This window comes from Typha angustifolia, chromosome 9 (genome assembly GCF_048772165.1).
Source record: "Typha angustifolia cultivar Huaian chromosome 9, ASM4877216v1, whole genome shotgun sequence".
NCBI lineage: Eukaryota > Viridiplantae > Streptophyta > Magnoliopsida > Poales > Typhaceae > Typha > Typha angustifolia.
Window position 1 is genome coordinate 5251355 of NC_133247.1, and position 143616 is coordinate 5394970.

General features: G+C 35.0%; 12 protein-coding genes across 23 annotated transcripts in view; 6 read left to right on the forward strand and 6 right to left on the reverse strand.

Moving 5' to 3' along the window:
- The window catches only part of LOC140767445 (cytochrome P450 93A2-like), a 2405-nt gene extending 1569 nt beyond the window's left edge, over positions 1-836 (forward strand). The window contains exon 2 of the mRNA XM_073107360.1: positions 94-836. Coding sequence (XP_072963461.1) covers positions 94-711 — 618 coding nt within the window. The 3' untranslated portion in view covers positions 712-836. The remainder of the gene's footprint in view (positions 1-93) is intronic.
- Positions 837-7988: 7152 nt separating this feature from the next.
- LOC140767794 (3,9-dihydroxypterocarpan 6A-monooxygenase-like) lies at positions 7989-10076 on the forward strand. The gene is made up of 2 exons (XM_073107836.1): positions 7989-8981; positions 9362-10076. Exons 1-2 carry the CDS (start codon positions 8031-8033, stop codon positions 9977-9979), a joined length of 1569 nt encoding a protein of 522 aa, XP_072963937.1. The 5' UTR covers positions 7989-8030; the 3' UTR covers positions 9980-10076.
- A 2915-nt stretch (positions 10077-12991) lies between these two features.
- Positions 12992-25708, reverse strand: LOC140767405 (meiotic nuclear division protein 1 homolog). 9 transcript variants are annotated; one of them, XR_012105565.1, is made up of 11 exons: positions 25654-25708; positions 23955-24035; positions 23209-23316; positions 17827-17943; positions 15206-15244; positions 14971-15078; positions 14816-14878; positions 14620-14747; positions 14472-14516; positions 14313-14392; positions 12992-13306 (listed from the first exon to the last, which is right to left on the reverse strand). XR_012105565.1 is itself a non-coding variant. In XM_073107293.1 (11 exons), the coding sequence occupies exons 1-11, from the start codon at positions 25654-25656 to the stop codon at positions 13271-13273; spliced, it is 732 nt and encodes a 243-aa protein (XP_072963394.1). In that variant the 5' UTR covers positions 25657-25708; the 3' UTR covers positions 12992-13270. The 9 variants fall into 9 exon arrangements, 7 of the variants coding, with proteins under 7 accessions (XP_072963394.1, XP_072963395.1, XP_072963396.1 ...); XM_073107293.1 differs by having other exon boundaries at positions 14696-14747; XM_073107294.1 differs by having other exon boundaries at positions 14696-14747; positions 23955-24069; positions 25654-25687.
- Positions 25709-27371: 1663 nt separating this feature from the next.
- Positions 27372-32326, reverse strand: LOC140767775 (uncharacterized). The gene is made up of 4 exons (XM_073107813.1): positions 31895-32326; positions 29216-29472; positions 28639-28866; positions 27372-28099 (listed from the first exon to the last, which is right to left on the reverse strand). Exons 1-4 carry the CDS (start codon positions 32118-32120, stop codon positions 27626-27628), a joined length of 1185 nt encoding a protein of 394 aa, XP_072963914.1. The 5' UTR covers positions 32121-32326; the 3' UTR covers positions 27372-27625.
- Positions 32327-35081: 2755 nt separating this feature from the next.
- On the reverse strand, positions 35082-42663 carry LOC140767319 (uncharacterized). The gene is made up of 13 exons (XM_073107179.1): positions 42531-42663; positions 41764-41868; positions 41535-41678; positions 40920-41036; positions 40027-40137; positions 39353-39415; positions 39153-39279; positions 37984-38066; positions 37688-37904; positions 36337-36464; positions 36033-36107; positions 35757-35877; positions 35082-35393 (listed from the first exon to the last, which is right to left on the reverse strand). Exons 1-13 carry the CDS (start codon positions 42645-42647, stop codon positions 35293-35295), a joined length of 1509 nt encoding a protein of 502 aa, XP_072963280.1. The 5' UTR covers positions 42648-42663; the 3' UTR covers positions 35082-35292.
- A 2699-nt stretch (positions 42664-45362) lies between these two features.
- Positions 45363-48053, reverse strand: LOC140767476 (protein gamma response 1). Of its 2 annotated transcripts, none has more exons than XM_073107401.1 (3): positions 47978-48053; positions 46689-47435; positions 45363-46240 (listed from the first exon to the last, which is right to left on the reverse strand). In XM_073107401.1, exons 2-3 carry the CDS (start codon positions 47431-47433, stop codon positions 45537-45539), a joined length of 1449 nt encoding a protein of 482 aa, XP_072963502.1. In that variant the 5' UTR covers positions 47434-47435; positions 47978-48053; the 3' UTR covers positions 45363-45536. The 2 variants fall into 2 exon arrangements, with proteins under 2 accessions (XP_072963502.1, XP_072963503.1); XM_073107402.1 differs by lacking the exon at positions 47978-48053 and adding an exon at positions 47682-47963.
- Positions 48054-48560: 507 nt separating this feature from the next.
- On the forward strand, positions 48561-53495 carry LOC140767309 (putative pentatricopeptide repeat-containing protein At3g13770, mitochondrial). Its single transcript, XM_073107166.1, has 3 exons — positions 48561-49157; positions 50034-51783; positions 52354-53495. Exons 1-2 carry the CDS (start codon positions 48686-48688, stop codon positions 51467-51469), a joined length of 1908 nt encoding a protein of 635 aa, XP_072963267.1. The 5' UTR covers positions 48561-48685; the 3' UTR covers positions 51470-51783; positions 52354-53495.
- A 1826-nt stretch (positions 53496-55321) lies between these two features.
- Positions 55322-57963, forward strand: LOC140767559 (polygalacturonase ADPG2-like). The gene is made up of 10 exons (XM_073107519.1): positions 55322-55395; positions 55491-55625; positions 55795-55926; positions 56031-56180; positions 56275-56295; positions 56414-56621; positions 56847-56928; positions 57095-57203; positions 57288-57404; positions 57521-57963. Exons 1-10 carry the CDS (start codon positions 55393-55395, stop codon positions 57761-57763), a joined length of 1200 nt encoding a protein of 399 aa, XP_072963620.1. The 5' UTR covers positions 55322-55392; the 3' UTR covers positions 57764-57963.
- Positions 57964-59092: 1129 nt separating this feature from the next.
- LOC140767481 (uncharacterized) lies at positions 59093-64343 on the forward strand. Of its 2 annotated transcripts, XR_012105582.1 has the most exons (13): positions 59093-59662; positions 60244-60446; positions 60583-60780; positions 60921-60992; positions 61095-61190; positions 61438-61517; positions 61603-61678; positions 61771-61981; positions 62168-62364; positions 62581-62686; positions 63038-63127; positions 63270-64147; positions 64229-64343. XR_012105582.1 is itself a non-coding variant. In XM_073107408.1 (12 exons), exons 1-12 carry the CDS (start codon positions 59143-59145, stop codon positions 64019-64021), a joined length of 2601 nt encoding a protein of 866 aa, XP_072963509.1. In that variant the 5' UTR covers positions 59093-59142; the 3' UTR covers positions 64022-64217. The 2 variants fall into 2 exon arrangements, 1 of the variants encoding a protein (XP_072963509.1); XM_073107408.1 differs by lacking the exon at positions 64229-64343 and having other exon boundaries at positions 63270-64217.
- Positions 64344-70894: 6551 nt separating this feature from the next.
- LOC140767798 (zinc finger A20 and AN1 domain-containing stress-associated protein 8-like) lies at positions 70895-72644 on the reverse strand. Of its 2 annotated transcripts, none has more exons than XM_073107842.1 (3): positions 72533-72644; positions 72336-72396; positions 70895-71730 (listed from the first exon to the last, which is right to left on the reverse strand). In XM_073107842.1, the coding sequence occupies exon 3, from the start codon at positions 71715-71717 to the stop codon at positions 71199-71201; it is 519 nt and encodes a 172-aa protein (XP_072963943.1). In that variant the 5' UTR covers positions 71718-71730; positions 72336-72396; positions 72533-72644; the 3' UTR covers positions 70895-71198. The 2 variants fall into 2 exon arrangements, with proteins under 2 accessions (XP_072963943.1, XP_072963944.1); XM_073107843.1 differs by having other exon boundaries at positions 72538-72626.
- A 3634-nt stretch (positions 72645-76278) lies between these two features.
- On the forward strand, positions 76279-95992 carry LOC140766844 (uncharacterized). Its single transcript, XM_073106505.1, has 20 exons — positions 76279-76468; positions 77961-78059; positions 78142-78243; positions 78330-78389; positions 78483-78589; positions 78733-78815; positions 79066-79156; positions 79252-79449; positions 85236-85348; positions 88637-88695; positions 88795-88887; positions 88984-89073; positions 89178-89259; positions 90589-90644; positions 91726-91782; positions 93175-93215; positions 93730-93797; positions 95029-95085; positions 95170-95287; positions 95674-95992. Exons 1-20 carry the CDS (start codon positions 76337-76339, stop codon positions 95717-95719), a joined length of 1752 nt encoding a protein of 583 aa, XP_072962606.1. The 5' UTR covers positions 76279-76336; the 3' UTR covers positions 95720-95992.
- A 21962-nt stretch (positions 95993-117954) lies between these two features.
- On the reverse strand, positions 117955-120232 carry LOC140767198 (zinc finger protein WIP5-like). The gene is made up of 2 exons (XM_073107026.1): positions 119393-120232; positions 117955-118595 (listed from the first exon to the last, which is right to left on the reverse strand). The coding sequence occupies exons 1-2, from the start codon at positions 120047-120049 to the stop codon at positions 118131-118133; spliced, it is 1122 nt and encodes a 373-aa protein (XP_072963127.1). The 5' UTR covers positions 120050-120232; the 3' UTR covers positions 117955-118130.
- Positions 120233-143616: the final 23384 nt, after the last annotated feature.

The following is a 143616-nucleotide window of genomic DNA, read 5'->3' on the forward strand; positions in this document are numbered from 1 at the left end:
CAAATATTCCTTGCTATTTACATTTGACATTAATCTTAAGTTCACGGAGAAGAGAATTTGTCAACTTAGGATATAATCTATTTTATTTATCAGGATATCTTCGTTGGTGGCTCTGATTCATCTGGAATAACAATTGAATGGGCATTAGCAGAGTTGATCACCCATCCAAATGTGCTACATAAAGCAGTAGCAGAGATTGATACAGTCGTTGGCAAAAGTAGGCTGGTTGATGAGTCTGACATCTCCAACCTTCCATACCTACAGGCTATTGTAAAGGAGACAATACGGCTCCATCCTGCTGGCCCATTAATCCCCCGAATGTCAACAGAGGACTGCACCGTCGGCGGATATGACATCCCTGCAGAAACCAGGTTGTTCATCAATGTATGGGCCATTAATAGAAATCCAAATTACTGGAAAGATCCATTAAAATTTTATCCAGAAAGATTCATAGAAGGAGAGCAACAAGCAACTGATTTAAGAGGACAGTATTTCCATATGCTTCCATTTGGGAGTGGCAGGAGGAGCTGCCCAGGTGCTTCATTGGCACTACTTGTTGTCCATTCTACTCTTGCAGCAATGATACAGTGCTTTGATTGGAAAGTCAATGGCCCGATAGACATGGCGGAGGGGCAGGGGCTCACGCTTCGAAGAGCTCAACCCTTGGTGTGCACCCCGGTTTGTCGTCTAAATCCGTCTTCGTTGGCATAGAGATTTGTTTATCAAACTGCTTTTGCTGCCATAGCCTAAATAAAATTGTGACTTGTTGAGAAGCTCTTGATATGAGTGTTGTATGTGACTAGATATCTCATACATGAATAATAAATGAAATATTATGTTAGTAATACCCTTTTCTTTTCTTTTTCTTTTTTTTTCTTTTTTTTTTTTTTTTGTTGCACAAGTCTAAGGTCTTAAATCATGAATAGACATTTTGAGGCTGGAGAGTGTATCAACTCCAATAAGCATGTCTTTCCCCCATTTCACCAATTCACCATTGGATCACAATAAAACCTGCATAACTTGGTTCAATCTAGTGAATCAGCTAAATGTTAACTAGGTTAAATCTAGTAATTCAATTGAATATTTCACACCATTATAAAATTTGTTGGGATCTTGTTCACTTTCACAGAAAGCAGAAGAAGAAAAAAAAAAGGGAGCAAATGTACTAACTACTTTCCAAATTGCTTTGGCATGAATTAATGATATTAGCTATTGGTTTCTTCTACATACGCTCGAGTCACTATAAAATGCTGAACATTCTCTTGATGATAAATGACGACCACTACGGATTATCCAAACTACTCAGTAAGCATATGGGATATCTATAGGCTTAGTATATAATGAAGCATGGACTAGATCAAAAGTAATATGACAGCGTGTTCATATAAAGCTTCAAGAAAATATCGGCTACTTCATTAGTGTGATAGGCTAAATAGCTGAAGAGATATTAAGCAAGAAATCCCTATATGTATATATACTGTCAGAGACAGCAATAAGTAAAGTAAAAATCTAAAAGCTCAGGTATGCATGTAAAACATCTTACGCTATAAACATGCAGATTTATCGCGGAAAGATTGGACTATGACCTGCTAACTTTATTGAGAAACTTATTATCATCATGTATGCGAGTCAAAATAATTAAATGACAACAAGTGTGAGATGTAACAATAAAAGCATCCACCACCATGTGTTCAAGCTGCTCTTTCGGAAAATTGGTCGAAAACTACTAATTGTAACTATAATTGCAGGAAAGTAGAAGTTGATCTTATTCCACGAGTAAACGAGGTCTTAATAATACATACAGTATTAGAAATAAAATAAATATTTAAGAAGATAGAAAAAAATTGAATAAGTCTGTTGTGCTAAATGTCAAATGAGTGGAAGATAGCGAAAGCGACTTTAACACACACAATTAATATTGGCAATAATAAACTAATTCTAAAAGTTGAAAGAAATTCAATCCAAGAAGTAAATAAATTAAATAAACTTACAGATTACAGAATGTAAAATACTGTATAGTCGAGTCTAATATTGGACACTATCTCCTTAAGACTAATTCACCATCTATTAATTACTTCTGAAATAGTGGATGCTGGTCTTCTATAATACAATGACTATCTTTCACTCGTAAGGAAACAACTATTGAATACCTTATTAAACCTAAACCGTGCTATACTCTCTCTCAAATGCAAACTAAAGATTTTAACCAAACTTGAAAGGAATGAACAAGATTTAGTATTTAACAAATGCACCGTTAAAAGTATTTTATCTAAAGGGACACACCACTTCAAGTTCAACCAATCGAACCAACCCGAACTTGTATTTGACAAAAAATTAAATCAAGACTTGACCCAAACATACGATCAAAACCGAGCCAGGCTGCGCATATGTATGAGTTAAATTATATAGTATCATTTACCCACAAAATAGGTATCTCTTTTAGTATCCAAAGCCCTTTGAAGTTTGACATTTATATACCATATTAATATAGTATTAACTCACTTCTTTTTATTTTTCATTACTGTGATACTTACTTTAGAGCCAATTTTTATTCACTTCTCTTTATGAATTTGAATAAGTAATTATATGACAATAAAGTACCCTTTGAGCTAAATTAATTCTACCATTTAATCTATTATTAATAATGTGTGGTCCTTATCGAAAACATAGCTTAAAGTTAATAAAAATTTATGTCAAATACATGATATTTCTAACAAACAAATCCAATAAAAATAGCAATAAGTTAGGGTAATTAAATATTAGCAAGGCTAATATCAATACTAAATAGGAAATCCATAGTCAAGATGCAAAATGTAGAGAATTTCTAAAACCTTATTGTCACAAATTAGAACTATAAATATATGCAAATCACAAAGAAGAAAAGATAGAGACAATGTGTTTATATCCGCGGGAGGTGCAAAACTTCAATTTACTAATTCAAATTCAAATGGAGATACAAATATAAAGGATTTCCCTTCTCCAAACTCTCTTAATATAATGATTGCTCTCTCTCTTAGGTTTTCTTCTTCTCTTTCACACAAACAAATACTAAAATCGAACTTATCTATTTATAGGGCTAACTTGAGACAAAAGAAATCCGTGAGCCATTTGAACAAGCGAAAGGAGTTTGAACGCTCATGCATAGCTATTAATCCGTTATGCAAATCTATTCGAATGGGTGGATGGTGTTCGAACACCCGTGCACCATTGGAAACTTGTTCGAGCGTCTTTCAAACACTAGTCCTTTTCGGACTCAAAAATTGCCTAACATCTGAATAGCGTTCGAATACCACCATCTTCATTCAAACGGAGGTAAATATTTTTAGAGTGAACGCACATAAAATTGGAATGACAACAATCTGTAGCAATCTAGTTCAAACGTCGCTAACCCATTCAAAAGGTTTTCTTAGTTCGAACCAATTTTCAACATAAGCCGACATCTGCCATAAGTTAATAAGCTAACATGGATGGGCCATCTTTGGAGCTTGTGAATTTTAATCTCTAAATATAAGTTAAAACTTTGAATTATTTTATTCAAATAAAATGAGGAAGCTTGAAAATAATGTTGTTTTTTTGTTTGGGTATGGAAGCTGAAAAAGAACGTTACCGACTTTCTTAATAAGCGAGTTTCTTTCACTTCCTAAAATAAATATCGCTAATTTTTGTTAAATACTAATCAATCATATATATATTTATTAGAAGCAATTTTATTTAAAAAACTTGCCACTTTCTTATTTTATTTTACTGGTTGTTATCTTTGGGCAGCTTTCCAATCTTTAGCTTGAGAGTTTTATCCTCTAAAATCTATGTTAAAATATATTGTTTAAACAAAACGATGACGGTCGGTAAGCACTGCCTTTCTTCTTTTATTCGTGTCACCTTCTTGCTTTGTTTGTTTGCTTTACTAGTTTACATTTCTTTGGCAGCCTTACAATACAATCGGCTACATTCTCTAAATTTCATATACAAATATTGAATATTCCGTTCTAAATAATGTCGAAGCTTGGGAAATAATGGCCTTCCGTTGTTATTTATACATTTCTTTTTGGCTCCTCTTGAGAAACAAAAAATGGCTCTCTCATCAATACAACTTTCTTGTTTTATTAACCTCATCTTCCAAATGAGTGGTTTGTTTTCAAACTACGGTATTCTATTTTTTTCTTGTTCAAGCTGTAGTATGAGCACTAGGTGTGGTAGTTCGGGATGACACTTAGATAGAACCAGAAATTTTCCTGCATTCTCTTGTAAAAGTTTCTATTCAAACTCTCTATTCTCCCTTAAAATTTTCATTCAAACCGTAGAAAATATCTTTCTCCTTTTATTCTCCTCCAAAACAATAAATGTTAGTGCAAACTTTTGGAAGGATCCTATTTAAAAAATTTTATCTATCGTAGAATAAAAGTTGAACGAGCAGACCCTTCACTCCAACAACGACTAAGGATGATCAATATTTTCGTGCCATTTATTGTTGATTGTTCCAAGTCTACGCTTCTCAAACTGAAATGACTTGCATCCCAAACTTAATATCAAAAGGAGTCTATTTTATTATAGTCCTAAATAAAATATTAAACTGTTAAGTAATCTTATGCCGACCGAAATAAAATACCAATTATGATCAGCGTTTTTATTAAGAAAAAAATGTCTCTCTCATCAATACAGCTTTTTGGTTTTATTAACATCATTTTCCAACTGAATGGTTTGTTTTCAAACTACGTACTGTTTCCTATTTTTCTTGCTCAAGCTGTAGTATGAGCACTAGGTGTGGTAGTTCGGGATGACACTTAGATAGAACCAGAATTTTTCCTGCATTCTCTTGTAAAAGTTTCTATTCAAACTCTCTATTCTCCCGTCAGATTTCCATTCATACCGTAGAAAATACCTTTCTCCTTTTATTCTTCTCCCAAAAAATAAATGTTAGTGCACACTTTTGGACGGATCCTGTTTAAAATGTTATCTATCGTAGAATAAAGGTCGAACGAGCAGACCCTTCACTCCAACAATGACAATGGTGGATCTCGCTACTCGAAGGGGACTTCGGACTGGAGGAACTGAGTTGGTACTACTAGTAGTACAGAAGTAGGGTTTCGATTAGGGAGAGTATCTTAGAGTTTTATGGTTTAGCTGGGGCTCTATCTTTTGTTCTTCTTTACTTTCGTCCGTGTTGTTCCTTCTGAGAAGGATATGGTACTGTAATCAATGGATAAATGGGATTATAAGATCTCTTGTTTGGCTTAAAAACAAACAATGACTAAAGATGATAAATATCTTCGTGGAATTTCACAGCAAATTTGCTAGCATATAGTTATTGTTGACTGTTCCAAGTCTTGTCTACATTTCTGAGGAGTTTTCTACCAAAGTAAATTATACTGATTTTCAAAATATTTTAGTGAAATGATTTATATCCTAAATTTAATACCAAAATTAGTTTATTTTATTACAGCCTAAATAAAATGCTAAACTGTTAAACAATTTTATGTGGGCCAAAGTAAAATGTTAATCGGATTAGTATTTTATTAAGTAAAACGTTGATCTAATTAATGTCTTATTTGAAAGAAAAAATGCTGAGTATTTCAACTATAAACTAGAAGAAAAAGACCACGCAAAAAGTATAGAGAAATTTATAACATTATAACTTTGTGCTTAGTTATTTATTTTAATAATAAAATATGTCGTTACGAAGATATGAAAGAGTTCTATAAATTGGAACGATGTAGTAATTTTCTAAAGCCAATTGTGCTCAGAATTATAAAAAAGAAATATCGTAGCTCTTCCAAATTTTATTTTACCATTTCTAAAAAAAATTATAAGATAAAACACTCAATTTTTTAATGTTTTCTAAATAGAAAAATGGTGAAGAGTTGAGTGTTTTATAAATAAATTGAAAGATAAAATGTTGAATTTATTAGTGTTTTACTGCGGATAACAGTGCCACATACTAGTATTAAAATATAAAAGAGAGCTAGTTTTGTCAAAAACTCCAAGGCGCCTTCATTTGTTGAATAATCTATAGGAATGACACAATGGCTTAGCTAAGCAAGAAGTACCTATTAGAATAGATTGTGACATATGCTCTGCCAAACATTCATAGCCGCCAAGGGGAGAACTTATGGCAGCAAAATCTAAGTGGTTTTTTTTATTGTAGAATCATTCCATCTCTCTCTTTCTTTTTAGACCAGACTGAGTGCCCATAAGTTGTTCTTTCGGTGAGGACATCAAGTTTTTTAATATATAAAATAATATTCGTTTTTTTCCAATGCAATCATCCAATCTCACTATTCTCCCAAATAAAGTTGAGCTTTGTATATTCTTATTGAAGATAAAATTATAGGGAATTAGATAAATTTTTCGATACAGATAAAATAATATTAATCAGAGTTTAAAAATAAAATACTTAACATACGTATTTTTTTCAAAAGTAATTTTCAAAAAAATTGTTAGCTCTTGAGAAGATCTAATTTGAAAATTCTTGTGAGAAATTAAATTGTAAATGATTAGATAAGGCCTAATGATTTGAAGTAATACTAATTAGAGTTTAAATAGATAAAAGAGACCCACTGCAACACTTAATAGATTACATAAAACTTTAAGATAGTGAATTTTTGTGGACATGAAATTGCTATCACTTTCTTGCAATAAAACTATTTCTAAACTTCTAAACACACCAATTTGCTCATTTGATAGATCTATTTAGTCTAATAGCTACCGCTTAATATACTTTTATTTGGTTTTCTTAGAACTAATTAATTTAATAAAGCTTTTGGTATGTTGAAGAATACAGTGGTACTGTGGCATTTACTTAAGAAGGTTCTAGCGACAACTCTGTGAATAGAGTAACACGCTTGCAGCATTGGAAATAAAAGGAATATTTAAGGAAATAAATATAAGAGTTAGTCGGCATTGTTACTATGCTAATGTAATGCTTAATGGGCCACTTTCCAAGCTTCTGGATTTTAATATTAAATCTATAGCTTAATGGGCCACTTTCCAAGGTTGTGGGTTTTAATCTCAGAATCTATCTTAAAATGTCGAATATTTGTTGGAAAACAAAATGATGAGCTTGGAAAACAATGTTAATTTTAAAACCCTTTCGTGTTTGGTTTTACTAGTCAGCATTTGCTTGGGTAGCTTTCCAATCTTTAGCTTGATGGTTTTAAACTCTAATGTTATGTTACAATATTGACTAATTATTTCAAAGAAAATGTTGAAGCTCGAAAACAATGACTCTATCGTTACTTTTCTTCCATCTTCTTATAAGAAAAATGGCTCTTTCGTTTTCAGTATGTTTCTAATAATTTTTTTTTGAGGATTTGAGTATCTAAATCTATTATGGAAATAATGACTCTACAGTTACTTGTTTACATTTTTCTTCGAGAAAAATATCTCTTTCTTTTCAATGTATCGCTTTCTTATTTTATTTGTGTCACTTTCCAATAATTTATGTTGAGGATCCTGCTATATAAATCAATGATAAGATTGTGACTTTTCTGGAACAAAGATGATGAAGCGGAAACAACAGGACCACTCGATGTCGCGGATTTGTTGATAATCTTTTGAATTTTTTTTTTCAAATTATTTAAAACTAAAATTTATATTAAAATATGAATTTTATATTTATATTACAAAATTTTAATTCTATATAATTTTAGAAAATATTTAGAAAATATTGATCTAACGTTTAAATAATATGAAGCCAATTATATAAAATCAGTGACTTCATAATCTAAAATTTTAAGGGTTTTTCTGCACCAAAAGAACAAAGTACGAGATACCTAGTTTTTGTACTTAAATTATAAAATATTATTTTATCATACTTTTAGAAAAATATTTATAAGATAATTATTGGAAGTCTAAATTTTATGAAACTAATTATAAAAAAAAAAAATCAATGATTGCCGATATCCATAAATCCACTGTTTTGGATAAAATATCTTTTTCCTAGTCCATCAAATCGAAATGAACCTCTCCCTTGTTAATAAATTAGCCATGTCTAGCTAATTTATGAGCGCAAAGACTTCCGTTGCCCAAACACCATGGCCATTGAAGTAGAAGTAATAGTAGAATATCTCAATTCCTACGTCACCCTCTCTCTCATCTCCCTCCTCTCCATCTTCCTCATCCCCTTCTTCTTCTTCTTCTACCGTTCCCGTGCCGGCCTCCGGCTTCCGCCGAGCCCTTTCTCACTCCCTCTCATCGGGCACCTTCATCTCCTCGGGCCGATCCCTCACCAAGCTCTTCATAAGCTCTCCCTCCGCCACGGGCCCCTCGTCCACCTCCGCCTTGGCTCCGTCCCTTGCATCGTCGCCTCCTCCCCCGACACCGCTAAACAATTCCTCAAAGCTCATGACCTCTCCTTCTCCAATCGCCCAGTGTCCACCGCCGTCAAATATCTTACGTACAACTCCTCAGACTTCACCTTCGCCCCCTACAATCCTTATTGGAAATTCATCAAGAAACTCTTCATGGCCGAACTCCTTGGCAGCCGCACTATCGAACAGCTCAAGCATGTGAGACAAGAAGAGATACAAACACTTGTTAAGTATATTTTCACCATGGCAGAGGAAGGGACAGCTTTAGACATCGGTGGAGAGCTCATTAAGCTCACTAACAACATTGTGTCGATGATGGCAACGAGTAGGAGGTGTTCGGGAAACAAAAGAGAGGCTGAGGAGATGAGGAAGGTGGTGGAGGAGGCGGCGGAGCTGGCGGGAAAGTTTAACTTGGGGGACTACATGTGGGTATTCAAGAAGTTGGATTTGCAAGGGTTCAAGAAAAGGCTTGAGGTGGTGCATAGGAGATTTGAAGAGATGATGGAGGGGATATTGAAGGAAAAGGAAGAGAAGAGAAGGAGGGAGAAGGAGATGGGGTTGGGCGGTGGGGAGGGAGAAAAAGTAAAGGATTTGTTGGATATATTGCTTGATATATATGAAAACGAAAGAGCAGAGGTGAGGCTGACAAGGGAGAACATCAAAGCTTTAATTTTGGTAATGTAACAATACCTTTCTTCTCCTCTCTTTTATATATATATTTCTCTACATGAATTACAAGATAAATGTTAAAGAGGACTGATATTAGATTCTCATTTTATACTAATCTATGATCTTAATCTTTTGGGTTGAAATTACATTCCATTGTGTACATCTAAATCATAGTTGTGAGATTTTTGTTGTGAATCATTGGTGTTGTTACATATGAGAGGACAAGAATATTGCATAAAAATGGAAATTAACCCTTTCATTTTCATGTTACGAAGCATCACGATATCTTAAGAATTGTTAAAGCAACCGCAAGAAACAAAGTGGTCTGCATCAAATATCTAATTATCTACTTCTAAGATATGATTAGAATTCGGTTCATTTCGTAGGATATCTTCGTAGCCGGCACTGACACATCCGCTATAACAATTGAATGGGCATTAGCCGAGCTGATCAACCATCCCAACGTGCTACTTAAAGCATCAGCAGAGATCGATTCGATCGTCGGAAGAAGTAGACTTGTTGATGAGTCCGACATCCCCAACCTTCCATACCTACAGAGCATTGTGAAGGAGACACTACGGCTTCACCCTACTGGCCCATTAATTCCCCGAGAATCATCAGAGGATTGCATTGTAGATGAATACGATATCCCTGCAAAAACTACATTATTTGTCAATGTATGGGCCATCGGCAGAGATCCAGATTACTGGAAAGACCCACTAAACTTTTACCCAGAAAGATTTGTAGAGGGAGAGCAGCAAGCAACTGATATAAGAGGGCAGCATTTCCATATGATTCCGTTTGGGAGTGGAAGGAGGACTTGTCCTGGCGCTTCATTAGCACTACTTGTCATTCAGGCTACACTAGCAGCATTGATACAATGCTTTGATTGGAAGGTCAAGGGCCCAGTAGACATGGCGGAAGGGATAGGCATCACACTTCCAAGAGCTCACCCCTTGGTGTGCACGCCGATTTGCCGTCTAAATCCATTTCCATTAGCATAGCAATTTATCCATCTGTTTTTCTTGTTTTTACTGTCGTAGCCTTAATAAAAATAGCAATGTATTTAAGCAGCCAGTAATTGCATTAAAGTTTCTGACATGAGCTTATTTTGTTGGTTTCATACAGATGGAATTTCAGTTTGATAAATTGTCTACCTAAAGATGGATGATGAGTGAGTGAAACACTGCCACCAAATACATAGTTTTCGCATGGATAAAACTGTTTTCACATGATTTCTTAAAATGTCAAGAGCATTATAAATAATCCCAAGCAAAATTCTGACACGGCATCACATGCTACAACAACTATAAGCATCTACAAAGACATATCTATTAAATAACCAAATGTTATAAAGCCGGCTATGACACCCCATCAAAATTTTAGTCAAAACTGAAGTGTCATGGCAGTTCAAGGGCATCAGCGATGCAGTTGCAAAACCTGATTTAGAGAACACTGCAATATTTTGGTTAGACTCGATCTTATCCACTATTAAACAAGCCTCAAGCTTGTCGACTGTCGGATCGATAATGGTAAAGGACGACACCTCTTTGATTTTATCTATTCCCTTCGAAATATTTAGGAAAGATATTTGTTAGTGTAACTTAGTAGCTAAATTTTCTTTCTTATATAAAAAGCTTGAACCTACTATTTGTATTTGATCTAAAATTTTAATAAATGAAAAGAAGTAAGACATCATCAAGATAGCTTTTTTCTAACTGTTAGTAAAGACTTTCTCCATTTTCTCTAAGTGTTAGTAAAGACTTTCTCTCATTTCTTACTTCTATACTGACTTTACGTTGAGGCATACTTCATCTTGCGAAGAAGCTGGAGTGCCGCACGGACTTGCCAAAACGCTCAATAACATTAAGTTCGTGACACAGTGCACAAGTTATTAAAATATGGATTCAAATATGGATATTCAATGAATAATTAATTTTAAAATTATATCCTAACTAGATGGATATGAGAATTGGACTTTAAACATATATAATTAAATTTTAAATGAATTATAATTCTTTTGAGGCATAATTAACACAAAGTACTAAAAGTTTCAAAAAATGATTGCATGTCAAATATATATATAAAGTTAGCAAAGTCAGTCTCTACATAATTACTAACAATATTAGCATTCACTATTTAAAATATGCAAACTAAAAATTATAAATAATTTTAAAAATATGCAGATACATAGATATTCAATATCTATATTTCAAAAATTATACTTGACCTGTATTTGAGTTTTTTTAAAAAATCCTACCCGCTGAACCCGTATGCGAGTATTTTTCAAAATTATACTTGTATCCCGATCGAGTAGGAATTTTTTTTATTTATATTCAATCAAGATTAGATTGAATAGCAAGTCATGTCGGAGTTAATCTGACCCGTTTCGAACTATATAGCAAAAGAAATTAAAATGAAATCTCATCCTCATCTATTGGATGATCTCAATATCATCTATTAATTAAACAAATTTCGTCAAAAGTTGATGTGCGTAAGGTCCGAGTATTACTATATCTTATACTCAACTGGTAATATATTAAGTTCTTAAATACAATAAGAATGGTTCATATTATAATAATGTAACGTTAAATTATGCATCATATCATATGTCCTCTTAGAGCCTCAAAATAATGTCATCCTATGGTATCCCATAGCAACAAAATAATATGGCAATATATGCTATCCTAAAGAATCACATATCAACCAGGGATACATATTTAGTTATAATGTCACTGTACATGTCCAGCAGCATTACCTGACCAATTATCATAAGTTATCAATCCCCCCTTCTATATCGAGAAAGCTAGTGGATGTTGTTTCTGTAGGATTTATGTATGTTTGTGATTATCTGCATACTATTATTAGAAAGAATATTCTTAAAAAATTTTATATTTCTACTTATCATAAATGCAATATTAAATGTCACACTAGATTTAGATGTTTTCTTCCATCTGACATATAAGACCATTTAATTTGCATAACAAGTTTGATGCACTCGTTGAACTACTTTATGCGAAAGAGATTAATGCTTATAATGATATTCACAATATGTTGATACAATCCAACCCGACGTGTGAAACTAAGGCTATTGGATTTGTAACTCATAAGATAGCCATTCTTAAAACTCTCATAGTTTTTCTACAAACAGATCGGTCTAGATCTAGTTCGTATCATCTTCATAACGATATATTAGAAAATGAAAAAATATTTTAAATATTTTTAAAATTCAAGCGATTTAGGTGAGGGAAAAACTAGGCCGGTAAATGAGTCTCGACATTCCCAGCAATCTTCAGTACCTACAGGCCATTATGAAGGAGATATTAACACTCCACCCTTCTGTCCCACTGAACACTCGAAAATTAATTATCAAAAAACTGCACCGTTAACGAATACAACAATCCGGCCTAAACTACATTATTCATCAAGATACGAGCCATTGAAAGAGATTCAAATTACTGGAAAGAGCTCTAAAGGGGGGATTTCCTAACGTCCGTCTCAACGCAACCTTCATCAATGTAATATGCTGCATAAAAGAATTATGACATGTGCTTAAGGCTTTGGTTTGAGGCTAAGCCTCAAACTTAATTAATTGGTCTTATTTTTTAGTTTTAAATTTTTAAAGAGTAAATTTAGTAAGATATAAAAGAAAATTAAAAAAAAAATATTTAGTTACTAAACCAGATTAGATTCATGAACCAGTTCAAAGAAGATCCCTGAGATTAAGCCAAACAAGATCGAAATCACTAAGGATGATACTACACATATCATCTTTGCCCCCAAATTGTTTAACTAAATAATTATTGGACATACTCTAACATTAAATTTCCATATCTATCCATTTTACGGACTTAAATACAACATAGAAATTTTAGGTATTTTACTCATGAACTGCAATATGCCACCGTCCGATACATAAGATTGGATATGATCTACAAATCTTTTAATTATGGTCTTCATGATATAAGTACTTCCATCGTGTATTACATTTAAAACTTAAATCATGCACACGAGAATATGCATAACATATATTCCTATTCTCTAGTCAGTGATAAATCACTCACTAGTACAGTGTCTGAGTTTTACATTAGAAATGGACAATATGAATATAATTGCTCATTTACAGGAACAATATGAAAATGGATTGAATAACAAACATATTCATTATCTGTTTCAGCCACTGTGAAGTATTACCAAATTATAAGGCTTGGTTCAAACATTAAAAGCTATACCCGATTTCTTTTTCCTCGCTAACTGCACCGAAAATAAGAAACCAGCTAACAGTTGGCTGTCCATTATTGCAGATATTCGAAGTCTTCAGTTATCCCTACCTGCATTGGAACAGTTATATGAATGACTATGAAAATATCATGCATGTACATTACAGTGAGATTCTGAGGAAATATCATGGGAGCATTGCTAATGTTGGTCACGATTTACATGACTTGCTTTTAAATTTTAGTTGTTCAGAACTTCAGATGGACATTTCGAGGCTGGAGACTACCACATCCATTACGAATGTATGGCCACCATATGGACATTGTGTCAAGATAAAACTGCCTAATCTGGTGAATACTTCACTCCATGATATATGTTGGATCTGTTCTCTTTCAAATAAAGCAGAACAAAAAAGAACTTGCTAATGCCGTAAACTTACCAAATTTCTTTCAGGGAATTAATGTTTTTCCTTATGGGTTTCCTCCAAATAATAAGCTCAAGTCATTCATTGCGAAATGTTCAACATTCTCTTGATAAAGAATGAAGACTGAGAAGGATAATCGAAGCTACTTGGTATGTATTCCAGATATCCATAGGCTTACTATATCACGATGAAAGGAACAGTTCTAATATAGTATAATAGCACCCACACAAAAGCTTCAAGAAAATATTGGCTACTTCATTAGTAGTGATAGTCTAAGTTCTCAAAGAGAAATTAAAAGAAATTTTCATATACTTTCACAAACAATCAAGTAATGAATCCATATGTTCTGGGCCTCTCCAATACTATAACCCAGAGCAGCAGTTCTTGCTTCCTACTATCGGAAAAAAGGAACTTGTGTTTCATGCATGAAATCTAAGTGAAGTTTGCTTGAAAATAAATTAATGAAATTTGTCTATTACTATCATTCCAAGGCCATGTTCCAACAGAATTTCCTGTCAGAAAATCCTGAGTGCATGCAAAACATCTTGCATTTGACAACTATAAACAAGCATCATCAAGATATATATATTAAGGCAGGAATTATTGACAAGCTATATGAATTGCGAGACTTATTATCATTATATATATAAGTCTAATTAAATGAGAATGAAAGGTATAACGAAGAAAGCAGCCACCTCCTTGTACATGTGTTCAAGCTGCTCTTTTGCTTCTGGGAAGTTTGTTGAGCACCATTGTTGCAGAGTAAATATGTTGTCTGAAATCATATTGGGAAATATATCAATACAGAATATCTGAGAACAGCATTATGAAATTGGAGCACGTCAGGTAGACACCTGTCCATCTATTAGCTGCTGAATGGGCTATCTCAGTTGCATTTTCTGTCATGCCAGAGGAGCAAAATCTTGAGTTAGAGAACTAAATGAAATAGGTGCAAGCTCCAAGGAGAACTAAAAAAAAATGGATGTCTAATAATTTACTTACAACAATGTGCAGAGAAAACAAAAAGTACTGAAGAAAATGAAAACACTATTGCTGGATAGAACACGATATCTCTTACTCATTGCTTCCAGTGCAGCTGGATCATTGTCAGCATAAGAGGCTAGTTCTTCCTACACATACAACTTTATTTTACATTTGTTATATTTCAATACTGTGTAACTAAACAATGCATAGCTACCTTCAGTTTTTTGTGTTCTAGCTCAACAGTCTTTAGTTCCTCCAAAGCAGCCTCCCTCTCATCCTATATATGATTGATATCAAAATTCGGGTCTGTGGAAGTCTGTCTAGACAATTCCAATTGCGACTACACATATATCAACCAAGAAGACTTACCGATTCTTCCCTTCCTTTTTTCAATTTGTCCCGCTGTTCAACAAGTTCCATGAAACGCTTCTTACTGCTTGAGAGGTCATCTTTGAATTTGTTGCAAGTGTTCCTCAACTGAAAAAGAATCAGCATTTCATACTCCAAAGCATAAACACAAGTTTTCAGATGAATTGACAACCAGCTTAATCGCAAAAAGTAAAAAATAAAAATAAATAAACAAAAAGCAGAAGAGATGGGATACCTGATTCCCAGCACAACTAGGAAGACTCCAAAAGTATACCTGCAAAGAACAATATTTACCAGCAGAATGGAATTATACAAGAGAAGATGCATTAACCAATTAATATGGCTATATCTCAATTAATTCTGTGTTGAAAGACAGTACAACTAAAAGTATAGAATGGAAAGTAAGGCAGAGGCTAGTCAAAATGAAAAAGAGTGATCGGCTAGCTGCTAGTAGTACAGAACTACAGATGAGACGAAACTAGTCAATCTTTCCTACTTTGTGAAAAGCATGAGATAAAATGAGTTTTTGGACTTCCTCATAACAATATAATTACAGAACCACTGTTACCTGCACTCTCTCGTGGCCTCATCCAACTAGAGAAAATTCATGTCCCAATGAATCCCTGTTGGAAAGGAGCTCACTTTCCTACCCAAGAGACCTATGACAATGAAAACTAAAATTGATGCTAATTAAGAAAGATATGCAATTAACAACACCAAGCACCAAAGAAAGCTAGAACACCATGTTTACGTGTAAAACCCTTCTCAAAGGGAAAATTCACCGAGCATGAATTTAAATCCACTATCAAGAGAATTTGTACAAAGAAATCACTACAACAAGTCTCTCAAAATTACAAGAATGTCATCCACAAGAAACCAATAACCCTAGTTTCAAATTAACAAGTTTAGATAACACCCTCTAATAGAGAAAGCCAAACTTTCTTGAAGTAAGAACACCCTTGTAGATGTGAAGAAGAAAATCCTTGCGCCTTGATCCCAACCAAAAAATTCTCTAATTGTAAATCCTTGTTGTATGTAGAGAAAAAAAAACCTCATTTTCTCTTGTCTTCTTTTTTCACTAAGTGGCATGAGCAAAAGTACCCCTTAATAAAAGTTTTACTCAACCAATTATTAGCCAAGTAAGTCACCTCATGGGGCTAGTCCAAACCAACTTAGTTAAATAAAACCGAACAATCCCTATATTAGAACCACATTGGATACTTCTGACACAAGTCAGACCGCTTAACTTTTAATATATATGATTCTCACAAAAATGGGCCCATCCAATGATCCATGGAACACAGTAGATAGAGCACAAGAAAGTAGCCAACTATTGCACTAATTGATAAACAGAACTTAATACACCAATCACACAACAACCAAACAAAATATGCTGTTAAAACTTTATTTACTAATTAGAATATGCTATCGTATCTTCTCTTTCCCACTTGCCAAATTGAATATTTGGACAAAAGTAGGAACCTAATACTTGTCTGTGTATCTGTGAGCACTGCATAGAAGATTACCCTGCCCCAATACAAAATTTGCATATAAAGTTTGAGCATAAAGAGACTTTAAATAGAAGAAATATATTTCCTTTCCAGCATGAATAGTTGAAGAATGTTGCAACCCATGTGCTGATGAATGTTATAATCCAAAATTATTACATAGATTGGCAGCACAAAGAGATTTAACAAATATTAGAATTACAATCTTACTTCTAGTTCTATTTTCACAGCTCTAACTTATAGACCAGTTATAGTAGAATGATATATGGACTGAAAACTAAAATTTTCACTCATTAGTTGTACTTTCACTGCTCTAATATGGATGATTGTACTTCTCTCTAAACCCCACATAAGATGGGAGCCTTATGTACCGCATTGCCTTAAGTAGACTAGTGAATTACTATAACATTTCACAAAAAAGAAAAAAAGAAAAAAAAGAAAGATTGAAAGGAGGCTCCTAACCAACCTGCAGTGGTATATAAATGATAGAAGAATATCATAATCCAATATTTGGGCGCAAACTCCAACATAGAGAGGTTTCACGAACATGAGTCATATTTTCTTTCTTTAGCATGAAAGACAGCATATTAAGTGACCAAATTACGGCTATAAAAAAAATAAAAATAAAAATAAAAAAGCCAGCTCAAGCTCAGCTTGATAAGCTCCAGTCATATTTAAAACAAGTTAAGCTTGATCAAATGAATTAGGCTCAAAATGAATCTCAACCCAAGCTTGAGCACAAGCCAGCTTGATCAGGCTCGACTTAATAAAATATATATTGGTTACATGTTTGGTTTGATTTGATTTTATAAAATAGTCTAGACCGTCAAAGATTCACTTCAAGCTTGATTTAAGATAGGTTCAAGTTTAATCCAAGTTTCAAGCTTGAATTATGTTTGATTTGGAAAGGCTTGGATATACTTATCAAGCAGCTCGAAATAGGCTCGAATTGAATCTAATCGATCCTTTAGGCTAGGCTTGAAAGCTCAAACAGCGCACAGCTCGATTACACCCCTAGATTAGACTTCAGAATATGAAATCAATAATGCTTGGCAATAGAAGTTAGATTTACAAGATAATGTATCTCTTTCTTTTCTTTTCTTTTGACAAAAATCCATGATAATGTATCATTATAATAGAAAAGTTTCAATCACAGAGATTTTATAGACAATAGCAATGTATTTGATGTGCCAGTGTCATGGGTAAAAGAGTTACAAAATCAGATTTTGACGATGCACTATTACAGAATAATCATGATATAAACAATTAAACATCACCATTCATATATTACATGTATCAGTAAGAAACAGAATCATGATAAAAACAATACAAGTTAATTTAAACTCACAGATGTCCCTATTTTGTCCTTCAAAACTAGGTCATCATCCACAAGACTTTGTACAACATCCTTCACAGATTGGCTGATGACACCCTTCTTGGGACCTAATTTCTCAAGCTCTTTAAGCTAGTGATAAAGAACAAAAGCAAGACAATTCAAACATAAGAGAAGTTAAGGGTCAAATAAAGAAAGAAATTCAGAATGTTACCCATTTTGTAAGATGCAATGAAAAATAATTATGAAGAACTTTGTGGTTATTTGAATATGTTAAGAGCATAAAAAATAAATCACTATTCTCTATCACCTTAGGTCTTGTTTCGTTTGAGACTAAACTCTGAATTTGATTAGTTAGTTTTATTTCTTAGTCTTAATTACTTTGAGAGTAAACTTAATTAGATATAAAAAAAAATAAAAAAATGTTTGATTACTAAACTAGTTTAGGAGTCCCTAAATAAGAGAATGTGTCCCTAAACTAAAAGCAAATATGGCCTTAAGCTATTAGACCAGTTGATGGATTAAAAGGTATCAAAACAAGATGTTCTGAGTTCAAATTCCATCAAGCTGACCTTGTCAATTAAATAGAATAACTTTTATCACTTAAGTAAGTCCACTTATTGGGCAACAATCAAATGTCTCCATTCCATAACTGAGGGGGCAGTGTTAAGAGTATAGGATAATAAAATCATTGTTCTCTATCAGCTTAAGCTATTAGAATTGTAATTTCCTAAAAAAAAACCAAATATGGTACACACATGACCAGCACGTGCGGAGCATATGCGCCATTTTCCTTCCTTCTTTCCTCCCTCTCTCCTCTATTTTTTTTTTCTTTTTTGCCTCACCCATAGCTGTCATCTTCCACCTTCTAGATCTTGTTGCGCCAGAGCACCACTAGAGCCTGTCGACCTCATGAGTCAAATCATCGGTGAGTCTTCTGCCTTCCCATCAATTTTATTTAAGGGGAATAACCTCATTAACATTTTCTTCCATTTTCTTCCTCTTTCAGTCCCATTAGAAAATCAGTCAATTGGGGCCTCATGCCTCGTTGCGCCGACCCTATTAGCATTGCCTCGTCCTCTCCTTAATGATGGTACTCTCTATAGGTTGTTCCTCCCCTCGATAGAGGCTACACATTGTAGCCTCTCCCCACCGGCCTTTTGGGATGTTTTTCGTCCGCTGCCATCATTGGCCTCACTCCTCATCCAGTTGAGAAGCTTCCCAACCGCGGGGGAAAGCCGATAGTGGCTTGCTCACCGCTGACCACCCTAGCCAGCCACTCGTGTGCCATGCACACTCCTCTCGACCTCCCCGTTCTTTAGCTTAGTTTGTCTGTTGACCTCCTTGGTGCTTCGCCGGTTTGTGCTCCACTTGGACATCAAGCCTCTTTTCTCGTCAAGATAGATACCTTGCTCCATCTCTGATTGACTCCACACCTTCGGTGCCTTCCATGGCTGGCGGAAGCAAGCGAACGTGCCGGCAACAGTGTTTACTGATAGCCACCTCCTTCCTCTCTAGGCTGGTTGTTGTCAAGAGAGAGGAAGGAGGGGTGTGGTTGGGCTGGGCTTGGATTGGTTTGAGCCCAACCCAAGGGTGACTTGGGCTAGGTGTGGCCCACCGATGGGTTGGGTTGGGTGTGGCCAACTGATTTGGGTTGGGTGTGGCCAACTGATGGGTTAGGATATTGGTAGCCCAACCCAAAATATGGTAGGTTAGGCTGCGGCTTTAGCCCATTTTGGGTAGTATTTGGGTCGTCACCTAGCCCATATGGAATTTTTAGTTGGATTAGGGCTTTAGCCCAAGTTTGCTTAGACTTTTGTGGTCTTTCAGTTAGTAATAGCCTAGCCCATTGCTTTAGGCCTTAGGCTAACCCAAATAGATTAATTACTCTTATTGTATTTTAATTTACTTTAATCTTTTCATTTAATTATTAGTCAACTTGAGCCTTACATCTTAATCATTTTTAGATGATAACTTTGTTAATTATAATAATTGTTGTTATATAAAGATCATTGAATTAGGCTATGGCCTGAGAGTGTCTTGTTATGATCCAACCACGTGGGTTAAGTCGAGTTAAGTTAGTTAGAGCTTTATCTTATTGTTTTGAATTTCAAATAAATCGAAAAATCAGCATGTGAATCTTATCTACTAAGATTTCTACTCTTCACTACAGCAAACCCAAGCTACATAGCCACAAGTCCTGTGTTCCAGCGACCATCAGCGGCCTTGATCAGCCTCCTCGAGCCCTATCATCCAATGGTGGCCACCGTAGTTGTCGAAGACCACCGCATGGTCAAACCCAACGACCATGCTCACGACATTATTGCGGCCACATCAAAGTGGCTTCCATAGGCCTCGCTGACACCACAGCTCCACAACAGTGGGACTACGACCACCAACCGCAGCCGCCAAGGCCCAGGGGACCCGCCAATGATGTGTCATGGCCCTTGATACTTCAACCTGAGCCCGAGCTTAACAATTGGCTTCCACAGGCACATGGACCTACCAGACGCCGACTGTCACCGACCAGAAACCTTGCCCAGCCGCTGCTAGCTCCTATGCAGCCCACAACGGCAACCCCAGGCCGAAAGGATTAGATTTTTGGCTATTGAGTGGGAGAGATGAAATGCACAAATCTCGATACGTGCTGAATTTTTGTGATCCGGCTCGACCATCTCGAATGAACCAATTTGGGACTTATGTGCATGACCCCGAGCGTGAGTACAAGTCCAAAACAACTGGTGGAACGATCCAGTAGACCCACGTCAACTAATTGAGTTGTATCTGCATGCACTAATTGGCACGACAAGCTGTACGAGTATAAGGACGTGAGAAACTAGTCACTTTAAGGACAAGGTGTTAGACGCATAGTGAATTGTTACGATCCGACCACATGGGTAAAGTCAAGTCAAGTTTAGTCGAGTCAAATTAGTTAGTTAATTTTATCTTAATGTTTTAAATTTTTAAATCGGATAATCCACATATGAATCCGATCCACTAGGATTTCTACTTCTATAAATAGGAGTGATCATGTGTTGATAATAATTGTGGAATGAAAACTGAGTTTAATTATTTTATTTATCTCGTCTTTATCTTTTACCATGGCCGTTAAATCGTTTTTATCTTCTAAAAATAGATCATAATTGTTGAACCTCCAAAACTTTCGAACCCTAGCCATCTTCCTCCACCATGAGCCACACTACTTCACAGTCGTCCATTACCACCCTTGGTCGTCCACTACACTCCGACGACTACCGCAACATTAGATATTTATCAATATATCCATTTCTAACCTATGTTCACAGTTTTATTTTTATCTTGACCTTCTATTTACGTGAAACCAAAATCATTAGATCTGCAACTCATGAGGCTACCACAACAAAAAAATTTATAATTTTCTTACGTCTAGATCTAGTTCGTAACAAGTCATTACTAATTTCTCCTAATAGGAAATTAGCTCTAATTGGAGTTTAGTGTGGTTGATTATAATATTGGTTAAATCAACTTTAGCAAATGAGTCGATGATCTAATCTGCCGGAGAATTAATCCAAATTATTATAGGGAATTGTATTAGGCAGGCTGTCATATTTAACGAAGCTGATTAATTGAATGTTGTCTCTATGTTTATTTTAAATCGATAATAGTTAAACAATAATTTGAGGTAATTTATTTTAATTACTTTTAATGATGCGTCAAGTTATGATATAGCTTTACCTGCCCTACATGTTTATTAAATGCAAGGAATTTTAGAGACTTACCTAAGCTTGTAATGGATATCAGTAGGATTATTTAATTAATCAGTGTTAGAAATGTAGAGCTCATAGTTTTATTATCTTTATTATCGAGATGGACTCTCTGTACCATGAGAGGATGATCTCATGGCACAGTTGCAACCAATTATCTGAAAAACATTGTGAGATAAATAAAACTTGTATAATTTAAGAGTAGTGACATCATCGTATTATATTTCCTTACTATTATTAATGCATGTGGTGCATATTAATTTTATTTGTTATTCGGCAAAATTACGCATATCATGATTTCTAAACATATCTATTAGCATGATTATATATATTAGCACATAATACATAATAATAATGATTATTTCATTATGCTTACTTGTGGATATAATATCATATCACTAGCACACATGCACGACTGTAAAAGGAGTGACTTCTGTGTGTCTACAATGCCCAACACCTCCATAGCCAAGATTAAAGGCAAGAGATTATTATACTTATATATTAAGGCTCAACTTGAGGTCTTAGTCTGTTAATCCCAAACAATCAGACACATATCGCTAGGCGATCGATCGATAAGTGTCACACCCTTGAAATATTTAAGTGAGAGAAAGAATAGTAGAATGACGTAGACCTAATAATACCCACTCATGCAGAGTGAGAGTATCCATGAGCGACGACTCATGATTCAGTAGTGCAATGATATAGAGTCGAGTGTTTGAAAGGTAGTATCGGATGCAATATTGACTCATTTGATAGGCTGACAATTGAGATCATTAGATTGCGATGGCGGACAATGTGTCATACTGTTCGCCGAGTGATAGACAAATAATTCTACTGCTAGGGTTTATCTTCCCTTCGGAGTGATTATGTAATCAAGTGTGAGTGTTGATGTGGCTCTACATAAATCTGAGTTGAAGACTTGATAGTTTAAAATAATATATATCATGTTGTATAATGTTGACATAACCTACAAGTGGAGCGAGGTGTGAGCTCGAGCTTGAGAACATGATAGTCTAAATTGATGCATGTCATATTGTATACTGTTAATGCATGTGCACATTAGATGAACATGATGGGTATGTGGTACTAATGCATTGGTTTTAATCATGATATACATATTCATATTTCTTATTGTTACATCTTTATTACACTAGTTTTAGATTGTAAAAGTAGATACTTATGAGGCTTTATGCTCACCACTTTTAGTGAAAATATTTTAGAGATTAATAATGAGCCCAAGTTCGTAAAGGAGCTACTTAAGAATTATTTTATAATTTATTGTTATTTGTTTTATTCTTGTAAAATAAAGTTAGATGGATTGTAGCCCCTACGTGGATATTTTGTTTTGATTGTATGGATATGTATTTTGCAGTTTCTTATGGCCTGTGGTGTTATGGACGTCTTTTTGTCTATATTTTTGCAAAAATACTATATTTTTCTCGTACATATTGTATTAAAACATTGATCAAGTGAGCTATACCCACATAAAAGGCATGTGAATTTGGTCGTAGTGTCACAAGAATAGCGGGTGAATTAACAAAATAGAACAGCATTCTCTTTAAGAAGACAATCTGGGAGCATAATCAAAACCTCACAAAGGAAGCAAGTTCGGGTCAAGCAAAGAAACTTTCCTACAAGAAGCCCATCACCTTACCTTGTTCAGGCTCAAGCTTGGTGATTTTTCGGAAGCTAAAATTGATGGCACAATAGTTGAGATTAAACTCAAAAGCATCACTCTCCCATGTTTTGAATCCCTTTTTTTCTAAAAAAAAGAGTATATTGTGATAGTATGCAAATGGATTGTAAATCAGTATTGTCAACAAAAGTAATGTTTCTTCAAATTGTACGATCGGAAATAGATCTAATCTAAACTATTGATGACCTTGATTAACCATACATAATATATTACACATTACTTGAATTAAAAGGCAATTATGACCAGAAAGACAACTAATTTTCTAGCACACACTACAGTGAAATTTGAACATTGACAACCAGAATAGGAGTCCTTTCACCATAAAATTAACACGCCTTACATATTAATCATTTTACTCTATATAAAATTGCAAGACAACTGATGAGAAAGTAAGCATTGATATGACCAACTCAACATGATAGAAAATAATCACAAGCTTAACATGTATATCTGGTATCAAGGACATAAATAATACACATGTAAAAGTTAAAAAGGCAAGTAACTACTACTTTTATACAAGAGAATGGCCTAACAAAACCATCAAACTTGAGGCCATGCATGGAAATTTGCTTGCATTAGTACTTAGAAAGAAGGATCATCCAAATATGAAATATCAATACAAAATAATACAAAAAGAACCAAGAAAGATAATAATTCATACCAAGATCTAACATATGAACAGAAAGAGACATAAAGAAACTCACAAGAAAGAAGTCCTGGGTCTCATAAAAGATTTGCAGCATCTGTTCACGTTTCTCCTCCAAAGAAAGACCTCTTTTCTTTGACTAACCATCATGAGCGGAAAAAACTGCAGTAAGACTTCCGCATAACATAAATAGATAATAGTCACATAAAGTAACTAGCAGCAATCAAAAGATAAACTTTTTTCGTGAGAAATATTATTCCAATAGGAATATATTCATATGACCTAAAGGCATTCTAAAATTTTCAAAAATAAGAGTTACATTTAAAATAGAACCTTTTACCTGCTAAAGCAAGTGAACACATTGCCATTCAAACCAATGTATTGAAAAGTGGAAAAAGCGGCCGCCATGGCGGGGCGGCTCTACCGCCTTGGCAGGCCGCGCAGCCCAATAAGGCAGCCTAGCAATTCGGCCTGCCAACCCGCCTTATCGGGTTTTTATAACGAATCGAATTATCCACTAAAAATAACTAACCCATTAACTATTATATAAAAAGTTAAAAACTCTCCTCACCCTCGCTGCTCTCCTCTCTAAAACCCTAAATCCCTAATCCATCTTCAATCTTACTCTCTGACTCTCCCTTCCACAGTCGGCAACAGCAAGCGACGAGGCAGCTAAGGCGATGGCTTGCGACAATGTCCTCTCCGGCTCTCCCTTCTACGGCTGGCGGTAGAGGTATGGGCCACTGTCCTCTTTCCCTCCCTCTCTCTCTCACTAAGTCACTCTCTCACAATCTCACTCTCTCTCTCTCACACTCCTCTCTCACAGTCTCACTCTCTTAGTCTCACATCGAAGGGTTTTTTTATTTTCAATTCTTTCTTAATCAGTTAATCTTGTGGGCATTATGGTTGTGAATTTGTTAATTGTTATAATAATTGTGAATTATGATAATGTTATTTAATATTTTAGTTTAGTGCACTATTAAAATTTTTCTCTATACTAATACTATATTGGTTACAACTTACATATAAGTATATAATGTATATTATATATCTGTATTATATTTTTCTTTTATATTAAAAATGCTAGACCGCCTTGTTATCCACCTTGTCACCTGCCTTCTGCCTAGGCGCTAGGTGGTGGGATGATCGTGCACCAACCACAGCAGCCTTTCAAAACATTGAATCAAACATATTTGCGTGGGGTTAACTTTACATTTGTTTAAGGAAAAAAAAAAAGAACTGCAAAATGCAAATATAGACCTAAATAGACCTCTCTATGTTCCCAAGATTCAACATAAGGATATATCAAGATCGTTCGATTTCAAGAATCTCACGCCTACTACAATTCGTACCAAGTCAAGCGCCCAAAGCACGATCGAAGAAATGGCTCTATCTTTATTTCAAGAGAAGATTAATTTTACGAACGGCAACAATTAGATCCGGTGATCGAAAAGAGAATAAAACCATCTGTGACGCCTCCCGATCAAAGAACTCGAACTATCCCGTAGTCTAGAAACTCAAACAAAGTTACGAACTTAAACGCTAGAAAACCATCTGTGACGCCTCCCGATTCAAAACAAGACGGCGTCGATCAAAATCGCTCCATAGAGAGAACAATTTAGGAGGAATTCTTCTTCCCAAATAGATTCGTCAATTGTGTCCTAAATCTGAAATCTTAGGTCAAAAATCTTATAGAAGCAATCAGATCTGACGATTCAAAAAGAGATATAAACAGGAGAAGATTAGATTATTCGTACCATTGCGAACGCTCGGAGGAGTCGCAAAGCTCGCGAAGAGAGAGAGAGAGAGAGAGAGAGATATTGGCGGGAATACGAAGATATATGTAGATTATAGAGGAGGAGCCTCGAACTTTTGGTTACTAAACCGGGCCTAAAAGGCTCAAACTTTCCCCTTAAATGATTGGGTTGGGCCGACCTAGTGCCCAGACCCGCTTATTTATATTCGTAATACTTATTTATTTTTGAGAATAGACTGTAGATTAACCCCATTAGACTTCATTAAGAAAATGAAATATAAGAGCTACAATTACAAGCTGGTAATGGTGGATACAATTTTGTTTCTCCCTTGATCCCAATAATCGGTCAAAGAGGGAGAGTTAAATTACAATCCAAGAGGATATGAGAAATAGATTCCAAAGGCAACAAACAGATGGAAGAGGGATACTTTTCAGATTCAGATTATCCCTAATATGGATTTTTTTATGCACCGCAAACCAAATAAATGAATTTGATTTGTGGGAAAACATTTGGTCATATAATTTAGAAGAAATGGATTCTTAAGAGTAAGGTCAAACTTGGTAATGACTCTACACGATTCCTGATACTTAACTGAGTTTGAGTTTAATATAGTTAGATTCAGGTCATAAACGAATTGACCCGCCTAATTTAATTATCACAAACAAATATCATATTTGTATTTATTACCTTAATTCATTTACTCTTTTTATGACGAACTGATAACTCAAAATGATCTTTTAAAAGTAAAGTCAATTATGATATGAATTAACTCTTTTATAGTCCAAATAATTCATGTAAAAATAATAAAAATGAGTTATGTCCATAATAGCTTGAACTTGACTAACCCCAATCCCCAATGCCACAGGGAGGCATCCAGCAAATCCTATCGAATGCATTCATTAATATTGCACATTGTTTTCTTAGCCAACATTGCCATCACCTGCATCCTGCTCACGTGGTGTAATTTGTTGAAGAAATAATACACCCAACTAACAATATCCTAAGTAAGATCTTGAAAGTATCAACATGTGTTAGAGATTGGAATCTGCAGCACAGTTCGCCATCTCCTGACTCATGGAAGAATGTGTCAAGTTTGCAAAGAGGGGTTTGACGCTTTTAGTGAATGAAGAAAAGGCTGTACATCCCCATGTTTACTTAGTTTATGTTCCTCCCTAACTAATATCCTATTATAGAAAAGCTTCATAGTGCTTGAAGCTCCTCGGATTTGAGAAGAAGAGATGTATATAAGTTTCACCAAAAATCGATGATGCATATGAGGAAGTCTTACTGTCAGACTGACTGTGTTTCCTCTTGATATCTAGTTATTCCTTTGAATAATCTTCACAATGCATGGAAAGAGATGAACTAAAGCACTTTCCTTTGAGCAGCCAATTCATGATCAGTATATTATTCTATAGATACGTACTTAATTGAGGGCGTTATTGATGTATCATAGGTTCAAGTCTCGTCTTGGAACAATATGTCGAGAGATTGAAGGTAAGGTTGTGCCATTCCAAGCCCAGATTTGGCAATTACCTAGACCCACATAGAACAATAACTAAGCATCCAATTTCAACTATTTGAGCATGTAGATAGAGTTTTACACTTTACAGCAACTCTGTATATATGCATAGCAGAATTTACAACTGAAAAGAATGATTCAGCTAGTGTGTCTGCGAAAAATTGTGTGAAGTCATTCAGCTATGAGAGAAGAAAGATGAGCAACTGAAACTTTATTGCAATTTGGAGACTCAACAGTGTCCTCAGAACAGAAGCTACAGAACAAAATTTGCCTCTCAAAATCTCTGGTGTTCTTTTTCTCAAGGAAAGCTCTTCCTGAGTGGATCAAGCACTGAGTAAGAATACCAACTGTTATTAGTCTGAGGTGGAAAAAGACTGAGCAAAGATCACAGATACATAGAAACATATATCCAGAGAGTGGAATCATAGTTTTCTGAAAAATAGAAGTGGACTACACCCAGCTGTCTGGAAGTGAGATGTTCTGGAATCTGAAAGAGGGATCCCCTGCTGTTTCTCTGCTGACTCCTGAATCTGAGTCATCTCCAAAGCTCATGTCCCGAGGGATTTCATCTGGCATTTCATTTGCGAGAGCTGGCAGAGTGACAGAGGGTGGTGGTGTTGAAGAACAATGCTTTTTAATAAAAGCAGATGGATCAATGTCCTCCCACATAAGTAAATGGAGCAGAACAGGCTTCAACGCATGACGGTGCAGTGAGAGCTTTTGGCTTAGGGAGACGGTGTCAAAGCACTTGATGTCTCCTGTGGTTGAGACCATCCATGGGAGAACCTTTTCATTCCCGACTCGTGAGATAACTAATCGTTTTGATGCTCTTTTTGCTTCTTTGTACAGCCCTCGGAGGCCACACCTGGTCGCAGCTACCCCAGGGCTGTTGTCATCTGCTACTGATGATATGTAAATAAATCCCTAGAGTTGTTGATGAACATTAAAAGAGAGTTAGGGCAAATTCAATCTCTACTTAGTAGGTATAGAAGCATGGTAGTGTTGAGTTTATAACCTAAATTTATTGTTCTTTCATGTGTTTAAACTATGATTGTACAGTTTGATATCAGATTAACAAATGCCAGTAAACAATCTTCTTAAACTTTCAAGAGAGACTTTTCAACTCTTGACTTATACTACGTACGAGTTGGAGTATGATAATATTCATGATGACAAAAATAAAGATGACGTTGGATGCAAAATACAGCATCAATTAGGAGTGTGAATGTGCAAGTAAATGGTTAAAAATTAGAGAATAAGCTCAGGAACTTCCAAAGTGTTTGGTAGAAAATTCAATTCTACAATATGGAATTATGAGAACAGTTTTCAAGTAAAGTTACATATTCTCATTAAAGGGAATAAATTTTATGCAAGGTACTTGTGAGTGGTGCTAGAAGAATGCCAACGAGTACAAGATGAGAAATAATTAATCCCAAATTATTAGATAAAAATATACAGATTACCTCATCAGTACGACTAATGGCGAAGCCCAGCCTAGTATCACTATCCAGTAATTTGATTTCCAATGTCATTTCCCCTGCAATTGGAGCATACCAAATTCGAACCGCCCTCACCACACCAATATCCACCCCATGGTAATCCTCAAATCCATACAGGCTCACATTCGAAAGTTTGGCGAGGTCAGCCAGTGAGCCCATGTTCACCGTAGAGGATGCAGTGTCTCCAGAAATCTAAAACAAGCACATTTACTTTTGTCACTGCTTATAGGGACAGTTATAACTATATGCATAGAATTCACAGGTATTACTGCATTCTATTCAAAGAAGCTCTTCAGTCTTCTCACAACATATTCAAATAACCTAAGCTCAGAGTACAAAGAAATTCATCACATTTTACGAGGTCGAGCCTTTTACCTGGAACAAAAAAATGATCAAATCTTATGCTCATATTGGCAATGTTTATTAGCAAATGCAAGCAGTTTTCCCTCTTATAATCTAGAACTTATTGTGTTGGATAAACTTCTTTCTACAATCCTTAAAAACCATAGGTAGGAAAATGTCAGGAGTCATTTGTGATTACCTTGGTAAGTAGGGCCTCTGTTTGGACATTCATGAATACAATGGGGATGCCTGAAGCCTGTGCAGAATTGAGCCAGGCATTAGCTCGAGCCAGAGTGTCCTCAAGAGTGTTGTAATGAGAAGAAGAATGGTCTGAGACTCTTGGAAGGAGCAGCAAGGAGAGGAAGACGCTTGAGCTCGGTAATGGCAGCAAGTCCTTCATCTTCTTCTCCCAAGGATACAGCTCATAGTCCTGCTCAATCTTTGCATTGCCCGGTCCTATAGCCACAGCCAAGCTTCTTTAGCCATTATTCAAGTGATCAATGCAGCTAGTGGATTTTAACAAACCAAACCAGTTGTAAATATTATGAAACAGAGAGAGATACAAATTCCATTTGTCTGCATAAATTTTAAAACCAAACCTCAATTTCAAGCCAGGCATCAGGGTTAGTATTTGAACTAGTTTATCGAACATAGTTGACATTTTCCTTGGAATGTGCTTTGTCACCTCTGGACCGAAGGATCTATATATGTTACGTCTAGGAACAAACCTCATTGTTAAGTTATTTCTGAGGAATAACAAATTATAACTTTATATTCATCTACGGATCTGGGAATGGCTTCAATGAATATTTAATTGTAAAGATCTACTTATTTTTCAGACATCTATCAGATAGGCATTGTTTAATAGTTGACTATTTATGGGCTAGCTTTAATTGTTGATTCCGTTCATTCAAGGATCAAAATACTCATCAAAGTGGGTTTGTCAACTACAGCCTATCACCCACTGTTTTCTGTAAACCAGCACAAATGAAAAAGTCAAATACCTAAGCAGTGCACATTCCCATAAAGTCAAAACATTATTCATATTCTGGCCTTCAAGAAATCTATTACATGCACACTTGCTTCTTTCTATGAGAACTGCAATCTAGAAAGGTTATGACTAAATTCCACGGAGAGAACATCAATTGAAATAAATTACTATTTATGGTGTAATTTCAAAATCTTCTCTCGAAAGAGTAAAGGGTACAATGCATTATGAAGTTCTACAAAGATGTAACTAAAATCTTTGAAACAGTGGTAGTAGCATAATCAAAATCTTTGAGAACTTGAAGTGCTAAATTTTAACAAATGCATTATCAGCATGACTAGAATAAAGCAAACAAAATCCAGAAAATCTTACTAGATGATTCTTATATGTAAATAACTTCTTAATTTAGATTTTAGATTAACAGTTCAAGCCAAGGTTTCTAGGATTGTATATTTTAACTCAACTGGAAAAGCAAAAGCAGGGCGGCTTTTAAGGTTTGCCAGCATTTTTTGGATGTTCACCATACATTTCTAACCATTATGTGAGTCTTCAATTCAAAGCTAAAATTCTAACACACATCAACTAGCAAATACCAAATGGGAAGAAGTACCAGCAAACTAGAAAATTCTAAAAATCTTGGTCAACATGTTAGCTAATCAACAATGAAATACCAAATATATAATTGCACATAGTAGGCTACGTTATCACCACCTATTGATCATATCAGAAGCTCATCTCGTTGATCGAATAAAATTAATATTTGTAACCTACTTTGATATCTCTGTGGCACGTTTTATATGCACACGCGACTACTTGTATGCGTGTAGATTAGAAAAATAATGCCTTGGCTCCCACTCATCCATTGTGCTATCCATTCCAATATCTAGAAAATAAGATTCTATTGATACTTAATGCAATCCACTTTGCAAATTAGCAATCTTTTGCTACTAATCCCTATAACGAGGGACCACTCATGAAACTATAGGTCAAATCTATTTTTAACAACTCAAATCCATAGGTAATTTTACTTTTGTTTTATTTATTCATGGAAAGCGATGTTATAAGAGAGTAGGAAAAAGAAAAAGGAAAAGAAATATTATATATGTATATACATATATATATAATATTGCTTTATTAATACCTGCACATAAGTTCATACTTAATCAGGGGTTTATGCAAAAGTTGCAGTATGCTTTGATAAAAGCGTACCCGGAAAGCTGAGATCTAAATTTAAGATTCCCGTTTCAGATACACCGGGGAAGTTATCCGATGATTTTATTGCTAGAAAAAAGCTTCATTTTAATAACTGGTTGGCTGATCCAAGAAGCATAAATATAAACTTCCGACGGGTTTTTCTGACTACTTGTCGGCAATTTGCAATAACTACCTCTATATCCTTCATAAAAGGTATTCTTTTTGACAAAATATATTGAGAATATTTCTAACAAAGTATGAGATAATTTCTCCTAAATGTAAACTATAAAACAAGAAGACAAAGGAGAGGAGTCTTGGACAACAAGACTAAAATATAGATGGCTATATAAAAAGATAAAAAAGAAATGGAACATTACTTTTCAAACCCTATACTTTCAAAAAATTGACCGAAACCTTTTCAATATTTCTATATCGAAACTTATGTCTTTACAAATACTATCTTATCTCTTTTTAAAAAATGGAACATTATTTTCGAAAATCAAATTAAATTATAACGGAAATTTTCTGCATTGAACAAAAAGATAGTGTGTGAATCGTGAATTGCTGAAAAATAGGGTCCGAAATGAAATCTCCGGAAGAGTATGGGAAAGGAAGACGTGATGCGAGGTAAGCTTGAATAGGTGACAGACAATTCTTATGCGGAAGCCCGCACAGGTAAAGACCAAAAGCGCATACCGTCGACTTCGGCGGCGTCCCTATCAATGGGCCGTGCGGCCGAGCCGACCCGTCCCGATCCTGATCCTGATCCCGAGTCGCCGCATCCCCCGCCGCAAGCTGAGACACGCGTCGCCGTCTCGCCGCGCTTGAACGGCGATCGGAGCAGCTTCCCGACGGCACCGCCGCCGCCGCCCTTCCCTTTCTTGCTCGCAGCTCTCGTCGTCTCCGATTGATCCATTCGCATATCCCGGTCGAAATTTTAACGAATCCGAGAAATTTATCCGCGGAATTCGATTAAAGCTCGCCTTTGGATCGAAGGAAGATGAGACGCGAAGGGGAAGTCGAGGTTAAACCCTAATATCCGGGAATTTGCTTCAAATTTTGGCTTAACTCCCTCGTCCTCTCTCTGTCTCCTTACGAGGTAGTAGAGTAACCGAGAGAGGAGGAAGAGGTAGGAATAGAGATGAGATATTTATATTGTGAAAGTGGCACTCAATGGAACTCTCATTGGCAGTATTTGGAGCAGATCGTCTCCAACCCTGACGCAGCAATTTGTTACTACTAATTACTAAGAGTAGTGCGAAGCCAATCATGGTTTGCCGAGTATCCAAATTGTAGGAATTTCCTGCAGATGTTATGCTTCTTTGGGCTTGTGGATATTATGTAAGTTGGAATCCGGGAGATTCTTGTAAAAGAAATAGTAAATAGACGTTGTTCTTGTGGCACAAGTGTGATTCCATCGTCCTAATATGGATAGACAAAGTCTTCATCCTGATTAATAGAAATGATATATTTTATTTCTAGCTCTCTCTCTCTCTCCTCTTACAAGAAATATTAATAGACCTTGAATAGAGGTAAACCTTGTCTTTTCTAAATCGTAAATCACTAAATTCTCGAGTATTCCTTTAATATCTCGAGTCCCAAAAGCCATCATTTTTTCTCCACAATCTTAACTTCTTTGGATGTCTTAGCTCTAAAGCTCTCCTCCATTGTTAGCCTTCTCTCCTCTTATTCTTCATCAGTAAGAATACTAAGTTTATCTCAAAATTCGTCTTAGTTGTATTCTATCTTACGGGTGATTTATGTAAATAAACTAATAATTTACTTTCGAGTTGTGGGTGTAAAAGTGCAATTTAGTAATTGTTATTGGAAGAGTCAAATTTGAATTGTGGAGAGGAAAACGAAAGAATTGTTGGACTTGTAAGATCTTCTCCTAGATAGACAGCTCTATGTTAAGCATTCTCACCATCACTCATCGACATGGAGAGGTACCAGAAAGATTTGGGGTCATCCAAATTCATCTCCCTCTACTCCATACTAATCTTAGACTAGGGCAAAAGAGGAAGATTGGAGAAAGGTTTCATCTCTTTTTCCTCTTATCTTTCAGTACCAGCCAGCTTCATGGTTTCTGTTAGTCGGAGGTTTTTGGTTTTGCGGGAGTTCCTCCTCACACCACTATCTCAATGGTGATTTAGGAACTAAACTTCTTCTTTTCTCTTCGTTAGAAAATTATTTTTGTTTTTACTTTCTATTTCTTCTCTACTGTATTACAATGATAAATATAGGTTTGTGTATGCTCGAGGCAACGGAGATCATGTTGGAGCTATTGGACATCAGGCATTTTGCTCTATTCCTATAGTGGCTAGTTTATTGCTGATAAAATCTGCCTGTCAAACTTAATGCCATTTTTTTTCTTCTTAATGTAATATGTGTTTCACCTCAAGTTGTAACATTATGCTTGTATCTTTAAGTTGTGTGTTTTACTATGCTGTCTATTGTAAACAAATATAAGGTTTCTTTCAATATCTATATTATGATTTATAACTCTTAGATAGTATTAACAAATTATTGCTTACATGTTATATATATGTATATATATTTGAACTTAATTTTGAACCGAACTTGAGTAGAACCATATTAGCTCAAGGAAACATAGGAGGCCTTAGAATTTGAGGTGACTCAATTGAAGTCATATGATAATGTGTATGAGCACATTCAATTACGCATTTTGGATTGACCTATACAAGGTATGTGAAATATTCTTGCCTTGTTGAATATTGTTAAAAATAAGCCTATAACAAATAAGTCATGTTCATCTTTTAGCATGAAATTGACTCAACTCAAATTAAACTCGCCTAATACAACATGATTGCTATCCCTAACAAGACAAATGATCATTTACATAAGAGATTGCTACGAATATACTCAATCAAAATTTGTATATATATATAATAATCTTATCTAGGCCCTCTAAACTATCACTATTATTTGTATGCACTCTCGGAACTTTTTTTGTATCACATACGCTCCTGATCTAAATTTTTTAGTTTAGATATTCCAATGGTTAAAAAAAATTTCTTAGTTCTGTAAATATTTTTGTTATTTTAAGGGGTGTACGTGGATAGTGGATATAAAAATAGTGATAGTTCACGGAATCTAAATAAAATTATCCAATATATATATATATATATATATATATATATATATATATATATATATTGTGAATCTCGATTCAGTGCCCCCATTTTTCACATACTTGGCATTATCTTCGCTCCCTAAGCACTGCAGTGGGGTTGATGAGTGATGCAGGCTCGAGTTTAGTGCCACTTATTAGTTGTTATTCGAAGAGTCAAGTTTGGATTGTGGAGAGGAAACCAAAGAATTGTTGGACTTCTCAGACAACGAGCGCAACCGAAACTAACTTACAGAACAATTATGAGAGACATGAGATGCTGAGAAATGAAAACTTAATCTCCGTAATCGAAAAATCCTAAACACGAAGTCCGATGCAGCCAAGAACTGGATCCATGAACGATGTCATAGGTTTTCACAATATGACTCCCATTTTTTTTTTCCTTTTTTCTCGAAGTGTGGGCAAGATCCAGTTATAATTTTATAGCAACATTGCTGCTTAGACAAACTTACAATAACGACAAACCATTAAATCCCAAATGAATGGTTGCTTTGACAATCTAATGTAGCACTGTCAAAATATAAAATATAAATATTGTCGATTGTCAACAGTTTAAATTTCTAGAATAGTTGATGAATTAACATAGTATCAGAATAGCGATCTTGGGTTTAAATCATGATAGGCCTCATCTTTATCTAAGATATAAATTATTCATCTATTTAAGTCCACCCTTGGACCTCCCAAAACATCTCAAGCCCAAATATAAGGTAGAATATTAGAATAAAAAATATTAAAATTATAATGAGTAACCACCGTATTCAGATAATGACCAGAAGAATTCTCCCAGAAAGATAAAGTTATACCTTAAAAGATTATTTCTCATTTAATAAAACCACTTGTCTTTGATGCACTTTGAATAGTGGTTTCTTTTTTACTTTTGCAAGTATAAACTCACAAGCAAAATTGAGTAGTCTTCGAGAACGCAATGAAGAAGAAGTTGCTTCTATGATGAAAGAGCTAGTTCTTGAAAGACCTGCCCTCGGTGTTCGAAATTCCGGAACTCATCGAAACTAGCACAACCTGGGCTCAGTAGAATGGTATCACCTGCAAATGAAGAAGGGTTTGGTAAGTTCATGCTGGAAACAATTGGATAACAACACAGGAAAGTTTTTATAAAAAACAATTCTTTTATAATTCATAGCTATGGCAGAGCTTCTCGCAAAAATTGACCTTCGAAAAACATCATTTGGAGTTCAATGTCTTCTATTTGTCATGGAAAAATGAAAATCAGGACTACTGCTCCCCAGGGATATAATGAATATGCTCCAAAAAGTAAGTTTTACGAAAGGTTTGGTAACTTGAAGAGGTAAATGATGGCAAACTCAAATACTGACTAAAATGTGCGTGCAAGTTGCCACAACAGAGAATATTGTGGTAACCATATATGTCAAAGGAACAAAAGCAAACCATATCTTGCAATGCTTCTGGCGCAGCTCACAGCTTCCTCAAGTTTTCCAACTCTAAAACAAGGAATATCAAGTCCACCATCACACAATGTCTTGTGGATCATCGCACCTGAAGAGCCAAACTGAGAACATATACCACATTGTTGTTAGTTTCCAGCTTATCCAGGACGCAATAAAATATCAAATTAAGTTAATAAAATACAAAGTAGCAGCATGCATGTTTTTCCAAAACACACTTATGCAAGCTACACATTCACAAACTCCGTGGGAAACTTACAGTAATGACACCTCTGTGATGCTTAAGGAGATCTATTAGTTGTTCAAAACCATTGGATCCTCGATCACTCAAAACCTAAAAAAGGAGGAAAAAAATGAAACATAAGATGTCTAGGCCCTTCAGTTGTCATTCTATCTTGAATTTACTATATTATCGTACTTGGATAATATAAAATAAATAAGCTAGCACATGTTGGTATCAACAGAATGTTTCAGTATATGTCAGAAGACCAGTGTCTAAGTTTAGTTGAGGTTTCTCTTAAGCAAGATCATGTTTGTGAGGATGATTGTGAAAGTTTAGTTACCTTAGCAAGGCCACCAAGAAGGACAACTGATTTGCAATCTCGGAGACCTGTTAATCCTGTGTATGTCGATTCAACATTTGTAGCTTTGCTGTCATCAACCCACCTCACTCCATTTGCATCCGTGCAAACTGTATCCAGTGATAAACATAACTAAATGAGTTCTATAATAGGTAATTCATAATACAGATAATGCAATCCTCTTTCACAGAGTCGTGTGTTTTCCTTTTTCATTATAATATCATAGTGATATTGATCTGCATACACCATGCTAAAGAAATGCAATCACATCAACTTCCTGAATGTAATCAGCTATGAGGTTAACCAAAGGCAGTCTAAACTTCTTCTCCAGTATATAACTTGCAGTAGGTTCATTTCAGTCCATGCAAAAATTATGAAATAATCTATAATTTGCAGAGTAGTTTTAGTTGGTTTACATATATCATGCAAGTAATCCCTAGATATTTGTAGTTTTGTACACCAAGATATTTTAGTAAATCTCAAGTTAACTGCAACCTAATAAAATGTGATAACCTTTTAATTCACTTTATCATTTATTATTTAATCAGTATGTGTATAAATAATTTCTTAAGTTTCCACAGCAACAGTGATTGACAATAACCACCACCTCCCAAGTCTTCAACCCCAGCTTTTTTGGGTGGTGTTTGTTGGTTTGCATCACCTTAATAGAAAAGGCATTTCAATGCACAAGGCTCCCGCCAATGCAAAAATTGGAGAGATAAGATGGATTACGATGCTTCAGATCTAGAATGTCAAATATCATAACACAAGCATTTAGATGTAACCAAGGCTAAGGATATGAGCATAAATCACAAATTACCACTCCGGACAACGGTAGCCTGCAGAATGCATCACCTTTACAATGTTGAAAACTTGAAATACAAACATGATTTCGAGCATATCTAAGAGCAGCGGAAAATGCGGAGGAAGTCATGGAACATTGAGTTGTTTGCTAGCACTGCTAGGACCTTTAATGAGATTTAGTAGCTTGGACCTTATTCTTAAAACTTATTAATTTAATACTCACACTTGTGCTGCAGTCTTATGGATACCAGATATTACAAAGTTTAGATCTAATGAAACAATTATATATTATAATGTAACAGCACTCTAAGTTTATATAATTGAGGAAGCTGATAGTTAAAGAGCTGTTCTGCAGAGTTAGTATGTGAAGATAGTCAAGATACAACATCAATCCTAAAAGACTACATGACTGTTACATCTATAGCTGCTAAGACAGCATATGCAGTTATGCACACACGGACAGACAAAGACACACATACACACAAACACACACAGAGGTAGAGGGGAGAGAGAGAGCTGATGGATTTACCAACTTGCATCCGATGAGGCAGGAGACTTAATATGTCTACTGTAGAATTAACAGAATCAATATCGATACCAACATCCAATCCCAAAACCGAAAATGCAGCAACTGCTGCATTACTGTAATTGTGGGTGCCCATTGTCTTCAGAGCCCCCAATTGTAGATGACTGACTAACCCAGTAGCAGGATTGCTGAATGTGGCAACTTTTGCCTCGACATCAATCTATATCCATGCCACAGTCAAATGCTAGAACAAATAACAATATGTAGTGCCAAACCAAAATTATTAAAAGTTATTTTACCTTGATACCTGGGAAATCTCCTATCCAAGCAACATTACAGCCAGTTGCATAACTGGCAAAAGCTTCATTCAAGTAGTCGTTTCCTGAAAATATATTTTTCTACTTAGCTATCACCACAATAGACTGGAATGTGAAATGAGATACACTCCATCAAACAAATGTGCAGAGTCAGCTTATCAAGAATGTGAAAGCAGAGGTCCCAGTGAGAGAATATGTGCAAAGACAGCTCGAGCCTATTCGCTGCTCATATATACCTTCCATGAAGTATAGATATTTCAATACATTAGCTGACTATCTCTATATTGTATGTGTATCCAATATGGCAATTGTCGGATTACTTCAAGCTATGTCCTTGATACTTCTTCTAGGTATCCAATTTTTGCAAGTACAAATGGATAATACTAGACAGACCTTTTTATACTCGTATCAGAGGACCTATAATGTTCACATCAAATTGAAGATATAATGAAAAACTATGGTATTCAACTTAGTGTCTCCTGTCACTTAAACATTATGGTCATTGAGCCATTGATGATCATAATACCTTTATTTTCAAACTATTTTCTGGACTTTATCTTTACAAAAATAGTCAATATACCAATCATCTCATAGAGTATACCTACTTCATTTTCTCTTTAAACTATAAAGTTGTATACTTAAATCTCAGTCAAAGAGGAAGTATTACAATTCCTTCAATCTGTTTTAAGTTTTAACTATTCCCTGGACAAGAATCAAGATGTAGCACTGGTCAATACCTTACAATTCAACTCATGAATGAAACCTAGAAGGTAATTCTATTTTAACAAAAAAAGCTGATGGCTATTCTCCAATTACAGCTGTTATACGAATAGAAAATATGAACAAGCAGAGTCTTGATAACTGGAAGAAAAGAAAAGAACATCCTACCACCAAAGGACGGCCCAAGTTATTTAGGCCTATACAACAAATTATGTGTTTGTCATTGTCTCAGTCTCCTAGGTGCTAAGGTTATCTCTTTCACAATAAAAATAATTTAAATATGTAAAAACTAGTACAGCATCCAGATAATATGACAAAAGAGCGGTAAAAGAGTATAATTTGATACTACTAACATAAATGTGAAATTTCTGTCTAAAGGAGATAAAATTTTCTCTACAGAGTTCATATCTTAGAGCTATAGAAGGTCATACCAATAGGAAGGATTGCAAGCTTATTATGTTTCATATGAGAGAATAAACGGCATTTCATAGTAGCATAATTCTGCATTGTCATGTGCCTCTCTTGGTGGTCAGGAGTCAGGTTGAGAACCACTGCAACCTTGTGTTTAAAAGATAGTTACTGAATAGACATTAATCACATGAAGAGAAGAGATAATCTAACTTCAACTTACAGAGGGAGAAAAGTACTTGTTTGGAATTTCCATTTGATAGCTGCTAACCTCCACAACAGCAACCTATAAATAAAAGAGTGTAAAAGTTTTATCTGGTTAGTAAGGACCCTTCTTGTCAATGGTCTTGTATGAAGTCAAACAGGATCCTTGAGCAGAAAATAAAACCAGAGGTACGCATGAAGAACTAAACTAAGTATCTGACTTAAAAAACAAAAAGCAAATGAAATCAATAGACCAAGCAAAAATAGTGCTCCTCTTAGCTTTTCATATTTATGCTCCAAAGTTGCTTGTAATTTGACTAATTTCTTTTTCAAAAAAGGAATAAAAAGTATCTTCCAAGATGTCATGGCATTTATTTAGTCAATGTCTCCTAAAGTATACAATAACTGCTAAAAAGTACTACACTGCTACTGTACTACATTCATCCAACAAATTCATGTACTCTACTTCTCTTAATAAATATGCTTAGCAGTGATATGTTCTCTTTTATTCTTTCTCCTTCTAGTGGCACCCTTATAACCAAACCTCCTGTGCTGAAGCATACAATAGAATCCCAGAGACTAATAGAAAAATTGTAAAACTAGACTGCTTTTCTTTTCATATTTCTGACTTGGACTAGAGCCCTGAAGCAGTCAGGTATTGAATACATTCTGTTAATGAAGAAGAATCTTTGCCTGAAATAAGTCATTCACTGAAGATGCTTGCAAGCATCGGATGGCAGCATCTGATAGTGGCTTCCCAAGGTTCCCTCCAACAAAGGCTTCAATACCAAAATGCTGGAGCATCTGTACCCATTGAAAACAGAAAGTAATATTATAAAGTCCAGATCTCAACCAATAAGTTAATTCTAGCCATATTGCTTAGTTTGTAAAAAAGAATAGAGAAATTGTGCACAAGGCATGGCATGTGTACATAAAGAACTAAATCGACATTCTTGTTTGTTACATCTTTTAGGTAAGAATTGTTATTTAATGTTTCATATTTTCTTTAAAATAACTGCAGTTTCTGGAATTAGTAAGATTAACTTATATTTTGATCATTTTTGGGAAACTAAATTTACTAACTGAGAAGAAAGTTGGCACTAACAGCCATTAAAATCAATGGCTTAAAGTTGATGCTTCAAATGGAAGATTTTGAAAATAACATAGAAAGATGCCATATATCACAGTTCAATTGATTAATACATCTATTACTGTTTTGAGTGTAAATGCAAATGCAGTTCCCTCAAAACTTCACAAGTTCCATATATGCGCTTTCTCAGATGACACATTAAAGTCAATCTGATGTTAGATTAAAGATCATGTTATCTCAACAAAAAGGCAACAACATGATATTGGTTAGTGTGTTGTGAATTTATTGCGAGTTTTGGTTCTAAAAAGTGAGCTGGACATACATTCAGCTGAACTGGTTACCTCGTAAATGGTTAGCCAGAGATATGTTTGTAGGAAAAAGTCATTTATCAGAATATCTTTGTAGTTTGCAGAGAACAGTCAAAGAAGAGTTAAATTTACAGGACATCCACTGGAGGTGCTCGGAAAACAGTATGACCTGCCAGAAGGCATCTTACCTGTCCTATAAAAGTAGTCACCGTGGATTTCCCATTTGTGCCTGTGACAGCCAAAATCTTGATGTCCTGGGGGAACACCTCTGCTGCAAAGTCCAATTCGGACATCACTTGTCCTCCCTACAAATGGTTTCAGCATAAAAACTTCATTTCCCAATCAGTGAAATGCCTAAGATATGAAATAACAAACATCTAACAATCTTAGCAGGCCATGACTCCTTGCAAAGCATATTAACTTCATAACAAGTATCAAAACTTGAGTTAGCTCAAAATGCACCCGCTAAAATAGGGGATATGCAGATCACTATTTCTCATCCCATTGAAGATTATAAAACAATTTTAAAAAATTGTCATCTCCATTTACCCAGAAATCCTACATCTACACACAACACAATGCTCTCAAAAGTCAAAATATATGAGATGCTAGGAAGCTACATGTCAATGTCACAGCACATTTTACTTGTTATAATAGGAAACCAGCTATCTAAGGTGACATGGTTACATGGCCACTTGTTTCAAACATAGAATATTAGTAAAAGCTTGAAAATTTGCACTTTAGAAGAATCACAATCATCAGCAGACAATAAAAGAAGAAAACAGCAAAGAAATTGAGCTTACAAATTGCAGCAAAGTGGAAAGACCATACTCCTTGACTGGAACTCCAGGAGAAACAACTACTCTATCTGCATTCGCTAGGAGTATATTATCACAGTAGCCACGGATTGTTTGCAGATTATCATATTCTGCAAATTGTGGATCATTCTGAAATCATACGAGATGTTATTATCAGACAGAGAAAATGAAAGAACAAACCAATTTCCAATTAGCAATCATGACGATCACATACTTCCAGTGGGACTACTTGTTCATTTCTATCAATTGCGAGAACAGAAGCACCTCTAGCAAGAGCAAGTCTTGCAGCAGATCTCCCAGATGCTCCTAGCCCCACAACCTAGAAATAAAATCCTTGAAATTAGCAGTTGAAAGAACCATATTACATGCTGTATCCTTAAACAGGATAGAAAAGTGTAAGAGTATTACAAAAAAACAAAAAAAAATCTAACATTTTTTTAATGTTTATAATCAGGTAAAAATTGTGTTCTACAACATCTCTCCGCCAACAATTACCCACTTCCAATCAGGCTATCCTTTTGGATATTTCAGAATTATATTTCAGATTTCTCATTATAATAAGAAAATTTGAAGAAATTATTTTTCTTTTTCCAATTTTATTCAAGTTCCGCCTTTCTAGCCTCTCCAAACTTGATTTGAGTAGTACCCAAGATCATAAACAGCTTGGGAATATCCCACAGATGCCAATATGTTCATAATCAATGCTGCCATCAGTATCATTCTACATAGACAATCAAACTATTTTCCCTACCCTCATTATGAACACTAAATGTAATGAACCCAATGTAGCACATTTAAACATTGCAAAGTGCCCAATCCACCGAAGAACAATATCCAATTATCTTGACAAATGTAAAGCTAATGATGTCTCCAAAAATAAGTAATCATTACAACAAGTCAAGAAGACAAGAACAACTGGGTATTGACTCAAATCCTGAAATGAAGCAACCACGTAAAAGAGAGAGAGAGAGAGAGAGTAACCGCGATCGTCTGGCCTTTGAGGTCTTGGATCGAACACTGGACTCGACCAAGTTTGGGAGTTAGCGAAATCGTCTCGGCGTGGGCTTGGAGGCTAAGGGAGAGAAAAGAACCTCCCATTTCTTCTTAATTCTTGTGAGCTCTTACGGAAAGAGTTGGGAACTAACAGTAATATATAGCAAAATGGAGAAACGAAGACCCTAGGGGTACGAAGGGGACGGGGAAACGGAAACGTGTTCTACCGAGGAATATTATTAGTCATTTATTACTTTTTTTTCTAATTTTTTGTCGAATAACCGCGTATATTTTAACTATATTGTAAAAAATTGAAAAAATAATAATAGATGACTTATTTAGCTGCTGAAAGATTTGATGGCTAATATTATCATCTTAGCATGTTTAAATCCGAACGAACACCGATTTAACTAAGACATTATAAAATTCTCACTTCTTTTAAAAATTATGTCGAAACTCTTATTTTCCTAATATTATTATAGCAAAAAGAAGAAGTTAAAATTCCTCGTTCTATTTATCTTCAAATAGGTATATGTATGTTCTAGTGATAATTTATCAAATAATAATAATAATAAGTATTTTTAGAGATGAGAGCGTTAGAATATAAAATATGAGAATCACAATTATCTATCGGTTTAAACTTTTAGAGTAGTTGGTACGTTAATAAGTCATTAGAACTAGAAATTATGAGTTTAAATCCTATCATATTTATTTTTAAATAAAAATATAAAACTCTATTAATTTAAATTAAATTCACTTATTGGGAAATATACTCTAGTAGCTTATTAAGTTTTTAGAATAGTTGGGTGAATAGTATAGAGCAGTTGAATTTAATAACTAAGGAGTTATGTACCTTTATTACTCACCATCATAAGGTATCCCAAGTCATTTCACATGCAGAGCCACATTTCTTAGAGTCCAATGTGAGAATACGAAGTACGTAAGAAAAAGAAGTTATCACATTTTTAGCGTTTAGAGATCTAAAAGCCATCATCAAATTTTGTTCTTGTGGAGTTGGAGGGGTATCCTATAAAAGATGCCTGCTTGAAATCACATTTCATCGTTCTTATTAGGATGGCAAACATTTATCAGGGGAAATGTAATAAGATTTACAAGTTATGTAAATTTTTTGTTTTTGTTTTTGTTTTTTTAGTACAAGAAATATATTGATACTTAGCCAAAGCTACAAATAGAATTGCTACTGTCAGCGACCAAAGCTGTAAAAGAGGAGCTGGGAATGACCCTTCTCAAGAACACCCAAAACCTGAGAGGTGTCTCGTGTTTGCCAGCCAATCGGCGGCACGATAGGCCTCACGAAACGCGTGGGAAATTTTACATTTAGGAAAATGCTTAAATAGAGAGAATACATCATTGATTATGGATCGGATTGTTCATCCTGAGATCCTATTTCCGTTTCAAAATATCTGCAAGTGTAGCTACTGTCAGCGACCAAAGCTGCAAAAGAAGAGCTAGGAATGACCCTTCCCAAGAACACCAAAACCTAAGAGGCGTCCCGTGTTTGCCAGCCAATCGACAGCACAATTAGTCTCACGGAACACGTAGGAGATTTTACATTAAGGAAAATGCTTAAATAGAGAGAATACATCATTAATTATGGATCAAATTGTCCATCCTGAGATCCTATCCCGTTTCAAAATATCTGCAAGCAGCTACTATCAGCGACCAAAGCTGCAAAAGAGGAGCTAAGAATGACTCTTCCCAAGAACACCCAAAACCTAAGAGGCATCCCGTGTTTGTCAGCCAATCGACAGCACAATTAGTCTCACGGAACACGTGGGAGATTTTACATTAAGGAAAATGCTTAAATAGAGAGAATACATCATTAATTATGGATCAGATTGTCCATCCTGAGATCCTATCCCGTTTCAAAATATCTGCAAGTAGCTACTATCAGCGACCAAAGCTGCAAAAGAGGAGCTAAGAATGACCCTTCCCAAGAACACCCAAAACCTAAGAGGCTTCCTGTGTTTGCCAGCCAATCGATAGCACGATTGGCCTCACAGAACACGTGGGAGATTTTATATTGAGGAAAATGCTTAAATAGAGAGAATACATCATTGATTATGGATCGGATTGCCCATCCTGAAATCCTATCTCGTTTCAAAATATCTGCTAGCTGAGAATCCATCTCTATTCATATTGGTAAGGATGCCTAAGTTTTCACATTGATCAATGCTTCTCTGACCGCCCAAGCTTCGGCTTCAAGTGGTGATTGAAACTTTCTATATCTGGACCCTGCAATGATACGTGATCCATTAGGCCACCGGAATATAAATTTTTTGTTAAGCTATAAAAATAGCCCAAATTTCTTCTTGCTTTATATTTATTTTTATTTTCGTTGAGAATTTTCTGTTTGAAAAAAATTATATGACTATCCCCTCATGCACTACTTTCAGTTGAACAAAACGTCAGAAAGAAAAAAGAAAGGTCGAACATCCATATTACAATATTAAAGTTCAATCCTCCATCTTTCAAGGCTTTTGAAAATATTACAAATACTTGAAGACTTTTTATTCCTACTATTCATAGATTATCTTAGGCCAAGATTTTTTTAGGAAAATAGCAGATGCTAAGAACGATTTCTGCCAGAGACCAAAGATGAAGTAGTAATAATAGGACCTTGAAAGTATTAGTTGAAGTTTCTAGTTCTATATTTCAGGGCTATTCATCGAGGAGATACTGAAATGAGATAGGGAGTTTAATTATTTTCCGAGGAAAAAAGAATTGGCTTAATTACTAGATTTCAGAGGATTCATTTCCACAACTCAGAACAATTTAGTCATTTCCAAGCAGTGAAATCATCTCCGAAGCCCAATGATTGTTTATTATCTGAAAAGCTCATTCTGCACAATTCTGATAGATCATCAGAAGTACATCAATTGTTACATTGATAGAAGCTAGACAGTAACAGATGTTCTTTAACAAATAAGGAGCTCTAATTGACAAGCAGAAGTGCTCCTTGAAAAAAAAATGTTATATATCTGAATCAAATCCAATATTCCAGAATCCTTCAGGTGTCATTGGAGGAGCATACTTGTACCTATGTCTTGATACACCATCATGATGTTCACATCGTAAACTTTTAGAGTTCGTATCTCCTTCTCCTCCACCGTCAGGTAAAACGGCATCATAGAATTTCTTGCACTGCTTACATTCAATTCCTTTGAGATTCTCCCTCACGGCCTTCTTCCTTACAGGTTCGACATATTTAAAGCTCTTGTTTGCTGGACCAAGAATTGAAATATTTTGCTGTCTGGAAACCTCTGTGATATTCATATCTTGAGTCTCATCTTCTGAGTTGTTAAAATCCATATCTTGTGGAGGAGGGACCGGAAAAGCTTGTGCTTCTTCCGGAGGGTTTTTGTTTAAGTTTCTCACAACCTCCATAGGAGTATCAAGAAAGTCATCATGCGGATCCACCCTGCCTGCTGGTTCTTGACGTGCCCGAGTATCCCTCCAGCATGAACTAGCTCTCTTTGTACCAACTAAATTAGGTGGGGGAACAGTTGAAGGAACAGTTGAACTAGATGACAATTTGATGCAAGAATTATTATGCAAACTTTTAGCAGATCCAATATCTTGGTTGCTTCCAACCTTTCCATGATAAACAGTCACATTCTTCAGTTCTCTTGGATCAGAATCAAGATGAACATCCTCTTGGTCCTTTTCTTCTGAATCTGCATAATCCAAAAATAGAGTCAAAGGACTTATTTCTTCTAATTTAAAAGGTAAACATGCATTTAGAAACACTTGTTGTAGATGTCCCGGCATGAAAAATAGTAGTTTTATTTTTGTAGCTCCTAGAGGACGGAATATTTCAATATCTCATTTGCCTTGATACATTAGAATGAGAAGGGATTAGAAAATCAACCCTACACAGATGAATAACATTAGTTGGGATATCAATAAAAATCTATTGCATAATGATGACACCTGCATTTTTCTATACTAAATTCTGATTCTGGCCATTATAAAAAGTGAATTGTTTGAAAGTTTTGGGAACAATGTTATGTTGATGCATATTTTCCAGCTTGTTGGAGCTAATTGTTCCCCATAAAACCCTATTGTATTCCAATAAGAAAATAGAAATGTTTGCACAAAAGTGAGAGAACAAGGAACTCTTACCTTGGAGGCTTCTCTTATACAGATGAAAACTTGGTGAATCCTTATGCTCTCCCCCACTCCCTAAACAATGATTATTATCTTTGATGTTGCCAATTTTCCCAACAAGAAAAGTGTACTGAGACTTCAAATGCTTGTAGCTTGTCTTCAGCTTATTAAAGTCCTCAATCACATCTCTTCGCTTGGTCTCTTCAAACAATAACTTTTGATCCTTCAACTCCATCTGTTGCAGTAGTCCTTTCTGGAACTCTTTTCTCTCAGCCACTTCGTCTGTCTTCCGGTCAAGCTGTCTTTTGAGCTCAGCAATGGTTTGCTCATTCCTCTTCAAGTCTTCCACTCTGTCCAAAAGCTGCCTCTTCTCAAACTCATGTTTCTTGCCCAATTCTTCATTGCTCATCAACTTCATTTTAATTTCTTCCAGAGAACTATTCAAGTGGTCAATTCGTTCTTGAGCGACCTGCTTCTCCGTGAGGAGTTCATCTATTTGGTTCAAGAGACTAGCTTCTCTCTTCTTCCAGTCATGCTCCGCAGCTTTCCTCACATCAGCAAGCCTTTTCTGAAAAATCTTCGACTTTGACTGGATATTTGGAAAGAGCTGGCTACAGAAGATAAACTCTATCTGTGAAACTCGGTCTTTTACTTCCTGAATTGTGGCGACAAGAATTGTGCTGAGCCCACAAATATACTTGAAATCATCCGTATCAGAAGTAAAGTCATGCTTTGGTGAGTCCAGCATCTTCACTTCCATGTCTAAAGATAGGAACAATATCACCAGATAGAATTCATTACCAGTCCTTCCTATTTATATCATATTAAAAGAACAAAAACAAAAGCTAGTAATTCTTGACAGCATTTCATTAGTCTCTTACTCCTGCAAATTAGAATACCTTGCCAATTTTTAGTTGAGACCCTCCTACAAACACCTATCGATCACTTATTATGGAACAAAGCAAAGAGATACAATCAGGAACTGGCCACAATACTAAGTTGACGAACCTTAGATAGAAACCATTACCAACCCTTCATATTCATAATACAAGTATTTCTTGACCAACTCCTGGAAATTAGCTTGCCATTTTTCTTGCAAAATTCCATTCATTGGGACCTTCGGAAAAGCTCCTACCGAGAACTATGCCAAGAGCTATCAAGATGGATGTATCAACCCAATACGTAGTACGTTTTAGCTAGGGTTAACAAATTTCTTGATTTATACTAGTCAAAATCCAGCCTTTCATCTCTTCGAACCTTAGAAAGGCAATTGAAGCATTGGAGCAATCGATGATGGAGCTCACCTGGGTCACGAACGGGAACCCTAGCTTTGCCTCGGAGAGTCGGAGGCCAAGAACTCAACTATATCGCAAGTCTCTCCCTCTCTCTCTCACTCTCACTCTGAATTTACTACCCCTTCCCGCAACTTTCAAAAGTTTTCAAAAAATTTCCCTCCACAAGAGAAAGAGGGACATATATTTTACATATCACACCCCAACTTTAAAAGTATTTTCGATTCAGTACTTACATTCCAGTATTTTTAAATCACACCCTAAATCAAGCTCTGTTATGGTGTTATATGCAAAATTTTCGAAACAATTAAGCAAGTAAATAATCTGCTTACAGCTCTCAAAACTACCAATATGACATAAATTATTTAACTAACCAATATCACAGAATAACAATAAATTATCTTTTTTTTTAATGTGAGATAAAAACTGTTCATAAAGATTCTATACTCTAGAATTTTAAATTACATATATTTGTTAATTTTAATACTAATCTATTAGAAATATTTTATAATATACAAAATATAATAAACAATTATATAAAAAATCTTTCTTCTTTCTCTTTTACTTCGTACAGAAGACCCCTACCCTCACCCTCACCCTCACCCTCACCCTCACCCCCTTCATATATGAGTATATGACCCACCTAATAGCCGTTAAGTTCCCCAATTCAAAGTGCTATCATTTTCCCTCTTTAGATGAAGTCATAAAACAGTAAACAATATGCAAAAACTAACAAGATCTCTCCTCCCTCCGGTCCATCATGTAACCAACGGTAGTATTTCCTCTCTCTCCCGCCAAACGCCCCCCCAATTCCCGCCACGTTCAAGCTTAAAATCCCTCTGCCTCGATGGTCAACTAAACAAGGCGCTCTTAGAAATGGCCCTCTTAGGAACTGAAGTAACATTCCACGACTACGATTCTCTGATCACTGAGTGCGTGACTCGAAGGGCTCTGCGGGAGGGCCAGCGTGTCCATGGGCACATGATCAAGACACAGTACCTCCCGCCGGTGTACCTTGCGACGAGGATTCTGATCATGTACGTGAAGTGCGATGTGCTGGAGGATGCACGGAGAGTGCTTGAGGGAATGCCAGAGAGGAGCATAGTGTCCTGGACGGCCATGATCTCAGGCTATTCTCAGAAAGGTTGCTGTAACGAGGCTTTGGAGCTATTTGTTTGGATGCTGGGAACTGGTAATGCATCCATTTCTTCACGTTAAAGCATGATATTTGAACATTGGTCTTTTGAGTAGAGTGAAAAGTTTCTGTTTTTAATGTTCTTTCTTGTGAGCCACTTGCTAGAATTAGTGAGATTACAGGCAAGCAGCTTAGGAGAAGTGATATTAGTTGGGTTTTTGTGTGTGTGTGTGTGTGTGTGTGTGTGGAAGAAAATAGTTATAGCATGATGATAAAGAGATTTAGTATGTTCTGCAACGATTTTGAGTTAAACACCTGTTGATGCCCATAGAAAAATTTGTATAAGTATGGTAAAAACTGAATGAATACCTCATTGATGCCCAATATTGCAATGAGGAATCTGAATAGCAGAATATGTAAGTGGCAGGCAGATAACGAGATATATTTCCTGTCTTACGAAGTTTATTTTGGAACATGGAATCTTCTGGATATATATAAGTCGGTGGAACAAAGCGATATAATTTGCTTGGCAGCTTATTAGTATTCACTTACATTTTATAGCTAAATTTTGCAGATACCGTTCTTTAGTTATTTGACTGAGATATGACTTGGCTACAAAATTATTATATGAGGAAGGCATTAGTAATTGTTTCCTTGAACATCTACAGATGCTCTGTTAGGCAAACTGCATACTTCTAGTCTTGCCTTTCTATCCCAATTTTCCTCTAGCACCCGTCGAGTTCGAGGTTGCTTTTATGTATTATTATTTCTTTTGCAGTGGAATGAATATCTGGATAACACCTTTAGTTTGTATTGCAATTTAGATAGATTCTGTAATTGGTCAATAAAACACTCTTGCATGCACATGTTCAAGAAAATACAAATTATGTCATGGTTCTTTAGTTTAGAGTTAAGCGTCGAGCAAACTGACAGGTCTTCTGCCCAACGAATTTACTTTTGCTACTATTCTTACATCTTGCGCTGGGGCTCGTGGCATCGATCATGGCAGGCAAGTCCACTCTCTTGCAATCAAAACCAACTTTGAGTCTCATATATTTGTTGGTAGTTCCCTTCTTGACATGTATGCAAAAGCCAACAATATCCATGAAGCTCGAAAAGTCTTTGACATGCTGCCAGAAAGGGATGTTGTTTCTTGCACTGCTATTATATCTGGATATGCTCAGTTGGGACTTGATGAGGAGGCCTTGGAATTGTTCAGGAAGCTGTATAAAGAGGGGATGCAATGTAACTATGTGACATTCACCAGTCTTCTAACTGCACTGTCAGGGCTTGCTGCTTTGGACTATGGCAAGCAAGTGCATGGACTGATATTTCGACATCAGCTGCCATTTTATGTTGTTCTACAGAATTCTCTGATTGATATGTACTGTAAATGTGGGAGCCTCACATATTCGAGAAGGATCTTCGATAAAATGCCTGCAAGATCCGTGATCAGTTGGAATGCGATGATTGTAGGATATGGTAAGCATGGGTTAGGGAATGAGGTTGTTCGGCTTTTCAAGTCCATGTGTGATGAAGTGAAGCCCGATGGTGTTACTTTCATGGCTGTCCTGTCTGGTTGCAGTCATGGTGGACTAGTTGATGAGGGTCTGGATATTTTTGATCATATGGTCCAAGAACAAGGGGTGAAACCAGAAATTGGGCACTACGGGTGTGTCGTGGATCTTCTTGGGCGTGCTGGGAGGATCGAAAAGGCTTTAGATTTCATAAAAAGCATGCCATCTGAACCAACTGCAGCGATGTGGGGTTCGTTACTTGGTGCTTGTAGAGTCCATGTCAATGTTCCTGTCGGAGAGTTTGTTGCTCAAAAGCTTCTCAGTGTCGAGCCAGAAAATGCTGGTAACTATGTGATCCTATCTAATATTTACGCTGCTGCTGGAAGGTGGAAAGATGTGGTCAGTGTCAGGAAGTTGATGATGGATAAGATAGTGATGAAGGAACCAGGCAGGAGCTGCATCAATCTTGATAAAGTTATTCATACCTTCCATTCTGGTGAACGTTTTCATCCACAGAAGGAAGAAATAAATGCCAATATCAAGGAGTTATACGTAAAGATCAAAGAAGCTGGCTATGTTCCTGACCTGAGCTGTGTACTGCACGATGTAGATGATGAGCAGAAAGAGCGCACACTTCTTGAGCATAGTGAGAAGTTGGCAATTACCTTTGGACTGATGGGTACTCCTAAGGGTGCCACTATTCGAATTACAAAGAACCTTCGTATCTGTGTTGATTGCCACAACTTTGCCAAGTTTGTTTCAAAGGTGTATGGAAGAGAAATATCTTTGAGGGATAGCAACCGTTTCCATCTATTTGTCGCAGGGGCTTGCTCTTGCCAGGACTACTGGTGAAATGACTAAAAATTCATAAGGCCATTAATTCCAATAGTCGGAGAAGATTGATATTAGATAGAGCTACTGATCAGTGATGATGGACGAAATGGAAATCTGTGCAGGTGATTAAGGACAAATGAATTCAAAGTGGAATGGCACATCTTTATGAATTTGAGAAATGATTGAAGTAGATTCCATGGTGAACTCTTTTTTTGTGCAACATATTCAAGTACAAAGGAAATGGAAGGAGACCAAATAGTTATGACTGCTCACGCCCAAGCCTTTCAGACATTGACCAACATCAATGCACATGATTAGCCGAACTGCCGAAGGTATATTCATGAAATTCAGGAGAACAAGTAAATATACTAATTTAACTTTTGTGATTATACCATTTCTTTCACCTATACCATAAGATAGGCATTTGTCTAATCCTGTACTTCAAATATTGGAAGAACAATTCAGTAAGTCGTACTTTTACTTTTCTTGAATAACAGAAATATTCTTTTCCACCTATAAATTACTGAACTCAATGGAGATTATCTATATAACTAACATGATTCTGAATTAGAATAGAAAACAAGTAAGTGTTTTAGTCCTATAAAATTAAGAATACATTTTACTAATTACACCACCATCAGATGGTAATTATTTATATTTTTACCTTACACCTTCAAAGGGTAGTAATTTGTATATTTAGTTATTTACCTCTTAATAAGTTGAAAAGTTTTACATCTTCCTCCAATAATCTAATGTTTGCATGTGACCTGTCCAAATGTTTGGAAATTCTATTGGCATACTTAAATTTCTGAGTATTGCTTATTTACCTCTGCCTTTGTTTTAAGTTTTCACATTTGATTATGATGGATATGGGAGTAAGTGCTTCTTGATTTTTGTTGCAGCTGGCTGCAAGAACATGGCAGCCTTTACCAGGCCCACATCGGAGTGCACCAGATGTCAGTGAAGTTGCAGGCAATCTCCCAAACTAGTCTTCTTACCATCGGTTTCTAGTAAGTTGGTGCACTCTTCTTGCATGAACTTGACTTTTAACTACTACAATGTCCAACCCAAAATGATTCCATATCTGAATTTTATCCGACATGAACTTGGATTTGCCTATTTCTGAAGTCCAGGTTTGTATTTGTATCTGGCATCTACTCTCATCTTGGATATGGATAATCATCTATACATCCATACCATTTAAATTATTGGAAGTAGTTTAGTACTTTAATAAGAACAGAATAGAGTTTGTTTTTGCATTTAATATGAAATTACTAATCTATTTTTCATATACGTTTACTAATTAGGGTACAGATTTGAATAATAACATGGTGCTACATAAATACAGAGAGCTCATTGAATTCTTCTAAGAACTTGGGAATCACATATATACACCTAGACATTTAATCATTACAAAAAGGATTCATACACCTTATGTTAATGGCAATCTTTAGGTTGTATGAAAAGTAAAACAGTGTGAAATCTTCCAACTTGTCATCAAGGACTACTGATCCTCTTATTCATTAGTTTCTATCAAGAGCTTTCAGAGTTCAGAATCTTAGATGCAAAACTCTACTGTTTGATGAAAGCATCATAAATTCGTTCAAGAGTAAGGAAAAAAGGAGAAAATACAAAGATCAGCAGTCAGGTATTTGCAGTATCTGCAGTGAAGTGAGCACTTATCATCTCCATGTTCCTCTATATGAAAAGGAGAAGTGGATGTAGCTAATCTGCGGTTATAGATAGGAAAGAACGCTCAAGATTTCTACCACAGATGGATACTTTTAAGTAAAACTCTACGTATTGCTTCATTCTTTTCTAAAGGTCATAATGCAAGGAGGAATTGAATCTGAGAGGCCAACCAAAGTGATTGACTGGTTGGCTAAGTATAGTGGAAATAGGAATACTATCTTTTTATGATATGGATCAGGTGAACGTGATTTTGTATCCAATTTGGGTCGGGATTCTTTGGGGAATTTATTCTGTATTAGGGAAAGGATGTAATTCCTGAGGCATAGTGGCCTTTCATTTAATGCATTTTTATTCGAGAAGAGTTGTTCATCTTTGTAGAGACTTAGTGAACTATTCTCTTTTTTCCCCCCTCCTCTTTTGTGTATGTATAGAAATATCAGTACACAGGCAATGGAATATTCTACTTAAGCTTTGAATCCTTCCTCGAAGCTGCTTAAATGGTGTGTTTTGTTGCAGAAAAATGAAGTGAAGCAGATAGTTTCGGAAACTGTCCAACTCTTTATTATTTAGTTGTGGGAAGTAAATTGGGAAGTGATTTGTGTGACTTCCCCTAAAAATATAACTTCCTTATTTCTGTTCAAATCCACTTCCTCGGTAGATGAGTCTATTTTCCAACTCAGTTCTCAGTCACATGTAAAACATATGACCACTAAAAAATCTAGATCTCATCCCATTTATTCCGATTTTTTTTTCCTACATGTATAACCTTCTAAAATCTCCTATCTTGCATGTATAAAATTAGTATTTATGGTTTATGTCCTTTAAAAGTAAGTTTTTAAAATCATTAAAATTTTCATCAATTTAACTAAAGAGATAAAATTATATCCGATCACATGGGTTAAGTCGAGTCCAGTTAATTAATTAGTTTTATCCTTTTTTTATCTTATTATTTTAAATTTCAAATAAATCAAAAATTTGCAAGTGGATATGGATTCTACTCTTATAAAGCAGAGTAGTTATGTGTTGATTAGGGTGTGAAAAATTAAGTTATTTTATTATCTCGTTTTTATCTTTTATCATAGTCGTTAGATCGTCCTTATCTTTATAGCCGTAGAAATATTTCGATATTCTAAATCCTAGTCATCTTTATCCACCAACAGTCACCCTATTTTTATCGTCTACCACCACCCTCAACTATATGCCATCCTCTAACAACAGAAGTGTAAAACATATTGATTCTTGTAAAACTCAGAAAAAGATAATCTAAATTCGATAGGTAAAATATATATATATATATATCCATATTTTGAGGAAATAAAAATAATTTAACTAATTTGGCATCCAATCAAAGACCAGCAAGTATCCCAATCTATTAAAAAAATTCAGCAATCTGAGGTGCAATGTAGTGTTGGAAGTATACTATATTTCTATTGGAGGTCATAAGTTTGAGTGCTTATGAGCACAATCTTTTTTATAAAAATTAAAATTAAAATAGATTACACTTATGAACGCTTGTTTTGACTCGTAACTCTGTTTATGTTTGTTTAACATATGATTATCAATAAAAAATAAAAAAATATGAGTATCTTATTTATTTATTTATTTATTTATTTATTTTTTAAGAGATGGATTACATAATTTTGCCTTTCAACTAAAGAGCATTGTAGATAGTGTAAAATCCTCATTAAATTCATTCAACCGGTTTAGAAAGAAGGCAATATTTAATACCCAAAAGTTTTAATTTCTAATATCTAAATTAGAATTAACATCCAATAATCCTCTGCATCCAATGAGATATCCTTAGCCATAATCCTAACGCTGCAATTCTAAGATCAGAATGAGAGATAAAAGCCCAAGTTTATAAAGGAGTAAGGCATCGTGCTTTACTTTAGAGATTGAGTTATCCACGAGTTTTGATTTACCCCTTGTTTAATTTAAATATAATACCCAAAAAAATCGAAAAAAAAATATGATATTATCCTTAAAAGTTGCCGTAAAATAATGCAGAAGGTATAAATTATGGAACTGTATCACTAACAGATTCTCAGTTATCATAAATATCTTCCACGGATGGAAATAAAGATAACAAATATTTGACCAACTATAAACGATGCGTATTCTCTATCTCTATCTCTATATATATATATATATATATATATATATATATATATATATATGCATGTATGTGTTACGGGAGGGTTAATCTCTCTAAACCATTATCCATCTTCTCTCATCATTAACCTTGAGACATGGTGAGAGTAGTAGAAAGTTATACTCTTTGTTTTATTCTTCTTCTTCTACTTCTTCTTCTTCTTCTTTACCTCTTCTGTATATTGGATATGTGCAGGGATTTGTGCAGTCAATTGTAGTGTTAGTGCTTGCCTCTTTCGTTCTGGGATGCTTAGCTGATTGCAATCACAATAATGTCTACAATGTTGTGGATAACGGAGCCAAAGGAGATGGCGAAACCTATGATACAGATGTACGTAAATCTCTCTCTCTCTCTCTCTCTCTCTCTCTCTCTTAAAGTTCATCTTAGTATTCCATTAAGTTTTGGTGCTTAGTTTTTTGTTCCTTCAAAACTAGTACTTTACTGCATATTATGACAAGAGTTTACAATATTTATAATGCTAAGTTTATCCAACATGCAGGCATTTTTAGATACTTGGAATGCTGCATGCAAGGACTCTACAGATCCAACTATGCTTATTCCCTCAGGGTTTACATTCTTGCTGAACCAAATCATCTTCAAAGGACCTTGCAATTCTAACATCCATGTTCAGGCAATATATAATATATCCATCTATACTCTCTTTTTTTTTCATGATAAGAATTAAAATCACAAGTACTCGCCATTTTGATGCTGTAATCTTTGTGGATTATATAGGTTGATGGAAATATTGTAGCTCCCAACAAAGAATGGGAAAAGAAAGCAGAACATTGGATCACATTTTCTGAAATTAATGGACTTAAAATTGATGGGTCTGGCCAGGTTGATGGCAAAGGTTCAGCATGGTGGTCTTGCAGAGGAGATAAAGTAACCATTCTTCTTCACTTTCTCTTGTTGCTCTCTTTTATCTGCCATTATGATCACTGTTTATTTACATTCGATCTTCTATTTTCTTTTGCAGAAATGCTCCAAGACACCAGATGTAAACAAATCTATAAATATAATATATATATATATATATATATATATATCAAATCTCTTCAGCAATTATTTTCTGCATAATATATGTCAAAAATTAACAGTTATAAATTTGGATGCAGGCATTCTTTGTTTTGAAATGTAAAGATGTCCAATTGAGTGATTTAAAGTTTGTCAATAGCCCTCGAAAGCATCTGAGCTTATATGACACTGTTGGGGCTCAGGTTAGCAGACTCACTATAAAAGCACCAGAGGATAGCCCTAATACTGATGGCATACACATACAAAATAGCCAAAATGTGAAAGTATTTAAATCAACTATTGGGACAGGTAATCCAAATTTTCTTATTATCTTGTACATTAATCATTATATCTAAAGTTTATATTTTGCCCCTCATGTTATTATTGGCTTATTATGATCAGAATCCGGAGATCGGTATTACCTAACGGCGAATGATATAAAAAAATAGAAAAGAAAAGAGAAAACTCAAGAACCTAAAATGCCTTACACTCAATTTTTTTTTTCTTTTTTTTACTGTTTTATTATTATTACAGGTGATGACTGCATATCAATTGGTACTGGAACATCAAACATTAACATCAGCCAGATATTATGTGGTCCTGGACATGGCATAAGGTTTATTCCTATATCTTATCATTGTTGAAACAAATATTTTCCATATTATACCTATAGAAGCTCCTATGGATCTTAAATTCTTTGTATGTGTGCATAGATACATATCTCTCCCATTTATACATTTCTGAATCAATTAAGTTAACCTAATCTTCCTTATTGTTTACAGCATTGGGAGCTTGGGTGAGGATGAGTCTGAAGCAAAAGTAGAACGCATTCATATTTTCAACTGCAGACTATCCAACACAACGAATGGAGTAAGGATTAAAACATGGCAGGTAAACTCCGTGCATTGATTATAGTTCATAAATCTATTTTTTGTAACTGCGACTGCATAGATGATTCCTTGCTTCATTTTGTAGGGTGGATCTGGCTATGCCAAAGATATATCATTCATTAACATCTTCTTTGATTTTGTTGAGAAACCAATAGTGATCAATCAATATTATTGCGACGATAATGATAACTGCAGCAATAAGGTATGCTTTTATACCTCTCATCTTTGTTTCAAATTATCCTATAATTCTCTTTAGTTCATCTTCTTAATCTTTTTTTTTTTCTCTCTCTTTTCTTTTTCTTCGCAAACGATTAATAGACGTCGTCCGTTCAAATTACCGATGTTTACTACAACAATGTGAAAGGATCATCATCCCAGGAGACTGCTATAATTCTTGATTGTAGCAAGACAAATTCTTGCAATGGCATTGTCATGGAGAATATTAACATCAAATCGGCGAAAGATGGCGATGGCAAAACAACGAAAGCATCTTGCTTTAATGCTGAAGTAATTATAAAAGGCGACGTCAAACCGCGGTTGCCATGCTCGAGTGATTCGTGAAAGTTTTCGATTTCCATTAGTTATTGTAGTAGGAATTCATCAAGTTTAGCTTCATTCTTTTCTTCAGCTAATCGATAGAATTACCATTGTTAGGAGTAATTTTGCATTGCATTTCAAGCCCCATAATTTTGATTTTGTTCTCTTTATCTGACTAAATATAATATGAGAGCGTTTTGAGAAGTAAAGTTTTGCATGGAATATTTTGTTTGTGATACCTTTCTGAGATAATTTTAAGAATAAAGTCCAAAATAATGAGACTCGAAATGTAAATACTCAAAAGATAGGGTGTCAAATGTAATTTTACCTTATATATGTTAGGAAAAATAAATAAATCCTATTGTAGAGCTGCTTTAATTAAATGATGATGCAAAATAAAATAATAATTAGTAATCTAATAGTACTAATAAATATTTAATCTAGTAATATTAAGAAGTAATAAAAAATAAAAAGAAATTAAGAATGTGAGGGAGAAATCCTTGGGAATTTAAAATACCCAAAATTCCTTTACGTGGGGAGTTAGTTTTTCTTCCAAGATTCCTTCGACAGAGATAAAATATTGTTTGACTTTTAAAATTTATAATCTTAATCCAACAACTATAATACAAGATTTAATTACCCTTAAAATCTTAACCATTAGATCTCCATTAAACTACGTTTTTTTCTTCCATTAAGATTTCGAGATATCATTTAATATTAAATAATTTAACTTTGATTACTTGGAGATAAACTTCAATTTAAATATAATTTAAATAATTATAAATAATTAAAAAGATAAAATATAATTAAATTTTCATTAAGTTAATTATAAAAGACATCAATACTCTTATTTTGATATATATACATTACTCTTAACGATATATATATCTTTTACTTAATAAAATATTAAAATAATATAATTATCAAAAAATAATGTGCAGGATTATATATCTAAAAATAATTATTTAAATCGGTAATATCTTTCATTCTTATTATACCCTTAAAAATCTTAACCGTTAGATCGTCGTCAAATTGATTGATAAATAATTAATTCTATTGCAAGGAAGAAACCCTCAATATTGTTTAATCTAGCAATATTAAAAATTTATATAATATTTTTTAACTCTACTAGAGTTAGAGTTGGTTGGTAATTTTTTTATTTTATCATTAATTAGTCTATGACGGAGCCAAGCCAAAACTATTTCTCAAAAAAAATTATTTATTTTCTTTTTTTATTCTATTTTATTTTAAACAATTTTTTTTAATTTTAAAATTCAAATCCAACAATATATCTAATATATCTCAGTTCGGTTGAAGTGGAGATTTACTCTCTTCGTTCTAGTTTCAGTTAAGTTCCCTTTTACTTCAGAGTTCAGAAGGAAAGTAGTAAAAAAAAAGAAAAAATGGTGCATGGATTGCTATTCGTTGTGTTCATCGTAGTAGCTGCACTAAGCTGCAGCTATGTCTCTCCAAAGGAGTGCACAAATATTCCGACGCAGATGTTGTCGCACACCGTCCGTGCGCAGCTCACGACCACCGCCGGCGAAGATCGGAAGGCTCAGATGCTCTCGCATCCCCACCTGAACCCAAGTGAGGAATCGGCATGGATGGATTTGTCCAAGGATCCTACCATTGGGGAGTTTGATTGGCTGATGCTCTACCGGAGCCTGACGAGTTGGAGCGCGGTTAATGCGTCGAAGGAAAGGAGCAACTTCCTTACGGAGGTGTCGCTCCACGACGTCCGCCTCGATCCAGATTCGATGTATGGGAAAGCTCAGCAGACGAATATGGAGTACTTGTTGCTTTTGGATGTTGATAGGCTCGTCTGGAACTTCCGCGATCAGTCCGGTCTATCGTCGCCTCCTGGTCGAGCTTACGGAGGGTGGGAAGCGGCGGATAGTGAGCTTAGGGGGCATTTTGTTGGTAAGTGGTTATTCGGATCAATAACTTATTGCCATTGATTCAGTTTTGCCAATTGTTGATTACGCTATTTTGATGTGTTACAGATTAAAAAGAAAAAAAAGTTGACATTTTGTTCCTTGTTTCTTTGTTTTTTGTGTGGGGTTCTTGGTCGGTTCTTGTAGATTTAGGATGTAAAAAGTTAAAGTCCTTGAGCATTGATGTCGTCCAGCATGATTCAGCATGTGGTTAGTTCATAATAAGTGTTAATTTCTTTTCGTTCTTAGATTACTTATCTAAGATGTTGCAAAGAAAAAAGCATGATGGAATTCAACTTGACCTTCTACTCCCTTTCTAATGCTTTTCGATGGTCCTATTATCTCTTGAATACAAGTGATTCAGTTATTTACTTAAATTTCATCATTTGAACACTTCACTTCAACTCTGATTGCCTCTCCCCAAAAAGAGTGTTCTCCACAAGTCAAGTGAGTAATTTCGTTTCAGTTTCCTACTATTCCTCATTGGTGCGCTTTGTACTATTCTTTTCTCTTCACTACTTGTTTTCAAAATGATACTGATCTCTATGCAATTAATCGGGTTTGCAGGGCATTACATGAGTGCCACAGCACAAATGTGGGCTAGTACTCATAACTGTACGCTGTTTAAGAAAATGTCGTATGTCGTTAATGCTCTTTATGCCTGCCAGAAGAAAATGGGAACCGGATATCTTTCTGCTTTCCCAACTGAATTTTTCGACCGCTATGAAGCTGTACAGGATGTTTGGGCGCCATATTACACCATACACAAGGTAGTGCTTAAAAGAAATGGTTGCCAGTTATACCATCAAATCATGTACTATTGCAAAGAACGATTCATCCTCATATCGAATTCATGATTAATATTATCCTATTTTCTATGTAAACATTTATATGCTCTTTTAACAGATAATGGCAGGTCTTCTAGATCAATACACATTGGCTGGTAACTCCAGAGCTTTGGAAATGGTTGTATGGATGGCCGAATACTTCGGTAATCGTGTGAAGAATGTTATAGAGAAATACACTATAGAGAGGCATTGGACTTCCCTTAATGAAGAAACTGGTGGAATGAATGATGTTCTTTATAGGCTATATAGCATAACAGTAAATTTCTATTCTTCATTTACTTTTGTATTATCTTGGAGATGTTGAATGGAATTCTCTTGCAGAATTTTACCTGTGTGTGTCCATTTTCTTTAAAGCATTTTCTGAATGGAAATCTAAACTCCTCTGACTTTGTGCAGCATGATGAGAAGCATTTGGTACTTGCTCATCTTTTCGACAAACCATGCTTTCTTGGATTGCTTGCTGTGCATGTAAGAATCTTTTATTACTGCAAGTCATGGATTTCTGTTTATGGTTGTGACTATATATATGTGTGAGTAGTCCAGTGTTACCTTCTGCATCCTTGATTTTAGGCAGATGATCTTTCTGGTTTTCATGCCAATACACACATCCCAATTGTTATTGGAGGGCAAATGCGGTATGAGATTACTGGTGACCCTCTTTACAAGGTAAATTTTATCAAAGGGAGATAAACTCGTCGTGCTTAATTGTCTGCATCATTTTGCATTTTAGTGTACAAAGAATGTCATAAGAAGTGGCAAAATAAGGACTTCTTCTGAAATGGAATTAAAGTAGTTGGGAGCTTCTTCTTTTTTCTGAACTTATATTTTCAGTTCATAACTTTTTCTATCAATCCCTAACTTATTACTTACTGAAGCTTGATGAATCTGATGCCATACCCAATTTATTCTACAGGAAATCGCATTGTTTTTCATGGACATTGTCAATTCTTCTCATACTTACGCAACTGGAGGAACCACTGTTGATGAATACTGGTAATTGTCTAGTTAATTACAATTCCATTATAACTCAGGATGTTGTCTGTGTTCTAAATGGATATGATGCCAACCTGAACTGCAGGTTAGATGCAAAACGTTTAGCTGATACTCTGACCACAGAAAATGAAGAATCTTGCACTACCTACAACATGCTTAAGGTGTGTCACTCAGATTTCGATACAAAATGCTATGTAATTGCGAAAATATTTTATTATCGCAATTCTTAAATAGAATTTTCATATCTGTGCAGGTTTCTCGCCATTTATTCAGATGGACAAAAGAAATGGCTTATGCTGATTATTATGAGAGAGCTCTGATAAACGGTGTTTTAAGCATTCAAAGAGGAAGGGAACCTGGAGTAATGATTTATATGCTTCCTCAAGGCACTGGCCAGTCAAAAGCCCGGAGTTACCATGGGTGGGGAACAAAGTTTGATTCATTTTGGTGTTGTTACGGGACAGGTATCACAATATTCATTTTTTTCATGTCATTCTGTTTATATCGTATCCTGTACATTTCTTTAGCGACGAACATACATATCGCTTGCCTCACTGCCAATAGCACTTAATATTGCAGATCAACTTGAAATATTACTCTCATTTAACACTTATATAATCTTATCATTGTGCAATCTTCTTTGTTTGCAGCAATAGAATCGTTCTCAAAATTAGGAGACTCTATTTACTTCGAGGAAAAGGGCGATACACCTGGACTCTATGTCATACAGTTTATACCAAGTACTTTTAATTGGAATACTGGAGGGATTTCTCTTACTCAAAAAGTAAAACCTGTCAATTCAGGGGATGCTTATTTTCAAGTTTCGCTGAACATTTCTGCAAATAAGGTACTCTTCAGAAGTCTCGCCTTAAATTAAGTGAAAAAAATAAAATTCTGATGTCTATTCTTCAGTTATGCAGTTTATGGATATTAAAATTGGAAATGCTCACTGCTAAGTGACATACTCTAACAACTCTATATGCATTGAAACCGGAAACTTTGAGATGATGGATTGGCTTATCCTAGCTAAATCTTTACATATTTTGTGACATATGTAATGCAGTTGGCCAGTAAATCTTCAACTCTGCACATAAGGATTCCATCTTGGACATCTCTAGATGGTGCAAAAGCAACCTTAAATGGTCGAAACTTAAAACTAACAAATCCAGGTAATATTCTACTTATGTTCTTAATCTAATAAAAAGTATCATGCCATTTACTTTATTATCTTAGAGCTAAAGATGTAAATAACAGAGTGGTAAAACTTCTTGCATCTGCATTAGTAGTGTCAGTAATATTTACTACTCAAAGGTCCACTTCTATAGACAATGGTTTCTGCACTAGAAGTTCAATGTAGAAATGAGTCATGAAGCTGTATCTAGACATCAAAAAGATTGATAAAATTGTGAACGTTCTGAAATATAGGCCAGAAGAGAGACCAACTTGAGCTTATTATAGTTTTCTAGTACTTGATCATTATGAACATGGAACATTTCTCTTCCTTCTTGATTCCTTGACAGGAAATCTCCTCTCCGTCACCAGAAAATGGAATTCAAATGATAAATTGACCCTTCAGCTGCCTATATATATAAGGACAGAAGCAGTAAAAGGTTAGTGAGTGACAACAAGATCTTTTACTCTCTTCTTGCATTCTTCTACCAAAGAGTCTCACATCATCTATCTCAATTCCTTGAGATACTACTGAACATTACCAAGGTAACAAAGTAATAATGTTTCTTTCGATCTCCGCAGATGATCGGCCTGACTTTGCATCCCTTCAGGCAGTACTATTTGGTCCCTACCTCCTCGTAGGCCTGACAACAGGCCAATGGGACATGAAAGCTGGGAATTACAGCTCCATCTCTGATCGGATCACTGCCGTTCCATCTTCACACAATTCTCAGCTGGTAACTCTTACCCAACAAATCAACAAGGAGACTTTTGTCCTCTCCAACACAAACGGCTCTCTCACAATGGAAAACTGGCCCAATGCTGGAAATGATTCTTCTATCCATGCAACGTTCAGAATCTTCGCTAAAAATTCAGAAGGCCAATCCAACAGTACAATGACGGTAGGGAACACCGTAACTATCGAGCCATTCGATCTCCCAGGGATGATGGTCACTAACAAACTCACCATCTCCAACACCAAGAAGGATGCATCTTTGTTCCATGTCGTCGCAGGATTGGATGGTACGACCAACTCAGTGTCATTAGAATCATCCACTCATGCAGGATGCTTCATATCTGCTGGAGGAGGATGCTTTATATCTGCTGAAGTAGGTTACTCTGCTGGAAAAAGAGTTGAACTTGCATGCAGAGGGAGTTCGAGGTTGGACATGGCTTCGTTCCAGCACGCAGCAAGCTTCATTCCAACTGCCGGATTGAGGCAGTACAATCCTATCAGTTTTGTGGCAAAAGGCGTGAGGAGGAACGTCCTGCTTGAGCCATTGCTTAGCTTGAAAGATGAGTCTTATACTGTCTACTTCAACTTCGGTGCTTGAGATAATGTAGAGATATCCTCATATCATATGAAATATAAATAGCTGGAACTATCACAGGAGTAGTAGATTTTGCTTTCGGCAAGTTCTTATCAAACAAGTACTCTGAATGGATCATGTAGGGAGGAGGTATTCTAAATCTTTTCCAGTTTGAATAATTTTTTTGTTTCTTTCAGTGAAAGTTGAGCTAAAACTGAGTTTCTTTGCCAGGAATCACCATCAACCTGAAGTCTATATTAAGCAAACAAGCTTTATTTATAATTTGATATGCAAACAAGTAAATTGAATTCCATATACATTCATGCAGCTTGTTATTCTATTTATAAGTTGTTTAAAATTTGGGCTGTTTACATAATTGCCGTTAGAAATCTTATAACTCTTTTGGAATTGTCATTAAGATTAGTTTATTTGACAAAATATTCATAGAATATTCGTAACAGATAATTATTAAAACTAACAAATGTACAGAAATTACTAAAATACAATTCACTTTTTTATTTTGGACATTACTAAAATACTCGACCAAAGGTGTAGGTCGCCGGGGAGAGGACGGCCGGCGTGGTTGAGTTGTCGGCATACTCGTTGAGGTACGTGCACTCTTCTTGCTGCATGGCAAGCTTGGTGTACGTGGAAGATTATGGGAATGGCGATTGAATACGTGAAGGAGGCTGAGAGATCGTAGAGTGGAAGGGATGGCGAGTGGGGAGGAGAGGAAGAACATGAGTTCTGTTCATTTGCTCAATAGATATTCATTGTCGTCCTCTATTATGACATAGTATTAGTTAAATTATATCTGACTTCTATCCATATTTTGTATCTCTATGCCAGATTTTTATCCGTATTTAAATATGTATTCGAATTTCTTTCCAAAAATCCCACCTGTATCTAAATCCGTATCCGAATGGAGTAAAATTTTTTATCCAAATCCGATCCATATATCTTAATATTTTGAAATAACCTTTTTGACAGCAATTGAGGTAAAATTTGCATTACAGTAAAATCTTTTTGATAACCAACCTGTTACGCTCCACTAAAAAAAATTCGGATACAGGTCAGATATATTTTTCAGATTCGGATACGGATATCGAATATCCGTTTACCCGCATATTTTTTAAATAATTTATAGTTTTTAGTTTGCTTATTTAAATAGTAAGTATTAATATTATTACTAATAATACGTTATATATTATTTATAGAGATTAATTTCTCTAATTTTATATATTTGACATACAAAAAAATTATTTATTGTAAAACTCTTAATAATTTTGTGTTAATTATATTAAAATAAAATATTATAATTATTTTAAATTTAATCAATATTCGTTTAAGATCCGATCTTTCATCCGAAAATTATCCGTATCCGTTTCGTTAGGATATGGTTTTAAATTTTGCTCCGTCCAATATTCGTATCCGAATCCGTATTCGAACTAAAAATACGGATCCGGATATGGGTTGAGCACTATCTGATCCGTATCCGATTCGTTTTCACCTCTAGATATTGTTGATTTTTGGCTCAAATTCAGATTTCAGCATTTTGCAAGCTTGATGCACTAGTGCGTTCGAACGGACCTGGGGGCGTTTGAACGCAGTTTCTAGATAAAGGCTATTGTGCAAGCGTTCAAACGGCTCAGCCGTATTCGAATGTGAATATGAACCCGAGAGCAAACTTGATGCAGGTATTCGAACACCAATCTGCATTTGCAATAGGCGCATTCGAACGCGTCCCGCGAGCATTCGAACGTCCCGTAGAAATCCCTAACTTGAACCAACTCTATAAATAGAAATATTGGTTTTTAAGGCTTGGTGTGGGCATTTTGCAAGAGAGAGAAACTTGTAGGGGAAAGCCACTATTGTTTAGAGTGAGATTAGAGTTGTAAACTCTTTGTATTTGAAGATTTGCATAATGGATTGAAGATTTACTCCGCCCGTGGACATAAGCACATCGTCGAACGACGTAAACATTGTCTCTCCCCTTTTTCTCTTTATGATTTGTATCTATTTGGTGTTCATATTTGTGATTACCTTGAGTATGTGAAGTTCTTTACAACTAGCATATTATATTTGGAGTTCTTATATTGATATTAATATTAATTATGCTAATATTTTATTTGCCCCAAATTATTGCTATTCTATTTGGATTTGTTTGAGGGTGTAGGGTTTTCCTTCCGCTTCCCTCACCCATTTAGATATTTGCACAATATATATTATTTCCTAGCTCTACCTTTCCTGAGTGAATAGAGGGTGGACTGTGACCAAAGCCCCAAACCTAGTCGACCCAAAAAACACGACCGAGCCCGCCCAACGATTATTTCTACATGTATACTATCTTCCAAATCTCTGCCAATTCTCCAATTCTCTCCCTTCTTCCTATATTTCCTTGATTCCCTCTCCTAATATATCTTCCATTATTCACATTCCTCAATATTCTCCCTTCCTTTGTAGTTCAATATGTGCACGGGGATATAAATAATACTCGATCATGATTTAAGATGTCTAGGTGTAATTTAGCTTTTATTTTAACAAAGGGTTAAAAGAATATTCTCATAAAGCAATCGTAACCCTTTTGTAAGACTATATATCATGAGAACGAAAGTCGAAGGTAGCAACAATAGATATTAGAATTGGGCAAATTATATTTTTACATGTCTACGGTTTGACCTAATTGTATGAAATCTCTGCATTGTTATCCTAAACATTTAACTCTCTTTGGTCAAAATTAAAATACAATCGTTATTTTTTTCATCAAATTTGACAGACCGCAATATGGGTCGAAAGTTATTTAGATGTGCAAAATTATATGCACAATGATATATTCTGATTTCTTAGACATTTTAGAAGAACGAAAAATCCAAATATGTTAACACATATTTTATAGAAAAAGTCCAAATCTATTACATAGGAAAAACACACCATCTTCTGATCAAAGTAGGGATAAAAAGTGAATGTTTACTTGATTTCTCCCTTTCGAGCATTGAATGAGACTACTTATTAATTGTTGCAGATCTGGGATCTGAAGGAACCCTAGCACATGTTGATAAAAGCTATTGATGACTGAGGACTATAGGAATGGAGGAAAGAGAAGGCAAAAAATCAAAAGGAATACGAAGACAGATGTGATCGCATCCGGAAGTTATTTGACTCAATGGATCGAGTCTATTTATTTTTTAATTAATTTATATGTATCTTTTATATAAACCTTTAAGATAAGTATAATTAAATCATATAAGGTGGTACTAATATAAATCTAGTAAAGTTATATAAACAATTAAGATAAGTCTAATTAATTCATGTAAGTCTTTAAGATAAGTTTAATTAAGTTATGTAAATATATAAGGCAAGTCTTAGTTCAAGTCCTGTAAGCTTTTAGGGCTAATCTTAGTATGATTAATTATACTTGGCATATATATATATATATATATATATATATATAGGGGTTGGAATTCTTTGTTTAAGCATGTATTCAAGTATTAAAAAATTATTGAGTCTAGCTATTTTATTATTATCGCATTTACTATTTTATAGTAATCATTAAATCGTTAATATCTTCATAGAAGTAAATCGTAACTATAAAATCCTTCTAAGTATCCAAATCCTAGCCACCACATTTCTCCAACAGCCATCTTACCTTACAGCCATCCATCACCACTCATGGTCGTCTGCCACCCTCCAATGACCACTACAACGTCGGATAATTATCGATCTGTCCAATTTTGATATTTCTCTAATGTTTTGTCTTTGTCTTTATAAAACTAAAGTCATTAGAACTCTACTTATAAGGCTTTCTCTCATAAAAATATCATAATTTTCTTACGTCCAAATTGTTCTAAATCTAGTTCGTAACAATTGTTATTTCACATTTTTATTACGTAAACTAACAATTACACTTTGGTTTGGACAATATAGGCCTCATTCACGTGTGTAGAATAAGAATAAGCTTATTCTAGAATAAGCCTTTTTATTCTAGTATTGTAACTAAACATCTTATTCTAATATAGTTTTTCACCATTCTCTCTCATCTTATTCCATACAACTTTTAAAAAATAATTTAATAATAATTCACGATTACTATTTTACCTTTAGATTAGACAGCATTTAATTACACATCATCTCAGCTATAATTGAGATTCTCTCTCTCTCCACTATCTCTTCTATTAAATATCGGTCGTCTCAGCTACTATTCATATTTTTTCTCTCACCTATCTTTTCTTTTAAGTATTAGTCATCTCACCTACGGTTGAGATTTATTTTTTTCGAACTAGTAAATTCTACAAAAATTAAAATAAAAAATATTAAGCCTACACACTTTTCTCACAATACGGGCTTATAACCTCGTAGTACACCGCAGTGGGTGTTTATAACCTCATATTATATCACGATGCCGACTTATAACCCTATAACCCGTAATGCCCTTTTGTTTCTTTCAGTGTATGATTGTTTTATATTGAATACAGGCTTGTAATTTTGTATTACGCCACAGTGAGGGTTTATAACTTTGCATTATACCACAATATAGTCTTATAACATTATATTAACCCGAAGTGCCTTTTTATCTAGTGCATGGTTATTTTATATAAAAAATATGAAGTTATTTTCCCGCAGTGCAAATTTATAACCTTGCATTACCCTGTAATGCATGGATATATAAAGTATTTTAAGTCTACAGTTTTAATAAAAAATAATATTATTTAATACTATTACTTCAACATATACCTCTACTACTTTCATATATATTCGAAGATATTTTTATCGTTTGGTATAAAACATTACCAATTCCCAACACAAATTTATTATTTTTCAATACTTTAATATTAATTTTATGTTATTTTAAATATAATTATTACTTCTTACACTAAAAATAAACTAAACATTACAATAACTTATACTAATATTAGCCTTCTTCTTCTGATATTAAAAATTAAAATACTTATACCTATTCGGACTTTATTCTGCAAGTGAAGGGATGCTAAAGGAATTAAGTTTTTTTAAGTTAAATATATATAAAAGTTTTGTGCACTTCTAAGAGAGATGCTCAGTAACCAACTTAAACTAATGGAGTCTTAAGTGCAATCCACATTCCAGTATTTCACCTCAATTGCAAATTATGTTGTGGAGACGTGCCAACTGAATTTGAAGCAGACATTCCAAGGTTGGATTGAACTGTTCAGCGAAAATAGAAGCAAAAGAGAGCCACTAATAGGTGCCTTGACAGACAGCACAGTGCAAAACTAGGAGCAATGAGCTACAAGAACTCAAAAGGAGAAATTAAAACCATGACAATTTGAGAAGAATATATTTACTCTCCCAAATTGTATCGCCAAACATAATAATCTCCACGGGCAAATGAAAGAGAATGTATCAACTTGCCATTCAGCAGTCATTAATGACATTACACAGCATGTGAACATTAAGGGCCTAGCAACAAGAAAAATTCATCTTTTATATATACGGCTAACCACATTGATAATATCTTCTATAAGCATTGATAAGAGAACAAAATAACAAAAACATTTACATAAACAAAATGAAAGGACGAGAAGATGTTCAACTTTCAAAAGATCTACAGAATGCTGCTTATTGAGACACATCAAAATAAACTTGTACACTGAAAGCAGCATGTTGAGTTACAGATGCAATACCTAATACTTCTTCCTGCAGCAACCATCATTCAACTTTAAGCAAGATAAATATTTGGAAGCTATGCATGACTCTCAGCACAGATCCATCTTTTGTATGAACAAACAAAAGCAATGAGAACCAAAAACACCCAGAAACACCTAAGGTCTACAAACTTCATGAAATTCCACCACCCTAAGTCCAAAATTGCAGACCTATTACACCCAAATCAGGCCATCTATTCTTACATCCTGATTCCATCACCCTATTCTCTCAAGCACAGATCCATCTATTTCCTGCTACATGACTGAACCCTTGCTTCACTACAAGTAAATTCTTCCGTCCTTCCAGACCATATATTTATCAGTTCTTAAAAACAAGTAGTAGTCATACAATCCTCAACTATCAGCAAGTCCCTGAAAATAATATTTATTAGCACAGCCCAAGTTCACATACACAAACCATGAAAGCAATTCTAGACAAGAAATTATGTATCTATACATATCTGATGAAAAAAAAATGCCCTAGCATAATAAATAGAAAATGCACGTCCTAAATAAGAGCGAGTTATACAAAAGAATCACTAAAGTGCCCAAAAAACACATCACAAGATTCCTAAATAAAGCATCAACAAAAGCAACAGAAAATGACTTAATGGCAAACTGAAATAATAAGATATCTAATCAAGTTATATTGAGTAAAGTTACAGCCATCTATGTAGAGACCAAAACTATGGCACAAGTTCCTCATCTCCCGGCGAGTAAGTTGTTTAGACAATGTCGAGCTAAATATGAGTTGTTCATGAAGAACAGGTTTAAGTCACACCCCTACTTAGATGCACTTCTTCATTCCTCGCAATTCTTCAGTAACCATGCTATTTGAGAAAATATGAAATGCAAAAGAAAACTGAAGAGAGGACACCAACAAAAGAAATATACATCGTGTGAACAAGAAACCTCAGACAAGCAAACATTTACAAGATTAAATCACCACAGAGAGCAAGCACAGTGTCCTAACATTCATGAATTTGATCAACAGAATGCAGATGTCACACAGGACATTCAAGCATTGTCACTACCAAACACGCACAGATAAGAAATGAATGTCAAGAATGCTTCAGGATGTCAAATGGAACATCAAATGTACAACTATTACTAGCATAAAAGACATACAGTAACAAGTAGCAAATGCGCTGTAATGTTACACATTTGCACCATTCCTCCATGCACCATGCGTTAAGTGGCCACCAAACATAAGATGAGATTTCATGTACTATCACTTTACTACTGCTGAAATGTAACATGCCAAACATAACATTAGATTACAAAGCTAGCCAAATAATAACCCATACTAGACTCCATAAACCAGCGGAAGCGAAAGCTCACACACAAGTACAACATGCAAACCTTTTAAAATCAACAAGATAGAGTTCTTGAGGCTGCAAGATGCTCCAAGCATCACATATCCAGCCACTTAGGATGACAACGGACACTGCCAAGCAGCCAAAAGGCATGGATAGACTAGAGAAGCATCAAATGAGAAATCATAATCCTTGTTTCTCAGCTCCCTAGATCTTGTCAAGCTTTTCAGCCTTCACAACAGGATTTGCTTTGGCAATGGCATCCTTGGCAGCTGTTCGATAATCAAATGGGCAGTCGTGCTTGTCAGAATAACGGTGGGTGGCACAGAAGAGGTTCCCACACCGGCAGTTGAACCCTGTCAGTCCCACGCGCTTCCTGCAGGTATTGCACCTCCTTGGTCCATCCTTGACGTTGACATTGGTAAGACCACCCTCACTTGAGCCCACAACAACAGCCAACTCTGCAGCTACAGTCTTTGGTTCGACCAGAGCAACAGCTATATCTGCATTACCAGGAACCACTGGTTCCTTTCCGTTACTGTTGCCGTTCACTATGCTGTCAATGGAGGATGCCGCCAGCATAGCCTGCTCCTGCTTCAAGACCATCTCCTTATGGCACTTGGAACACATGTTCATCGTTGCAGCACTGCCAAAGAAGCCACAATTGTTTATGCAAAGAATCGGTCCTTCAGGGGCTTGGCATCCGGTCTCCTCCTTGTGTTCCATGCTTCCAACTACCCTATAGTACAACACACCAATGTCGTTGAATCAAAAACAAAAACAAAAAAGGAACCAGCTCTCCAGTGAATATGACAGACTTCAATCATACTATAAATTCAGCATGAGCCTGCATAACAAACAAACTAGAAATTCGATACATATCGCCACTAGAAACAGCCAACTCTATGTAGTTCTGTAATATGTGTTCAAATTCATGTATATTCCGAATCTGAAAACGTTTGTCTCTCTCGCACAAATGGTAGGTAAGAATCTCCCAGTTAAGCAAAGAAAAGAACAGGAAATAGGAACTCTAAATTAAATTTGCAACCTTTCTCAATGAACCCGCAACCTCCGATAACATAAACATAATTTTAGGTTAGATTCAAGAAGACAGCAAACCTATCAAATATTTATTAAACTATCTACACCAATTAAACATAAGGAAAAGAGGAAAGAATGGAACTTTCTACTGAATTTCCCATCTTTATCGCATAAAACGCACCACGAAGGAGCACAACATCCAAAACGATCAGAACTAAAAACGAAGGGGACGAACGAAACCCTAACAAGAAAGGATCCGAAGCCCTAATCGAAAACCCAATAAAATCACGAAACCTAGCAGACCTGCTTAAAAAGGCTCGGCCTTTCTCACGATTTCCCTGCGGTGATCTCCCCCCGACGATTCCTGCAATAAGAAAGAGGAGAAAGAAGAAGAATAAGAAAGAATCAAATCTACCAGCCAACATCGAGTTCGATTCACTTCGCAAAATAGATACAAGGAATCCCAGAAACCAAACAGCAATAAAATCGAATATGGCGACCTTACAAGCCCTAACCCTAGCGGAGACAGAAGGGTCGCCTCGGAATCGCGAGACTGATCGAATGAAATGCTCGAGAGTCGCGAGGGGTCGAAGATAAAAAAAAGGCGACGGAGAGAGGAGGAGAGAGAAAGATGTCGGAAATGACAATACTGCCATAGACAAGACGCCTATTTTCTCTGCCATTCTAATACAGTTGCATACCTTATTACATGCGGGAAGCAGTATCCACCGTCCATCTGTTGATGATCTAGTGAATGGACGGTCAAACTCCTAGTACGCAGACAAAATTTTATGCGCACACTCATACAGTAACCTGTGAGGCTGCGCCACCGAATAATGCCATGGCATGGGGGTACTTCATATTTGCACTACAAAGTTTCTAAATTTTGATAACAGTAAGATTCGGCTTTTAAATCGAATTATATACACAAAAGAGCCAAATTTACTATTAAGAGATGTTTTTACTGTGAGGGCCCCACAAACACTTTAACAAATACTTGAGAAACAGTTGTTAAAGAGGCATTTCTCCTTCTGACCCCTCTCCTTCTTGGTATTTTCGCCAAACACCCCTACTATAGGTTTTGAGTAATTGCCCTTTAAAGTAATATTCTAGGTAAGGGTATTTTAGAAGTCAAGAAAAACAAAAACAAGAATAAAGGTACAGTGGTACTGTTTTAGTGCTTCATCCACCCATGTTCTCCTCTCAATACATTGACTAAATAATTATACATGATATATAATATATACTAAAAATGAGGTAGTACACTGTACCAAAATATAAGTAACGTGATCACAATTTATAACCATATAAAATAACATGATTAAAATGTCCCGAAACTCCTAATAGTCTTAGGATACACAAAGCTTTCATAAGTAACTATCCAACTCACAATATAAAGAAAGTCCATTTATTTGGTAGCTCTGATTTAAAAACTCCCAAGGACGTAAGGATGCCCAAATTATATAACCAATGTCTTCCTAATAAAAATAAGGTAATATATAGGTTTTTTTTAATATCAACTAACTATAACTTAAGGTAGAAATGCTAAATTTTAAGTAGTGTTTTGGGTTATCATGCTCATTCGCCGGATTGATTAGTATTTGAAATAATGTTTGAACTACTTTTCACAAACCATGACACACTTGACCACCAAAAGATTCAACTCACATCAATTACATCTAAAGTTTGTGGCATCAAGTGGTACCAATTGATAGAGCGGACTTAATTATTTAAGTCTTTGTAGGACTTTGTTGATGTGATTTGTGATCAATTCAGTTCAACCTAATACGAGGACTTTCAGGGCATACTGACTAAGCTGACTCAATCAACAGCAGTTTGAACTTATTGGGAGAAGTTTAAACGAATCTGCAATCGGATCACCAACTGATCAAACTCGGTCTTAAAGGGTACTTTATTAGTCGGCTTAGGCCTGACCTTTAGGCATAGGTCAAGACCTTGAGGCCCACTACTTCTAATGAGGCCTTCTCATTGGTAGTTTTGATAGAGTCCAAGTTGAATCAGCTAAATCAAATTTGCAACAAGGCGAGAAAGAAGACAACCCAAGCTCGCATAGATGACTCAGCCTAATTGCTAGCATATCTTACACTTCTTTGTGTACCTAATGACTTAGAAGAGCACAAAAAAAAGCTTATGTTTTTATTATGATGATCGTTTATCACTTAGTCATAAATGCAAATACTAGCTAGCCAACCCACGTTATGTTCTTAGGTTTGCTCGAAGATGATGAACCTGAGTCCATCGATTGGCACAATCGACTATATAAATACAATGACATGAAGGATTAGTAGTCTAGTCGCATTAAGGACTATGTGTAAGAAGTATGATAAATTAATACAACCTGACTATGTGGGTTAAATCAGTCAAGTTAGTTGAGTCAAGTCGAGTCTAATTGAGTTAGTTAGATTTACTTATTACTTTAAATTTCTAATAAAGTGGATGTAAGCCCAAGATGTATTGAATCCGATCCGCTATGATTTTACTCCTATAAATAGGAGTGATCGTAGGATAATTATGATGTGTGGAATAATTCTTGAGTTTAGATAATTTTATTATTTGCTTTTATCATTTATTATATCTATTATATCGTCTTTATCTTCGTAGAAGTATATTATAAACCTAGATCTATTTAAAGCACTCAAACTATAGCATCCCTCTTCTCCCGTGAGCCACTCTACGACTGTCCACCACTCTCCGACAATCACTACAACGTTGGATATTTATCAATTTGTCCAGATTCGAACTTATTATTTTTAACTTTTCACCTCGATTTTAGATTCATGTGAAACCAAAGCCATCTGTATTCATAATTTTTTTACGTCCATATCAATCAAAATCTAATTCGTATCAAAGAAGCATCAACTTTAAAATATGAAGCTTCTTCAACACCTAGGGCAGAGGACAACATTAACAAGTTTGGGTGAGATAACAAGCATGTCGGCCTAAATTAACACCAAATGTACTGCCATAGCCGAGAAGAATGGGAAGAAACAGCTAAAAATGAAAGAGAATAAAGTGAAGAAGACCATACCTATAGTCGCTCGCCACCGTTGCTTGCTACTCGAGAGAGTAGGATATGGAGAAGATAAGAGAAGACATGAATTAAGGCTCATTTTGATATGAGTGTGAGGAGAGATTGAGTTTTTTTTTTCTCTTTTAATAGGTCAACTTAGTTGTTCGCTAGAATTTAAGCATCTGACCCATTAGCCGGACCTACACCAATGCCTAAATGGGCCACACGGCGATAGAGTGGGCCACTAAGACTGCCATTATGGCTCACCCCCTCCCCCTTTTGTAGGCTGCAAACTTACTTTATGGGAGGCGGCCAGTTCACTGCCATGCCATAGCGATTGCCTGGAACGCCTTTTAAAACACTGTATTTAACATAACATTTCTATTCTAATGTTGTTTTTAGCGATTAGTTTATATAACTATTTTAACTTAATCTGATCGGTCATATAAAAGTATAGGCAACGATAGAATTGTCCGATCAGAAATGTCTTAAGGTACAAATGGGGCAAAAGATTACTCATATAATATTCACATGTAGGGATGCCAAAGTAATCAAGCTCGACTTGTAACTTGAACGAGCCAAGCTTAATCAATCTAATTAGGCTCAAATTTAATTTTAACTAAGCTTAAACACAAGCCAATTGATCAAATTTAGACTCGATAAAACTGTCCTAGAATCAATTAATAATTAATCACATTATAAATAATATTCAATCTAGTTTCATTTTTAATTGATTATATAAAATATAAACCACCCAAGATTCAATTGAAGTTTTATTTAAGCTTGATTTGAAATATCCTTGTATTTGTTTATCAAAATTGGCTCGAATTGAAATCAATTACACCGTTATTCTCATATCATTTTGGTTGATCGATACTTTTTATTCAGTGATATAAGTGATACTAAGTTATAATCGATCAAAGGCATAATTTAGCCTCTATTTTTGCACCTCCCTCTCGATAGGAAGTGCTAAGATACAATCCTAATTCACATCATAATAATTAGACTCTTTAATTTGTTGTGATTCCAAACTTTCTGAGTCTATTAGAATTAGCAAAATATAAAAATGAATTTCCATGTACAATAATTCAAGAAAGAAAGAAGAAAATAGTTGGAGCAAAGGAAGCCAAATCGAGCGCGGGAGATAAAAAAGAAATGGAGAGAAGAAAAGGCGGGAAATTTAGCTTTCGTTCTCTCTGCCCTTATAAATAACGAAGCCGTTTTATATTTCGTTTCCTTTTAACCCATACTAGTCTTTTCATCTATTGACGAAATGGGTAGGAAGAAGAAAACTAGGGTTTCCCACGGCGACGTTGACGGCGAGGACGCCGGAGGAATCCCGGACACTGCCGGCGCTTCCGGCGTTCAGTCTTCCTCCGCCGTTAATGGCAGAAGCTTGTACGAGGTAATTCGACTCGAAGCCCTTGATTTTCTTCGAATTGTTTGAGGATTTGGGGATTACTCTTTTTTCCGTGGACGTCTCGAATTAGGGCATCCTCGACTATTTTGAGCCCTAGATTTTTTTATGTGTGGCGGTTAGTTTTACCGGAAGGTTGGTGCGGGGTGTCGATTTCTATGTTCGATCTGTGTGATGCTCCAAATCTGTTAAAATGGTGGATAATTTTTCTTTATCAAATAGTTGGTGGGAGGGTGTGTTTTCGGTGTTAATTAGGTCAAAGTGCACAATAGATGTGAGATTTAATGGGTGTCGCTTCTATGCTTCTGTTTTGCTTAGCTCGTGTTGATTTGGTTTGGAAAGGTTGAAGCTTTATGGAAGGATCGTTTGAAGTTTGTAGTTTTTAGTCTGTACAGTATAATCTGGGATTGAAGTTTAATAGTTTCGTTATCTGAGAAGGTATCTTACCATTATGTATGCTGGTAAGCTAGATAGTTCAATGCTAACAAGGTTCTATTCTTGGGTATTCACAATTGGTGACTTCCCGTTCTAAAAGCACCTTGGGCTTCTGCTACATTCCAGTCCTCCTTTCTACAAATCTTACCAAAATTGACACATGTTACTTCTGCTTCCTCATCTTTATGTGGAAGTTAGGTGAACTTCTAACAAATTAATCTGTGTCGTATTTATCTTGATTGCCTTTCACATTGTTGCATAGCATCCATCTGTTTGTTTTCATTTGTTAAACAAGATTGTCCCTGGAAAACCTTGCTTTTTTTAGAGTTATCTTACAACAACCCTATAGCAATATGTTATGCTTAGTTGCTCGTGTTTTGTGGTGGGAGGGACCTGTTTGCTGTTTGTTAATTGTTATAGAAAAGAGTAAACTAGGAAACTGGAATATTCAGATAGGTGTTATGTCATAGCACTTACTTCTGTCTGCATTAAAGAAATCTAGGGCATGCAGTTATCGTTTGTAGCAATTCTTCAGCCTTATCTATTTTATTTCTTGGGCAGTCTTGCTATTTGGTAAACTGTTCAAACTCCTACTTTGCAGGATATATACTCATTCTCTTTGATCTAAATTGACTTGTTAATTGTTACGCTTAAAACTCCATCTGATTAGATGATAAGGTTGCAAACTTGAAGTAAAGCCTCAATAAGGCTTACTCCAGCCAACCAGAAAGTACTTTTTGGTCATAGGGTAGGAGTTATTCCACAATCTCTCTCTCTCTCTCTCTCTCACACACACACACACACAACTTTTTTCTATTTCTTCGTAGGTACTGCATTTGCAATGTAAAGGAACTGGAATTAATCTAAAGAACAATGATGCTTTCCTATATGGAGTGGTCATTTAAAGTTTATTTTATTTCATTTTAAGAAATCTCAATTAGAGTCAAGAAAGTTGGGTAGCATATGGTTACATTTTTCCCTCCAATAATACTAGAGAACTTATGCCTTCTTTTTAGCATTTAGAAGCTGTTTAACTATTCAACAGATCCTAGGTGTAGAGCGAACAGCATCTCAACAGGAAATAAAGAAAGCATACTACAAGTTGGCTTTGCGTCTTCACCCAGATAAGAATCCTGGCGATGAGGTTGCACTTTTTATCACTAATCTCATTTTTATCTCAGGAAGGTCCTCTAAATAGTATTGAGCTAAATTTTATTTGGCATCAGGAAGCCAAGGAGAAATTCCAGTTGTTGCAAAAGGTGATATCAGTTCTTGGGGATGAGGAGAAAAGGGCTGTGTATGATCAAACTGGTTGTACGGATGATGATGTATGTGCTTTTAAAAATATTATTATTTATTTCATATGGGTCGATTAAAGGTCATATTCTGTAACAATAATTGTTATGTTTTTTAGGCATTGGTTGGAGAAGCTGCAGAAAACCTTCAAGAGTTTTTCAGATCAGTGTATAGAAGAGTATGTCCCTTGATATCAGAGAAATCAATATTTTCTCAACTGTGACCTTAATTTTTCTTGTCATTTGGAGAAATATTTCTTTATCATCTATAGGTTACTGAGGCTGATATTGAGGAATTTGAAGCTAACTACAGAGGGTCAGATTCTGAGAAGAAGGATCTGAAAGATCTCTACATAAAATTTAAGGGCAATATGAACAGGTATAGCATATTAGGTGATAGAAAAGCCTATATTAAGTTCAGTGATCTGATCAGCGGGAGAATATAATATGGGCGATGATACAAGTGAGACATTCTTCACATATGCAATTTCTTTGACCTTTAACTTCTTTTTTCCATTCCAGTCTCTTCTGTTCAATGATCTGCTCTGAACCAAAGCTAGATTCACACCGCTTTAAGGATGTCATTGATGAAGCAATAGCTGAAGGTACATCATTTTGTCATTATAAATATTGCTATTATCATTGATCGTCTTATTTGGGCATTTTCTTCTAAATTATCCCCTATGTGCACTTTCTTTGCAACTATCTAATATGTACATGTACCTCCTTTTCATTTCTTCTTGGGTTCGATAGCTTGGCAGTTAATATTATTAGAGAGGTGCTGGAAATTTTCTTTAAACACTTCAGCAGTTGGATGCAAATGTAATTGTAGCTATTTGTCTTTCTTCTTTCTAGGAGAGCTGAAGACAACAAAAGCTTACGAAAAATGGGCGAAGCAAATTTCTCAGACAGAGCCACCTACCGATCCTCTAAAGAGGCGGGTGAAGTGAGTGTTCCATCAAAAACAGTGTCCACCATTCATGCAACCTTTTCCGTGAGTAACAAAAATATATTCTTTTTTCATGATATCTTAATTTGTAGGTCAAAGAAGAAAAATGAAACGGATCTGGTTTTAGCCATCACACAGCGCAGGAACCAGAGAAAAGACCAGTTTGGTTCCCTCCTCTCCTCCATTATGGCAAAGTGTGATCCAAATGCTGCCCCAGAACCCACAGAAGAAGAGTTTGAGAAAGCACGGCAAAGGCTTGAAAGCAACAAGCAGCCCAAAAGGCGGAAAAGATAGGATATCAACATCTCGTAGTATCAGGATACCATCAATGAGCAGGGGATGGGAGCTGAAGTTAATTAGTTCTAATTATCCATGCTGATTACCTTGAAGTTTCTTCTCCAGATCTAGTCTTCCAAGAAGGTTAATGGCTTTGTGATCCGTTAGAAATCAGAGAGCTCCTATTTTCTTTCCTTTTTTGTTTGTTTTGGTGTTGATTTTGATAGTTATACTTGATGGTTGGCTATTGGAGATTATTCCAAATGCTTTTCTCTACTTCCTCGCCTAACGAACCTGGGATTATGTACATTAGATACGAGTTTCCTTCTTTTTGTGAGTAGCATCCAACAGGCCTAACAATTAGTATTAGTAGTTGAGGTTCTAGTTTTCATTTTTGCATACATGAGTAGGGCTGTCAAAATAATCAAGCTTGGCTCAAAAAGGAGTTTTGAGCTGAGCTTGGTTTTTAAAATAGGTTCGGAAATAATTTTGAGCCAAGATTGATTAAGAGCTGGCTTAATCAAGTAGGCTCAATTAGGCTTAAAATAATCATATATATATATGTATATAATATTTTTCATATTATATTATACTTTTGTTATGTTTTAAATTACTTAAGTAGAATTCTATCGTATTTTTTTTAAATACATGAATATTTTTATTAATATATTTAAACTAATCTTAATTTAATTTAAGTTTGATAAGGCTTGAAACTTGGTTTGAATTAATTAAGGTACAAATTTGAATTGATTAAGATTTAAAAATTACTTATTGATCGGCTCATTTAGGCTTAAGCTTAACTCGAATATAAAATTAGCTCAAAATTAGTTCGAATTGAAATTATTTTCAATTCATGCTTGATTATAAATCTAGATACAAATTATTTTCAATTCTAAGCTTGATTGATTACACCCTATGAGAAGAATTTTCTTGGGATGATGAATCACATTGTGTTGTGACTTAGTTGATTTGTTATGGCCATTTCTTTTTATAGCAATTTCATATATAAGTGCTTGTAAGCAGAATGAAGTAACCACACCGGGAATTCAGAGATTGCAACATATTCACCAAGAACAAATTAATCAATTAATTATTCAACCGTGTTTGCTACAACCCTTGTATATATGGGACTATAACCTCAGTCTTACTTTCTTAATACAAACAAAGAATTAGCTTAGTGCAAGTAATAAAAAAGGAAGGAGAGAACCGAGGCGCTGACTAGGGTTCCGATGGCAGGAGATCGCAAAAGAAGCACTAACAGGGCTGACAGCTGGTGCATCTGTAGCTAGCGCCATAGTGGCTGAGGTAGCAGCGATAAGGATCGCACAAACAATCTTCTTCATCTCCATTGACATTGAATTGTAAGATTGGACCGTCGAAGCCTGCCTTGATTTTTATTTTTGGAATTTTGATTGAGATTTAATTTCTCAATCAATCTTTTTATTTTGTTTTTTGTTTATAAATACAGGCTTGAGAGGAGGAGGGAGACCGGAGAGAGGTGATTTATAGGAGGGGTTTGGGGAGGTGGATGTCATGTTGACCAGTTGGTGATTAGTGGATGACAAGAAATTTAGGAATTTTCTTAATGGTTCTAATTAAGTTAAGCTGTTTTAGGGTTTTAATTCTAGTGCTTAATCATTAAATCCTCTGCGAGGTCTACGTGCATGCATGTGAATGAGAATTGGACGGCAACGTGATGACCGGGTCCACTATTCCACGTGGCAGCATGCATCTGGTTTGCATGGGGAAGCCAAAAGTGAGCCATAGTTAGAATTGTAACCACGTGTATTGATATGAGTGGTGGGAAAATTTATTTTCTGGATTTGCTGCTATGAGTGTTGAACTAATTACAATGGAATATGGAATTTTTGAGTATTTAAGTCTACCAATTTTTTTTCCATAACATATTTAATTCATCTCAAAACTTAAATATAAGAGTATATGAGCAATGTATATTTAGAAGTCGTCAAACCAAAAAATAATTTATATAATTAAATTTTCTTCCATACTTAAAATTAGCAAAAAATTCTATATAAGTAATTTGGAACTTGTTATTCTTAGTTATTTTTAAATTCAGCTAGCAAAAAAGTTTAGGAGCAAGAGTTTGGTTAAAAACTTTGGAATATATATTTATGAGAGAAAATAATGCTTTGGATCCTTTAATATTTAATTTCTTCTTATAAGAGTATGTACATCTTTTGTGTCGGTTATTTGAGTGTGTTAGACATAAAATAAATTTTTTTACTTTAATATTCATCGTCACTCATCTCATAACTTTTATATATATATATATATATATATATATACTTACAAGTAAAATATAAATATGTTACTTACATAAAATTCTATTTGGTAAATATAATTCGTCAATTATATGAGTACAAGTAAAAATATGATTTTATTCATAGATATTATCACAATGAAGCTGCTTAATTGAGCTTTATTTTGCCAAAATGGTACTAAAGTAATGAACATCCTCCCCCCCCCTCCCCCCCCCCTTCAATTACTGCTTCTTCTTTTTTTCTAATATGTCTAATTTGTGCTTTATAACATATATAAAATTTCTCCCTAGACTCCTATTAATTATGTATTTATATAAATCATTACAAAGGGAAAGGAAAAAAATTATATATTACGACTCTCATTAGGCTTAGCCCATTTCTCTCCTTCTCTCCCTCAAAAAAAAAAAAAAAAAAAAGAAAGAAAGAAAAAAAAGAATTAGTTTGTTTATAATGCGAATCGGGTCAGATCGGATCACATCAAAGTGAGAGAAGAATCTTAGATAATTGAATTGGCTTTGACATTTATCTCTCTCGACTTCTCTAGCTATTGGTGCCTTTTTCATCTCCCTTCTTTCATCATCTAAGTCTTTGTTTGGCCTCCTCCTTTCTAACTCCATTTTTCTATAATAACTTCTCCCCCTTCATACTAAGAACTAAACTTAGCATTTGTCCAGCTATTGAAGAGCTATCAAGTTAGGATTCGATTCTAGTTATAAAGCAATGTGTTATATACAAATTTTCCTAATTTTTTTAAAAATCATTTAGTTAATTTTAAAACACATGATTAAGCAACATCACTGTTGTGTAGATGCTACCATAATTGCATAAAATAATATTTTTTATCGTATTTTAAACCAAGAAGTTCGCGAGGTTCCATCACTACTAACATTGTCACTAATTATCTCATAGCTTACATCTAATTGACTCACGTCAATCGTCTTCTATGAATCATTGCGACAATAACATGAGAATAGGAGTGCTTAATTTAATTAGCTTATCTAAAAGTAATCAATCCACTTGGTATTAAAGATGTATACCTAATTTTTGCAAGTTAATTATGTTATCATGTAAACCATTCCTACGTATCAATGATCTAATCTACCCACTCTTAGTAACTTTATATACCACTAACTACTTTATGTCCCACTATGGTATAACTCTTTTTATAATCCTAATTTAACGGCTATAATGGTTAGTTTTTATATTCTGTATCGATTCCAATACTATATTACGTAAAAAAAATATATTAGTTAACTTTCGAATTCTTTTCTTCTATTAAAATTTCTCTCTCTTAGGTATAATTATGATAGATATAATTTAACTTTGGGAGATATCACTTAATACTAGATAATTTAAATTTGATTCTTTACCTTTATACACGATAGATTTTAATTTAAAATTAATTCTCTATCTCTATATGTTATCGAATTTTAGTTTAAATCAATTTTATACTAATGAGATATATATGTAAGTAATTAAAGAGATAAAATTTAGTTATACTTTCTTCAAGTTAACTATTACTCTCAGTTAAGTTAAGAGTATATATGTCTATTAGTAATAATAAATTATTAGATAATATAATTCTCAAAAAATAGCGCTATATATATATATATATGAAGTTTAAATTAATATATATGTAAATAGAAAAAAACTTAAAAATAATTAATCACATGTTGAACGGGTTACAAAACTAATAGTTAGATCTCACTTTAATTACTTTAGAAAGTATTATAATTGCTGCTAAAATTATTTGCTCTTTCAAAAATATTATTCTAATAGTTAAATCTAACTAATTAGGATTAAAATACAACTCAAATAATTAAAAAACTATTTTGTGCATGTACATATTTTTTAAAATGATTTAAAAGCTACCAAATATTATTTTCGATACTATAGTACAATGAAATATATCTTCCTTTGTATGAGAAAAAATTGTTTATAAATTTTACATTCTAAACTCAAAAACCTAATCACATCAACAATTCTCAAAAATATAATGACAATTATGATATTTTAATTTTTTTTTCAAGTAGCAACTATGTAAAAAAAACCCCCCCAAAAAAAGTAATTAATTGCCTAACTAAAGCACCAATGAAACAATGTTTAATTATTAAGTATATTATGAGTGTTATGTAGTAATTTTGTTGTCCTTTATAAAATAATTGCTAACTAAAAACCAAAACTACTTTATTTTGTTATAATTAATATATATTTAAATATCCTGAAGCTTAAGTTGATAAACAACAAACTCGAAGAAGACATTATGATATGATGTTTGATAACTATTTCACTGGAATACTTAAGTTGTTAAGTAAATACCAACCATATATATTATGACTTTAGACTATATAGTTGAAGCAGTCCTTATTTACAAGCAATATGGCTTGTTTGCCAATATAATAATAGAATAGAATTATCTCCTAGATTACTCCCTTGAAGGCAAAGAATAATCCTAGTTGTCTATGAGAGTTTTCCTATAAACAATTCCATAATAAATATTCCACAAATATAAAAATGTAATACACTAAAAATATGTATATCTATTACATGGCTTTCAAGTTAATTAGGCAATCATTGGTTTAAGATTAAGCTTCGAATTTGATTAATTAGCTTCATTTCTTAGTTTTAATTTATCTGTCTTGAACTAGACAAAGAAAATATTATTATTACTTTTGATGTGATGTGAAAAAATAAAAAAATATTAGTTTTGGAGGGAAATAAATACTATATAAAAGTAATGAACTAATATACCTTTTATGAAATTAGAATCAACTAGAATTTATCAAAGTGTTACGAAATCAGCCAACTTTAGTAATGTCGGTAAGTATTTTCTGCGTCGCCAAAGAGATTGTATGTCTTCCAATACTAAGTAATTATTATGTAAAAATATTACTTAATGATTTGATAGCTTGACTAAAAGACTAGATTACATGCGATCGAATCAATGCAACAGCTTAGAACGATGCTTACCTCTTTATTTAAGGAGAGTTAGCTCATAATAAACAAGCTCTTAAATGATTAAAATAATAGAAAAATAGGCCTCATAAGAACAACTCAAGACACTCTATTAGCAGACAACTACTCCACCTCATGAGTAATTTAAGCTTTCGTTTCTCATGACATTCCCAAGTTGGTCGTGGAGTGGGTGATAAAATAATAAATTCTAATAAGTTTTTTATAAAATAAATTCCATCTTTTTCCATAATATTTTTAAAATAAATTAAAAATATTAATATATTTTCTTTACCTTTATTTATCTCAATGGAGAAGAGACAAAGGTAAAGAACATTCAAATGCTTCCAATAATAGAGCAAGTCATCCCTAACGTAACCATCTCCAAAGATTAAAGAATATGATAGTAAATAAATAATAATAATGGAAAAAAAAATAATTACGAATAAGACTCTATTTATATAATACAACTCAAACACCCCTCTCTCCCTCACTCTCTCTCTCTCTCTCTCTCGCTCTCCCCTACCTCCTCGAAAAGCTTCCATCTTTGGAAGCGGGAGTTGAAGGCCTCGCTCGCCCTCCCTTGTAGGTGCCCGGGAAAGAGAGGGATCTCCGATGGATTCGCAAGTCCTCGTCGCGCTCGCGCTCTCGCTGGTCGGTGGATTGAGCACGTCCATAGGTACTAATTCGATTTGAAAGAGAATAGAATTTGCATCGCTTTTTTCTTGGATTTTGGGATGTGTGTCTTTTGATATTGGGGGGTGTTGGGATTGTCCTCGTGCTGTGAGGAATTTTGCTAGACGGGCTTGATTGCAACATTTTGCCATCGCTGATGCGATGAGAAAGTTGTTATCTTTTGGTGGGGATTTTATTTTTATTTTTGTAAGTTGATCTTGGAATATTTATTTGGGTACTGCTTCATTGGGCTCGTGGATGTTTTGGATTCTTTCCGGATAAGTATCTGATTGCGAGCCAGTTGTTCTGTTTCTAGTTGAGTTTATGAATATGTGAGGAAAGAGGGGGAGACAGTAGCATGAATGCTTAGAGTACAATCAGTACGATGCACTTTATTTTCTTTTTAATTATGAGTTCAATTGTTCTTGGGGGACATAAGATTTTCTGGAGTCGAATAACATAGATAGTTAGGCCCTGTTTGTTTGGTTGCACGATAAGAAATTCACAAATAATGGACCAAGAGAAGTCGTGTGAAAAGTGTGATACTTATCATCTATCCTCAATGTGCTTTCAGTTTGGAGGGGTATGATACGCCAAAATAAAGAAAGTGGAAAAGGTTGATTTTTTTCCCTTTCCAGAATTGTTCTTGTACAGTGAGGATGAGGGAAACTGTGTTTTTCCCTTATCATGACTAGTTGAGGTCAAAGCTATCCTTTTCCATTTTCATGGCTAGTTATTACTTATTATACCTCTTTATCCCTTATCAGGGCCTTTGGATGTCCAGCCAGAGAGAGTGGTTAATGGCGCTTGATTGCTATTCAGGAATAATGGACCCCTTATTTATAGATAAAGGGGAATGGGGCCTAAGATTATTCATGATAGGATGAGCAGAGGTAACGAGCTGTTCATCTTCAGTGGGAAGTGCCATAAGAGTATAATGTGGATAGCAAAAGCCTTCCATTCAAGCAAAGAGTAATAATAAACCCCTGTAGAGGATCATATATCCTATAATTAATTCTCTTAATCTTTTAATGTTTTTGACCGCCAGAGTGAGCTTGCTCTTAATAGTAGCAATATTTGAAAAGGTATGCACAGTATGTGGGCAGTTACGGGAGTTCATAGAGTCTACGTAGTATCCAGATGTGCATATGTGTTCGATGTTTAATAGTCCATTGATAAATATATGCAAAGCATGATTTGGAAAAAAAAAGGAAAATCTTCATGAAATGACTTATTGTGTATGGCTAGAAAAAAGAAAAGAAAAAGGACATTAGGTCTCCGATAGGTCATATGAAATTCTATGCAGGTTATCCCTTTTTGGGATGAGATATGGGCCACAAATGCATATGCCATCACTGGCTGCCTATGCAGGTGTTGACGACAATTTGGAACACTGATAATCTGAGATACTTTCCTGTGACCATTTTTATTTGATGAAGGTTTTCTCTACAACTGCTCAATACTGTAAAACCTTGTGTGAGTTATGACCATAATTGTTACAAGGAGTGAGATCAGATTGTTTGCAACATAGTTCAATGTTTTGGTTTTGGCTCGGTTAAAAAACGAAATGTTTTTGTCAGTTTCAGTCGGTTCTAGTTCTAATCTTGTTGTATCTGTTTTATTCTTCTTGTGATAAATAGTCTTCTTTATCTTATTTTTCAAGCTATCACACAAAATCTAATAGCATTTAAAGTTTTAAACAATGAGGTTGATATTCAATCAGGTACAAGTTAGATTTAAGTCAAATCCAGCTTTGAATTTAAAACATACGTTAAAAGATTGTTATTATGGTTGTTTTGGTTGGACACTAGTTATGGGGACCAATTTTGGATAGGATAGGATCGAAAAGCGAAATGTTTTAGCGTAATGTCTCGGTTTCAGACAAAACTTCAAACCATAGGCTGAACCATCTTCTGATTTATTTTAAAGTCCATTATTTCTCTTAATGTTGTAAAAAGTGGATTGAAGCAGTTGTATTGTGCAAATTAGATGCTAAAGTTCATCTCCAGTTGATTAATCATGGTGGACCAAATTTTTAGAGCTTTTGGAATTAGAAGTCTGGATTTCATGGCTTAGGCTTCTTTATGAGTTTATTCTAGCAACAATCAGATTATTAATTGCCTTTTCTATTGTTTCTTTGAATGTACTTGTGGAGGCGTTACATTGTGTGATTGACGCTTGCCTCCTTGCACCTAAGCGGTCATGAATTCTGGCCGTGTAAACAATCTTTCATCTAATAGTATAAGGGCCCATACATCTTCCCCTCCTAGATTTGTAATGCATTAGTGAGATCCTCAAGCATTGGAATGTCTATTGCAGTTGTTTTGTTTCTACTAGTAGTGATGTGGAAAGATTTTTATTTGATGTCACAATAGTTGACCTGTGCAAGGTTTAAGGTGCCAATGCTTAGGCCTCTTTTGATGCATATGTTTCTTATTAAATACTAACTTTGATTGGACTTTGTGGTGTCTGGATGGCCAAACTAAATTTACTCTTGAAACATTTAAGCTAGATAGCTCTTTGTTTGCTTTTATATGAGATAAACCTATCTTTGGCATCTTATGACGAACTTTTTCACCATAGCGTGTGAATTCTTCTAGGCCAATTGATGTAAAAGAGAACAGTTTGAGAATTTTAATTACTGGGTAATGGTTTAAATATGTTCAAATTCTCTATTTCTCTTAATATGTTCTTCTCATGTAATTATTTTTAAAAGAAGAATAGGAATGTCAATTAACTAGAAGACTTTATTTCTTCTGAGAGGAAATAGAAGTTTTCATTTAGATGTTTAAAAAAAGTAAATGACATTTCAAAAATGTTTTAAACCTGAAACATAACTTAAAATGCCGTGCTCTTCCAAAGAAGATTCTCAAATTTGTCTAGTTTCTATTCTATTAAAATTGGAACTTTGCATTTGGAGCAGGAAGGAACATGCTACCTTTTCACCTCATGCACAACTAGCCTAAATTGCTGGTTTTTAATAGTTTGCTTATGTTAGAGTAGTACAAACACACACTCAGAATGACTTTTGTGTTGGGGGTTTCATTGTCTTCCGGAGCCTTGTCTTAGAAAATGGAGTTGGATGCAAACTGAAAGTAGGTTTCAGATAAATGATAGATTTACATGACTGGAGTTGTAACTGCTTCTGTCATGACTATTCACTTTCTTTTATAGGAAGTAATCTATACACAGAATATCTTGAGAATATCCACTGTGTACTCTTGCATTCTTGGTAGATAATGTCAAATGACTATCTCCATATCTTAGTGATACTTTCTGGTTCTCTGAGCAGGTGCATTGCTTGTGATTCTAAATCATTCTCCTAGCCTCAAGATGCTTGGGCTTCTGCAGGTGATCTCCTTGTGTCTCTCTCCCTTATTGGATTTCCTTACTACTTATGGTTTTTTCTTACAGCATGGACTCTGTAATAGATTCTAATTCATTTGTCAGGGTTTTGCTGCTGGACTTATGTTGAGCATATCTTTTCTAGACTTGGCACATAATGCTCTGAACTCTATTGGTTTCTTAAAAGGAAATCTCTGGGTGAGACCTGCTCTACTTACTGGGATATGATTGCCACTTCTTATTTGTTGCTTTTTCTTGAGGTTGACCTTTTTAAGAAAAGTTATCTGGTTGCAGTTCTTTGCAGGAGTTCTTTTCTTTGCTTTTGTTATCAATTTTATTCCAGAACCAGCTATTGTTCCGAGAACAGATGCAAACAAAAAAGAGGTCTGCATTACATTTGTTGCCCATGGGTCATTAGCTAGTCATTTTTCTTCCTACAAAAGTAGAAAAGTCACTTTGATTTTTTATCTTTGGTTCGAGACAAGCAGAATGATGATGATGGATCAGGTAAAGACATGATGAAGAAACATCGCCGGCAGGTTTTCTTCAGTGGGATAGTCACCGCTGTAGGTAAGCATGTTCCTAAAATTCTTTGTTTACTTGCTAACAATGAATTATAGAAGATTATTTAGGTCATATACCAGTTAACGAGAAGAATTTTATTTATTTGTTAAAGAAATTAGTATGATGTTAGGAGAATAAAATTAAAGAGAATTCATTACTCTTTTTTTTCCTCTCTTTCTCTCTTACCTGTACCGTCTCGGGTGGGATCGACTGATCCCAACCTGAAATAGATCGATCCGCCGATACCTGGCTAGTTTTGGCCCAGGATGGTGATTGGCCAAAATTAGGATCCATTTTTTTTTTAAACTGTAATTATTCTTTATCGTCCAAGCCTTATCCCAATAGTATTGTGCCAGCCCCAAGCCTTGTTGGCTAGAAGAGCCTTAACAACTCTAATTAAGCTTATGCTACAGTGAAAAAATGCAGCAACTCCTTTTAAATTAGTAAGCGTCTAGAAGATAGGAAAGTGATGCTCATTTTCAAGAAAGAAGTCCAACTAGTCCAAATGACGAAGTCAGTTTGAAAGCAAGAATTGCCCAAGCACTAAAGCGGATGTGGAAGCCAGAAGCTTATTGAGAGAAACAACCTGAGCAAATAGAACTAAGACTGTACCCTGGACTTTTATGGAAATCTTTTTTCTCATCTCAATTTGGATCACTAGATGATCAATTGGACAGTTGAGTATAAGCCACGGTTTCCTACTTCCATGTGTGGTCTTTCATGGATTTTTGTAAAATTGGACATGCATAATCTTAACCCACTTAGGTTGATATTCATGCTGAAAAATGCTGTAATTGTAGTATATACATGTAAATTGATAAAATAAATGTATTTATGATGCAAAATCATGTTATCAAATGTTAATAATCGAACTAAAATTGATTAGAAGGTTTTCTAGATTCAATGATGATCAGTGTGCTCATTTTAGAGGTGCTCATGACTAGCACATCAATTGTCGATCGTTTTTAACTGAATTGTCTCTTAAGGATTGGATTCTCTTATGGTTGTTCACCTCTATGAGGTGACAGCTGTGTCAGGGTCCCTGGGTACCCCCTGCTAGTACCAGTCTTGACCAGCATGACAAATAATTGCCTAGGTTTGAACTTTTGATTTTTGTGCCCTTCGTTAGGGAGTCATTAATTTTAAAATTTTAGACCATTATAGAAGGACCAAAATATACGTTCTCCTTCATATTTTAATGTAATGCAATACACTCTTCATATGCTAAGCAAATTTTGATAGTTTGTGCATGTAAATCATTAAATATACTGCTGTTTTATTTATTGGATGCGTTTGATTTCATCTAATGATATTTGTAATTATTGCAAGTTGCAGGAATTAGTTTGCACAACTTTCCTGAGGGAATGGCAGTATTTCTTGGATCAATGAAGGTATGTATTGTAAAGGGATGAATGCACACTGCAATGCTGCATCAGTGTGATCTGGGCCAGGAAATAGTTAGTGCTGGAATTCTGCCTCAGTTGAACTTGCTTTTTTTCTCATAAGTGCCTTTTGATGATCTTTTCATGTTTTGAGTGGTTAGAGACAAATATTTTATAATTGACGAGTGTTAGGTTGCAGAAGTATGCCAAATTATCATGCTGCATGGATTGTTAAGCTATTTCCATGTTTCTCCCTTCACAGTTCATATTGCTAAAATTTCGTCTTACTAGAATGGTAGAATTATTAGATTATGGCTGAAAGTTTTAATGTAATCTCAATGGTCATCCATGTTATGCATCAATATGAGGAAGCTTCATACCACCTGTCTTGTGCCTCCTGATAGTCATATTTATTGTCGTCAGTTTTAAACCATTACCCTGAAGTATCTAGTCTTTGGCATATATGCAGTTTCTCACTATTTAGTTGTATTGGTAGTCAACTACATGTGACTAGACATTGTTTGGGTCTTGTGATTGTTTTGGCATTGTGCTCTCAAGAAACTTTTATATATTCTAAGGTGATGCCACTACTGAAAATTTTGTAATTAAGGTTCCTTTTGACTCAGTGAGTGTGTTCTAGACTATGTATTGATTGGATTATGCCATTGTCATTGACATTGTACTCTAAAACCTTTACATGTTCTAAGGTGATACCACTACTGAACATTTTGCGATTGAGTTTCCTTTGAATTGATAAGTTCTAGTGTTGTCTTGTTTCTACTTTGAAAAATTACAGCTATTTCTTATTTATTCTGTTAGTAGAGCAAAACACCATGCAAATAGTTGTCTGATGCTCCTCTACTTTCATGGCCTAGTTTCTATTGAATGGGGCATTTTGTTTTTAGGGCATTCATGCATATAAGGTCTTATAAGTCATATTTTTGCACGAACAGCAGCCACATGTTCCATTTATTTTACATTAAAATGTTATAGACTTATAATCTCTTTTATCTCAGAATTTATAATAATTTTGCTAATTGCTTATAATGGATTCAGTGTAGCTTACTATTCTTTTCTTTAAAATTTTTAGGGACTTCGTGTGGGCCTGAACTTGGCTCTTGCTATTGCTCTGCATAATATCCCGGAGGTAAAGTTCAGTTGGTAATTCTTACACATTTTCCAAATAGTTTGGCTGACATACCATCCTGCAAAGAGAGTGGTCAAGGTTGAATCTGGAGTTTCTATGTGTTCTATTTGAGTTTGTTTTGTCAAAAAATTGCTTTGAAGAAGTTGTGGAGAATGCCTATGCCTTGGCAGTTCAGTTATCTTGTTTTCTTTGCCTTTGCACTAAATGAACAGATTATTAGAGTATACCTACTTAAGAACAGCTTATATTGTTTTATCTTGAAAATTCTTGTTTTAAACACATTTTATGCTTCCAAGCATAATGAGTATACCAACTTAAGAATTATGATGGACTATAGTTATGATTTAGGGATGAGAAAATCATAAGATGAAATATAAGTGAAGAAAATTTAGAATAAAAGGTTGTGAGGGCAAAAATAAGTAAGGTCATCCAGTAAAACCTTTAACAGTGATGAAGAACTCATCTTTGGTAAGCTTTTTTCATTATACTGACATTGGAAGTAGGCCTCAACATCACATTGATAACGATGCACTGTAATCACTAGATAAGCTCACCTAATGAACTTTGGCTTCTTTTATTACCTCATATAGATGTCAGATATTGGTCTTGCTAGTGATTGTAATGCAAGATATTTTATGTGCAAGAACTTGTTTATCCAGACGGATTCTTCTTTCAAATATTATAGCATTATTTTTGGCAATTTGGCTTCCATGAAGAGTTAATATTCATTGCATTTATTATCTCTGAGTATTAGATTTACTTGATAATATTTAATGGAAAAATTTATCATCCTCTCTGTGAATTATTTTTGGCAAATTCCCCTGTTTGAAATAATTGCTTTCATTTTTATACCTTTCAAATAATTTGATTGAACTCTAAATGTATAATGTACATATTAATCCCAAGTTAAAAGTAGAGACCTCTAGGGTCTAGGCATACTATCTAGTACCAACAATTAGACATCTGGCATAGTTCTCAGGAAGATACTTTCTTTCTTTCTTATGTTTTTCTGAAGTTGGTGTTGCTCTTGGGAAATCCCATTTATTTTTATCTCTTCCAAAAGAGAAAATACTTTCTTTAGAGATCACTTGTTAACTAACTTCTGATGGTAAATTTTTCTCTCTGGAAGCTTAATGGTTTCATTTGATACATAGTAAAACTTATCATTCTGAAAAGTGATCCACTTTTTTCTCTCAAGTTTGATCAAAATTTAAGCTGTCTTTGTCAGTTTATTGTAAGTAACCATATGCATGTTGGAGTTCTCTTCTGTCAACACTTACAATTTATTAGCTGGGAATTGGAAGATAACATTTCTTCTACCATCTTAATCTCTTAAATTTGAGATTCACTTTATAGAAATAATTTGATATTTACTTGGTTTCTTCTTACCAGGGCGTTGCTGTAGCTCTTCCAGTCTATTTTGCCACTGACAGGTACTGATCTTTCTGCATCATGTAGATGTCTATCAACTGTCAGTTCAAAAGATAGAGGTGGTTGCTGATATAGTATTTGTTTCATCTGGTTGTCTTTTCTACTATAGTAATATCCTATTTGCTCAAAAAAAAAAAAAGAAGAAGAAGAAGAAGAAGAAGAAATTGCTAACTACATCTGGGGAGGTGGATATTATTTGGTCCTAAGAAAGGAGCCAAAGCAAGCTGTGTCTACTGAGTTGATAGATGAACAAACTATGCACACCTTATTGCACCTCCTTTATATAGTATTTGTTGCATCTGGTTGTCTTTTTTACTATAGTAATATTCTATTTGCTCCAAAAAGAAATTTGCTAACTACAGCTGGGGAGATGGATATTATTTGGTCCTAAGCCAAAGCAAGCTGTGTCTACTGAGTTGATAGATGAACAAACTATGCACACCTTATTGCACTGCCTTTATATGTGAAAACTCATCTGATACATACTCCAATTTGTTTTCTTTCTGAATAACACAGCAAATGGCAGGCATTCAAACTGGCAACACTTTCTGGTTTCGCTGAGCCACTAGGAGTGATTGTTGTAGGTAGGTGGATTGATAATTTTGCATTTGGCGCTTTTATGTGATTTTTGTTTTGTAGTGGAAACATAAAACAATAATGTATTCTTACTCTTGTTAGTTGCCATATCTGAACTCAGCAAAATATCTACTTTTCTCACAGAAATGAGATGTCTCATCTCTTTATGCCTTCTTTATATGAGTGCTATATGACATCTCACATAGCAAACAATTAAGCCAGTTAGTGTTGCCATGTTTGATCGAGATTAGATATTCGAGGATGCACCTTATCCACTATCTTTTATTATCTTAGCCTACTCCCTACTCCATTTAATATTTGAGATTAGATTTGTTATGATGTACAGCCATTTATTTTGCTAGTCATGTACATCCCTTTTGAACACTGGATACTTCATAAATGGTCAAAAAGAGTGTCATAGGGCCATCATATGGATTAGATTCACTTAAATACTGCCAGGTAATGACATACTACTATGGTAGGATGAATGTTATTTGGCTTGGAAGGATAAGGTGAAGTATAAGTGCATCAAAATACACACCGGAGATTGATCTTCTATTTGCAAAGTAATACGGAAGGGTTCTGATAATATGGGGAGTTTACTTCTAACATCAAATATACATGCCCTCATATATGAACGAAGTTTGTAGGAAGCTCTCTAAGTACTTTAGAAAGGCTTCCATTGGTATACGATGCTATGTCTCTATGGTTCTTTTAGAAGAATCTGCAAAAACCAAATTTAACAACATTCTGAAAGTAGCTGCCTATTATCACAAAGTTGTCCACAACTTGGTGAGTGCTAATTCCTCAACATTGTTTACTGGATAAACCTCATAATTCTGGCAGCTTTTATCAGGAGCTATTGCACCACCTGCAATTGTATGCAATCCTTATCAAATTCAGTGGGATCTACTAATCATATTAAAATATTAAATGACTTTTACTTGTAGAACTGCATAACCAATGCAACCTATTTCAGGAACAGGATTTTTGTCCTTCCAGTGACATATCTTCTCTGCACAATGTGTATCATCAGCACATGGCACCTAAGTTTGTCTTGCATATATCTATTCAATAGAATGGATCCTTTATCTGTCGTTAACTTGCATGTGAATTTGGATATAAAACTTAGTACTTGAAAGCTTCAGAACATGTTCTTGAGAATTTGCTTTACTTTGGTTTAGATTTTCTTTTTCCCAATCTACTTACATAAGCTTTCTAACTGGTGGTCTGTTGCAGGCTATTTGTTTCCAAGCAGTCTGAATCCTGAAATCCTTGAAGGCTTACTTGGATCAGGTTCATTGTATTTTGGAATTGCATTACTTTATTCTAATCAAGTAATTTGATACCTTTGGCGCTTACTTTTACTTTTCCGTGCAGTTGGAGGAGTGATGGCTTTTCTCACTCTGCATGAAATGTTGCCTCTAGCATTTGACTATGCTGGTCAGAAACAAGCTGTCAAAGCTGTATTTGTTGGCATGGCTTTCATGTCTGCAAGGTCCGTTACACAGTAACATTAGCAGTAAATTTTTTTACTGGTTCAAAGCTGTGGTTCCCCATCTGCTTCATAGGCTTCTCATGCACACATTCTGATTATGTTTAACATAGCTTGCCAATTACAAAACTTTGAGATGGACACTTCATTGAACTGAACAATAAGGATCACTAGTCCTTAGATTATGATCAGCTTTCTATGACCTTGACACAATGATATGAACATAAGATGTATCATTTTAGATGCTAGGGCACTCGACCTGATTTGGATTTCACAGAAACACTTAATGATCTCCATGCACTAATACTATATCACTCAATACTAAGATCCACTTTTAGTTTTTTTAGCTTTCATTTTAATTATATCTTATCAATGTGTTGCATCGGCAGCTTATATTTCCTAGAAGTCAGCCTACCGAAGGAGATGAGCTTGTAAAATTGGGACAGTTTCTGACCAATATATCAATGCAGTTCGCCTGCTTTGTACATTCCAAAAGGTGGTGAGGTTATTTGTCTATCCTGGTCTCTCATTACAGATCATGCAACACTATCCCAGCAAGGAAGAGAAGGAAATCATGTATATTTGATGTTCTTATCATAAGATGTATCAGCATGAATTGTACCTCATCCCCAATGAAAGTTCTATATACCCACATTCTTCACATGATATGCTCTTTTACTTTAGTGATTTTGCTCAGACTTGTTATGATTTACTATGTTACAAGGGTTAGTTTTACTGAAATTAAACTTCAACTTACAATTAATTTGAAGAGGTGGCTGTTCATCCTCATGTAAACCACAATGATTTAGTTCCGATAGGTTTCAGATACTTTGGCATCTAGCATAGATTGATTATCTACTAGGTACCCTTTTTTTTCTTCCAAGAGAAATAGTAGAATGCAGTTATCAATTGAGAACATCCAAGGAGAGTGACCTCTGAAGCTTGTTCACAGATTTGGACTACTTTGAAGCAGCACATTTCTCTAATAGTTTTTTTACAATCTTGGAATTTTCTTGCATACATAGTTGAATAGTGGAGTCTTATAGTGATGCTAGATCTATCATCTATGTATGTGCATATATACCAATGTATAAAAATGATTGTTAAATTGATTAAACCCCCTATTGATCACGTAAAAGGGACTATCATATGATGTGATATTTGTAAGAGAAGAAGCATATCATAAAAATAATTAGTTTTCCTTGACAAACAGGCTTTCATTGAAACTTAAAACCACACAATATCCCAAACACAATAGATAAAAACCTGTCACAGTATATGGACCGTAGGTCCTACTACAACCACCAAAACAAAATCACGTAAGATCCACAATTATAACAGATTACAAGAACATCATAAAAATAATTAGTATCACTAAAGAAAGTGGAAGTGTCTATTTTATATCTATGTTAAATGCTTTTGTTAGCTAGTTGCCGTTTTTCTTGTTGACTAACAACTGCAGGGTGATCTTATTTACTGCTTTGAGCTTTGTTTTGTTTAAATTTATACGGCAATCTAGGGATGCTTATGAATATGCCACTCTTAGTGCTGCCATGAACTTGAAGATTGGAATGCCATCATGATCATGAGATGTAAGAGAAGGCAGTATGCAGCACACACTTATTCCATGTGGTGGATTAGCATAATTCCTGTTTTATCGTGTGCCACTATTCTTCTTCTTCTTCTTGAGGAATCTTAGGTAAAATCGTCGGGGAAGATTCGTGTAAACCCTAATAAATACCGCTATAAAACTTAGCAAGCAATCCTCCTCCTCCTCCCCATGGTGTAGTCACTTCTCTTCTCCTTGTTCCTTCCCTGTTGAATTCGCCTGTTGAATCGCCTGGAGGATTCAGGTCATAGGAGCATCGCTGAAGCAATTAGAAGCCATAAATTACCATACTCTTTATGCAATAGTATTCTTCGTGTCATTTTATACTTCGTGCATTGTGATACCTTCAGAATCTATATAATGAAACTTGAGCATATCATTATTATTTCTTTGCTTTATTATTCTTGTTTTGTGCTTTATTTATTTATTATTAATTGTTAAGCTTTGGTTTTTCTTTAAATCGTGTTTTGCAGATTTGGGTTTCATTTGATTTGGGGTGAATTCACCCACTGAGCTAAAATTGTTAGCTCTTAAGACTCTCTTAATATTTCATATGTTGATTAGCGTGGCGAATGAACATAGTGCATGGGATGAGGGGCACAAATGAGTTGAGCTGGCTCCAAGTCAAGCTCGGCTCAAAATTAATTTTAAGCCTACTTTTTTTTTAGGCATGTCTCAGCTCAAGTTGAGCCAAACTCTAATCAAGCCAGGTCGAACCGAGCGTGAGCCAAAGCCAAAGCTAGAATTGAGCCTATTTTCAAGCCTAACTCAAGCCAAGCAAGTCTGAGGCTATCTTCAAATTGAGCTTATTTATCTGAGGCTATCTTTAGATCAAAGATCTAATGGTTATGAATATACTTTGAAAAAACCCCTAGACACACGTATGTATCTAAATACTAGGCAATGATCTCGCTCGTTCGCTTAAGTAAAAGATCGAAGAAATATAAAGAACGAAAATAAAGATGAACACCAAGATTTTAACGTGGAAAACCCAAACGGTAAAAAACCACGGATCCAAACTCGGATCAAAACCAATCACTATGATAGTAGCAGTTACAAGACTGACTCACAAAACAACCCGTCGATCCAAACGACTTTGTTCCTCTCAGTCTTGATCGCTAGAACCCACGATTCACTGCTTCTTGTGATTGAAGTCCAATCTCAGTAACCCTCGAGATTGATATTTCGTCTAGATAGCCCTTAAGACGAAAGATTAAGATTTTTAGATGCGAAGGGCCTTGTTTGTTGAAGAACCAATGTAGCCTCCAAAAGGTCTCCTTGAATAATCTCCTTCAACCCTCATAGAGTTAGGGCAACACTATCCTTATATATGATCTCCAAGATATTTCCAAATCCAAGTAATATTCGTACTCACGAAAATCCAATAAATTGCAAACTTCATAGGTGCGTTCGAACGCGGCCCGAGTGCATTCGAACGGCCTAACTTAATCTCACTTGCGTTCGAACGGGCCCAAGTGCGTTCGAACGCGACAGCTTGAATTCTTCAGGTTGCGTTCGAACGCGTTTGTGAACGCTGCTCTCGGTCTGTGTGAACGCAGTACCCGCGTTCGAACGCGTTTGTGAACGCGGCTCTCTGTCTGTGTGAACGCAGTGCCCGCGTTCGAACGCGCTTGTGAACGCGGCTCTCTGTCTGTGTGAACGCAGTGCCCGCGTTCGAACGCGCTTGTGAACGCGGCTCTCTGTCTGTGTGAACGCAGTGCCCGCGTTCGAACGCGCTTGTGAACGCGGCTGAGAACGCGACGGCTTTTCTCCAATGATCTTGAAATTCTTCACACCAGTGATATTCTAGACTTGTGTAAAGCTCATATACATGAAAAAATACACTTAGAATATTTTGTACACAATTGCCAACAAATAAAAACCTAACAATCTCCCCCTTTGGCAATTTGTGACAAAACACCTATGTTACAAGATATTACAAAGATTTCAAACTGAGCAATCAACAAGTCTAGAATATTTTGCACATCAATCCCTGCAAGGAAACATATACCAATCCAAGATCAAGTGAAAATAACTTGAAATAGAAAAAAAATCAAAACACAAGTTATCACAAGAGCAAAAATTTAAACAGACAAAGATTAAACACACGTTATCACAATTGCTTCAAGTTAAGTTTCAAATGCCAAGATCAACCATCAAGTAAACTCCACTAAACTCCCCCTATGCCCATACTCCCCCTACACACCTAGACACTTAACCACTGAGACACTCTCTCCCCCTTTTTGGCACAAATGCCAAAGACTAAGAACTCGGAGGAAACTGACGATGAAGAATCGTCAACACGGAATCAAGTACAGTTCCCTGACGGATTTGCTCAGTACGTAGATCATTCACCGCGGAATGGAGATCCTGCACTTGAGTACTAAGTTGATCGAACCGGTCCGAGTACTGAGGTAACTCCCCATCAGTGGGAGATGAGTCATCGGCAGAGCTATCATCTGAACTGTCGAGATGCGATGACCGACCAGCGGCGGAAGAGGACGGTTTGAGAGGAGACGTCTGGTCGTGAGCTTGACTCCGCTTCAGAGTAATCCGATCCAATGGTTTCTGCGAAGTAAGTGAAGGTTCCGAAGCATCTACTCGCACCCCACTCTGAGTGCACAAATTGGTAAGAAAGATGCCAAAAGGTAATCCCTCACGAGGTGCTTCTTTCTGTGCAGCTGAGAGAATCGAATCATAGATCACTGCAGCTAAGTCAATAGAGACTCCCGATAACATGGCATGAAGAAGGAACGCACGATCCAAACTAATGCTGGAATGTCGAGTCTTGGGGGTGACATTGTACAGACAAAAGAGATGAAGCATGCGAGCCACAGATGTCAGCCTTGCATGTGGCATCATGTTACCTTTCCAACGTTCCCCTTTGATCAGGACTGTACCGGCATAGTCATTTATATCAGGGAGTGGAGCAGACGTCGGATACTGAAACTCACCATCAGGCAAACTCAGTTCAGCACGAATAACATCGGAATCCAAGTATATAGATACACCACGAACAGTAGAACGTATACAGTGATCGAAAATCGTGGCATTACTAAAGAATTCTCTAACAACTTCCACATAAGCAGTCCCGCTCATCTGACACACTGATAACCATCCTCGGTCAGTAAAGATCTGTTCAATCCCCAACTCAGAAAAATCAGATATAACTACGGGTCTTTCACAGATAACAGGACGGGTGCCAAAATTATGCTTGTAACGACCCTCAGCCGTTGTTGAAGAAAACTTGGGAGCCGAGGATGGCGAGGAAGGCGGCCTTGGTTTCTTAGTCACCGTCGTTTTCTTAGGCATTCTTGAAAAGAAAACACGTTTCAATATTCAATACATTCTCGAAAGCAACCAAAAAAATAACAAGAAATCCAAAGAAAAATGGTAAAAACCATGAAGCCCCAAAAGAAAAAAACATCTTGCACTTGAAAAATGCTAAGATATCACGTTCAATCTCACAAGAACCATCAAGAGTTGAACATTAACGTGATCAAAAGTTGAGAACGCACACATCACTCAAAATCAAGCAAGTGTATATAAAAAAAATAATAGATGATCATACCTTGCAAATGTGGGGAGAAACTCAAAATTTTGGTGGAAAGACACTAGATCCGGAGGAGATCGACCCCCAAAAAGGATTTGAAGTGAAAAATTCGATGAAAAACACCAAGATCTTGAAGATTTGAGAAGGGGAAAATGAAGGGTTTTTAGGGTTTGGAGAATGGAAGATGAAACCCTTGGGTTCGGACGCAATATTTAAAGAACCCACGCGTGCGTTCGAACGCACCAGTCCGTGCGTTCGAACGCGCCGCGTTCGAACTCAAGAATCCTCGTTCGAACGCCCTTTTTTTTTTAATTTAATTTAACTAAAAACAAGGTAAAAATCTTTTTGAAGATGCACTTCTAGAATTCCAAAATATAATCAAGACATAGAATATGACAATCAAATGAAATAAGTCATACAAGATCAATCAAATCATCAAAAGCATATTATACTCAATTCGAATGCATCACTCAAAATTACATTAATCTTGATTGATCATAACGATATGCATATGCAAGATGATCATAGATAACATGAACCAATCTTCTTAAACAAACTTTACTATATAAATAATGATGCAACACAGTAGTCAAACCGACTCAGTATAGAAATTTTGCACTTTTCGACTTATTCTCCATAATACAGCAGGAATTTTTCCTGTATTTTTTTTATTGAAACATATATGTGCAATGATGGCTTTCACACATGAGTAGGTAGCCCTTTTCTTGAAATACAAATCAAACAATGTGCAAGAAGAAATTCACATATATCAATTTTTTTTTTATTAACATTTGCAAATAATGTACTGAGTCAAACTGGACTCGAAACAAGACGGCTTTCACACTAACTCATTGCAGCCCTTTTCATTGATCTTTTATAAAAATATATTTGATAACTAAGCATGAGGTCAAACTGTGCAAATCAAAGTTAATAGAGAGCTATTTAAAAAAAATATTCATGATATTATGCTCACTCAAGAATACACATACGTTATGAGGCATTAAAAAGTTATTATTATAGAAGTCGAGGGAGTGACAAATTCAAAATTGAAACAATATACTACAAGATGACAAAATTGACTATAATAACTCACAATCAAGAGAAAAATCAAATTTTTATGTCAAGAGGATATTATTGAATCTAGGAGTGCATCAAATTTTTTTTTTTATAACAAAAAAAAACCCTCGACAAATCTAAAACTGAAACCAAAGAAAATTTCAGAGTAAAAGAAAACCAAAAAAAAAATGAAACAAAAGAAACTCGCAAACTAAAAAGAACACAAATCCCAATAAAATCAGTCCAAAGCACAAATCCCTAAATAAGTGCTATATTAATAGCACTCATGTTGTCACAATAAAGCACCATAGTATCTTGTTCAATGCCATAATCCTTGACCATCTGTTTCATCCATAGTAACTGAGAACAACAACTTCCTGCTGCAATGTACTCGGCCTCCGCAGTAGATAAAGATATCGAGTTTTGTTTCTTACTGTGCCATGCAACCAGATTGTTTCCAATATAAAAACATCCACCTGAAGTACTTTTTCTATCATCACATGAACCTGCCTAATCAGAATCCGTGTATGCCGATATGATAGCACCTGAGTCATAAGTAAACCAGATACCTAAATCAACTGTGCCACTAACATATTTTATGATACGTTTCACAGCAAACAAATGTGACTCCTTAGGTTCAGACTGAAACCTAGCACACACACCGACACTAAATGCAATGTCGGGTCTACTAGCCGTTAAGTACAAAAGGCTACCGATCATGCTCCTATACACTGTCTGATCAACACTTTTTCCTGACATGTCCTTACCTAGTTTGGTAGTTGTACTCATAGGAGTTCTGGCATGTTTTGCATTTTCTAAACCAAATTTAGTCACAAGATCCTTAGCATACTTGGTTTGAGCGATAAAAATCCCTCTCTCCAATTGAGTAATTTGAAGCCCTAAAAAGAACTTCAACTCACCCATCATACTCATCTCAAAATGACTGTGCATGAGATCAGCAAACTCCTTAGCTAATAATTGACTCGTCGCCCCGAAGACAATGTCATCCACATATATTTGTGCCACAACTAAACTCTTGTTTTCACGTCTAATGAATAATGTCTTGTCCACTCCCCCTCGAGTGAACCCCGCATCCACTAAAAAGGTGGTCAACTTCTCATACCAAGCTCTCGGAGCTTGTTTTAGCCCGTAAAGAGCCTTTTTCAATTTAAAAACATAAGAAGGAAATTTTTGATCTTCGAAACCCTTAGGTTGTTCCACATAAACATCTTCATTCAGGATACCATTTAAGAAAGCACTTTTAACATCCATTTGAAACAATTTAAATTTTAAATGACAAGCAATGGCAAGCAGTATACGAATAGACTCTAATCTAGCAACAGGTGCAAATGTCTCATCAAAATCTATACCCTCAACCTGAGTGTATCCCTGTGCTACTAGTCTGGCTTTATTTCGAACTATATTGCCATGTTCATCACTTTTATTTTTGTAAATCCACTTTGTTCACATTCTTAGGTCTAGGAACTAAATACCAAACATCATTCCTAGAAAATTGCTCTAATTCCTCATGCATAGCATTTACCCAAGAATCGTCTAACAATGCTTCTTTCACATTTTTAGGTTCAAAAGAAGATGTATAACAAGTAAATGATACCTCACTTTGGATTTGTCGTCTTGTCTTAATCGGTCCATTCACGTCTCCGATCACTTGTGACAGTGGATGATTTGATTTCACTCTAGCAGATGGTTCCGGTACGTTGCAGTCATTTTTGTTCATTTCAACTTTGTCCTCATCCTTATTCTCAATTTCAAGATCAAGCTCCTTTCCTATTTCTTCATAATATGTATATGCAGAAACAGAAATAGAAGTAGCTTTAGTTAAGTCAGTCGAGGATTCATCTATCATAACATTAGCAGATTCCATAACAGTAGAAGTTTCAAGGTTAAATACTCTGTAGGCTCTACTATTATTCGAGTACCCCAAAAAGATGCCTTCGCTACTTCTAGTGTCAAATTTAGTCAAATATTCTCGATCACGCAAGATATAACATTTACTACCAAAAACTCGAAAATATTTAACACTAGGTTTCTTACCTTTCCAGATTTCATAAACAGTCATATTTGTACCTGGTCTTAGATAAACACGATTTATTACATGTACCGCTGTATTGACCGCCTCTGCCCAAAACCTTTGAGTAACCTTTTTAGCATGAAGCATAACCCTAGCCATTTCCTACACAACTCGGTTTTTTCTTTCAACAATCCCGTTCTGTTGTGGAGTTATAGGAGCTGAAAACTCATGTTGAATACCAAGAGAATCGCAAAATATAGAAAAATTTTCATTTTCAAATTCTCTACCATGATCAGAACGAATCCTAACTAGGGTTGTAGATTTTTCATTCTGCAATTTTAAGCACAGTGATTTAAAAACTTCAAAGGTTTTAGACTTCTCACGTAGAAAGGCAACCCAGGTATATCTGGAGTAATCATCGACAATTAAGAATATATAGCGTTTACCTCCAAGACTTTCGGTTTTCGTTGGACCCATCAAGTCCATGTGAACTAATCGTAGCACACGGTCAGTGGTAGCTGCATTTACCTTCTTGTGTGAGATACGAATTTGTTTTCCAATTTGACACGAACCGCACACTCTTTTTGACATTTCTTTTATCTTAGGTATTCCTCTTACCACTTCATGTTTGGACAGAGTAAATAATTCCTTGTGATTCACATGTCCAAGACGTTGATGCCAGAGATCTACAATATCGAAAGACGCACTGTTACATTTCAGTTTATGTGAAGTTCCAACGACATAGCAATTATCAGATGTTCTAGATCCATAACATATAACATTACCATCATGATCTAGAACAGTACAATCATTTTTGGAGAATTTTACCTCATAATCTTCATCACAAAATTGACTGATGCTCAGTAAATTAGCTTTCAAGCCCTTAACATAAAGAACATTTTCGAGACTAGGAATCCCTAGAGTACTTACCTTTCCTTTACCTATTACCTTTGATGAATTACCATCTCCGAATGTCACAACTCTCCCTTCATGTTTTTCAAGATTAGAAAATAACGACTTGTCACCCGACATATGTCTTGAACAGCCACTGTCTAAATACCATAAATCAGAATTTAAAGCTTTCAAGGCTGTATGCACAACATAACATTTCAAATCACTTTTCTTGACCCATATGGTTTTTGTTTTCATTCCATAAATGAAAGCAGTTCTAGGTTTTTGCAAAAATTTATAATGAGGTCGAATATGCCCTAGAATGCCACAATGATAGCATGTCGGAACAGACCCTTTTCTACTCACCTTTTGTCGAGGAGTGTGACTAAAGTTTACCTTTGGTGCCGTCAAAGATTCACCAGTTTGTAGATTCATCTTCAATTTTGAAGGATTCATCCAGGATTGCTTTGAAAATACGATTGATGGCTTCAGGTATTCTTCCTTTTGTATACCTGCAGAAACAAAAACAGTTTTATTATTATTTGAATTACCAGTATATCCAACACCATACCTGTCTTTTCCAAAGATCTGAGCTTTTAGAATCTCGTCCAGTTTGTTCTTCCCTTTTAGAAAAGTAACTTCCTTATGCAATCGCTCTAGTTCAATTTCATCAGCCTTCATTTTATTTTTCGCATTGTCAAGTTGTTCAGAAAGGTCTTTAACAGTTCAAGCTCCAACTTGTACTTCTCCTCAAATTGAATTCTTTCTGGTTCAATTTCCTTGAGTCGTTGAAGTAGTCTAAGATTGTTTTTCTTGAGTTTAAACGACTCCAGGTACAAGTCATTATATGCCTTTTGAATTTCAGATTCATCTTCCTCAGCCGGTAGCATATCAAGATCATCTGTACTATCAGTATCATCAACAGAGTCAGTATTAAGCAGAGAAGAGGCAAAGGCTACAAAGTTTTCTTCGTCTTTATCAGAATCATCATTAGATTCATCTGAATCATCCCAAGTAACTTTCATAGCTTTGCCCTTTCTCTTAAGACGATTAGGGCATTCTTGTGCGATGTGTCCAAAACCAGAACATTCAAAACATTGAACTTTATTTTCAGAATTCTTATTTTTCTGTTTGACATTGTTGTTGCTACCACCTGTATTCGAAGTCACAGTATTCTTCTTTTTCAAAAAAATTTTATTTTTTTCAAACTTTTCAGTATTCAACTTGTTTGGCTTCCGAAAGAATTTATTAAACTTTTTGACAAACATAGCCAACATCTCAACATCTAAATCACCTTCATCTTCAGACTCCTCTAAATTTTGTTCAACAGTGGATAGAGCTATCCCTTTGGACTTCCTCGGTTTTGAAAGACTGGACTCAAATGTTTGTAGATTTCCTACCAATTGTTCAACTTTCATAGAATCAATGTCCTTACTTTCCTCAATAGCTGTGACTTTCGCCTGAAACCTTTCTGGAAGAGACCTAAGGATCTTACGGACAATTCTATTTTCAGGAATTTTCTCTCCTAGGTTGAAACTGGAATTGACTATATCACTTAACTTTGCATAGAACTCATCAAATGTTTCATTCTCCTCCATACGTAGGGTTTCAAAATTAGTAGTCAACCTCTGAAGTTTCGAAAGTTTTACAGCCATAGTACCTTCATGAGTTGTTTCTAAGATCATCCAAGCTTGTTTTGCTATTTTACAAGTAGATATTCTTCTAAATTCTTCCGAGGAAACACAACTAAAAATTGCATTTATTGCTTTGCTATTCCAGCCAACTTTTTCATAATCTGTTTTATCCCATGACTCAATCGGTTTCTCAACTAACTCATCATTCACCATGTACATTGGTGGACTCCAACCGTTCACAATGGCCATCCATACTCTCTCATCTATAAACTTCAAATAAGCTCTCATCCTAGCTTTCCAATATCCATAATTTGATCCATCTAGAATAGGAGGTCTAATAGATGATGGTCCATCTCTATGAAAATCCATGCCTAATAGATCTCTCTCAAAGGGTGAGAGAACCTGCTCTGATACCAATTGAAAAAACCCCTAGACACACGTATGTATCTAAATACTAGGCAATGATCTCGCTCGTTCGCTTAAGTAAAAGATCGAAGAAATATAAAGAACGAAAGTAAAGATGAACACCAAGATTTTAACGTGGAAAACCCAAACGGTAAAAAACCACGGATCCAAACTCGGATCAAAACCAATCACTATGATAGTAGCAGTTACAAGACTGACTCACAAAACAACCCGTCGATCCAAACGACTTTGTTCCTCTCAGTCTTGATCGCTAGAACCCACGATTCACTGCTTCTTGTGATTGAAGTTCAATCTCAATAACCCTCGAGATTGATCTTTCGTCTAGATAGCCCTTAAGACGAAAGATTAAGATTTTTAGATGCGAAGGGCCTTGTTTGTTGAAGAACCAATGTAGCCTCCAAAAGGTCTCCTTGAATAATCTCCTTCAACCCTCATAGAGTTAGGGCAACACTATCCTTATATATGATCTCCAAGATATTTCCAAATCCAAGTAATATTCGTACTCACGAAAATCCAATAAATTGCAAACTTCATAGGTGCGTTCGAACGCGGCCCGAGTGCGTTCGAACGGCCTAACTTAATCTCACTTGCGTTCGAACGGGCCCAAGTGCGTTCGAACGCGACAGCTTGAATTCTTCAGGTTGCGTTCGAACGCGTTTGTGAACGCTGCTCTCGGTCTGTGTGAACGCAGTACCCGCGTTCGAACGCGTTTGTGAACGCGGCTCTCTGTCTGTGTGAACGCAGTGCCCGCGTTCGAACGCGCTTGTGAACGCGGCTCTCTGTCTGTGTGAACGCAGTGCCCGCGTTCGAACGCGCTTGTGAACGCGGCTCTCTGTCTGTGTGAACGCAGTGCCCGCGTTCGAACGCGCTTGTGAACGCGGCTGAGAACGCGACGGCTTTTCTCCAATGATCTTGAAATTCTTCACACCAGTGATATTCTAGACTTGTGTAAAGTTCATATACATGAAAAAATACACTTAGAATATTTTGTACACAATTGCCAACAAATAAAAACCTAACATACTTATATATAATACTAATAAATATTTCTTTTATAGTCGAGCTTGAGTAAGCCGGCTCCCACCAAAGCTCGGCTGAAAATTCAATTTGAACCAAAAGATTTGTTTAGGCTTGAGCTTAGCCGAGCCCGAACTTTAACCGAGCTGCTCATTCGTTTTGACACTCCTAACCGGGGCCCATTTACCCTCACTCAGGGTTGTTTTTCTATTTTCACTGCACTAGTTGTTATAAAAACATTAGTTGTCCAATATAGAACATCTTTATTTTTTTGAGCTTGAGTTATTAACCATAAAGAGTTCAAGTTGATCTTAAAAGGCTCTATCATTCCAATTTATGGTGACATTTCCATTCACTACTTCTAGTACCTATGTTTCTACATGATTATGACGTCTCATAAGGTGCAATGTCCCTGGGATCATTTTACATTCGCTGTCAATAGCATGATCTTGCTGCATTCACATTACCAATTCAATGACAGTGAATGCATCTAGAGAAAATAATAATAATAATAATAATAATAATGTCATACATGACATAAAGGTATCAATCACTGCAAAAGTATTTATGGTCCTTTCATTAGCACATATAGGAAAAGGGAGAGCTCATGCCCTAGTCTTCATCCATGGTTGAGCATGGGAGCTTATGAACTAGAGGGTTCATAGGAGCCTCTTTCTTCCAAACAATGATGCCTTTTCTCCTCTCCACCATGCCTGGGATCCTTCTCTTTTATAGGATATTGATCTTGATGTAGTGGGAATAAGAAGAGAATGAGAGATGACCCAACTTGAGACTAAAGGAGAGAGCACAAGCCCTTCTTCAACTGAAGTGGAAAGTAGCACTAAATACTTTCTCAGACTTTATTGGGAAGGGGAGTGTCTATCTTACATTAATACCTAGACATATAGACTGGAGAAAAAAAATGAAGAAAAATTCTAGACTTCGGATTCAAACACACCAACATAAAGCAACTCCCAGCTCATCACTCTATATAGAGGAACGAGAGGAGCAGCAGTTATGGGCATAAATCAAAGATCTCTAGGGTTTTGAGTGGGTGGTGTAGTTATGGGGCACAAAGAAAAGTGCTTGGCATTCAAGATATTATTGTAAGGGGGTTGTGTCTCTCATAGTTTGCATTCATCTTTTCTTCTGATTGGCATAAAAATGGACTAGTGATTTGTATTGTTTCCTTGTGTGTACTATGAAGTATCAAAATTAATTACATGGCAGCTTATTTTGAGAATGTATATTTTGATTCATTCACTTTCACTTGTAAAATAAGGTTAATACTGCTATAGTTATATTTGATGTAACATAAAGTTAAAATAATAGTTTGACAAATAATTAAAATACTTTTTATAATGCATAAATGAAAAAAAATGAGAGAAGAGGAAGAATATAATGATTGATTGAAGTAATTAGTAAATATAAAAATATTAGACGGAAGAGTGAAGGAGTGAGAAATATGTATTACTATACTAATATAGACCTAAGTTATTGTTTACTTATTATACAAGTATAAGCCATTTATTTTTCAATCTCTAATTATTAGTTCATCTCTTTGATTTTATATCTAGATTGATTAGTTGGTTGTTGGGAGATAGCTACCTATATGTGATTAAAAGACACTAACATATGGTATTAACTTCTTGATGTGATCATAAAGATCTAAAATGCTTATACAGAAAATTTGGACCTTATTTCTTCCAATGTGACGATAAAAAAATTATAGATCCATTAATAATCATGTTAGACGAGTCAACTGGTTTATAACTTAAACTTGATTATATAAAAGTCAATCCTATTTAAAGTCTTTGTATTTGCATCAAGCTATAGAGTTGGGTCAAAAATTGTCACCCCTAATTTTGTTAACGAAAGAAAACGACCGATGTTTTCTAGAGATAAGGTAGGGTTTGAATAAAAGGAAAAAAGTTACATAATGTAAGAATTTTTCTTATCTACAAAATTATATCTAATACTACACGCTAACTTAATTACTAATTTACTCTTGATCTATCATACCAACCTATTTTATATTAAATCAAAGAGTATTCAAGGTAATTTTTTATAACATATATATATATATATTTTTTTTTTTTCATTTTAATATTACACTATTAATCTAAAATATAAGCGAACATAATAACACTTATTTTTGAAATAAATAACTCATTATGAGAATAATAAAAATATATATTGTAGAATTTACCTTAAAAATGCCAAAGGAAAAAAAAAATGAAAACTTTTCTCCAAGATGAGAAGAATTTGAATTGAATTTTAGATCCTTTTGATGGGCTTTTTTTATGGGCCTAAAAATTGGGCTTCTCACCTGCTTTACTATTTCAAGCTCAGAGATCACAGTGGGTGCTCAGTCAGAAGGCAATAAATGTCGTCAAGTGCCCAACTTTTCATTTAAAAAAAATTTTAAATTTTTTTAAATTTTTTTTTAACTTTCAATCCCTTGTGATATTATTTCCTCTCTACCTTTTTTTTTTCTTTTTTCTTTTTATCCGACAGCGATTTTATTTCCAACTCAGGCCGTATACCTGCTTGTAAGGAATTTGGCAGTGAGAGATCATATTGATCTCTTTTTTTTCTTTTTCTTTTTTCTGCAGTCAAAATTCATGTTTCACCCCTGTTATAAATTGCTCCGAAGAACCAGTGTCGTCCTAGCCGTCCGATCGTGGATCGGGGCGAATCGGTGCCGTCCAAATTTCGGAGCATCAGCTTAGTAGGTTGATTTGGGACACACCCTGTTGTGGGGTTTGTACTAATCTAGGTCAGTAACTGTTTAATTGAGCTTATAGATTCTGATAGTTTTGAGTTAGGATCCTAAGATTTAGGGCAATATTCCCATGTCAGAGACGTCCTTGGATCAAAGTATTAACCCTAGATAGAGAAAGAAGATAAAAACAAGAAAGTGAGAAAAATGAGGCAATTCAAGAGGCTCTATTCCTTGTGTAGTCTTTAAACTGATCACATTATGCTCCTTTTGTCGACCGTACTGCTAGAATAATGTGATATATATATATATATATAAAATACACTATTCTTTATCATCTCAACTTAGTGTTTGGTTTATGTATATATTTTAAATGCGAATTAAAAGTTTATATGCAATTTTAACATAGTTTTTTTTACTAAACTAGTTATGTTCTAAACATTATTTATCAATATAGATGAGTACTGAAACTTATTATTAAAAGGAGTCTATTACACCATAGCCTTATAAAAAATGCTGAACTCATAAACATTTTACTTCTAAAATAAAACTCTATTAATATAAAAATAAAGTTTCTATGTAAGCGGTTGAGATACTAATTTAAATAGATTCTTACAAATAAAACGCTAAATATTTTAGCATTTTATTATAACATAAAAATGCTAAACTAGTTAACGATTGAGTAAAAACGTAAAGCATTTATGAGTTCGGTGTTTTAGGTATTGCTATAATAAAAAATTCTATTTTAGTAATAAATTTAAGGAACAATCTATTTCAATAAATAAAAATTAAATAAAACTAGTTTGGTCGGTCACTCCATTTTGATAAGAAAATGAGTGATAATTAATTTTATCCTACTCTCTCATCTGAAGTAGAAAAACTTGCCTAACTTAGGTATATATATTGACCACACTTAAGCATATTTCTGAAAGAAGGTTAATTAATTCACAAGGGATAGGTAAGCTTAATAGGATTTTATTAGAGAAGGATATATAGAGGTATTTACTAACTACCCTCTTAATTATATGAGCTTAAGCTTTAGTTTAGATAAGTAAGCTAGTAGAATCTCTTTGCAAGTTGTACATTTTGTAGAATAAGAACCAGACTCTAGTTGTAAAGATAGGTTTTTCAAAAGAGAATCAAAATTCACTTCCTCTTACCTTTTAGAACTTTTTCTTCCAATAACCCCCTTTATAGCATCCTCCACCTTTTATCTCTATCAACAAATATGCTATCCTTATTCTTTCCCACATCTTAGTATCTCATTTCTTCTTGTTTTCATCTTATCATTAAACATACAAGACATCAAATAACAATGTGAAAATTGTGAAGTAAAAAGTTAGAGATCATATTAGATTAATTTCTCAGCTTTTGAAAGATACAAGTTCTAATTCATTCTAGCTCAAATGCAGCAGGTTTAATTTTTTTTTTCCCTGAATGATTGCATCATTTATAGCTGAACAGAATAACTTCAAGTCTTTTGGAGTTAACATCATCATACCTCCACTTGAATACGATTACTTTCTAACTTTATTAAGGTGGTCCATGAGATTCTGCCACATAGCAGTTGCAGAAGGATTCCTTAAGTACAGTGCATTACAGGATCTACTGCACCAATTTGGGGGGAATTACAGTTAAAAACTTGTGAATTTGAACCGATTTCAACTTGTGATTCAAGCTTTTAGAATAGTTGGTAATTTAATATGCATGGTATTAGACTAAAAGTCATAAGCTTGAATTTTGCTACGAGTTCATTTAAGTTAAGTCTATTTCCTACGCCGACTAAAATATCTCGAGCTATTTAATATTTTTAATTTGAGGGTGAGTTGAAAGCATTATAATTTTGATCCTGGTATTAATTTTTGTGGCCAAATTTTCCTATATGCACATCAAAATTTCAATTTCTTAACCAACAAATGATGAAATACCAATGTGGAGAACTGTTTATATTCACACTTTTGTGCTTGTGGGTTTGCTTTGAAGTATAGGCTTTTCAAAGACGTGGGTTTCTTTTACTTTAAACATATAATAGTTGCTTTGGTAGATAAGACCCAAGCAAATAGCCTCCCATCTTTATCTCTTTTGTGATGACAAGTCTCCTTGGCATTATCCTTTGATTCGATTTGATATTAGGATCATGGACATGAACGTCAACCTTTGGCTCTCTCTCTCTCTCTCTCTCTCTCTCTCTCTCTCTCTCTCTCTCTCTCTCTCTCTCTCTCTCTCTTATGGTCCTAGATAGAAGAAAGAAGCCTATAAATGTTCTTTTGTCACAACCTGCCTTAACTTTTTCCCCTTTAGTCTTTTGATCACATTTTGTTTCTCCCTTTGTTGCCTTTCTTCTCTCTCAAGACTCAAACCATATTCCCCAAAGGAAGGGGACCCAATTAGTGTCCACAACTCGGAGAATCTTATGCACATTCAAAGCTTTCTAGCTTTTAATAAGGTGAATGGATCAAACCAAGCATCTCAATATCTTAACATAATTGTGGTCTTGACTATCTTGACTACTCCTGAATCCTAGAAGGAGAAATTTCATACTTGAGAATGGTTCTCCCTGAGAAACTTGAATTTTATATTACTAACCTTTTATTTATACATATGTAATTAGTAAATTGTATTATAAAACAGAAATTTATTTTACGCATTGCGTCTAGATTTTATACTTGAGAATGGTTCTCCCTGCGAAACTTGAATTTTATATTATAACATTTTATTTATACGTATGTAATTAGTAAATTATATTTTAAAACAAACTTTTATCTATGTAATGTGCCTATATTTTATACATGAACATATGCATAAATTATAAGATGTTTGATAAAATATATTAAAATAAAAAATTGATTTTAAAATTATTCTTAAGAATTCTAGTCTATGACATTTGTTTTAAATATATGTATACACACACACACATTGCGTGAAAGTTGTATTGTAATTCCTCAACTTAAAAGGAAATTCTCAGGTCACCATGTTCGAACACTAATCAGAATAATTGAAATTACAAATATTACATTTCTTGAAGTAGCAAAATTTAGGAAAACGAAGTTCAGAGGCAACTTTAAGTCGTCTTGCAAATCTTTATCAACTTAGAGAATTTTGTGGAATCTTTTGAGATCTTTTACTTTATATGAAGAATATTTTTAGGGTTACAAGAACCTAACCCTTGGAATTGTCCATCGCTGTTATAGATAGACTTTTGAATAACCTTAATGGCTTTAGATGAAATATATTAAATCTCTCTCAACTCAATGTATCTACATAGATATCTAAGAACTATATCTTGATGGTCACTGAAATAGAAGTATCAATCTCGAGGATTACTGAAATTAAAAAATCGATCATGAAAGCAGTTCATCACAAGGTTTAACGAGTAAGATTATTATAGATTGAGTCAAGAAAATCAACAGATGATAAGCTCCTTGTAATTTCTATAGATTTTAGAGATTTATTTCAATCTGAGTATAAAGACATTTTTACTCGATTTAAAGTTTTCCACGTAAAAATTGCTTGTGTTTGAGATTATTTTTTTTTATTCTATATCTCTTTATAATAAACATCTGAGCATATATAGATAGATTCGTCTCCTATAATGTTTATATTATAAGTATTTTCAATTAGTATTAGAGCATACATAAGGACTCATTAGCTTTCTTGAATCTTCTCCGCAGACTAAGTCTTGTTTCTTCTAATACAATTAGGTTGGAAAGAGCCAGCCGAAAAGAATAAGTAATAAAATCTTTAAAAAAAAATCTAGCATAAGTTGAGGATAAGATATGAAATCTTCCCCTCTTACTATTAATAGATTTACACCTTTTCACTTTATTATGGTTCTTGATAAATTCCTTCCATTGCTAGTGATTTCATATATACTTCGTTTTAAACATGTAGATTGTGGACCCATTAATTAATATATCATTGTCTACATGTCCTATCTTTTTATTCCATGAAGGTTTATACTTCACACTTCTCCTATCATCTCATATACTGGATTTTACTACCCTGCCTGCGTGTTCTACAATGGGAGCTTGAATTGCATAAAATTACAATATAACCGTGGGAATAATATTAAAGAGCGAAAGATGACTTACTTGCCACTTTCTGGAAGTGTACACAGGAAGATCCTTACACAACACTCCCATAAACTTTTATTTTATGTGCATAATACACTAGAAAATTTAAATACAAGATTAGATATGTTTAAAGACCGCTAACTTTTAAATTATAAATCACCAACTAAATTAACGATTTATATAAAAACATTTAATTCTCAAAGAAAATGCCAAGCTTGAGGGAACAAAATATCTTTATATACGTCGCAAATGTAGTCAACGACTTATTTAAAATTTTCTTCTAAGATTTAATAAATTATTTAGAGTATATAAAATTTAGTAGTTTATATTTAAAAATCGCTGACTAACTAAGTTGATGATTTCTAAACACATTTATTCTTGTATTTAATTTTAAAAAAGAATTAAACGTGTTATTAAAAGAAACTAAAATCAAACTTAGAATAATAAATAACTCTTTGCTTTTTGCTGCATCTAGAGTTGCATGGCTACGTCCAAACCTCCAGACCTCGTGATTTCATTCATGGGAGGCCGAGCTGTCCCCATATAAATGTTAGAATGTGAACAGGAGCAAGGAATTATATATATATATGTTACTTTGTTATATTCTTGGTTGGTCTCCTGAAAAAGGTAACAGCAACACTACAGTTCTCCACCACAAAGCCATGAACATGGCAAAAATAAATAATAAACAAATAAGTAGTATATTAAATATTGAAGAGATGGGGTCATTGGAATTTTAAGCAGACAAGAGAGACATGCACACTTGTGGTGTTCCAATGTGGGCAATCCTCTTGTGAATTGAATCCCCCATTCTCTCATCCTTGCTCCATCTAGTCAATAGTTCCAAGGGTAAGTTTTGTATTGAATATATTTTTTTTTCTTCTTTTATTTTGTTTGATGGGGCTCATGCACCTATGAGAGTAAATTAAATAAGGCCAAGTTTTGTTGTAGCATTTGGATGTCAATTTAATTTGGGTTTATTGAGAGCTCCTTGGGAATGTTTCAAGAGACATGTGGGAGTAAGGATTTATGTCATGTCATATAGATAATATGAGAGCAACTACATCTCACATTTACTATATGTTGGTTACATTGAGTTGACTATGTGATATTATTAAGATAATGCTGGAAAAAAATAAACAACTATCAATTCTCCAAATCCAAGGAAGTGTTGATTTGAATTAGTATTAGAATTTATTATTCTTTAGGAGTCAAAAGCAATACGCTGGTTGATAATATATGACTATACACTTATCTTATAAAAGCATGTCAGTCAAAAAGTGATATAGAGTACTGGTTGACTGTATATTGTTAATTATACACTGATCATGTGTATGTTTTGGAAAGAGATTACTCATATTAAATGAGGATGAGAAAGAAAGAGGAAGGCCACAAAGTGTTTAAATAATTAAGATTACTTTGGTTGAAGCATAATCATCAAATACCTATTGAGACTAATCTTTAGACGTGAATCACTTTTCGTAAAGCTTAATTTATTCATACATATATATATATATATATAATATATAATATATGCAATTATACACCTTGATATTATAGTACTTTTTACTAAAATAAAACATCTCTCATGAATCAGTACTCCTGATTTAACACAGCAACAACAATCCTAGCAAACAACAAGAGCACTTCTCACCTCATGCCTCCCTTTTGTTACCTAGACACCACAATAGAAATATCCAAAAGTAACAGAAACACTAGTAAAAGAGAGTAAAAGAGAGTAAAAGAAGACAAAAGAAGGTATGATGCTTGAGTAATGTCAGGGTAGTGTGGAGCCTAAGTTATTTTTTTGTGCTTTATTATTTATTTATCTTCTTGTTTTCTGGTAAAGGCTTTGTTTGAGATACTATTGTGTAGTGCTCCTTTGCACTGTCCATACACAGTTTGATGGATGAATTGTAGTTGATATGACTTGTCAAAAAGCCCTTTGTTGACTGCTCTGTGTCTCTAGATCTCTGTATACTTCTGACGAAAAACCCTGGCACAAGGATCCATTCTCTCCTTAGTGATCTCACCCTCCAAGCTTCTAAGATTCATTTATGGACTGACCACCGTAATAAATTATACTACTGCTGGCATACTACTATAGTTCATATAGTAGTATTCTCTCTTCTCTCTCCTCTATCTCTCACTAAATATCTCTAGCTCTCTCTCTCTCTCTCATATGTTTCCTGCTCCTTAAAGCAAGCTAATCATTTGATTTGAATATCTCATGGCATATGTTCCATCCATCAAACGAAAGCACATATTCACCATCCCAAAGCACAAAGCATCAAATCCAACAAACAAGAAAGAAGAGAGAAGAAGTTTTGCAGGAGTATGAAAAGCCCTTCCAACTGCATTTCTTGTAAGGAGAAATATATTTAGGGACTCATCTGATTTCTTTTTCTTTTCTTTTTCTTATTTCCCTTTCCTCTTGGCAGCTTTGTTACTGCCATCAGTCGCAGAAGAGGGCATGACTGATCACGGAAGAACAAGAATAAACAAAAGGGATTGATTTGGGTAGGTGAAAGGCCTCTAGGTACGGCCACCATAAAGTAAAGCATGAGATCTACATCTCTCTTCTCTTTGCTGCACTATAATCTTGCTACGGTTAGCAGCCATTGATCACCTCCTCTTCCTTTATGAACAAAAAGGGATTCCAGTCAAATATTAAATTCTAGCCAGCTAGGTACTAGGAAAGTTAATCACTAAATAAACTATATGATGCACACATGCAAGTATTGAACCTTGGAAAACAAGAAGAATTAGCAACCATGCACGCATGCATATCTTAAAGAATGGCTCTTTTTTGAGTTTAGGTTTTGCAAAGCTGAGAATCTAATAAAGAAGTAAAGCTTAAGGGTGCGGGGTGCGGGGTGAGAAAAGAACAAGAAAGGACCATACTTTAAGTCCTTATTAGGCTTTAATCATTGTCGTAATTAGTGGAAGAAAAGGATAAAGAGGAGCTCACTAAAGAGAGTTAAAGATCTAAGCAACCATCATCTTGCTTTCCCTTCCACGACAAATCAGATCTGTCCAGATGAGCCAAGAGCAAAGTAAAGATGGCATTGCTGATTGTGTTGGCTGTGTTCAATTATAAAAAAAGTGGATGAATGGAGTACTATAGATATGAAAATTATTGCACAAATAATTAAACTGGATTTATATTGTCGATAAGAACTCGAGAGAACAAACATGTATCTTTTAATATCTAAACAAATTAAGACCATTTAATTCTACATCTTTTCTCTACACAAATAGACATATAATTCTTCATGTATATATGGACTTTTTTTCGCTATCTCTACCAATGTCACACACACACAGTGGTTCTCAAGAACTTCATGAATCATAAATAAACTGGAAATTCTGTGCAATGCAAAGGCATCCATTGCCTCCATCCATGTCGTACTAAAGCAAACTTTACAAGGTAAGATCCTACAATTTGGTATTGAAAAGAAAGGAAAGAAAGAAAGAAAGGAAAGGAAAGGAAAGGAAAGGAAAGGAAAGGAAGGACTAACTTTGTAAAGCTAATTAATCTTTGCTAGCTTAGTTCTTGCAACCCTAGCCTTCCATTCCAACGATATGCTACCTAGCTAGTGCATTATGCAAACTCCCATGCAATAGTCAATAAAATAAATAAAGAGAAGTAGAACCTTAACCAAAGCATCCATTTTCTCCATTCAAGTACCGTGAAATCAACCAAGCTTTACTTACAAGAGAGGATCCCACATTGTTGTTGTAAACCACATTGAAAGAAAAAGCAAAAGAAGAGAAAAAGAGTAAAACTTTGTAAAGCTAATCTTTAGGCACTAGCAAGCAACTTGTTCTTTCTAATTAAACCCATGATCATCTTTAGTCCTCCTCCTACCATGATCATCCTGTTCAATCTCCGACGACGGCTCGTCGTCCTCTTCGAAGCAGTCGATCCCATACGCGGCGTGGCCGTGGCCGAAGGCCTTGATGTGATCCTTGAGTGATCTCTTGTGCTTGAAGTCCGACCCACAGATGCAGTACCAAAGCTTGCCGCAGTTCTTCTCATGCGTCCTCCAGTCGCCGCGCACGGCGAACGCCTTGCCGCACTTGCGGCACATGAAGGGCTTGATCCCATGCTTCCTCTTGTAGTGAGTTTGAAGAGTTCTGAAATCTTTAAGTGGCTTTGATCTTGGGTGATCTATGTTGTTCCTGCAACCTGGTGCACAGCAGTAGCATGGAAGCCTCAGCATGGCTGTGGGTTGGGTGCCCCTTAAGGATTCTGGTCCCTTCCTGTATTGTGATCCATGCCCCCACATGTGCATCTAATCATCAATATTGGATTAATTGTTAAAAGATCAGTTAGTGATAACTCTTGAGTAAAAAGATTTTCTTTTTATCATATGATCTTCATCATGAAGCATATGTGTGTACAGAAGAAGAATTAATGAGAGCAAGAAATGCTGTTAATTTCTAATATCATTCATGGAGAAGTTAACTAGAGAGAGGGGGAGGTTGAGTTGGCCCTTTTAGATGAGGTGGGAGATGAAAGGGATGCACTGATCTCTAGGCTTTCTGATTTGATGAAGGACTGTTGCCATTGGATTCTGTCAGTCTAGAGCCCTAAGGAGTTTGCAAAGTATGGACTCACATGCATTGGCAAGAACCATGAAGTAAAATTTACTGCAGAGAAGCTGATGAGTTGGAGAGAGAGAGAGAGAGAGAGAGAGAGCAAATAGAGATGTATAGACTTTTCATGTGGACTGAGAGAATTTTAAGGTCAGGACTGTTTGGGCATGTGGTGCAGAAGATTGAAGGGAGTTTCCTGTTCTTCAGAAGCTAGCCATTTGAGCAGGTCTGAAGGAACTCTGAACGCTCCCTCAGTAATATCCCCTTCAAAGCTGCCAAACCCCACAATAACACACAAACTCCAAAAGCATACGCTATGGACAAAGCATATCAGAGATAACATCACCACCTCTGTGTAGTTCAATCACATAAAGAAAACAGCAGTACTACTTCTCTACTAGTCACACAAAACACAAACCAAAAGATATATAATTGCAAAAGAGAGAAAAAAAACTTTATCAATTAAATTATATGTATCTATGTACGTACATACCTGCATGTTGTTGTATCTGTTGAAGGTCTTGCAGCACACAGGGCAAGAGAACTGGGTAGGGCCAATAAGGATCTGAGAGGGAGTAGGAATCCAATATTGGCCTTTGGTGAGTCTCCCTATAGTAGGGTAGCCAAGAGGGATGGCAGTGGCATCCTCCTCCCCCTCCTTGTCTTCTTCATCCACTGAGTTGGAGGAGACCATGGATATTTGGTGATCAGCTCTACTGCTGCTGGGGCTTGGGAGCCCTATGTGGAGGGCCACAGTGACTGCCTCATCCTCATCATTTGTGTTGATACCTTCACCACCACCACCACCACCACCACCACCCAAGACTACTTCTTTGCTCTTCCCACCATTATAAATAGCAACATCATCTTCCTCAAAGGCACTGCAAGAGGTGTCTTCTTGGTCTTCTTGGTGGGGGTACCTTGTGGGGCTGAGACTGAGGAGGGGGAGGGCTTCTCTTAGGGGAGGGGAGGGGGGTGGGGATTGGAATTGGAATTGGGTTTTTGGAGCTGGTATGGAAGTTGTGGTGGTGTAATTGGAATAGTTGGTGTACAAGTTGTAGGAGGGGAGGGGTAGGGAAGGAGAAGGATTGGAGGAGAAGGAGTAGTAATTGAAGTATCCTTTGAAGAAATTGGTATGATGGTCTGCCATGGATGGAGCTTGGCCTTTGTGGGAGGAGGAGGAGGAGAGGTAGATGTGGAAACTATTAATAGAGAGAGAGAGAGAGAGAGAGAGAGAGAGAGAGAGAGAGAGAGCACTAAATCACCAAAAGATAAAGGTAGCCCAAAAGTCTAAAGGGGATGAAGAGGAGTGAAAATTTTCACTAAATCCAAGCATAACAATGGGAACCAAAGCATGTGTTTGTATGAGGGATGACAGAGAGAGAGAGAGAGAGAGAGAGAGAGAGAGAGAGGTTGGGAAGTCACCTGGCCGACAAAGAGGAGAAGATTGACTCCCAAAACTTTCTAACTGTTGTGCTTTTATTCATCCAAAATGTGGGTAAGAGAGAGAGAGAGAGAGAGAGAGAGAGAGAGAGAGAGAGAGTGAGAGAGAGAGGGAGGGAGAGAGAGATCACCTGCCTGACAAAATAGAAAGGTAGATTGACTCCCCAAAGCTTTCTACTAGTCTAGTAGTTCTCTCCTTTTCTTCATCATTTTTATATATTTGTTTACAAATGTGAGAAAATTAAAATGTTTTTAATTTTGTAAGATCACCACCTTTGTTTTATTTATTTTGCACAACTAATTAATTTAATTATACATCACCGGATTAGTACGACAAATATATATATTCATTATCTGTTTATAAGTAAAAGCAGAATGGGTGATACAATAAAATAAAAACTTATTATGTTACTGAGCATTATTCCTAAACAAACAAATATATGCACATATAAAATTTTCTGGAAGTCCGGGAGACCTTAAGGATAAATCCTGAAATATCGGTTATTTTATCCACAATGAACTATGATTTATTCAGCCAATAATGCTCTCTTTTTTTCCATTTACTCTGAGATTATAAATCCTATTGGCAAGTAGCATATGATGTCTAATACTACATGGAATAATAGGTAATTTATGAAGGAGCTTGACGTAAATAGTGGGCCTGCACTCTAGTAGCTTTAAGCATTTTGATTGAATGCTTTTATGTTATGTATATCTAATCGTGCCGGTCCTAGAAGCTATACTACCTTTAATATATATGTATATAGTATATGTCATAATTTTTACACAGTTCAAAGCACGCCAAAATTACATCCAGCTCCTATCTTTTACCTAATTAATCCACTAGGTTTATGGGAGGGCTAACCAATTATTATAAGTGAGATTATAACTTAGTCATTTTTTAATCAAATAATGAGTAATAATGATGCAAAGAAGTGCTACGAAAGATAAATATGAACTTCAATCTATTGATCCGCGAACCCTAATATGTTAGTTTGAGAAGGAATACTAGCAGGAAGCTAATCTCTAATCTATTTTCTGATTGCCATCAGTACCACATTAAAGGCATGAACTTTTGAGGAACATAATGTCAAGAAGTGAGAAGAATTCTTGGCGTTTTATTAATAATAAAACTGGATTAATTAGACCTCTTGAAGATTAACGTGGGATTCAAAGTCTTAATCCAATAAAAAGACACTCCCTCATAGATGGAAAGTTCTGACAGACTCTCCTAGACACCCAAGAACACTGAAATAAACGAAATTAAGACTCTGAATTCTATGTAGAAAGAGAGTAGAAAAATAAAAGTTTATTAAAGATTAAAAAAAAAAGTTACTAATTTGAAGGCCTAAATGAAAGAATTTCTAAATAAAATAGAAAAAAGAACCCCATATAAGGTTCCTATGTCCTTACTTGCTACTCAGTTCCGCTAAAGTCTGAGTCAGTCACATCACCATCACCATTAGCATCTTCAAGACGCAGGAGTACTCGTGATCACTTTGCTGCAAGATATTTCATATGTTTTAAAAGTAAATATATTTCTTGGGAGATAGTGAAAACTTATAGTGTTTTAATTTAAAACATAAATCGTTGTCCGAGAGACTCAAATACCCACCCTCTGAGTAGAAATTCAGATGCAACTTTGAGATATCAGTCAAGAAGCAAATTTCAAATATGGACAATAAACTTTTGCATTGTCATATATTAAAAGGAAAGGAAAGGAAAGAATGAATATAAGAGATATTTGATTTACTGAATTCTGGGAGGCTTTCTATATTACTTTTAATGCAAAGAAAAAGAAAGAAAGAAAAGAAGAAGACATAAGAGAGGAGCCTTTGCTTTGTTATTATTATTATTATTATTATTATTATTATTATTATTATTATTAAAACTTTATTGTTTAGGTATTTATTATTCGATCCCTTATAAAAAGTTTCTATATATTTTATTCAAAAATCTCTTATTTATTTGTATACTCCTCAACATAAATGTGTATACTTCAAAACCCAAACTTTCTTTTTTTCATCTAGGAGGGCATCTAAGTAAATAAAGTATGTTTTGAGAAATATACATGCAAATATCTAACATAACTTTATTTTAAAGAATATACGTGCAAAAAAACCTTCTTTTTATTGCCTAAAAATATCTTGAATTAAATTTAATCTAACAACTATTGACTAAATAAAGAGTTATTCATTATAATTTTTAAAATACATAATTAAAAAACCTAAAATATATCTTTATATAAAGTTAGTGTAATTGAGGAGATAGGATGTTATTATTGTGCGGTGTAGAATAGGATGTTATTATTGTCTTATTATTATTATTATTATTCTGAAATTTTCTCAGTTCCATTTAAACACACAAGGAAAAGATAGAGAAACCACCACCACCCTAACCTTAAATGACATGCCGGCCCTACGCCGGGATGGTGCCGTCGGATCGCCATCGGAGGGCTGAGACCAGTGGGCAAGGTCGAGAGCAAGGAAGGACACCTGGGCCCCATCCTGGCCCCCTAAGGCCCATTGGGATAATGAGTTGGGCCCATCATGCCCAAAATTGGCACTGTTCACTTTAGCGATTGTAAATAAATGCTTAACAGTTCTTATGTTCTCTTGGTCTGCAGGAGCTAGAAACGTGTGCAAGGAGGTAGGCCCCAACGGCCACCAGACATACAAGCTTGAAGGTATAATTGAGCATGTCGATAGTGAGGACAATAAATTACAACAGTAAGCAGAGAGAGAGAGAGAGAGAGAGAGAGAGAGAGAGAGAGAGAGAGAGAGAGAAAGAGAGAGGGAGAGAGAGAGAGGGGAGGGACATATTATAGTATGTTTTCGTAGCATTGAAGGCTGAGCGAGACTGTTCAATTAAGCCCAAGTGATGGGTCTGGAGGTGAGAAGAAAATATGATCTCTAACTTTGTTTCTTTGTACGTGCAGCGAGAGAGAGAGAGAGAGAGAGAGAGAGAGAGAGAGAGAGAGAGAGAGAGAGAGAGAGAGAGAGTTATTGAGTCTTACAAGAAAGTATTGCAAAGATATAGGACTATTCTTTTTGTTAGTCTTTAGTTTTGGGAGGGTTTCTGAGAACTGATCTGCTTCCTGAGAGGATATATATATATAGAGAGAGAGAGAGAGAGAGAGAGAGAGAGAGAGAGATAGAGAGAGAGAGTTGCTTTCTATCTTTTTTATTTTTAGTTTATTATATGTTTATTAAATATAGGATATATATATATATATATATATATATGTATGTATATAATAGGTGAGTTATATCTGACAACTCTATCTACTCTTTTTATAAGCTTTATTTACTGTTATCTATTTAGTGTAGGAGTTGCAGTTTCTTTGTATCTATTTTCTTGTCCAATAAATTGGAGCGTTATTAAAGATATATATGACGTACTATTCTGGGGTTAAATAATTGTTCAAGATGACAGAGAACTAAAGATTGTATGTCCACAATTTACTGCATCCCAACCTCTCCAACCAAAGAAGTAGATTTGGGTTAGTTAGGCAGAGATTAACTTCAAACTTGGTATGCCTCCTGCTATATATGAACTAAAAAAATATATCTTTCTCTAACTTTAAAAGCTTAAGCATATAGAGAATGATGGATTCATGTCTCATTATATTCTGACACTTGATTACAACTAAGAGAGCTAGTGGTCCCTAAATATGTGAGTTAAGAGTCATATTAGCAACATTCCTTGTTTAATGGATTATTAAATAACTCAATGATGTGATATCTCAGAAGGACCAACCAAACTTCTCCTTTATGTGCACCATCTTAAGACACATCATCTAAACCTAGATTTTTTCTTAATCAACAAATACAAAATAAGAAAAATGTACTCTTTCATGAATCTAATTATTCTTAAATAAGACTATTACCTCATCAACTACTGCTCTACAACTCTGGACTGTTAGAGAACCATAGTTTTTATGTTTTATATTCTCTCTCTCTCTCTCTCTCATTTTATCTTTAAAAGATCTAAAAAATAGACTTAACTTAAATTGAATTAATTGACAGACAAAACTATTCAATACTTATCTTTAATATATATATTTAACAGTAAAAAGTGTATCATAATCTAAAGTAAATTATTCTTTTTTTATTTTATTCTTAGACGGTAAATAAATTAAAATAAACTTTTGATTTCATATGCTAGTTTTCTATCTTTCCACGAGATCTGCGATTCTTAATAGATACTGAATAAAACCACTGTTCAAAGTTTGAGACTAAATAACCTGTTGGTCAAGTAATATATGTAAACCGACAGGGATATAATCTTATTTCAGCAATTCACTTGATGTGTATCACTATCATCACTCTTAATTGGCAAATTAAGTCTAATAAGATTCGACCACAAGATCTCTTATTCTTGTGATGACCTATAACTTTAAAAGCTTAAGTATAATAATAATTTTTATCCTTAATGGTCTAACAAAGACTTATGAATGATTGTTGAGACTTAACATCTTCCGCTGATGCATCACATCATTACTCTTAATTGACATCTTTTTCTTAGATAATAGTTGTATATCACATCATCACTCTTAGTTGACCAAGTAAGCCTTAATGGATTCAAACTCAATACCTCTCACTCTGATGTCTGATGTTTTATTAACTTATAAATTATTCTAAAAACTTAATTAAGTTAAGGAAAAAAAGAACTTTAATTAATGGCAAGAGAGTTTAGAAGTTTTATAGCTGCAGACAGATTGTAAAGAATGCATCATCATAAGGATATATATAATAAGATGGCCCTCACAATATTAGAGACCCAGTCATTGAGCCACTTCAAAAGCTAGATAGATCTACATGGAACTCAAAATGAAGTTGATCAATCCATATCCTGGTTTAGTGAGAAATTTTCATGTGAAGTTCCATTCCATCTTTGAAAAGATAAAAGCACAAGGACACCATCCTTTCCAAAAGCCATTCAGTACCTCTTCCAAGAAAAATAATGTATTTCACCTTTGCAGACTAGCTAGTTCTGCCATAATGATCCATCTATCATTACTAGTAGTGAAATGATTCAGTCATCAATTTTGGGCACACAAAGCACACACTAGAAGAGGGAAAGAAAGCAAAAGACTCCTCTTCCCTACTTAGACTTCTGAACTAGGCCCCAATTACAAATCACTCATGATCATAAAGTAGGAAATATCATCAAGGAGATCTAATTAAGCATCATAAATACATATACATGTATATATATATATATATGAAATTCTAGGTTATTCCTAGAAGGAAGCATAGGCTGGCTAGTATAATGCCTTCAATCAATTATTGGCTTTTTGTTTGAGAAAAAGAAAGAGCTAATTATGTGCTTCAACTGTTCCCCAACAGAATGGGAGAGAAAAAAGACAAGAAAGTAATTGGATTTATCTGTCCCACAGTCCCTAAATTTTGCAGGATTCTTCCCTTTACAATAGTGATTGATGATTTAACTAGAACTACAGATTCATATTTTTCTCTCGAGAAAACAATAAGAAAACTTGTAAAATAAATTATCTCATGAATGGAGAATGGGAGTCTACATGTACTCACTGTCTCATGAATAAATCACAGTCTATTTTGAGTTTGTGAACATATGATTTTGAGAAGAAAAGGTTAATTTCTTATTTATTTTCATTCTTTGGTAGATTCAGAGTGCATTCGATGTATGAGAATGTAGTGGATTCTTGCTTCATTATCCTTAATTCTTCTGTTCAAAAGGTACCTTGAGTGAAGAAGCTAGCAAGGTCCGATTGGGTGATTAAGACACTAATAAACTACTTTAAATTTGGCTTTAAATTGAGCTGCCATATATATGTTAACATGAGGTAACTTTGGTTAAAGGATAAGGTAGCATAAACACTTATTCTTAATCTCATTTAGCCCCCCCCACAAGGAAATTTAGGCTATATGGCTTGTCATATGAGGACCACATCTAGGGATTCAAAATCTAATCACATTAGGAGTCACAATCCTAGTGTGTAGTACAACCTGAATTATTCTACATATATGCTCAGAGGTTGTGAACCTATTATCTCTATCAAATCCTTCACAAAATCTATGTGGGCACCAAATCTCACATCTAAGACATGAATATAATCATGGCAAAGGATCAAACTAGTGAATAACAAGAGCATCTGTTGCAATTCAAGTTTTCAGAATATTCAGACACAAAGACTTCAACAAAGGGAAATGGAATAAAAAAAGGAGATGAGAAAAATGAGTTGAATTTAGTAAGGTGAGAAGAATGACAATACTATCAGTAGTGCTGCTGCCTTGCATCAATAAGATATATAGTAACAATTCTCTATGATGCCATGATTACTCCAGTTTTAATTGCACCTATATATGTAGAGAATAAGTTATGTGATAATCCATCAAGTAGTTTTTAGATGTTCAAAGGAGATGACACCATGCATTTCTAGTATGAAGTAATGGTTTCATTAAATCAGAAAGCAAACTTGAGAGACAAAGGGAGACCAAAACTGACATGGGAGGAGAAGTAACATGACAGAAGTTAATTGGCCAAAGAATATTAATTGACTGCAATGGAGAAGACTCAACTATTGATATAAGAAATAGATGTCATGATTTTGGAGAGAAAAAGAAAAAGAAAAAGGAGAGGCTAAAATTTTAAAGTAGCTACCAACTCAATATAGTATCAAAATAGAGGTCTTAGTTTGAAATCTCGTCAGACATATTTGTCACTTAAAATTTAAAAAAAAAATCATTTTTTAGGCTTATCAAAATGTTTTGATTTTAGAAGTAAAAATGATTATTGGGATATAAAATATAAAAGATATTAATCTCTAACATTTTAAGCTTTTAGAGTATAACGATAGAAGGAAGTTTACATTTTTCTTTACTTGGATAAAGATCTTCATCTCATAGATCTTGTGTTCATACATATGAGCTCCTCACTATGGTTCTGTCATGCTTTTTTTATTTTTATTTTAATGCTGGGATAGGCGTTTCTATACATGGCTACAAATTAGGTAAAGGTCGAGATAAGTTTCTTCTGGCATTTAAATAAATACCCCTTCAAACTCTAGCCAGAAAAACTTTACTGACCTTCGAATGCCATAAAAAAATTCTTTTATCGGCTCATGTAAACAATATTAAGGGGAGCCATTTTCTAAGTTAATCAAGTGAGTCAAATGATATACATAAGTTTTAATTTCCTCTCTTGCACCGTATCATTTGGGTTAGCTTAGACTTAATCAAACGGCTTAACCTGAGCCCGAACTACCCCTGGGCGACATGAGCCAACCCTTTGCCCGCCGGACCCGGCCCGAAAGCTAGCCCGTTTGGCCCACAACTAAGCTCGCCCGTTCTGCTACAGTAAAAACCAAATAAAATTTTGGTACTAAACCACATTTTTTTAGCACACATTTAAATTTTTTTAAATTATTATTATTATTTTTTAAATGGAGGAACATAAAAATTTTTTTTAAAAAGAAGCTAGTAGTAAAAAAAATTCTAAAAATAGTTAAAATGTGGGTTGGACCGAATAATTGGTGTGTTGGGCCGGCCTAGCCCGATCGGCTAGCCCGATCTCTCATGGGCCGATGGGTAGTACCGGGCTAGACTATTCTAGCTCGGTCCGAACCCGGTTCGACTCGAGTGATTGGTGCGTCGAGCCATGAACAAATACTTAAGCCCGGTTGACCCGAAAAGCCCAGCCCAAAACCGGCCCGGCCCGCTCAATGATCATGTCTAGGTTGGCTATATTTTATCCTTTTGTATTTATGCTTAAATTTATTTTACTTTTTTATATTAATTTTTTAAAATAAGTTATTATATTTATGATTAAAATAAGATTGTTAGATTTTCCATCCAAGTTAATTGAGCATAGTGTTTGCCCAAATAATTTTTCTCTCCATTTCTTATAATTTATGGACCAAAATGCTCTCGTCTTCTTCCTAACAACGAAAAGAAAAGAAAAACTCTCTTCTTCACACCTCTCTACTCTTCTCCTTAGTGTCTTCCTCCTTCCTCTCACATCTCATCCCCTTCTCTCTACCTCTCTTCATGAGCTAGAGAGAGAGGAAGAGGAGTATAGTAAAGAGGGAGGCGAGACAGCAGTGGGGTGGCTTTTAGTTAGGGTGGTGTAGTGGTGTAGTGGTGTAGAGAACGAGAGAGATAAGGGTATTATAGTAATTTTAATGCGCTAAAGATTGATTTGCTATTCTTTTTTTAATATAATATTACAAACCGGCTTGATCCGATTCGTAGCGATTCTGGACAGATTTGAGGATATAACTTTCGAATGATATTTCGAAGGATATTTCGAAGGATTTAGCTGTTAGATCTTACTGAAATTTGGATATGTTGTCACTTTTAAAGAGAGCTTTCCAACAAATCTAAGATCTCAAAGTTTGAATGGTAAATCTAGAGATATAAGCCAAACAATGATCAAAGGTTGGATGAACCCTAGCTTGTTAGCCTTTTAATGGCTAGATAAGTGGTAGGAGAACTCTTCTTTTAGAGTGAAAGGGGAAAAGTTATTGCAGAAGAGGGGGATTAGGAGTTAAAGGAGGTCGTCCAAGGACTTGGGCAGTGGAAGAAAAGAGATAGGAGATGGTGTCGATGGCTAGAGCAATGAGGGAAATAAGAGCAATAATGCCAATGCAATTATCAGATAAACTCCAACTAGGGTTTCCTCTACATATTTATAGAGGCTCACCCTTTTGACCTAAACAACTAGACTTGATCAAACGGCCTAGCCCACCTGTGCTCGGCCTGACTCGACCCGGTTTGGACCGGGCAAAGCTCAACCCGGACTCGGTTTAGGCCCGGCTCGAGCCCGAACTACCCATGGGCGGCACGGGCCAACCCTTTGCTCGCCCAACCCGACCCGGAAGCCCGCTCATTTGGCCCGCAACTAGGCCCGCCCATTCTGCTACAGTATTTACCCATTCTACTATAGTAAAAACCAACTAAAATTTTGGTACTAAACCGTTTTACATTTTTTTAAGCACACATTTAAATATTTTTATTTTATTATTATTATTTTTAAATAGAGAAACATAATTTTTTTTAAAAAAATAAGCTAATAGTAAAAAAAAATTTAAAAATAGCTAAAATGTGGGTTGGGCCGAATGATTGGTGGGTCGGACCAATCCAACCCCGACTGACTAGCCCAATCTCTCATGGCCCGACAGGGGATAACGAGCTAGACTATTCTAGCCCGGCCCGAACCCGACCTAACCCGAGTGATTGGTAAGTTGGGCCGTGAACAAATACTTAAGTCCGATTGGCCCGAAAAGCCCATCTCGAACTCGGCCCGGCCCACCCGATGATCATGTCTAGAAACAACCAAAATAAATCCCTAAAAACCAAGCGTTCTTACCGTGGCGCATTCAAACGAGCCCAATCGGGTTCAAACGCACAAATTTCGTTTTGTCTTTGTGAACGTGTGTAGGTATTCAAATGCACAATTCACGTTCTTTATCTTTGTGAACACGTGCAAGTGTTCGAATGGTACGTTCTAACGCGGGTCCCTGGGGTTCGAATGGCCCCTCGGCAAAATGTCTTATTTTCTCAAGCAAATTTATTTCTTCCGATATAATTTGATCCAGCTCTAGTTGTATCACAATTTAGATAAATAGGCTCATCCTAATAAACCTAATGCCGCAAGTGGATCCAATCTGACTGAGTCGTATCATATAAAGGGGGAGGTAAAGTAATTTTAGGCTAAGTACATGTTTAACCCTATTTGATTAGATTTATTCTTGACCTATTATTCTTACATCTTCTTTAAAAGAATTATCTCTATATTAGTAGTAGACGTTGCTCTATACTCTACTTCACCATTAGAGAGAGACTGGATCCTTTTTCTTACTTCGCTAAGAGATAAAAGATGTACTAAGTAATAGACAAAATCTAGTGGTGGAACGATAAGTGAGAGGATCTTCAACCCAATTAGTATTAAAATAGGCATGAAGAACAAGAGAAGAATATGGTGACATTAAAGAAAACTTAAGTCATGATCCTTTGCACATATGAGATTCCGAAGAAGTGCTACACAGTAAACAAATTGAGGAGCCGCTATGAACTGACTAACCATGCTCACAATATAAGAGTGATCCAATGATACATATGTAGATAAGTTGTCTAGATCTAGCAGGATATGCCAATCACATGAAACTTAAGATGTGTATCAACCATCCTATCATTGTGTATAGAAGCCTGACTAATTAAATCAGGGTCATACTTTTATTGAGACACAATTATGTCTCTGTGGCTTGAACAATCTCAGAGATTAAAAATTAATGTAAAAACAATGTAACAAGCTGAGATCCTTCTTTTGAAAATACAAGTGAGCCATACTTTTTCTAAGAAACAATCCCAAATCATTCATTTAAAAATGATTAGACAAGTGATTCTGTAGAAACTTAATAGAAAGCAAATCATCATCAGTATTAATCATGTAATCTACAGTGATAATGACCTTGACCTACCTATATAGTGAGGAGCACATAAACATAGAGTAGTCATGAACAATCACAATATAATTAGCCTCACTAATTACATGAACAATCATGTAATCTACAGTGATAATGACCTTGACCTACCTATATAGTGAGGGGCACGTAAACATAGAGTAGTCATGAACAGTCATATATAATTAGCCTTACTAATTGCATGATGATCGTTCAAATTGAAAATGAGATGTCGGATTGAGTTCATAAATATATCAAAGGAGATTTGTTATGAACCAAATTTAGACCGATCTAATTATAAGAAAATTATGATACTTTTATAGGTGGAAGCCGTGGAAGTCATAGATCTAGTGGCTCTCATTTCATATGATTCCGAGGTTAGAGTAAAAAGATAAAACTAAGATAGTGGAGAAAGATTAAATTCGGGCTGAAATAGATTATCCGATGTTGTGGCGGTTATCAGAGAGCGGTGGACGATTGTGAGGTGGTGGAAGTTGGCCATATGAGTGGGTGACTCATGGAGGTGACGGTGGCTGAGATTTGGAAATAGAACTAGGGTTGAAGTGAAAAGATAAAATAAAACAGTGGAGAAAGATTAGATTTAGGCTGAAACGGATTATCTGATATTGCGGCAGTCGTCGAAGGGTGGTGGACGACCGTGAGATAATGGAAGTGGATAGTATGAGTGGGTGGCTAGGGTTTGGATTTACTCATAGAAAAATAAATGGCTATGATTATTTTATTTTTACTTTAAGATTAACTTACTCTTACACATAAGATAGTCTATGATTAAAATATAATTCTTTATGCTTGGATGATTAAACAAAAAAATACAACCCCTCGTATATATAAAGGTCAACTACAATGATCCTACTAGGACTAGTTCTAAAGCGTAACACGACTTGAATTAGAATTTGTCTTAAATATTTACATAACTTAATTAGACTTGTCTTAGATATTTACATGATTTAATTGGATTTGCCTTAAAAACTTGCATGACTTAATTAGACTTATCTTAAACTTACATAAGAGATAAGTATAAATTAATTAAAAAATAAATAGACTCGATCCATCGAGGTAAATGTTCTTATGATGTGATAAAAGGTATAGAACTTACTTATTGAGTACATCTATGTAATGGAAAGACAAAAAGAATGATAGATATCTAGACCTCAGATACTGGACTCCATGGGGAAATAAGGCAAAGGCAGCTCAAGAGGAAGCTGAGGAGGAGAGGAGGCTCAAGAAAACTGAGATCCTTAGAGAATAATAAGGACTGTCCTCTAAAAAGGTGCGCATCCAACGAGTCAAAGATCATGGCAATGCTATTCCTTCTGTTCAAAACTACGACAGTGGTTATAGTCTAGCTTAATAGAGAAAAGAACCTTATGTGGAGAACGACCATTTAGAGAGGAAAAGGCGTCCGATTGACAAGGTTGACAAGATTCAAAAAGCTTCTGCCCAGAAAGTACAATAAATAGATGAACTAATCAAAAGAACACGATTAGTCTCCGAGATGTGCTGATGATTTTATTCAACTATGCCGTTTTATTCAGAAATATAAGAATAAGATTATTGAAAAAGAGTGTCATATGAGAAGAAAATAGAATGCATAATAGCATACTCCTAAGCACAATCAGACTTAAAAGCCTTAATAAGTGTGTGAAACCGTAGCAATGAAAATCCGATAATTTTGATAAATTTTAAATTTATGATGAATGAGACAAACCCAAGTATATCTAAAAAAAATTATCAATAAAACTCACGTAATATAAATACTCATACTTAGAAGGTAATAACGTAGGTCACCAAATGTTAGGATATATATATATATATATATAATATGATATCGGTTATCGGTATAACATTGAATAAGATGTTCCAATCAAACATCCCTCCTAGGCCAAATCATCTGCCTCCTTTTGATGAATAATAAAGCTGATCAAGGGCTCCATTTTTCAAGAATTCAACTCATATAGTTGATATTTCGTCATGGTTCTTTCACCAAAGTAGAAAATTTTGGAGAACTTTCAATTTATGTCAGCTTCATCCTGAACTAATTAAACCAATCTTACTCTATGTAGGTTCTGTAGGTGTTGATTATGTGATGGTGCTACAGGGCTAGTTCAGATTCACTGTGATTGCGACGAATAGTTGCCTAGGTGATGTTTTTGCTATATCATCTTTATGCGCCTCTCGGTTTGATGCATTGTTTTCTTTTGTTGTGTGATCAATCTTCGCCAACTAGTGGTGCTTGTTTAAATTATTTCTTTATTTCTTTTATATATCAGACTTAACTAACATCTGGTTATCTTTATTGAAATTTCTCTCCGACAAGCTTTTTCCTCAATGAAAGAAACTTTTTTGAAAGAAAAAAAGAGGGGGTGATCATGACTTCTCATTCAATAGTAACAATTTGGAGATCTTTCAATTTATGCCAGCTTCATTTCCAACCCCTCTTCCTCTCCCTTTCTCTTCCTTTTTCAATGAAATGGTTGGCCTCTAATTTTTCCCCGTGAATAGATAATAAAGAAGCTTTGGAGGTGCATCAAAATAGTACATGGAGTCTAACTTTTACCCTTGCAAGCAACAATGAGCTCAGAGTTTTGAATAAATATTTGGGACCATACATCGCAATCCTGCAGTACAAGCTACTGTTATGTCTTTCATTTATACAAGATGCCATGATCTCCACAGATATCTTGTCTCTGGTACTGTTGGTATGACAATTTAGAAGAATATATATATACTTTTTTCTATTGATAGAGAATTCGTACGCTAATCATAATCATGGAAAAGATACATAGATCTCTCCTCTGATACATATTAATTTCTTCCGCAAAAAATATTTACGATCGAGAATATTATCCTATTCAGCACGCTATGCATTTAGCCAAAATTCATAGATAGCAATGGATGTAACTGAAGGACAGAAGAATGTCTTTGGCTGTCCTTTCTCAGACATGGTTTAATTTCCTTGGTGGTGATAGAAGTCCTTACACCTGATAGTCCTTTTCCACGAGGAATTTTAAAGCAACAGCTGTCTGAAATGCTTATATGATGTGCTAATTGTAGATTGATTTGTACTTATATCTACTTACTGTGTTGTTGAAATGTTTCTAAGCTGCCCATTTGAAGTGACTTTTAATTTTCCCTATGCTTTAGAGTTATGATTACTTTTTAGATTCTCTAAACTAGTTGGAAAACTAATCAGTAGAATATGGTAGATTTAAGAGTATATGTGGAATTATGTTCTGTGGTATGACAAGAGTTATATATCTTCTTCAGCCTGATGGATCAATAAATTTAGTGCAAATCTAGTGTTAAATAACTCTCATCCAAATTAGATGGCTTTTAGAGAAACAGGTTGTTTCTATTACAAACATAACTAATCAGTAGTTCTTGATGACCTTTCTGCATCATCTGATTCTTTCCAGAAAGAGAGAGTTTTAGAACTTTTCTCTAATGGTGATGAATTTATAAAATCTATGTATACATGTAAGACCGCGATAAACTTTGTCAATCTAATATATTCTATGAAGAACTAATTAGCAAGGTGTTCCTATTCATGGTCTCCAGATCAAGCACTTAACATTAAAAAAGCAATTAAACCGATCGGCGTGAAAATTAATTGATATTTCCATATGAAATTCATATAGACTCACTGAAGCTACTATTCTGTTACATAAGGTTTGAGAACATATACATGAATATCAAAGAACACAAGAGCATTCAAGGCCAGAACTGAATCTTTATGAGGTGATTGAATGGATCTTAACAAGATCTGCAAGGAATTTATTGACTAAGCATTCAGGATTCCAAGTGTGTAACTCTTTTTAAGGCCCAAGGATAGTTTTAATTCTTTGACCAACTGGGTGTTACCTCTCAAGAAATTGTTTCTGAATCTTAAGACTAAGCACCTTAGCTTTGAGTCTCAAAGTTCTTTGAGACAATATATAAAAGAAATTTTAACAATATAGAGAGAATAGCAAGGATTTAATTTGCACTAATCTCTCTTATTTATACAAATCCTAAACATGAAAAGTGCAGAGTTATAGCTTTGCTGGACTACAAGAAAATAACTATACTCCAAATAGATGATAAAAAGGAAGTATATACCCTTTTCTTTTCTTTTCTTTTCTCTTTTCTTTTTCTTTTCTTGAGTGAGAGAGAGAGAGAGAGTATCCTATTGATGAATCTAATAATAAGTATTGATGTGTTAATCTATTAGTAGTGCCAATTTTTCATGCCAGCTTTGGGAATTTTCATTAGCAAGTCATTCTTCTTAACTTCCACTTCACCTGACTATTCACCTGACTAAAGACTAATTTGTCATCAATTGGTTCCATTCTTGCAGATCCTCCACACATAATTTCTTCAAAATTTTACGCGTCGATTTCATCTATCGAATGCTAATTTTCGACAATCTGGTCATCATATATGCTACTGAATCACATCTCCTTTATCATGCAACTTGCAATCTATTCTAATGCAAATGCAATGAGATAAAACACACACACACACACAGAAACACAAAATAGTCTCTCATTAGCCTAAGATGCGCGCATGATCCAGCGATTAAGACCGTCAACTCTACTTATTTTACTTACCTGAGTTCACATCAACTGTTTATTTTTCAGTTGAAATTTTTTTTATTTCGCTCACTCCTTTTAATCTTATTTTTATTTCGACCTCTTCTTTCTTCAGTTATCTAAATTGAACCTGTTTTTAACATTTACTATCTACTAAACTCCATGTTGTTAGTTTCCATCAAAACTAACTTTCAAGTTGAACTAACACGGCAGCTGCTTTCTATTGAATGTTGAGGGCTATGTTATTGAATGCCGCTGTAATAGTATTCTATGATTGAATGTTGTGGGCTTAATATTTATTCTTTAAAATTGTCCAAAAGCAGCAAATCAAAGCATTTTGTTATATCTGTTTTATGGGAGATATGCAGTAGATAAGAACATTTACTTTCAATGCTTTTGTACCATTTCATCTCTTAACCTAGATGCAAAATGGTACATTTTGCTTTGAGTGTAACTATGTTAGGATTTGCTAATTGATGCGAATTGGGTCAGGTGGGATTGCATCATGAGGACATTGGACTCGATGGTTAATTTATATTTATCTTTTATGTAAGCTTTTAAGGCAAGTTTAATTAAGTCATATAAGCTACTAAGATAAATTTAATTAAGTCATATAAGCCTTTAAGACAAGTCCTAATTCAAGTTGTCACGATTGAAAATTAGAGTCACGATTGAAAATTAGAATTATTACCAACCATGTACCTCAATGCACTTAAGATACACGAAGCCTTAACTAATATTTTTCTAAATCCCAAAATAACAAGAATTTAATTATGAATAGCTAACTCCAATAAATATAATCTAATAATATAGAAAGACCAATGTCATCGATAGTGTGTCACCTATCAAACTAAAATAATAACTGGTTTAGAATAAAAAGTCTAATACAACCGATGGACAAAATAGTAAAATCTTAAGTGAAAGTGGAGTCCTGGTGCATCTCGCTCAGTCGTCACATTGATTAGCATCTGAAATATTAGAAGAGGGAACCTATGAGCTAAAAACTATAGCTCAGTGAGTGGAATCTACCCAAAAGCCAAATAAATTCAAATCCATAAACATAACTTTAAATAAATGTAAGTTCAATAATATAAAATGAGAATCTTACCGAGCATGTTTATGATAACAATAATAATAACAGTACAAGTAATAACAGAGTAAATTCAGTTAAGATCACCGAGAGGTGTCACTATGTGATAAACTCACCTTGTCTTTTTCACCAACCATAGAGAAATATTATAGTTACCTCATGGAGATTTCTAATCTAGCATATAGGGGTGTAAATGAGCCGAGCCTGAGCGAGCCGGCTCTGGCTCAAGCTCGGCTCAAAATTAATTTCGAGTCTTAGAATTGGGCTTAGGCTCGGCTCAAAATTAATTTCGAGCCTTAGAATTGAGCTTAGGCTCGGCTAATCTCAACTCGAGCCGAGCTTGAGTTAGACTAGATCGACCTCGAGTCAAGCTTAAGCCTGAAATAAGCCTATCATCAAGCGAGTCGGATCAAGCTAGACTAAGCCAAATTGAGCCCAAGCTGAGCTGAAGAAGAAGAAGAAGTAGAAGAATGAGGAGGAGGCAGCATCGTGGCGGCACGCGGCATCTTGCCGCTGCTGAAGGAGGAGGCGGCGACATCACTACGGCTTGCCGCTACAGAAGGAGGAGGCGACAGACGCGGCACCGCTGCTGTAGAAGAAGGAGAAGGAGGAGGAGGCGGGGCACTGTGGCCACCGCTGTCCAAGGAGGAGATGGCACCACTAGTCCACTGTGGCACCACGGTGACTTGCCACTATCGAAGGAGGAGGAGACGGCATCACGGTGGCACGCGGTGACTTGCCGCTAATGAAGTAGGAGGTGGCAGCATCGCTGCGGCTTGCCGCTATAAAAGGAGGAGGAGGCGACAGCCACTACACCGCTGCTGCAGAAGGAGGAGAAAGAGGAAGAGGAGGAGAAGGAGGAAGAGGCGGGGCACTGCAGCCGCCGCTGCCAAAGGAGGAGGAAGTGGCATCGTTGCGACTTGCCGCTGCCGAAGGAGAAGGTGACACCACTGGTCCATTGCAACACCGCGGCGACTTGCCGCTGCCAAAAGAGGAGGAGGCGGCAGCCACTACACCGCTGCTGCAGAAGGAGAAGAAGGAGGAGGAGGAGGAGGAGGGGCACCTCAACGAGCCTATCAAGCCAAGCCTGAGCGAGCCGGCTTCAGCTCAGGCTCGGCTTGATATTAATTTCGAGCTGATTTTAGTAGCTTGGGCTCTTCTCACCTCTAACCGAATCGAGCCGTACTCGAGCTTCAGCCGAGCCGAGCTCGAGCCGAGCCCGAGCTGCTTGTTGAGCTTGACAGCCCTACTAGCATGGGACTATTCTCTAAGCGCGCTAGAGTCACCTAAACGGATTATATACTGATCATATATAGGTCTATTCCCTAAACTTTAAGGAAGTCTTGAGTCACCATAGGGAGATGCACAAAAAATATCTAGCATGTGTCTATTCTCAAAGTCCTACCACTATCAATTATATTTTTCCACTAATATTAACGATCATATAAATGATTACATGCACTAAGAGCATCTCCAACGCTAGCTCCATATTGGGCTCCAAATATGGAGCCAAAAATGGAGCAAGAGCCCGGTGCACTCCAACGCACTAGGCTCCATATATATTAAAATAATAATATAATATATATTATTGTATTAGCTATTTTAAATTATTTAATAGATCATCTTAATGTTATTATTTTTTAATAAAAAATATATTGTTAGAAAACTCTCATCGAGATCTTTAAAATAAGACTAATATTCACTAGTTTCAGAAGTAATTTTAAATTACTAATTTTTTAATTAAACGCATAGAAATTATATTACACGAAATAAACTTCGAAATAAGTATTTTAATTTTTAATATTTACATTGGGAATAATTTTGAGTAATTATATTTTAGGACACATAATTTATTAGACTCATTTTTATAAATAATAAAAAATTTAAAAATTTAAATTAACTCAAAAATAATTTAATATTAGACTCATTTTTATAAATAATAAAAAATTTAAAATTTATATTAACTAAAAAATAATTCAATATTAGACTCATTTTAAAGGTGTCGATGAGACCTTTCCAATGGTATTATTTTTGTTAAAAATCGATTAGTAAAACTAATTATATACTCAGTTTAACTAACTAAATTATTTAATATATGATACAAATGGAATTAAAATTATTGAATATAATAATTATTGGGTAATTTTGATATTTTTAAAAAGTTGAAATGACAAATGGAGCCGGGCTCCATTTTCATGGTGGGGCTCCAAATTTGGAGCCCTACTATTCCTAGCTCCAAATTTGGAGCTAGGTTTAAAGCCCCATTGAAGCTCAACCAAGCTCCAAAATTTAGAATTTGGAGCCCGGTTGGAGTTACTCTAAGTATAGCAATACAACGAGTCTTATATTTTGCAAACAGAACATAATAATGCACAAAAATATAATAATGTATTTGCAGACAGAATTATATATGATTTGATAAAAAGAGTAAAATATAAGACGAATAAATAAAATAAATACGTGAGTGAACCCGCTCACTTGTGTCTAGGCGAAACGACTGAAATCTCTAACCCATGGTTTAAGAAAAATTATCACATTTAATAATAAATAAATAAAATATTTAAATGAACCAATATCATGATTTCTTAAATTTTAAACTAATTAAATTATTCAAATGGGCTTATTTAAGCCCAAATGGTTGGGTTGGGCTATAGCTGACCCGCAACCCACCCCAAACTCCATTTAAATAGTTTGTGCTTAAGGCCCAAACCTATTATTATTCATGGGTTGGGCTGCAGCTCGCTTGCAGCCACCGAATCTCACTAAATTAAATGGATCGAGTCGGGTATCTTAGATCTGAATCCAAACTCAAACCCAATTACATTAATGGGTTGGCTGGGGTCGAGCCCGAGCCCATCCCTGCTTCGTTCCGCAAGGGGATCAACAACTAGAGAAAAAGAGAGGGGGAGAAGGAGAGAAAGACACCGTCGATCACCGTTGCTAGAGATCCATCGATGGTACCCAATTGCTCCTCATTACCACAGCCACATGCTCGAGAAGGTCGGGTCGATCGTCGATAATCGGAGTCAACTCCATGGCCAGCGGTGATCCAAGCCACGAGGGCTCCAAAGAAAGTACCCATGGCATGAGGCCGACAACGCAAAACTTCTGGAGCAGGAGAGGCAGCAACCCGAAGTCGCCGGTCGGTGAGCTTCCTCAACTCACAAACGCCCAAATAATTAGGCATTTCTCTTCTAGCCTATTTAATTTTAATTAACTTTGAGAGGTAGGAGAGCACTCACAAACGAGTCGAATTGCGATCTCTGATTGTTTCGGTGTGCCAATCCGAGGACACGACTCTGACTAGAAGAAGAAGAAGAAGAAGAAGAAGAGAGGGGGGGTTCGGCGTGTGTCCTCCCCAATTTAGGGTTAGGGTTTGTTTTATAGGGAAAATCTCGATTTCAATTAGGATTTGGCCGAGGATGTCATGGCCTCCTCTTCCTCGTCACAATACGGGTGAGAGAAGAAGAAAGGATCACACATGCAATGCATGTGAGCCCTTCTCTTCTTCTTCTTTTTTTCTCACACAAGTCGTGTAAGCCTTTAGGTCTAGTTCGAGTAGGAATCCTTGTACCCGACCTCTATATATAAAAGAGCTGGGCTTCTTTGTTTAACAATCGAAGCATCTAAACATTGAGAAAAAAAAAATTAGTTATTTTATTATTAACATATTTATCATTTTATTGTAGTCAGTAGATCGCATTTATCTTCATAAAACCATATCATAATAGTAGAACATTTCCAAGCACCCAAACCATAGCTATCATCCTCCACCACGATCCACCATACTTTACGTCGTCCACCACCACCCTTGGTCGTCAGCCACCCTCCAACGACCTCCACAATATCAAATATTTCCTGAGCTGTCCTATTTAGGCCTTCTTCCATATTTATATCTTTTCATCCCGACTCCTGATTTAGTTGAAACCAAAACCATTAGAACTCTAACTTTCGAGGCTGCCACTATATAAATTTTCATAATTTTCTTACATCCAAATCATTTCAAATCTGGTTCATAACACTAATATGTTATGCTTTGAGATTATTAAGATTGTAGCTAACTATAAGCTACAACAACTGAAATTTAATAAATGAAGCTCTTGTAATTAAGATTTGAATATTTGGAGTTCTAACATCATTAATTAGATCAAATTGGGTAGCTATATATTGTTCTTTAGACATTCTTTCGGCCTAAGGAACCTGAAAAGGTACAAAGTAGCATATATTGCATTCCAATTACTTATTACTGAAAATTAAACTACAATACAAAGTGATTATACTTAGTATAACATAAGAATATTTAATTAATATAAGATTTCAATTTAGCAAATTTTATATATATATTTGAGTTATATCATAACCACAAATAGAAACATCATAATAATTCTAATATCTACAAAATAGCTAACTGGCCATCTTTTCTTCAATAACTTTTTATTTAATTTAAGCCTACAAAATTGATACTTAATATCAATGGGCTGGTTTGAACTTAATTTCATTGGGCCAAGCCAAAAAAATGACAACAATCCTCCTATTGAATTAACATTGTGATTACTACAAATAATTAAATTAATTAGATAGAAAATTTGTACTGATGTTCCATCTAAGATAACGGTAGAACTTCTTGTTATAATTCTTTTGCCATGTATCACATAGGCACTTAACATTCTCCGCAACAAGATCCAATAAAGAATCTTTTGAGTCTATTGTATTTCCCACATTCTAAGAAAGCAATCATAAAAACTTATACCACTTTAACTGAAATAAAACTAAAATTAGTCGTACTTTCATGTATTTCTATAGAGTTCAACCACTTCTACTTGAATTTATAGTTGACATTTTTTGTTTTAAAGAAACTACAACACTGAATGAAGTAGAACACTTAGAGAAAAAATAATTATAGTCGAATACTAAAGTAGAACCCAAGATGGGTTCTTGATCTCTAAAGAGGAATTTACGAAGAAAAAAATAGCATTCGAAGGAAAATATTAGTTCTTACAAGATGGAAATTATCTTAATTTCTTTCCATTAGACTCTTCATTCTTCTTTCCCAATGAGTTTTTCCTTGCCCTAGAGAGAAAATACATGAGCCATGGTATTTAGAAGTTATATTTTAAAAAACTAGGGACACCAAATTAGTAAAGTATAATGAACAATTTTAACATTTAGAAGTTATATTTTAAAAATAAAAATATGGGATTTAATTATGTTACTTCAAGTTAAAGCTAACATGAGAGCTTTTCTAAAGGCTTATAATAATAATAAAAAAAAATAGGGATCAATTAGAAAGGATATATCGAGAGGAAAATAAGACAAAAAGAAGAGAGCAGAATAAATTTTCCCTTTTATTTTATTTTTAGTTTCTACGTTGAGCAATGTATAATTCTAGAGTCCTAATGCACAAATAGGGATCAATTAGAAAGGATATATCGAGAGGAAAATAAGACAAAATGAAGAGAGCAGAATAAATTTTCCCTTTTATTTTATTTTTAGTTTCTACGTTGAGCAATGTATAATTCTAGAGTCCTAATGCACAATGAGATAAACATTTTGTGAAGTATGAAACCTATATTACAGAGATGCAAGAAGCAAACAAAGAAGATGCCCATCTCTCAAAAAAACTATCTGATAAAAAAAACTATCATCATATCCATGCATTTTGCTTAAAATGCCTTAAAAACTCTCTTAGTTTCCTTAATGGTTAATTACCATGTAGATAAGTTCAGTGAAATATAGATGCAAAATAATCTTAGTACCTTGAATAAGTTCTAGATTTTTAAAGTCAAACGAGGGCTAGTTTAAATTTTATTTTCAAAAGTATTATATTATCTCTTAGAGTAAATTTAATTCCGGGTGTTTTTGAGGCATTAAAAATAAAATACATGAATAAGATAATAAATACTTGTATATTTACGGTAGGACATGAACGATAACAATAGTAAAATGTACGGTATTTTTAATAAATTTTTATTGTCTTAGCTATAATATGTATCTTACTAGATAGATTTTTGAGATAAATATATTTTACTATCTGTACTTATGTTCAAAATTATTTTACTTTTTATACTTTAAAAAATCTCAAATCAGTCATTGTACTTATGACTAAGATGAAACCGTTAATTTTTCATTAAACTTAAATTTAATGATGCCAAAATAACCAATTAAGTATCAATTTTGGCATACCAATTAGTTTTATTCCTTTTGCAAAGTTTTCTAATTAGGTATTTAATTCTAAAGTTTGAAAAAGAAAAACTTATTAGTAAAATATCTACCTTTTAAAATTTTCAAACTCTTAATTATCAAGTGGATTGACTTGTATAGTTCTATTTAATTTTATATTTGATGCTAATAAACTGTGTTTATATGTTGAAAATGTTTATTTAATAAAATATTGTTGTGGTACTATATAGGAATCGATCAATATGATGTTAGCTGTGATATGCATGAGATATAATGAATATTCCAGGTATACACCTCCAGATCTTTGAATACAAAATCTTATAAAACTATGGTTGGAGGTAGTCAAATACAAATTCAGATCACAGAGAGATTTTGCTGCATGTTTTCACATGACAACAACCAAATAATGCAATTTGGTCTTAACAAACATATATATATATATATATATATATATATATATATATATATATATATATATATATATATATATATATATATATATATATATATATATATATTAATTCTGGTTTGCATATTTGCATTAAGAAGTTCCTCAGTATCATAAAGACCTCATGTTCTTATATTTATCCAGAAAATAGTAGCACTTTTAAATACAAATTTTTATTTTTTTTAATTTTTATCCAATATCATATCTTTCTCGTCTCATTCCTCCGTAGGTTTAGATGATTTTTCTATTTTCATGTACCCTTTTCTCATTTCTTCGCTCTTTTTTCGGTCTTGTTTGAAGATGATAAGGATAGTTTGATCGTTTTAGTAATTTATTTCTAACGAAAAGTATTAATATGGTAGGGATAATGTTTATCAGACCCCACTAAATGGATAGAATAACAATCTAAGTTTAGGGCAACCAATAGAAATAAGTTAATATACCCAAGGTGTAGGAAATCTACAAGCAAAATGCAAGCCTTATACCCTCTTTCTATTGGGCTAATAGCCTCATTGGTATG

What these genes read in the sequence shown, in the direction of transcription:
- LOC140767405 (XM_073107293.1), bottom strand. An exon ending in AGCTGCACTGGAAGCAATGA is followed by an intron (nt 14,517 to 14,695) that starts GTAAGAGATATC and finishes CTGGCATGACAG; the next exon opens with AAAATGCAACTGAGATAGCC. An exon ending in TTGAACACATGTACAAGGAG is followed by an intron (nt 13,307 to 14,312) that starts GTGGCTGCTTTC and finishes GTTCCAATGCAG; the next exon opens with GTAGGGATAACTGAAGACTT.
- LOC140767794 (XM_073107836.1), top strand. Translation starts at nt 8,031, where the DNA reads ATGGCCATTGAAGTAGAAGTAATAGTAGAATATCTCAATTCCTACGTC. An exon ending in ACATCAAAGCTTTAATTTTG is followed by an intron (nt 8,982 to 9,361) that starts GTAATGTAACAA and finishes TTCATTTCGTAG; the next exon opens with GATATCTTCGTAGCCGGCAC.
- LOC140767476 (XM_073107401.1), bottom strand. Translation starts at nt 47,433, where the DNA reads ATGGAAGTGAAGATGCTGGACTCACCAAAGCATGACTTTACTTCTGAT. An exon ending in GTATAAGAGAAGCCTCCAAG is followed by an intron (nt 46,241 to 46,688) that starts GTAAGAGTTCCT and finishes TGGATTATGCAG; the next exon opens with ATTCAGAAGAAAAGGACCAA.
- LOC140767775 (XM_073107813.1), bottom strand. Translation starts at nt 32,120, where the DNA reads ATGCGAATGGATCAATCGGAGACGACGAGAGCTGCGAGCAAGAAAGGG. An exon ending in CAGAGGCCCTACTTACCAAG is followed by an intron (nt 28,867 to 29,215) that starts GTAATCACAAAT and finishes TGCTTGTTTTAG; the next exon opens with ATTTCTGGAGACACTGCATC. An exon ending in CCATTAGTCGTACTGATGAG is followed by an intron (nt 28,100 to 28,638) that starts GTAATCTGTATA and finishes CAACAACTCTAG; the next exon opens with GGATTTATTTACATATCATC.
- LOC140767798 (XM_073107842.1), bottom strand. Translation starts at nt 71,717, where the DNA reads ATGGAACACAAGGAGGAGACCGGATGCCAAGCCCCTGAAGGACCGATT.
- LOC140767559 (XM_073107519.1), top strand. An exon ending in GCGAAACCTATGATACAGAT is followed by an intron (nt 55,626 to 55,794) that starts GTACGTAAATCT and finishes TCCAACATGCAG; the next exon opens with GCATTTTTAGATACTTGGAA. An exon ending in TAAGGATTAAAACATGGCAG is followed by an intron (nt 57,204 to 57,287) that starts GTAAACTCCGTG and finishes TTCATTTTGTAG; the next exon opens with GGTGGATCTGGCTATGCCAA.
- LOC140767198 (XM_073107026.1), bottom strand. Translation starts at nt 120,049, where the DNA reads ATGGCAGACCATCATACCAATTTCTTCAAAGGATACTTCAATTACTAC. An exon ending in ACAGATACAACAACATGCAG is followed by an intron (nt 118,596 to 119,392) that starts GTATGTACGTAC and finishes ATTGATGATTAG; the next exon opens with ATGCACATGTGGGGGCATGG.
- LOC140767309 (XM_073107166.1), top strand. Translation starts at nt 48,686, where the DNA reads ATGCAAAAACTAACAAGATCTCTCCTCCCTCCGGTCCATCATGTAACC. An exon ending in TGTTTGGATGCTGGGAACTG is followed by an intron (nt 49,158 to 50,033) that starts GTAATGCATCCA and finishes GCAAACTGACAG; the next exon opens with GTCTTCTGCCCAACGAATTT.
- LOC140767481 (XM_073107408.1), top strand. Translation starts at nt 59,143, where the DNA reads ATGGTGCATGGATTGCTATTCGTTGTGTTCATCGTAGTAGCTGCACTA. An exon ending in GCTTAGGGGGCATTTTGTTG is followed by an intron (nt 59,663 to 60,243) that starts GTAAGTGGTTAT and finishes TCGGGTTTGCAG; the next exon opens with GGCATTACATGAGTGCCACA. An exon ending in TTGGTGTTGTTACGGGACAG is followed by an intron (nt 61,982 to 62,167) that starts GTATCACAATAT and finishes CTTTGTTTGCAG; the next exon opens with CAATAGAATCGTTCTCAAAA.
- LOC140767319 (XM_073107179.1), bottom strand. Translation starts at nt 42,647, where the DNA reads ATGGGAGGTTCTTTTCTCTCCCTTAGCCTCCAAGCCCACGCCGAGACG. An exon ending in ACAAGTACTTTTCTCCCTCT is followed by an intron (nt 39,280 to 39,352) that starts GTAAGTTGAAGT and finishes TTTAAACACAAG; the next exon opens with GTTGCAGTGGTTCTCAACCT. An exon ending in GAGATTTCCCAGGTATCAAG is followed by an intron (nt 37,905 to 37,983) that starts GTAAAATAACTT and finishes GCATGGATATAG; the next exon opens with ATTGATGTCGAGGCAAAAGT.
- LOC140766844 (XM_073106505.1), top strand. Translation starts at nt 76,337, where the DNA reads ATGGGTAGGAAGAAGAAAACTAGGGTTTCCCACGGCGACGTTGACGGC. An exon ending in AGATGCTTGGGCTTCTGCAG is followed by an intron (nt 88,696 to 88,794) that starts GTGATCTCCTTG and finishes TTCATTTGTCAG; the next exon opens with GGTTTTGCTGCTGGACTTAT. An exon ending in ATGGCTTTCATGTCTGCAAG is followed by an intron (nt 95,288 to 95,673) that starts GTCCGTTACACA and finishes TTGCATCGGCAG; the next exon opens with CTTATATTTCCTAGAAGTCA.